Raw genomic sequence first — 144179 nt, forward strand, 5'->3', positions numbered from 1 at the left:
TTGCCTGGAAAATTCTGTCATTAAATCTGTTTCCTACATTATACCAGCCAAATGTTTCAACTTTCAGTGTTCTGTCTCGGAGTGGCACTAATGGTCACAGATTTTTTCATATTGCAGCAACTTTGCCTCACTATTGCTACTATCAAATCTTTCTCACAGATAGCAGTTAGGGTTTAGGATGATCCTGCTCATGAAACTTACAATTGTATTTTCCATTCAGAGTCCAGAAAACTTTGTTAACTTAGGATAAACACAGTTCTTTCTTCTGCAGCGTGTACAGAAATGCAAGTGATCAGTTGCTTTTTGATTGAAACTTGTCTTCATAGTTACACAGACTTTTTTTGCACCTGAAATTAAAATGCAATGAGCTTGAAATATTGCTATGTAGCTCTCATCGGTTAGCTTCTCTCTAAATTAAAGAAACATTCCATTTTCAAGAATAATACAAAAATTCATTAGCACAGGAATGAATATTTGCAGACCTATTAATCAGAAGCAAATTATGTAATGAGCAAGATCAAAATCAGTGGTGGCTCTTCCTGCTAGTAGTTGTGGGTATTTTATTAATATTTATATGAAAAAAAGTCTGGTAAATTATTACTAAGAACTTTATTCAGCAGGGCTGGAGTGATTTTGTTGGTTTTCCCTATTGTGCTCCCCTTTCTTTGTCCCCGTGACCTGTATGCTGGAGGCATTAGATCTACTTTTATTTATGTAACAGGGAAAACTTGAGAAGTGTGCTATTGATTTCATTGATTTGAAACATGTAACTAGTACCAAAAAGACAGGTCAGAATGGATACCAGCTGCTCAGAGGCCTCTACAGCCAGCTTAAGGGGTTAAGATATGAGCTGAAAAGTCAGTTGAAAAAGGTAACTTTATCAGGCTGGATAAATGCCCTCTGTGCTTACAAGTTCAAACGTAAGGCCTGACAATTAGGTTGGAACACGTGAAAAAGGAGATTCTTAGAGGAAACTCTACATGGGTAATTTGCATTTGTCCATAAAGCAAGCTGGAGAACAGCAGAGTGAAGAGAGCCTCAGCCTACACATCTAACAGGGAAAATGCTGCAATATGAATTAATTTTCATTAAAAAGATGTGTGAATCAGCAGGAGGACAAACTGAAACTCTGCAGATGGAGAGGGCAGTGGTAGGAAAGCATCAGCAGGGAGAACCTGTGCTGCAAGTTCTCATTGTGCAGAAGAGGCAAATGCATTTACCCTGTGTTTGAAGGCTGTGTATGACTGCTAGCGTGTATGGGCTCTTATGGCTCTGGGGAATTTTGGTTTGGTTTTAGTACCTGAAACCCCTTGAAAAATATTGGAAAAATCTAACACCAGTGAGTTACCCAGGCACTCAGTCTGACATCCCTGCAGACCACTGGCCTGCAAAAAAACCCAGAAGGAAGTTTTCCCTTCTCAAAAAGGTCAATCTGTTAGCCACAAAAACAACAGATGTTGAAAGGAAATAATTTAAAACTGTAAGATTTAAATTGGCAGCAGCGGAAGATGAGTTGCCAAAATGTGTCTTTGTTTTGTTTCTGAAAGCCTCAGTTCCTCCTAGTGGAAGACTTCCATGTTTGGCCCCTGTGCAGATATACTTGCGTTACACTTAATCTGCTGTGGCGCAATCAGGAAATCAAATCAGGATAAAATAAAATGAGCTGTGGAGCAGGTCCAGAGCAGTTAGCCTGTGGCAAGCTTGGTACTTCTCTGGTTTGAATATTAGTGGTACTAGAAGTGGTGATTTTTGAGGTATATCAGTGCAGGCTGCAATCAGTGGGAGTCAGTTGAGAGCACTTGCCATGTGGATAGGAAAAAGTGATGGGGTTTTGGTCCCTGGAATTTCCCAAATCTAGCTGTTGTGTCCTTGTGCACTTCAGTCCCAGGGTAATGGCAGCTCTAATGGTTTTTCCTGAGGAGCTTCCCCTTGTTTCTGGTGTGGCAGAGCTGCTGTAGGATTACAGTTACTGCACAGAATGCCCTGAGCATGAGCAAAGTTAAGAAAAAGAGATTATGTTATTAGGGGTCTGTGGAAATCCACTACAAAAAGCAGAATTTTGAGAAGAAAAGTGCAGATGTGATTTCTCATCAAGTGTATAGGATGGTTCAGAAACTCTGTAATTACTTTATAATAAGTTGTACAGAATCCTTTTTAATTATTACATGTGCATACAAAGAAATAAGAAGCATTTTATAAATGTAGTGGTCAGAGAAGTAGAGTAATCGAAATGTTAATTCTAATCTCATGCTGTGTTCAGGCATTGATTTTTAAATTAATGTTATCCATTAATTAGTTAATGCCTATACTGTGCACTGAAGATAGAAAATGCCATAAATTACTATGTAGTATTGTTATCCACTAGGTTTAATTAGTTCTTATATATTTTAATTGGATTATTGAGATGTAAACTCAGAGAATATGATTTCAGACCAAATGCTGTTCTCAGAATCCTGGTGAAGTGAGCAGCTGCAGTGCCTGTACATACAAATAAGATGACTAGCTTGTTTATGCTGCTTGATACATAAATATTTTTTAATTTGTCCTACATGAACATGTGCATCTGCTGGCTTCCCTCTCTCCTAAAATTACCCTTGTCTAAGACTAGGATAGGACACATTCAGCCTGTCCTAGTGATGGCATTTCTACAGAAGAATATGTCACATTGCTAAGCAATGATTTATGGAAGACTAGAAAGAAGAAGATTATAGCACAAAGATTAGAAGATTCTGTTTCCCTGTGAGGCCAGCATATTTCTATCACCCTTTGAACAGGCAGAGTTAGCTTTAAACCAATAGTATCTTTAACAGTATCTGGTTGTAGTTTTTCTTTTTTCTTTCCATGTCTGTAGTAACGATGGAACCTACTGACCTTGTCCTTCGTTCTTGCCTGTGGTTCAGAAGGCTATATGGAAAAGAACAGTTTCTATTCAGCCTTAGTTATTTATTTAGAAATAACTGCTTTTAAGGGAACCGCTGACATCTGATCCTCCAGGAAGAAAACCTTTGAGAGGTTTTCCTTTCAATTTGGTCCAAACTGCTTCCCTTCACCCCCCTGCAAGATCAGGGACTTTCTGGCTTTGTGTAAAGTTGTAGATGGTCTTGTTCCAGAACCTGCTTTATTTCCAAAGCAGTAATTGGGCAGCTGGCAAGTTGTCCCATATCTGCTTGCAACAAGGCTCTGTGTTTTACATTTTTCAGGGTGTTTTGGTTTTAGTGCTTATAAGATCCCATGCTTCAAAATCCCCCACGCCCCCCCCCCAAAAAGAAAAACAAAACAACACAAAAAAAACAGTAGAAAAAGGAATACATTTGCTATTATAAAAGAGATATATTAAAGTTAAATCAGTGGGGATTTTCTGATACATGGCTGACTTGGAAAATTCTCTTTAACATCTTAGCATTTTTGGCAGTATAAGGAAGTACTTACCACTTGGATTGCTAAAACTATCTATAAGGGGATTCCAGTTGACAAGAGAAAAAAGCAGACTGTGATTTTTTTTTCTTAACTTTTTTTTTTGTTAGCTATTTTTGCCTTAGCCTTTTTTTCCTGCTATTTTCTGTGCAAATATCAGCCTGCTTCTACTGAGAGATGAGGTATAAGGCTGATGGGTAAGTAATATTGAGCAGGGTGCCAATCCAGTACTCCTTGCAAATAATGGAAAATAGCCTGTTGAAGCTAGTGAGTTTTGGGACAAATCCTAAAGCATCTAACAGCTTTCTGTTCCCGTAACGCTGAGTTTTTGATAAAAAAATATTGATCTTTGTCCCCTTTTTTAATCGTAGTTTTCTGTTAGTCAGTTCTGGGGTCTTCTGTAGTAGCAGCTTATCCCCGGTTCTTCAGGCTGTAGGATGGAACCCAATTGTCCCTGTCTTCAGGTATTAGGAAGTTAAAATATTTTCTTTAACTTTTGATGAATGCTTGCTATGTCAGCCCAGGAAATCAAGTTTCTGGGTTAGATCCTCTTTTATTTCCCATGGTGCTGCAGCTACATGAATTCCCTATGCAGTGATCTTGCTTTGTGCACATTGTTTATCTAATGTTACAAATAGAGCAAGTACTCATCCCCTGAGGTTAGGGGTGTTTTTTTGGGCCTCTAATATTTACTTATTGGAAGCAATTGTTTCAACTGCAGCCTATCAGTTTAGCTTCAGAAATGCCCTTGGCAATTGTCTTATGTCAGTGGTGACAAAATGTACAGCAATTTGTTTTGCTTACCTTTCCCTGTATATTCCAAATGTTACAGTGTATGTTGTCCCTAATTCCTGGGAATTGAATGAGGTTGGCAAAGTTTTGCTGGCAGTTCGGAAGCAACCCTTGTGCTGTACTTAGATTAAATGTTATTTCTTGGAATCTCCAAATTGGCCTCCTCTGTTTTACCTCTGTTTCATTTGGTTTTGAATCTCCAGTATGTTCTGACATGCCTGTGGCTATGCAAGACATACACAGGGATTTTCTCAACCAATGAATTTCTGCTCTGCTTAAAAAACCCAGAAAAGTGAAAACCCCACACACTTCAATGCCTATCTATTAGTACAACAGCAGTTTCTAGAGTTCGTGCATCTCCTTTTGAATTGATCAAATAATAATAGCTTAGATTAGGAACCCTGATTTGGGTGTTTGTTTTCTTTTTGCTTTCACTGTTCTTAACCAGGTAGGACAAAATCTCCAATAGCAAGCATATCACTGCAACATTGTGTTGTGCAGAACATTATGCTACAGCATGCAATGTTAAGCTAGCACTAGATAGAATAGTTCACTTACCTAATATACTGAACACAGCTTAATTAAATATTTAATGGATTTTTCCTGCTGAGAGGAATCAGCAGAATAACAAGTATGTTCATGGAGATGAAAGCTGCAGAGGAAGGTGATCTGTGAGGATCACTGTTCATTCAATAACCCTGTGAGCTGCCTTTCCAGTTACTGTATACTTTTCTTCCAAGTGTGGTATTGCGTGCATTAATATATATATATATACATATTTCAGTGACCCCAAACCAGTAAAGAATTTCAAAGTATTATTGCATGGCATTGTGGTAAATATTAAGTTTGGAGCCAGTACGTCACTTGAACACATTGAGAGTCAGAACATGGAGCGAACATGAAGTTAGCAGTGGTACAGAAGCAGATGAGATGCCTGCAAGCATGGGGTTCATGGGCCACTCTGCACATTTCACCAACAGTACACTTTCAAAATGTTTTAGAAATCTTCACTTACTGCAAGCAGCAGAAACGCTGTTGTTAGAGGCCAGGCCAATGCACAGTGTCACTGACACAGCCATCTCTGGCATCACTGCACAAACTAAATAATTGCTTCAGCCAGGCTGAGTGTGTGATAGGAGAACAACACCTGTTTGAAGACAATGATCTTTTTTCCACTGCAATCTCTACAGACCCTGTGGTCTCAACTTGTAAAGGCTGTTGTAATTTGGGACAGTGTTTTGTTCTCTTAACCCTTTCACCTCAGCAAATTTCCCTGTGGCTGCCCAGGTTGAGACATACTTACAGAAGGACCACCCCTGCTTTGAGGACTTAAATACTTCTGTCATTTTCCCTGTTACAGCTTAATGCCTTATGTCTACAATTGTTCTAAGGTTTTAATAAAAATGACCTGCCCAGGCATTTTGAGGTGGCTGTTTTGTCTTTGATATTAGGGACTTTGTAATCTTTTCAGGTTACATTACTAGGTTTATAACTGTTTGACATAATTCTCACTTGTTAGAATTCTTTGTCTCTTACTATCAATTTTTTGTTCTTGTTGCAAACCTTAAAATCTGTCTGTTTGACTTTTGATACCTTTTTAGCATGGTTTGTTCTTTCGTTAGTTTAGTAGGTTTACAGTGTAGAGTTGCTATGTATTAAATGGGACAGTCTTATTTAACTAGTTCTGCCCCTTTCCCTGCACTTTGCAGGAACCAGAGGTCTAAGGTATAACTTGTATAATCTAGGAGCATTGTCTCCTTATGTGCTATATTAAGGACAGTTCTCTCATTTTGTGGTTCTGTAGCTCCAACTCGAAGGGGTCATACTCCATGGCCAGAGGTCTTGCATGCTATTGCAGTACAAGTAAATAAATAATGCTCAAGGTGACTAAATATGCCACAGTCTTTATTCCATGCTGAATAGCATTGTCAGAACTGGTAATTAATTGCTGAAATTGCTAGAGCCAGTGGTGTCTGCACAAGGCTTGAACAAGTGAAAACTGTGTCTATGAGCAAGCAGCTTCCTTCTGCATTCATGTAATTTCTACCTAATGGGAAGGAAGGCAATGGCTGTATAAAACTGCTTTAGTTCCAGCTTAGGCTTGCAGCTTCACGGGACATTGTGATAGTTTCACTGACATATCATTAACTCTTCTTTCTTCTCCAACAATTTTTCTTGTTTTTCTCATTAAAAAAAATATCTGTGAATAACGATTAAAAAAAAAAAAAGTTAAAAGATGTCTGCTTTCCTGAGGTGCTTTCTCTGGACAAAATGATAACCAATCAATGTTTTGAAAAAGCCCAAGGGCTCTAAATGCTGGGTTCTCCAACCCTATTATTAGCATGTTGCACCAGATCACTGTGAGGAATTACCAGTGAACTGGAGACAGGGTTTGATCAGTTATGTGACATACACTAAAAAAGTTTGTGGTAGTTTTTAAACTGCAACAACAACACAAGGAGTGAGTTCAACACAGGACATATCACTTTCTTTTGGGTAAGCCCTGTGTGCTCCACTTCACAGGAGTCCAAATATTGAAGGTTGTTTTTTTGTTGGTAATTTTTTTTTTTAAATTAGAAAGGAATGGATAAATAGCCCAGTTCTGAAGAACAGGGAGAAACAAATGGCAATTACTAGAGCTGCAGTTGGAATTGAATGTTATCACAGTCACATTTGCTAGAGAGGTTGTGTTACTCCTGCTGCTTTTTATTAGATAAAAGTTAAAAGATTTTTCTCTTGGAATTCTATCTTCCAGAAAGAACTATACAGAACAAAGCCCCCCTCAGATGAAGCATGGGTTTGGGGCTGGCAATGAAACATTGCAGGTTAACTCTGAAAAATGCTTGTTAGGAAATGAACTGTTCCTGGGTTGCTGTGAAAACAGCACTGTAGATGCTGTGAACCTGCCATTGGCATTGAGAAATGCTGGGTTTCAACTCAGGGCTGCAGTGATGTGAGACTGATATGGACTGATGTGCGAATGTCTTCAGTGTGGGTTCTTTGGGTCTGTGCTTTGCTTTCGTTACTTGGTTTCCAGTTTTGTATTCAAGAGCTGATGCTTGGCTGGAAAATGTATTTTTAACCTAATCTAGTGTTTAAAGTGAGTCTAAGGGAAATATTAAGAAGAATCTAAAGACCTGAACCCCTCAGAGTGGGAAGTTGAAATAACTTGGAAATCCCTGGAATCATTTCCCACCAAGCTTCACTGTGTAAGCTGTCACTGCAAAGCAGCAAACTAGGGGGAGAACCCACCTTTAGTGACAGACAACTAGTGTCCTTCTGGCAAACGGGTAAGTAATGGATAAATAAGCAATTTCACAACAGCCCACTGTGTTGCAGAGAAGAACTGAATTTTGGGGAGATTTGTTGAAACTTCAACACCTACTTACAAAATACTGTCCTACTGAAGAAGGAGGTGGGTATAAAAAGCCTTTGTGTAGCCATGCAGCAACCAGACTGGGTGGGTGGCTGATTTAAATATTTTGGGATAAATGAAGATGTTTCTAAATGAAAAGTACTATGTTACAAACCATTGGAGATTTGTCCCGTGTACTCTTGTTGTAGATTAGTTTTAGTTAAGCATACAAATATCTATAAAAAAACAGCTAATATTTTCTTTTTCATGAAAAAAAATATTAATAAGTAACAGTAATGCCACCAAAGAGGCAGGTTAAAAAGAAGCTTTTAACTTGAAAATACCGTATTTTGTCTTGTAGATTCAGGGAAGGGATACTATAGTATGGAGGCTTGCCTCCCCCCTTGATTAGAGAGCTGGTTTGGATCACAGGTTTTGGGAACTAAGTAGTGTGGCTTATTTGGTATGATGGAGTATGTAAATGGACACGGAGTGTGTGATTCCTGTATTTTATATAGTTATCAAGGAACCTGCTGCTCCCATCAATTCTTGTCAATTTTCATTCATGATACCAGAGCTCAAACTTGAAAAAAAGAAATAGAAAGGAAGAGGGGTGGGGGGAAAAAAGGCTCATATAAAGTATTCAGTGTCCATCAGGACAAGGGATTTTTCCATGTTCCTCTTTCCGGACAGCAGTGCCTGTCTTCCTGATATGGTATTGCTTAACTTCCAATTTTTTTTTCTTTTTTTCTCCCCTGGGATTTCTCCTACCTTAATCTCATTCCAGTGCTTGTGTTTACTAAGTGTGTTGTAAAGCATTAAAGGTATGATTTAATACAGTTATGTTTGTGTCATAGAGGAGGACAGATCATCTCCATCTTCATCCCTGTAGATACTGTGCCAGAATTTGCCACTTTTACAGGGTTGGGGGAAAGCGAAGGATTTTGCTGTAGGTCATGCACCTTTTCTTGCTTCCCACCACATAATCATCTACTTTCCTTCCATCAACAATAGTGGAAAGAAGCATCTGGTCCCTTATTAACTCACTAATCATATATGAACACAAAGCAAAGTCCAGTGTTACCCAAATGATGAACAGGTGTACAATTAAAACAAACCCACAGATGCTCTGGTTATGTATCTACGTTGGATCCCAGCCAGAGTAAACTGCTAGTTGTGTGGAAAAGTTGCCAAGCTCTTCACGATAAAATCAACCCATAAAAATGTTATAATTAATTATTTCATTCTAACATCTTTGGATGCCTTTAAGTTATTGTTTCAGGTATGTTTTCCACTGAGTTGGAAAGGTGCCTGTTTCTATATTTCATTTTGTTTCTAAGGATCAGTCATCTAAACACTTGTTTAACCTTGAGCACTTACAAAGCATGTTAATTTACATGTACCTCAATGAAATGAACAAACAGTTTAGGAATATTGGCCAAGACCTGTGGAAGCAATTTCTGTGTCAGTTTGAGTGGCAGTATCTTTTCCTGGCACCTCCTGTGAGAAATCCATGGCCTGGGGATTCCAGGTTTGTCCTAGAGTAGAGCCATAAAAGTCTCCTATCAGTTTACTGACTGAAATAAAAAGCAAAGTGCCCACATAAGTCCTTCCAGGATTTTTCATTCTATTATAGATTCTAAGTCAAAATTCAAGTCTGGCTGAGCCACAGTCACCAGGAAAACCAGAGCAGGAAGGGCTAATAGCTCCCTAGTCCTCTTGCCTGAGGCATCTTTGGTGGCTCTCCTGAAGGCTCCCTGTCATGGTTTTTAATCTGCTCTAAATGCAGGGTGCCATCGACAGAGATGGTCTTGTTCCACCTCCATCCCTGGGGCTGTGTGTTCCCTCCACCTCCCTTGCAACCGATATAGGTACTGTGAGCCAGATGAGTGCTATCATCCACTGGGAAACCAGTCATTGTCTCATGAAGCTGATCCAGCTCACTGCATGGTTGCATGATAGCCAGATCATGAGAAATGTGTAGGTGGCAGTAGGAGAAAGTTCATAGCAATCTTGGTTTCGTAAGAAATTCTCTATTTTGAAAAAATGAGATAAACATTTCAACTTTTCCACTTTCGGCAGCTGTTACTGGTGCATCAGCTTTGCTGTGATGCCAGTGCTGCTTGGGAGGGAGTTCACAAGTGCCACCCTGTCAAAGGAAATAGTGGACCAGATGTGAAAGCAAGGGATGTGGGGTGATGTGGACAAGAGAGACATAAAAAAATACACACAGGACTGAAGAGTGCCTACCTAAAGCATATGCACCTAAATGAGGAGGTGCCAAGAGCACAGCATTGCAGGGGAAGCCCTAGCACTTTTCCTGGGAAATCGGGGCAAATGGGCACCTCTTTGCAACACCTGCAGGCTAATGCAGACAGCCAGGGGAGTGAGAGGTCTGGGTGCAGTCGCAGAGCTATGGCCTCATTGGGATCCTGGTGGCATGGTGGGATAGCTCCTGTGGCTGGGGTACTGCCATGGATGAATAGAGGCACTGTAGGATGGGTGATAGGCCAGCAGGGAACTAATGGGCTAGGACTAGAGAGCAGCCAGTGTCGGTGTCAGCTACAGGCACATGAATGATAGGTAGAACAACTAGGAGCAACTGTAACTAAAATTACTTGAACTTTTCATTTTTAAAGTTCTTTCTACTTCCTTCCAATTTGGGAATGACATTTTTCAAGTCTGAACTCTTCTCAAAAGTATTTTTGGAAAGTCTGAACAAAAACAGTTTAGCCATCTTTGTGTAAAATGACTGCTATGAAAGTATTCATTTGCTGTGACACATTTTTGGCAGACAGCTATTGAACAGCTTTAGGGCCTCATTGGAAATGTCCTAAAGTGTTTTTAAAATCATTGTGTAATTATTATTGGTTATAATAATGCTTGGAATATCCACCCAGCAGTCAGAGACTTAATGGAGAAGGTAGTTTGCAAACAGCAATGAAAAGCCATCGCTAGCCCTCAAGGACTTGCAAGAGAATTTGCCAGCAACAATGGCTGTAGGTCCGGGGGTCAGCAGGACACAGCAGTGAAAATGTTACTGAGTTGGCAAACCATGGTCACCTGTGGAGATTTAATGGGATGTGGGTCCAGACTGCTGTTGGCATTTGGTGCATGATGGGAAAGAACTGAAAGGAAATGGGAATACCATCTTTGCTGCTGGACAAAGGCTGCACCAACCCCAGCGCTGCCATGCCCAAGCTTATTTGCCTTATCTCTCTCCACTCAGCATGTGAATGAGAATTGTTCAGGGCACTAAGGCAGTATTGCAAAAAATCAGTTTTAATGTGAAAAATTAAGTGTCTGTTTGGGGGCAGATGTAATCACCACTGATGACATCAGCCCAAGCATAGGGAAGTACTTGACATCTGAGCAATAAGGTGGACTATCTGAAAGTAAAGTTTTAAAATTGCCAAGAGATTGAATAATTATGTCGCACTTCCCACTCTCATTTTGATCTTGTTACACAAGCATGACTGAATTTGAAATTAGATCCTCTCCTTATAGGAACGTTCCAGATTAGTCTCAGTTGACATGTTTTTGGTTCCGCTATTAGAGTTAAATTTGTTTCAAACTTTTGAAGTTTGAGTTTATTAAACTATTTCTAATGGCCACACTTTATAAATTCTCCTTTCCCATTTGTATCTCTACAATAAAGCTGTGCCTCCTGAAGACACAAATGTGGAGGCGTTTCATATTGATGGAGAACACGGTGTTCCCTGAAGCTGTTCATCTCAGATCCATGCTTTCAATGGCACCCAATCATCACAAGCTGTGAAATGCTCCTCCTGAGAGACACTGTTAATGTTGAGTTAAGTGAGCACTCTTTCCGGAAGCTTTTGGATTAAAAATTCTCAGTTATTTTTCAGTCAACTGTTTATTTCATGGAAAGAAATACATTAGAACTTTAAAAAAAAATCCAACATCATATGACCTTTTAACTAATATACTGCTGAATTAGAAGAATAAGAAGAGCCTTTCCCCCAAGCTGTTCTCTTTTAGTTGCATTAAAATGGAATTTATTTGGGCATAAAAGATGACAGCTCCTTTTCATGGCCTTTTACTGTATTTTTGCTGTGGCTGGTCAGATGCTTTTATCTAAAGCTTTGTTCTTTACAGTGGAGAAAAAAACCTCAGAGAATTTAAGGGTGTGACAAAGTTTTCAGTGAAAATAAAATTTTCACATAATACTTGGCGCTGACCAGGAAATGGGATTTCATGACAGCAAAGCTCCATGCTTTGCTGGAACTCTTGTTGCCAGTGATGGATTTCAGGCTTGGTACTGCAGCTCAGCAAACATATCCATCCTTTTGGGCTTCACTCTGCAGCATGGATCTGGGTGGGTCTTCCTTCTGCATCCTGAGGAGCAGCCTGTACCTGTGGTAGCAGCTCGAATGTGATTCCTATGCCATGGCTTTGGCAAGGGACCGTTACAGGAGGAAGCTCTTGTGGGCTTCTGGGTTGCCCTGCTGGGTCATACTGGGACTCAGCTGAATGGAGCCAGAGGGTCTGGCATGTCGCTGTGAAACTGGAGGTATCTGAAAAAATGGTTCAGCTGAAAGGGCATCTATGAATGGTGCTTGGGAAGGGAAAACATGCAGGACTTGGCATGGTGAGAATTCAAAGCGCAGCCCAAGGAACAGGAGAACTTTTATTGTGATCAAGTAACAGCTGATAATTCAAGGAAAAGATGAGGAATAAGAACAAAGGAATAGCATTTGCTTTAAATATTTTTTGTGGCAACTTCAAAATAGGACCAGAGCATAAAATAATCCTTAGCTGGTCTGATCCTGTGGCACTGGCTGATCTTTCTGCAGGCAGGGCAGCAAAGTGCCAAGGGAGCCAGCTGGGGTAGTGCTGGTGGGATGGGCAGAGCACATGTTCACTAGGTGCCTTCTGCAGAGCCAGCCCTGCTCGTGTGGCTGCAGCCTCATCATCCACCACTGCTGATATTGATTACTGTACATTTTCCCCTCAAGAACCAGATATCATTTATTACCAGTCCTGGCTGACTGGGGAGGTCCCAGATGACTCGAGGTTGGCCAATGTGACGCCCATCCAGAAGAAGGGCCAGAAGGAGGATCTGGGGAACTAGAGGCCTGTCAGCCTGACCTTGGTGCCTGGCAAGATTATGGAACAGACCATCCTGAGTGCCATCAAGCAGCATGTAGAAGACAACCAGGGGATCAGGTCCAGCCAACATGGGTTTAGGAAAGAAAGGTCCTGCCTGACCAGTCTCGTCTCCTTCTATGACTGGGTGACCTGCCTAATGGATGAGGGGAAGGCTGTGGATGTGGTCTACCTCGACTTCAGCAAGGCTTTTGGCACAGTCTCCCACAGCATCCTCCTGGAGAAGCCAGCAATCCACGGCTTCAACAGGTGCATCCTTTGCTGGGTTGAAAACTGGTTGGATGACCGGGCCCAGAGAGTGATGGTGAATGGAGCTGTGTTCAGCTGGTGTCTGGTGACCAGCAGTGTCTCCCAGGGATCAGTACTGGGCCCAGTCCTATTCAACATCTTTATTGATGACCTGGATGTGGGGGTTGAGTGTTGATCTGCCAGAGGGTAGGAAGAAGCTGCAGGAGCCTGGGTCGATGGGCTGAGGCTAATGGCATAAAATTCAACAAGACCAAGTGCAGGGTCCTGCACTTTGGCCACAACAACCCCAGGCAGTGCTACAGGCTGGGGGAAGAGTGGCTGGAGAGCAGCCCAGCAGGGAGGCACCTGGGAGTACTGGTTGACAACCAGTTGAGCATGAGCCAGCAGTGTGCCCAGGTGGCCCAGAAGGCCAGTGGCATCCTGGCTTGTATCAGGAATAGTGTGGCCAGCAGGAACAGGGATGTAATTCTCCCCCTGTACTCAGTACTGGTGAGGCCTCCCCTTGAGTACTGTGTGCAGTTCTGGGCCCCTCACTACAAGAAGGATATTGAGGTGCTGGAGCAGGTCCAGAGGAGAGCAACAAGGCTGGTGAAAGGACTAGAGGGAAAGTCTTATAGGGATAGGCTGAGGGAGCTGGGTTGTTTAGCCTGGAGCAGACTCAGGGGGCACCCTATCACACTCTTCAACTACCTGAAGGGAGGTTGCAGTCAGGTGGGGGCTGGGCTCTTTTACCAGGCAAGTAGCAACAAGACAAGAGGGCATAGTCTCAAGCTGCACCAGGGAAGGTTTAGGTTGGATATTAGGAAGTACTTCCTCACAGAGATGGTGACTAGACATTGGAATGGACTTCCCAGGGAAGTGGTGGAGGCACCGTCCTTAGATGTGTTCAAGGAAAGGCTGGATGTGGCACTTAGTGCCATGGTCTGGCTGATGTGGTGGTGTTGGTCGTAGGCTGGACCTGATGATCGTAAAGGTTTTTTCGAGCCTTGGGGATTCTGTGATCTTCTTCAATGCTAAGTAATTGGAAAATTGCCAAATTGGAGGTAGTAAGGGCCTGAAAGCCAGGCACTCTCCTTTGCCTGCAGGGGATTGTGCCAGGGAAACTAGGTGATGTAAAAGTGGGAATTCAACTAATCATTCACCTAGTGGTTTCAGTTCATCCACCTCTGTCGCTGAGATACGTTGGATCATCTTTCTTTGAATGCCGCATGAATGGATTATCAAGTTTCATTCTCCAATCATCTGCAAGGCAGATTCATGCAGAGTCTTTCTATGTCTCAGCAAGCTGGGAAATTTAAACCTCTCCCAGCACCGCAACAGAACGTTCTCAGGGAAGAAATATGAACATCCCAATCTGAATTCCTGGGGGGAGCCCATTCCACGGCCTGCGACCTTCGGCTTGAGAGAAGAGTTGCAGGAAGGGGCTGTGTCTCCTGTCCGGCAGCAGCTCCGTAAGGCTTCCCCGTTCCCCCTGCAGAGGCCGGAGGAGGTGCGGGCTGAGGCGGTGCGGGCGCTCCGCGATGTGACGCGACGCCTCGCCGCGGGGGGACGGGAGGGACGGGAGGGCGGCCGCGCCCGTCCCGCTGGATTCCCGCGCGGGCTGGAGGCGCGGGGCTGGCAGCGGCCGCTCCCGCGCGCCGGGGCGGCAGCCGGCGGGAGGCGCGCGCCGGGCGCGGGGGCGGGGGCGGGTGCGGGGCCGGCATGGCTGGCAGCGGCGCGTGCGCGGCAGGTGGCGCTCGCGAGCCGCCCGGCTGCAGCGCCCCCGCCCTCCCTCCTCCCCCCGCCCCGCCCCGCCCCGCCCGCGCGGGCCCGCACGTGGCGCGCGCCCCGGTGAAAAGGCGGGAGCCGCCCCGCGCCCGCCACTGGTGCCGGCAGCCGCCGCTCCTCCCGCTGCGGCGGAGCCGGGCGCGCGTCCCGGAGCAGCCCGGCCCTCCTCCCCTCTCTCCGCCATGGTGCGCCGGAGCGGGGCTCCGCATCCCGCCCGCCCGGCCGGCCGGCATCCCTCGGCCGAGGGGCGGCGGTCACCGTGAGCAGCGCCGCTTCCAGCGCCGGGCAGCCCCGGCGCCGCGGGGAGACCGAGGGACACGCCGCTGCCGCTGACCTGTTGAAAGAGCCGGGCTCCGTGGGGGTTCCTTTCTCTTGGTGTTGGGTATTTTTATTTTTATTTCTTTTCTTTTTCCTCCTCGACGAGGGAAGTTTGCTCCCCAGACTGTGGCTCGGCTTCCTCCACACCCTTTCCTCCACCTCCTCTTCCTCCTTTTTTCCAGGATCCGCCGCTTGGGGCCAGAAGTTCTTTTCCTCTTGCCCGCGAGCCCCGGCCCCCAGCCGCCGCCAGCTCTGGAGCTGGGGACGCCCCTCGGTCCCCCCGCCTCCCGCAGGTGCTGGCCGCGGGCTCCGGGCTTGCCCGCTCCCCAGCGGCGGTGGGACGGCCCCGGGAGGGCTGTAGCCCCTCGGCGGCGGGGGGTCCCCGCGCTGCCCGGCCGCCACCATGTCGAAAGTGGCGGCGGAAAGTTGCGGGGCGGCGCCGGCCGAAGACTTGTCCAAGGTGTCGGACGAGGAGCTGCTCAAGTGGAGCAAGGAGGAGCTGATTCGCAGCCTCCGCCGAGCTGAGGCCGAGAAGATGAGCGCAATGCTGGACCACAGCAACCTCATCCGGGAGGTGAACCGCCGCCTCCAGCTCCACCTCGGCGAGATCCGCGGCTTGAAGGTAGCGGGGAGGGCAGGGTGGGACCCCCGAAGTTTCTGCCATGTCTCCGCGTCCCCCTCCCGTCCCGCTGGGAGCGATCTCATCAGGTGGATGGTCTGGGAGGAGCTGTTACTGAGAATCGTATTGAAAGTGAACAAGGACTGGAGTGGGTAGCGTTTGATCTCGCTTAAAAATCGAGTGTCTGGTTAAGAGATGGCCAGCGATTCGGTAGGCTGTGGAGCACAGCTATTGTGTGCTCTGCCCCAGTGTGCTTTGACGTGATAGAAACACTTAAGTCTTGTTACTTCTGTGTTAGTCTTCATTGGTTTTTAGTGCGGTGAAATGATCCCGTGTGAAGTGCATGTGAAAAAATAACGTCTAGGGCTGTAGGCATTCAAAAGGTTTTGTGTGGCTTATGTTGCTTTCTTCTGTCCCTAGTGTAAGATGACTTGCTCATCTGTCAGGCAGTCTGGAGAGAGCTGGTCCTCTCCAGGATGCAGTGCAGTGTATGGTGTGTGATGGCAAACCCTGGGGCTTGGTTTGGGCATGATCGGAACCAATCTCTAGTTTATTGCCTGAAAAAGACACAACACATCTCTGATCAAACCTTTTTCCATTGTATACTTCTGCAGACTACAGTAAGGGGCAGACCAAGTCTGTAATGACTTAATCCTTCTTAACGCTTTCATTGGATGAGTAGCATAGTCCCTACTGTTTCCTTCCCAATTCCAGGAATCAGGAATATAGTGTGATTACTTACAGATAATGACCCTGATGTAACGTGTACATGTGGGTTATAGACCTAAAAAGTTATCTTAAAGTAGTCATGGCTACAAGTAATTTTCTCTCTTGTTGCTTTGAGAAATGACCTTATTTTTAGGAAATTCCTTCAGTAAGGTGAGTTTGGAGGGAAGGAGAGGAGAGACAGAGATGCAGTGTGGGCTTTTAAATTGTTATGTTAGAGTGCATCAGAAGAGAGCTTTTGACTTGTAGAATGTCTTTAAACAACTAAATTACTGAGAAAGTGTCCTTGATAATAGTGTGTCATAAAATAAATAGCATGTGGGGGAAGACTATTCCTGTCTCAAGTTTTTCTGTTCTGTGAAGTATGAGTTTGTGTCCATCCTCTCCCTCTTTTAGACAGTATATGGTGGCTGAGGGTAAAAAAGACCCATCAATGATAGTACTTTAGTAAAAATAAATGTAAGCTAAATTACAACAATAGTATCTTTCTCCTAGTTATGTGGAAAGGTGTTGTGGAATCATATGGATTTATGCATCTTTCAGATGAGTAACAAAACCCACCAAGATGTGTAGGAAGGGGTGATAAATTCCTTTCTCAATTCTGAATTCCTTAAGTGATGTTTAACTTCCGCCTTTTGTTCAGAACCCTCAGCTGGAACTTTCAAAAGGAATTTGGGAGAATAAGGTATTGAACTTACTGGTGTCTGGACATCTTCCTCCTTTGTCCTCTGTGAAGTAATTGGTCCATGAGTCACACTGACCATCTGCACCTGGTTTGGGTGGATGGGTGCCTCCTGCTTCTGACTGATGAATCAAGGCTTCACCTTGAAATTTTATTAAAATGGGGTCATTTTCAGTATCTCTCACCAGCACAGATTTTTAAGGCTACCTTGTAGCCTTTATCAAATATGGGTTGAACTGATCAAGCTCAAAATTATTTTGAGGCAAAGACACGCATGTACACAAATCCAATGGAGTTCTAAAAGCTTCTTTTTCTTAAGAAGCAGTGCTAAAATGGTCTTTCCATAGGGCTAAGTTTTTAACAGTTGTGGCTAATCTCTGTTTCTAATATCATACATAAGAAAGAAGGCATTAATGTTTAGATAGGAGAAAGATAAATATAGTCACAAACCAGTTAGGAAGATAAAATACTGAAAATGTTTTCTTTGGCATATTGTTCTGCTATAGTAATAGCTTGAACATTTTTGCTTCAGACTGTTCCTCACATAAAGAATGCCATGGAAGAACGTACTTCATTTTCTTAGCAGTGAAAAATCTATTAAAGCAGGTAATTTTATTTCAGAGTGGTTGAAGCAATTCTGATTAAGTGATGACTGACAAGGTTCTTTTATGCAAATTTGCAACAAACAAACCCGATGTATTTTAAATCTCTAAAAGGTTAATCTTTAGATGTGAATATACTTCAGGGAATATAGAGTGTAAATGTTAATAATTAATTATTTAAGTGAGATTACAATTTCTGATGTACCTTGCAGTTTTATTCAGCAGATGAATATTTCTCAAGGGAGTGAGCTCATCACAAGAGCGCTTATGGTCTTTGCCCAGTTTGGGAGCTAAATTATTCTGATATTTAGCATGAAAATTAATTAGCACCTGAAACTTTTATGCTGTATCAGAAGTTAGTCTTTGAACCCTTCAAGATTAGCTCCACATCATAGTCTCATTTACTGGACAGCAGCTTTGTTTGTTTGAAACGTAATGCTGTGAAAAATATGCCAGATCTCCGCAACTATTTGTGCCTCACTTGAAGTCTGAGGTGATGGATTTATAGCAGTACTGTTCACTGACTTGCATAACAACAATGGTATAATGTTAATTCTTTTAGACACTTCTCTCTCATGGTTATCTTTCTTTTAAAGGATATCAACCAGAAGCTGCAAGAAGATAACCAAGAACTGAGAGACCTTTGCTGCTTTCTGGATGATGACAGGCAGAAAGGCAAGAAGGTGTCCCGAGAATGGCAGAGACTGGGCCGGTACAGTGCTAGTATTATGCACAAAGAGGTTGCCTTATACTTACAGAAGTTGAAAGAACTGGAAGTGAGACAAGAAGAAGTGGTTAAGGAGAATCTGGAGCTGAAAGAATTGTGTGTGTTGCTGGATGAGGAGAAAAGTGGTGGAGCAGGCAGCCGGAGCTCTATCGACAGCCAGATCAGCCTGTGTCAGTTAACCGCGACGAGTGCTTACATTAGAGATGTGGGTGATGGGAGTAGTACTTCTAGCACAGGAAGTACAGACAGTCCAGACCATCATAAACATCACCCAAGTACTAGTCCAGAACATCTTCAAAAAGCTCGGGGAGAGGGAAGCCCTGAGCACCAGAAACACAGGAGTATCAGTCCAGAGCACCTCCAGAAGCCTAGGAGTTCTGGCAGTCCTGATCATCACCTGAAAGGGCCAAGTCCAGAACATCACAAAACTATTATCAAAGCATCTGAACAACAAAAGCACAGCAGCAGCAGCCCAGAAACTCTGCCAAAGCATGTTTTGAGTAGTAGCCCTGAACACTTTCCAAAGCAGAGGCCTGGTAGTAGCCCTGAGCATCAAAAGCACAGCAGTGGCAGCCCAGATCATCTTCAAAAGCACACACCAAGTGGAAGTACAGAACATCTCCACAAAGTGAGGGGTACAAGCCCTGAGCATCTCAAACATTACGGAGGGAGCCCAGAGCATCTCAAACATCTCAGTGGAGGCAGCAGAGAAGGTACCCTCAGGAGACAAGTAACAGATGACCTGTCACCTCACCACAGAAGTATATACAATGGAATGAATGGTGGGTCAATACATTTAGTGAAAACTCCTTTTGCAAATTACTAAAGTAATTTCAGTGCTCTTTCAACTATTTCTGGAAAAGGAATAATGTTTTATGTGAAATGAAAGGTACTAAGTCTGGTGTCAGCATTATTCCTTCATCAAGTGACTTAATTGGAGTATAACCTGTTTGTTCATCCAGCAGTTGTAGTGTGGATCAAAAAGTAGAGACAAAATGCATCTTGAGTGTTGGTGTAAGGTACTGAGGAGCAGCTCTTGGCCTTGATCCTGCTTGGTGGTTGGTACATGTGAACTGTTTGTCCCCAGGTATATTTCTGTTTACATTGGAGAGGAATTGCCTATGTTCCTTGTCCAGCCTATATTTGAGTCAGCAGAATGGAGGTGAATGGCTCCAATGTCATTTCCATCTTCCTAATCTACCCTATTTGCATCTTTAAAGCTTTTAAAACTTTGTTTATTGATGGCAGGCTTCTTAGATTCTTTTCCATAAACTTTGGAAAAGATGCCAGCTGAAGAGCTAGGCTCAGTATAAATGAATCTGATAGGTCCTAAAGCTTTTCAAAGCCTCACATTTGCATGTGTTTGATTATAAAAAATTAAAAATTAAAGAAGATCCTAAGGTTTGTGGGTTTTTTGTGTGTTTTTGTTTCTTCATTTTAGAAAGATAACAAATAAATGTGCCTAGCTTCTAAGAGCTGTGTATCCTCATTGATTGAAACTAATTGCCTTTTTAAAGATAGCCACCATTTAAATATTTTGTTATTTTGAAAAACAAGAAGTTACAACCATATTGAAATGAATGAAATGTCACAAATAAGTTATTAAAAACAAAGTTGAAACATCCTACTGTGCTGTAGAAGAAACAAACTGAATCAGACTAAATATTCTGCTAAGCCTATAAATTGTTTTTTCTATGTGCTTTGAGATGTTTCCATGAATGAATTTAGTGTAGTAATTGAAAGTAATTTCTCAGACCTTTATTCTTAGATTTGAAGTCAAGCTGTGCGGAAAATGCCTTAGCAAATAGTCTTGGGTGGAGTTCATGGCTTTCTGTTTTATGAGCAGCTGGGAGAAGTTGTGTTGATAGTGGTGGAACTGACCATTTTTTGGATCTGTCTGTGAGAAGGAGGAGACTGAGGTCTGTGTCCAGGTGCTGTTCTCATCGTTTATCACATTGCTCTCTCACATTGCTTCATTTAGCTATTGTGACTAACTGAATGCCTTCAGTTGAGATAACCTGCTCTGTAGGGGTAAGTCCTGATTACATTCAGTGAAAGGTGAAGCCTTTGGGAGCCACTTGACAGGGCTCACAAACCCTGAAGTGGTGAGTGTAGAGACTTTGTAATGATTTTAAAATTACTAAGATGAGTGTAGAGCAAGTTGTGAAGATGTTTAATACATAGATTATAGAAGTTTTGTAAAACTTTCATTAAATACCATGTTCTTCATACAGTTCTTTCTGCTTAAAATTGTCCTGGCTATTAGTAGCATGAATATGGAACCAGACTTCCTAAAAGTGGCTTCTTGCTTGCACTCATGGTGCTCATCAGTCCAGTCACTGGTTCTGTAGAAAGATGATCTAGAGGTTTTAAATATCTATATTTTAAAGCTCAGACACAGGCAAACGTTTCTTCTGCTCCAAACACGGTAGGCTTTCTGATGGTGTGGTGTTCTTGGTTTTTTTTTGTGTCCAAATAATCTTGTTAAGAACCCAGCTGTATTACAGTGCAAGGAAAACAGCTGTTACTTTAAACGTGAGTTGACTTGACTCCTTTGGGCAGGGTATTTCAACCATCTACAGTTTGGTCTTGGGCCACAAGATGCTTAAGAGGGCAGTTGGTGATCTGGGAGTCAGTTTATTGACTTTAATCAGAGCTTTGCCTGTCCTGTGCTTTATGTAATCATTTTTGCAGAGGATGTCTCTCACCATTTAGTTGTCAAACCTCTCTTCTTTTGTGTTTATATAATTTGAGCAAGCATGAGGTTTAATTCTGATATTTGTCTGGTCTTGGTCAGTGGTAAAACTTTACAGCTTTGCTCTGAGTAAGAGGTCTTATACTTCAGGAAAATACCTGTTCTTCCCAGCAAGTCTTGAGTTGTGTGGAGTTTTTTGTGTTTTGGGTTTTGCCAGCTACCGCAGAGTTGTGCAGAACAGTAAATATGGAAGTGGTAGAAGTGCTGACCATTCTCACTTGTTACTATTGTGAGGGTAACGTGTCAATCTTCATGTGCATGTTCTGCGAATACCTGTGTACGTGAACCTGCCAGTGGAGTATAGATGGGCAACTGTGCCCTGAGCTATAATCAAAATCCTGATCTTCTGCATCTGTTGTAAGAAATGGTGAAGCTGTGAAAATAGGAGTTAGAAGTGGCATGGAAACCTGGCCCTAAACTCTGATGGGCAATATAAAAAGATGCTATTTTCAATTCTTATCCCCAAATTGTGTTATTAGTATACTGTATCATGTTTGTTGAACCTAGTTTGTGTTAGAGGTTGGAGCTTGTCTAGCTAGTAGATGGTTGCACATCTTTGTGATTATTGTGCAGGGCACTTCTAATCTTACTGCAGTACTGCCAGTTTAGTTGCAAGGGTGAAGTGCTTGTGATCCTAAGTGATGAATAGCAAAGACTAACATTTTGTGACTCCTTTGTAAACAAAGGAATAAACATATTTTAACTGTGTAATCAGAACTTACTAGGCTCAGTACAAGCCTGTGCCATTTTCCTTGGTCTCTGAACCAGGTCTTGGAGGAGAAAGTATTTCTCTGCATGTCAAACCACATTCTAAAAAGTACTGTGCAGATCGCTGTTCCTAATTAGAAGACATGTTTGCAAACAGCCTGGCTATTCCTGTTGCAATGAGAGCTTCCATGTGCTGGGAACAGCTCTCATTTACCTGCTGTTGTGGTCTTGTCGGCCCTTGTGTGACCACAGGGAAGCGATGTGTTCAGTAGTGGGCAGTTATCTAGACCAGAACTTTGACTGAATGTAGAGACATGGGAAATGGAGGTAGAGTATTTACAGGTTTCTGACAAACTCTTAAGCTAAAGTTAAAGCTGTTACAGTATAATATTACAGGGCTATCAGAAATATGTTGTGTAGCTGTAGTCTGCTTTACGGGATATGGTATATGCATTAATCATTTGGGCTTCATGCATATTTTAAGCTGTCATGAGGTATGCGGGAAGTTACGTCAGTCTGAAACTGTCTTTGGTCTGTAGGCACAGCTGAAGGAATAAAGGATGAGGTGATAACATTTCCTTTCATAATTCTTCTCTTTTTTTTTGTGTGCTCAATGGTTTGATCTTGGTATTTTTTCTTGTATGACATGTCAGCTTTCATTTATAAGATTTATAGAGCTTTTAAAAAACATTACTTCAGGGTTTTCCTACATATTTTTCTGAAATGTTTCCTCAACATTTGGAGTGACAGAAAAGGGGATGTTACAGCTTAATTTGACTTGATGTTTGTTAATTGAAAACATATGTATTTCATTTTAAAGACTTTAACCAAATAAAATATGAAGATCTTTCTTTGTGATCACCCCTGGGTAATGAGTATAGAAGATTGCTGAAATTAGAGAAAATACCAGCAGTAAAAACATTTTAAAAGAGCATTTATGCAATCTAGAATAATACATGATAGTTCAACTCTGACACAAATATGTGGGGTGTAAGTGCCTCTCTATAAACTAATGCACCTTCAGCATTTGCAGTCTTAAGTGGTGACTTTTATTCTAAGCAATATATTGTAAACTTTCTATTTTAAGAAGGCCTTTGTTTTACTCTGGCTTTGGCTTTTGTGTGAAAAGAAAGTATCAGGCTTTCATACATGCGTTTTGCTTCCTGCTGAGGTTATTAATGAAGAGAAGCAAAACTGCTGACTAACACTGTAAATACTGCTGGAGGTGTGAGGATTCTTATGGAACAAATGCAACAGCACCTCTCCTTGAGCAAAGGTATTTGTAGGTTAAATGGAGACTCAGCTTAAATTTCCAACAGTTTCTGCTCTAATTGTGCTGTTCATAAGGAAAATAAAATCAGAAAATACTGTGCTGAGAAAGAGGGTACTGCAGTATGACTTCAGAGAAAAAAAACTTTCTATAATGTAACTGAGTTAACTGATAGAATCTCAGTGGGAATAGCTCACATCCTGCTGGCCAAACAGTGAAATGATGTCATGTTTCAATGTAGGTTTGCTTATGTGTTACAATTCTTCACCTTGGAATGGAAATAATTTGCTTGCCACTACTAGGAGTGTGCAGTACTTTGTGTGACTTGAGCTTTCCTGATGGCACTCACCCCTGGTACATCTGCCACTGAGAGCCTGATGCAGCATTGCTGATTTGTGAAAGTAACCTGTTACATAAACACATGCTACAGGACTGATAGAATTTTTGCCCTGCCAGTATAAAGTAATCTACTTTTTGTTTCAGAAGTTTGTTATTTTAAGTATAGAGCTCTGCAACTTTACATCAATTAGAGTTGTCCAATTGAATTCCATAGGCTTTATGTCAAACTGGCAAATTAGTTGTAGCTGTTACACACTGTAAGATAACCTGGGCATGATATGTGAATATGTACGTGACTAGAGCATGCTGCATTTACTGACAAACTCCAGCCTTTTTTTTTTTTTTTTGTGGAGTAATTTTTCAAGTTGAAAATGTAGCCTGTAACATCAAAACAATGAACTGACTAGAAACTCATGTTGTAGGGCTCTTGGGGAAGTTTATGCTTACATATCCTTCACATATCCAACCCAGTTTTGGTTTAACCCAGTTTTGGTTTGAATGTTTTAGTAGAAGGTGGATCATCCTTCTGGGAAAACTATTGATATGTTAATGGGAAAACTGATGCCTCACCTTATAAAGCAACTTGCTGAGTTTCAAACAGTTATTTTTATGGTTCCAGCCCTCTGATGGCTGCAAAGGTCAGGGGCTGATCAAAGTGCCAAACAGTCTGGTGCTGATCACAGATGTTTGCTCCTGTCCCTGTGTGATGCTCACTAGGCAGTGACACTACATGTTACAGTGGGAAGTATAGGAAGGATTCAGCTGAACAGCCTCTCTTTTAACAGGACTGTTACTACACCACAGCTGCCTGTGATACAGTGCTTCCTCTGCAGTCACTGCTTTCAAGTTTTATACTTTCTACTTTTTCCCTTAGGCTGCACATCCTGCTACACAGATGACTATTTTGTAGTAAGGGCTTGGTGCTAATTCTGTCTTTCTTTAATGGAAGCCATAACACTTTGACTGCAAGAATCAGAGAAGGGAATATGGTTATATTCTCTTTAAACCAGCCCTGGTATGCTACGTGTCTTTTAGAGCACGGTCTGTGGTAGTCTGTGAGAGGGGGATGTGTGTTAATAAGGTGAGAGGGAACTCATGATGTGGGTGCAGTTGCTGCCCAGAGGCAGTTCCTCGTTCCTATTGGTGTGACCTAACACAGGTACACAGGATTGCTGCTGCAGCCCATTCAGTGACTCTCCCTTCACATCTGTGACTGGTGCTCTTCTCTTCTGAGCATTTAAGCAGTACAAAATGAGTGTTAGCAACTCTGTGGGCTGGGCTGATTAACTTCAGTTGTGTGGCTGTATCTCGTTTTGAGTGTCTGTTGGAACTTCACTGGCATTTGACCACAGACCTCTAGAAGTTAAAGGCTGGCAATAAATCACAGGGCCATTATTGATGGTGTCTTGGCAAACACTCTGCAAGCCAGTGCTTGGGTACATCCCCTGACTTTACACCTGGGATAGACCTGGCACACTGATTTTTTTTTCTGTTTTGTTATTTCATTGTATGTTTTTATAAAATAACGTATTTTTCAAGTAGTGAGTGGGAGTTTGCTTTTGTATGTACTGAAGACAGTAGAAAAGCTTATTTATTTTTCATGGTGATTGGGTTGAGATGCAAGACATTTGCCTTCACCTCTGAGAGCTCACTGAGAGCTTGCACAGCTCCTGAAATCTGTAGGCAGATATTTATTTTATTACTGCCAGAATGAAGAGTCCTCACATTAAAGCCTTGTCAGAGTCCTTGCTTGGAGAGAGCATCTTTAACCTGAGGACAGGACCACATGTAACATGGTCCTTTGCACAGCTTTCTGAATTACAGTGTTATGGTTTTATAATAGGAAAATGTTTTCAGAAATATTACAGTGATTAAATTGTCAAATTCTCTGAACTCTGGCAGTTATGATGTGGAGTTAGAATATTATAATAACTCTTGGTAATTGCTGCATGTTTAAGAACTTCAGCCTTGTTGGCTATATTATGTGTGCTAATCAAAGGGTGTCCTGTCTCTTCTCTTCTATTAGTAGGAAATTATTTTGAGTTTTAAAATTTTCTTAGGAAGTTAATGGAGAAGTGCTGTGGGTTGTGCAGGGTTTGGAACTGAATTGACTATCAAGGAGGGAAAAGCATAGTGGTCAGGACAGCGTGGGGTTAAAATGTTGTACACACGAAGTACCTAAATGTTGAGGGCAGCCATTGACAGGCATTCCAAATTATAGGGTATCTGAAGAAGTGCAGTAAAGCTTTCTGTCCACAAGAAAATGACTCTAGCAATGAAAATTCATTGCCTTCTGAGCTAGCAAGTCATGTCTTAATTAGTAAGCTGAAGCAAAGCTTATCTTGGGTCTTACTATCATATGCACAGATATGTACTTGCTGAGAAGATTGGGAATTATCTTTAAGTCCTGATCTTGATATAAGTCTTCTTTACATGTGCTTCTTGAATAGTTACAGGGTGGGCTTTGTTACGATAATCAGCTAGGACAGAAACACTGAGCTTTGTATTTTGCTTAGTGCAGAAAGAAGTACACCCGTCCTTGTGAAAAGATTAAAACTAAGTTACATGTTGCTTATGGTATGATCACTTGTACCTTAAACTTAAATCTGTAGGAAAGTCCACTGTGTAAACATCATTGTTCTTGTCTGTCTGAAGATAGCTGTGACATTAAGCCTTAGTAAAGAAAACAGGATAAAGCACTGTTCCACAGAACTGAGAGAAGTATTTTGTTAGAATCCTGACTTAAAACTAAACTCATAAGCCACACTAGCAGATTTAGCCAGACTGTCATTGCTATGAAATGGCACAGAGCACAGCAAGGGTTAAAGCTCTGAGAAGTATCATATGTTCCTGTAGATAATACAAAATGAATGATAATATGGGATAATTTAGATGTTTGGGAGAAGAGATCTGATTCACTTGGTGTAAAGTGGACATTAGCTTCTAAGTAATAGAACTGAGGGTAAATTTCATTCTAATGTGTTGATCCATGGCTGTTAATGCAAAAGTCTGTGTGAGCCTCTGTCTAAAACAGCTGGTCCTGGTCCCTGTGGTCTGATCCAGTGTGGTGATTCCTAATTTCTGTAACGTAGTTCTTTTGGTCATTGTTTCTTTGCATGTGTATGCAATTTTTCCACACTTGTTCTCCAGCTATGGCTTGTAATATTCCTCAAGGACTTAATGATAGGGTCTTCACCATTAGTGCAGACTTGAAGTACTGTAGTAATGTTCTTTTGTTCCTTTATATACATGGATTCTGGATCTTCTGTAATTTGGGGGCGTTCACAATCAAGAAATCCTAATACATATGAAGTAAACAAGGAGAAAAATCCATCCTTCTCCCTTTCCCCTCTTTGTACTATATCTTCTTTTGAACCCTGATCACTTGTGATGGGATTTTCAGACAATACCATAAAAGAAAAATACCAAACAAAATGAGGAAAGGGAAGGATTAGCCTGAAAGGGGCATTGGACAGTGAGACTGAAGGACAGTCAGATATACCAGTAATAACAGTAATCTGTTGGAGAAAATTAATTATACAAATATATTTTGAAGGAAAGAATATCTACTAATGCTGTCATTAAAAAATAAATACACTAATGATAATAGTCTGTGCACATTTAGTGTTTTTGTTAATATGTATTTTTAGGACTTAATTCTGGAAGATGTACAAAGGACTCAGGATTGTAATTTGACATCATCTATGAGCATTTGGTACACAGCATGAAGATGTTTGTAAATGTATTGATTGTGAATGGGAAAGCTGCTATCTTGAGCTAGGCTGTCGTAAAAGATGAACTATGTGAAGGTTGTGAATAACAAATAGTCTTGTTTCAATTTGTAAGTCCTGCTATAAGACTTGGGACATTTGCATTGTTTCTCTATGTTCTTAGGGACAGGAAGGAACCAGCAGTTTTGGATATGTATACTTCAGCAAGAACATGTTTCTTCAACCCTTTATTTTTTTATTTGCATGACTTACATGAACTTTGTGCTGAGTTATTTCAGATATTTTGTTAGGTTACAGAGGGCAAAAGTGGTGACAAGGTTTGTGATCCTGATTTGTAAAAGTCCATATAATTTTAAGTGGTTATTTATACTAATCAAACACAGTAGTATTTAAGCATTGTCGAGAGTAAAATACATGTCCTAGCTGAAAAAGCGCAGTGAGCCATGTGGTAAGTGACAATACTGAATATCTTCTGAAGGTCTCCATTTTGGTGTTTCCTTAAAGTTACCCAAATTATTCCAGAGATTTTATGCCTTGTAATATAAAACTTCTCTAATTTGATCAATAGTAATAAAATACCTTCTTCAAATGTTTGGCATCAAAACTCACTAGATTTCTTTCAAGGCACCCCTTTAAGTTCCTGTGAGTTGTGGAAATTTGTGGAAACGCTTGATGCAGGCTTTTGTAGCATGTACTTTTAATTTGGGTTCAAGGAAAAAATATATATGCTTTTTACAAAGGTTACAGGGCTGATTCATTGCTGTGTAGCTTACATTGTTGCAAAGTCCAGAAAGGCCTGGAGAAAAGCATTGATAGGTGATCCACATCCTCTCTTGGTGTCTGAGTCTATTTTTGTATTACAGTGGACAAATCTTAATGATTTAAAAATCCATTTTATGATTTTGTGCTCTGAAAACGTTACTGATAACTTTAAAGTGGGCCTCTAAAAATGCTTTTTGCTTGAGAGGGAAAAAGAACATTTTAGTGAAGGCAGCAGAATGCATCAAGCATGAGCATATGAATGCTATGAGGTAGAACCTGAAAATTGGCCTAGATCCTTCAAAGTATTTGACCACTTCACTCCTCATTGGCATCTGACTTGCAATGAAATTGGATGTCCAGACAGAAGCAAGATGCTTAAATATTCCTGCTCTTGCAGTGCTCTGAATGAAGTCACTTGCCTGTTACTGTTATTCATCTTGCTTGCTTGTGTCCCTCTCAGGATTTTTTGTAACCTGAAGTTGAATTATGAATTGCAGGTTTTTGCAATATCATTAAGCCCATACAAAAACCATGAAAGCAAATGTTCCAACAATGTTTTTTTTTTTCCTAACCAACTCTCCAGCCACCATGACCAAAGGTTCTGCAGTCTTAACTAAACAGTAGGAGATTCCAGAACCTATGTCTCTTCCAAGTACAGGTGCCAAAACCTTTTTGGTTTATTCCTTGTTGTTGGAAATTGACACCTGATCTATGTTCCAGTCAATAATGCTGAATTTTGACCATTTGCAACCATAGCACATGCATGCATTTTTGGGAATTAGGAGAACAAACACATCCTGAGTATATTAAAATAAATCCTAATTTCAGTGTTAAGGCATTGGTATTTGTGTATTTTACCTTCTCTGTGAATGTAATAAAATGGAAACATTTTGTAACCTTTTAGAGTGTAGTGAAACATTGTATTCAGACTGATAAAAACTGTTGGATTGCCTGACAGCATGTAAGTGACTGATCAGACTACCTTGGATCTCAGTTTTGTGCTCTCAGATCACTCCATCAGCCTGGCTTTGTCAAGAATGAACTGGATAACACTAACTCCTTGTACTGTTCGCACTCCTGAAAGTACATCAAGTTGTAGACCCATGGAATGGGGAAGTGTAAAAAGATGTAGACCAAAAAGACTTGTTTGACCCTCTTTCATGATAACTCCACAACAATCCAAATTAAAGTGTATTGTACTTAAATGACAAGTCCATGCTTATCTGCTGCCACCTGGAAATGTGTACTTCAGGCACCAAAGCCAGGAGTCAGTTTCCTGGGCAACATACTGTATTCCACCTCTGTTCCTTGATGGTTTTTTTATTATTTTTTTGTTTACTAAAAATCAACAGAGTTGATTCCGATAGCAGCTTGGAGAATGGATGTTTGAAGGATTAGTGAAGAATGTTTGAGTGAGAAATAATTTGTTTGCTTTGAGAGCAAAAATCTTTGAGAGTAAAGATCTGTACTTCAAATGTAGCAAACCTTGGCTCTGTCTGCTTCTTGTTTGGTACAGATGCACTGAACACATGTATTTTTCAGTAAATTGAGGTTAAATATCAATCCTACATGCCACTGAAACATAAGGTGAGGTTTTTGGATATTCATTTTCCCTTGTTACAGGAGACTGTAGGTGCAGTCAGGTGATACTTGCTTTTAATACCCCTGAAATGTTGTTAGATTTTAATTGATTTGTTCTTACAGTGCTGCTCAGGAATACATCATGATTCATAGGCAGCAAGAGACTTGAAACTCATGGGAAAGGTTCTGTAATGGAGGATGAAAGTGATTGGTAGATATTCACTGCTCAGGGAGAACACCCCACATAAAGTCTGTATTTTGTTTATTAGGAAATGCTGTTTCCCAGGGAACCAGGAGCATTTGAATTCCATACACTGAGCCTCACCGATCTGTTTTTACTCACCAGTGTAATACTCAGGTACTTTAGGAGTAGGAATTGTTGTGCTAGCTAGATGATGAATAAACCAGCCAGTTGGCTTGCTCATCTAGCTAGCAGGACTGTTGAACTGGTGCTTACTAAGTAGTAAATTTGTGTCCCATTGTATCTGGTGAAACACAATGGGAAAAGTTATTTCAGAAACAGGTTTTTTTCTGCTTTAGAAGTCTGATCAGGAACTGGGAGAGGATAAAGCTGACAACATTCTCTGTTTTAGCTACATCTGAGATGTTCGTTGCATCCATAAAGAAACCTAATTCAACAAACAGATTTGTCTGTGTTAATAATGTAAATCAGAAATGGCTCCTTGACCTATGGATTGGACTCTCATGAGAGCACAGTACAGGGGGAGAATCGCAGCCCTTGACCTGCTGGCTATGTTTCAACCCAGGATGTGGTTGGCTTTCTGGCTGCAGTTGCATGTTGCTGGCTCATGTTGAGTGCACCGTGGCTTTGGGGAGAGCAGAGGATGCTCAGACCTCTGAGAGTACTCCCCATGCTATGGGAACAGACATTAGCAAACTTTGATGCAATGAAATTGATACCAAGCCTTATCTGGCTAGCTATTAGTAACATCTCCCACCTCCATGCAGCTAGCCTGTAGCCCAGCTGACGGGTTTGCAGCTGCCAGGCCACATACAATCATTAAGGTTGGAAAAGATCTTTAAGATCATCAAGTCCAATCATCAATGCAACACCACCATGCCAATTAGACCATGTCCTCAAGTGCCACGTCTACATGTTTTTTTAACACCTCTAGGAATGGTGACTCTACCACTTCCCTGGGCAGCCTCTTCCAATGCTTGACCACTCTTTCAGTAAAGAAATTGTTCCTAATATCCAGTCTAAACCTCCCTTGCTACAACTTGAGGCCATTTCCTCTTGTCCTATCACCAGTTACTTTTGGTGGAAAAGGAATTGGCTGGATCATCACATTCAGAGAGTACCGATCAATGGCTTGATATCCAAATTGCAAACAGTGATGAGTGGCATTCCTCAGGGGCTGGTACTGGGACTGGTGCTATTTAACATCAGCAACATGGATGGTGGAATTGAGTGCACCCTCAGCAAGTTTGCTGGTGACACCAAGCTGTGTGGTGTGGTTGATACTCTGGAGGGAAGGGATGCCATGAAGAGGGACCTTGACAGGCTTGAGAGGTGGGCCCATGCCAGCCTCATGAAGTTCAACAAGACCAAGTGCAAGGTCCTGCACATTGGTTGGAGCAATCCCAAGCACAAATACAGGTTGGGCAGAGAATGGATTGAGAACAGCTTTGAGGAGAAGGACGTGGGGGTGTTGGTCCGTGTAAAGCTCCTCACTGCTCAGGGGCTCCCTTCACCTTCTGCTGTGGCATCATTGCAGTGGGGTCATCAGATCTTGTTTCCTGCTCTGGTTTTGTGAACATGTGTATTGTGTGGAAAACTTAACCCTCAAAAATGCAAAGTTGAACTCTGAAAACCCAAACCCAATTATATATCAGATCTGAAAGCCACCAATGGTATCTATTTTCTGTGTCTGTGGAATGTTTAAATTTTGCTGAATTAATGAACATCTGGCAGAGGGAAACACTGAACATCTCTTAACATGTTGGTCATTAGACTAGGGAAAGACTGAAAATCTCTTTAACATGTTGGTCATCAGACTAATGACATTTACACATCTTCTGGGAAGGGTCTTTGCAGTATGTCTGTTCTTTTCAGGTCCAGTCTGCTCAGCCAAAAACTTTTGCTTTGATTTATGCTACATAAGCTTGCTTCTGTGTTTCAGTGAGTCCTGTGAGCTTCTGAAAGGTCCAAAGCAAGTCTCTGATCTCGGAGGTGGGGACTGTTATACCAGCCAAGGGAGCTAGAGTAGGGGAGGATGTTGCTGTTTTCCTTTGCTCACTTCTGTGAAAAGCCATCAGAAAGTCCTTGCTCTAGCTTCTAATTATGAAGTTTGAGGCTTTAGAAGCTTGTGGACCAGCCTTGTGTGATTTACGAGATAAAGCAGCTCTGGCTAGAGAGCCTTGGTTTCTCAGCTGGAGATGGATGGACTTATGGCACTTATAGCCCTGGAGATCTCCCATGTTTTGACCAGGACAGCATCAGCCTGTGGCAAATGCATTGATTTACATGCCTGAATGCAGCCAAGATATCAGTTGCACAAAGACAGAAAAAATGGCTTTGTGAAGTTGAGACCTCATAATGAGCTATGAATGTGCTGTTAACCTGAATAAACTCTTACACCTGTTATTAGTGCCTGGTCGTTAGGTAGAACGTTTTATCAGTAGTTCTCAAAGCATTTACCAAGGAAGCAAATACTGTGATTGACATCTTGTGCATGAAGAACAGTAAGTTAAACAAATGACAAGACAGGATAAATCAGCTACCAGCTAAACCTTAGATTCAGGTTTCCTGAGTTTTAGGTACTTATTATTTCATTGCATCATGCCATTTTCCTAACAGCTTTTTTCTTATATAAGTCTGTTTCAAGTGTGATATAAAAATTTGGGCTGAGGTTACTCACATGCCTAGAAAACACCTTTATGAACCATTAGCTTCATCTAAACATTTTCAATGTGTTTCCTTTCAAAATCAACTTTTAAGGCAACGTTTCCTTCCTTTCTGAATTTCCTGAATTATGCTAACCAAGGCAGTGGGGAACAAAGCTATTTTTAATGATATTTTGTGTGTGTGCAGCAGGCATATTAGAAGTCGTTTATGTTCCTTTATCATTTACAGGGGTGTTTAAAAGTGTTTTTGCACACAGAGAAAGTGATTTACAATGAAGCCAAACTTTGAGTAAAATTGAAGTGCTGGGATAGCTTTACTAGGTGAAGCTATATTTTTCTGTCTTTGTTTCTTCTGGCTTGTTTTTAATGTTGCAATATAGTTGTGTAACTTTAGTTGCCTTCATTTGGGAAATCAAGATGCTGCTACGGCTCGGAGACATGGTCAGCTATGAGCTGGGCATTCCACATTGCCAATTGGTACAATCAAAAGGAGTATTCACCTTTCATCAAAATAAAATTTTAAAATGAAAACTTTCATGCTAAGAAAATGAGAACACAAAATTTCAGCAAGATGGTCATTTGGCCCTTTGTATCTATAGTGTGGCATCTTGTCAATATGCCAGGGAAGAGGAGGAGTGGCACTTGGCAAATACAGATCTCCGTGAGTCTCAGTCTGAACATCTGTGGGACTTGGCAGATGTGGAAGATAGTAACTTAGTGAACTCAGTTATTTTGAGATGTTCTGCCTGAATGCCGGTAGACTCATTTCTAGCAGGTTGGTGGTTGCTGCTGCATCTATCAAATCCGACAGTCTGAAATGTTTATTGAGAGCCATGTGAAGCACTGGCCACGTTTGAGGAAAGACTGGGAAAAGGTTCTTACTATCTGCCAGAAGATGGAGGTTTCCTGTACAACAACTGTCATTTCTAAAAATGTTTATGAATGGCACTGATCAGAATTCAGTCCAGGGTTTTAAAGCTTCAAAGTAATGTGCACTCAGTGGGGAATCAGGCTTTGACATTCAAAAATGACGGCCTAAACATTTCCAGTCAGTGGTATGTAATGACAGGACTACAGTAACAGTTCTTGTTAAGAGTAGAAAGTTACTGCAATTACAGCAGTTTCCTGCCGTGCAGGGTAGTGAGTTTTTAATGGCACTTCTTATGATGAAATGTGGTCTGAGTGCAATTTAATGTTTCAGACCTGTGCCGAGATTAAAGAGATGTTGGTACTGTTGCTATTTTAATCTTACTTATAAACCGGAGGAGCCACCAGGTTGTGTGTCCTGAGCATGATTTAGCAACCTGTTAGTCTTTTAATTATCTCCTTCCTAATTAGATTGCTCTGATTATTTGGTACTTGAAATAAGTGCATATTTTAAGTTCTCAGGGAAGTAGCTTTTGGAAAAAAAATCATTGCCTTTCATTTTACAGGCATTTTATCTTTCATGCTGAAGTATGGGAACATATGGTGCTACTTCTGATGTAGCACTTGTCTAAATATCTTTGCTTGTAAATTTTTCTGCAGAGCCATATAATTTTCTCCTGTGCAAACATTCCTAATGTATTTAACCAATTTTATAGCTACAGCATGGGATTATCATGCTTTTGTCTTTGTAAACTTTTACTGGATGTAGGTCAAGAAATAAAACTGTGAACCCTGAATAAGAATAATGAACAGTGAGTGGTTACAAATTCAGAGACTGGTAAGAAATGTAATAATGACAATTGCATTAAAAAAACAGTTCATCAAGCATTTCCCAGGTATTTTGAAAGGGTTGAAATACTGTTTTTATTTTTAGCCTGAACTCTTGGGGTATCACTGACAGTCAGTAGACACAGAAACCTCTAATAGTATCCAGAATACTCACATGGTAACTGGTTGTGTCTCATGTTTTGTGTGCACTATAGTGAACATACTTTCCAAGTGATAGTGTTTCTTCTGCCTGAGCCATGTGAAGTTTGACTCATGAACATGCGTTAAAAACTGTAAAATAGCAACACATCCATCTAGATACAGTGAAGGGAAACTGAAAATATTTCTGAGACTGGAGAGTTTGGCGTAGCTGGAAAAGTTAGAGGAGTAGAATAACCAGAATACTGTTATTCAGCATGAGAAATGATTAGTAGGAGGCTAATTTGCTTGTTAAAATACTTCTTTAGAGATGAGTAAAAACATTTATCTCAGGGAATGATGCAGATCTAAATCTACTCTTTTTACATAGCAGTGGGAAAGCAAGGATTCTGATTAACGTGGTCCTCCTGAAGTAAAGCAAATTTCCAAGATCTGGGCATGTGCTAAGCATCCCCCCTGTTACCTGCCAGTAGGGAATCTGAGCTTTCGGGCTGGTGCCAGACAGATGACAGGATCTGGTGCTGCTCTGTTGCTTCCCAGCAGCTATGTGAGCCAGGAGCCAGCAGCTTGAGTACACCTAAGGATGGAATTGGGCAGACTTTGAAAGACAAGCTGCCAGAAAATATCCTAGCATGTCTTCTAGGAATATGGGCAGGTTGTATTAAACACCTGAAGCACCTCTTGCTACTTAGAATAAACGACTGCTTGCCTGTTTTAGACTCTTGTGTACTGTGCTATAAAAATGCATGTGTGTGCAGACGTGTATACTGTAATCCTGCTTCTGAAACAAAGTAAGTTACTGTGTTGTTGTGTTGGAGAATACTGATCTAGCTGGTGAAATAATTTAGCATTTGTTACTGCTCTTGTTTATGCAGGTGGCTGACTTTATACAATTGCACATTCCCACTGAGTTCACAGGCTTTTAGAAACAGGGTTATTGGGGTTCTTTTGTGTTTGGCTTGTTTGTTTGATTTTTTTTTTTTTAAAGTGGTGTCATGGAAATAAGAGCTGAGACTAAGAAATTAATTCCAGGGGAAGCTGGCAGCAGTCCCTCTTTGCCCATGATGTTCTGATCTGATGGAAATCTTGCAACTTTCCTTTCAAGAAGTTCTATCCTTCCACTGTCTGCTTTCTATAAGATTTGACATGGAGACTACCAGTCCAGTTTTCAAGACAGTAAAAAAACTACGATGGCCTTTCTCTCCCTGGAGCGCTGCCTGTGTCTGTCACCCTGGCTGGCTGCTGCCCTCCCTGAAGGCATGGTAGGAGCTGCTTCTGCAGCTTTTAGTAGCAAGGGAAGCACGTTGGGCTCCTCTGCTGCATTGGCAACACTTAACCAAGTGCAGAGCTCTGTCAAACCAAATACCCTGTACAACACTAAGGAATTATGTGTCTTCAGTCTCCAGGAAGGGAAAAGGCAGCTCCAACAGCCGTGCTCAGTGGACTGGAGCTGGGAGGCACAGAGCTCTCTTCCCCAGAGGGGTTACAGATGGAGTAGCAAGTGCACAATTGCTGGAAACGGAAAGAAAAGGACCAACTGAACAGGATCTCCTTTCCCTTCACTCCTGAAACTGGATTCAGAAGCTGATTGCTATCTCTAGGGAAATGTCACTGGGATGTGAAGGCAGTGGTGTAGCTGTAAGTGGAGCAGGCTGGGTGTGATCTGAGGGTTTGAGTTGCACCCTAGTGAGTACAAACAATAAAGTTGCTCAGTAGAGAATTTGTGGTTTCTGAGGGTTTTTGACAAAAAACAAACTAGATTAAGTTAGATAGATTGACAGTTATATTAAGAAGTGCATAGATTGTAAACTGAAGCACCTGAAGAAAGGAAAATGTAAAAGTGAAGGACTCTGAAGAAGGGAAAATGCCATAATTCTAATTCAGTTACTCAGAGTTGGATTATGGTGAATTTGCACCATTTTTTAACAATAGCCCTGCTTCCAGAAAACAGGGGGGCAGGAGAACAGAATTAGATAACAGGGGCATTTCCAAACTTGAAATAGTAGTAAATGATGTAGGTAATGACAACTTAAATACCACTTTTTTCATGGGTGATAAATTTAATAATCAAAGGGTTTTGGTAGGGACTGTGCAGTTTTTTAGTTAGCTGCAGATATCTGTTTGATATCCTTCTCCCCTCATTTTGCTATTGGATGAAATGATGACATTTAAGACAGTATCTGCCAGCTGTGGTGTAACTGCCATCATTGCAGTGCTGATCCTGACCGACTCATGATGGGTGCTCAGGATTTTTACTTCCATAGCATCTCTGAACTCCTTGTGGCTTTTGGTGTCCTGAGCACATGAAGGTGCCTACTGCAACTCTTCTCTTGGGATTGAGAGTGGAGGGGTATGACTGCAGCTGCTTCAGCAATCCTAGTAGTTAATAATGTAAAAATGTTAATTTCTTTTTGCATATCCTCTACTCTTCTACCAGAGCTTTCTGTAAAGCAGGAGTCTTCCCCTGCATATTGGAAAGCAGAAGCCTTTCATTATTAGATATTAGATATTTAATTTCTCAAAAAATTCTTCATTAAACTTGGCAGTTCAAGAAGTCACATGGTTCAGGGAGTCTGATGCACGCTTAAAAGTTCAGACCATGCTGATAAGTAAACTTTAATTAAATGTGGGTTTGGAAACTGTGCTTTGGGCATTGCAAAAGAAATGTCACGTAGATCAAAAAGACATTGTTGACCAGAATCCTCAAAAAGAAGAAGGGTCTGCCCTTGTTTTTATGAACAAACCAAACCCAGCTGTGAGTTGGGTGTGAGAGTACTATCTGTCCATGTAAACCACAGTGTAATTCACTGACTGCTGCTTTAATGCAGCACTTAATTATTGTTTTCTCTTACATTTTGTTGCCTGTTAATACATTTGGTACAGTGTAGTAGGAAATAGACTTAATTTATTTTGCTTATTGGTAAAAGACTAGTGCATGTGTTTTCTACCTCAGCTTGTCAGATAAACTTGGGATCATATCCAGAGTGACATGAGTTTTGTATTTTCAGCAGCACTGTGCCTGATCCCATGGAGGCTGGCTTTCACTGTACCAACACTGAGAAGTATCACTGCACATGTGCAAGTGACTGAAAAGAGGAGACTCTTCTAAAATGTTTGGGTTTCCTTGATTTATTTTTTATAGTGAGTGATGTATTATTTAGAGTGAGACAGGTTAATGAAAGTAAAAGCAGTGAATTAACTTTAGTTACAAAGGCTGCCATGCATTGCTTGATAATATTTTCATTATATGTTACACAGATACAAAGTACCATATCACTAACGTGTTAAAATACAAATTTTTGGTCAATCAGTTTGAGGGGTTTTTTGTTTGTTTTCAAGATTATCAAGAAACTTAGCTGAATAGTCTTGCAAAGGTAGTAGGTTTGAAAGCTTTCTTGAATAATTTTGTAATGCTTAGTATTAACCTTATGACTATTTCTACCTATAGCCTTAAGTGCCTTAATGTCTCCGTTTGTCTAAATGGTATGTCTGATAAATTTAACATGAAGCAAATGTACTGCTGGTTTGAAAACTGTCCTGGAAGGTCTCTGAGAAGAGAAATAGATTTTATTAATCTATCTATCTATCTATCTATCTATCTATCTATCTATCTATCTATCTATCTATTTATTTTAAATTGCACAGAGCTAACATGAAATTGTCTTTCTGTTTCAAAAAAGTGTAACCTCTGAGGCAGAGGGAGTGGAGAGTAATCCAATGCAGGGGCCTGGGGACTGTCCTCCACTGGCAGGGGATTTGGTGAAAAGTTAAAATGTTTACCAGAGTGGGTTAAATCTGACACACCACACACCTGCTTCCTTCCTACTCCAGATAGGACCTGAACCTATTTGTGGGAAGTTCTAAATCAGTTTCAAAATGATAGGTCAAGGGCAAAAACATACACAGTGTGGTAACATAAAGGTTATTTTGTAGCCATACAAATAAGCTCAATATTCAAATATACAGGCTGTTTAAGATTCAGCCATAAGAGAGAAAGTAGAATTAATACAAAAGTGTTTCCAATCTATTACTGTACTGAGGGTAGGAAATTAGACTTGCTCTCAGCAGTAAATTAATATTATGAAAGTCTGAGACATCCTTGTGTGCCAAGCTATCTCTAATGTTTCAAAAGAACTATATGTGAGTAGCACTGTGTCGTGAACTGTAATTACTTTTCTGGAGATGGGAATATTTTTTTTTCCTTTTTCCTTTTGACATTGCTTTGTCAGCCAAGGGCCAGCAGAGTTTGATAGCTAAATAAATAATGGTTGACTGGTAAGATAACTGTTTTCCTTAAGGAAATGCAGATTTTAGTCATTGATATATTAAAACTCACAATTATTGTGCATGTGATTGTGACTGTGTGGTTTAGAGCTTCCTCTTAAGTCAAGGAATTATATATTTAACTGCTTTTTGGGAAAATTGAACTAGATGGGGAAATGTGATGGTGATGGTTGCTGTTGAAGCTGTGGAGGAGAGAAAAGAAGTATGGGATTGTGCATCCTTTAGATGAGGTTCTGTTGTGCTGCAGTTACTCCTGTCATCACTTTAGGTGAGGTTGCAGTCAGTGGAAATGCCTGCATTCACTCCTGTTTCTGAACAGTTGGCTTGTGAATAGGCAGAGGAAGGAAGCTATATGAGCAGGATTTTCCTAGCAGTACAGAGCAGAAGGACAGTTGAACAGAAATTTATGGTAGGTGTAAAGCTTTGTAACTTCATACACATGAAAAAGAGGTTTCTAAATTTATGAGAGACTTTTCTTTTGAAAACTTTGCTTTTCTTAATATCTCAGATTAAAAAAAAGCCTAGAGAGTTGCCTTAGGTATGCCTTAGTAGCTTCTGACTGTCAGTGTGATGGGTGTTTCAGATCCCAGTACCTCTTCATCACAGTAACAGACATGTGGAAATGCTAACCCCAGAATCCTGAGGGTAGATTGGCAAAACTTTGGATTAATTTAATGTATCTTAAGTTTACATGTTCTGGTCCTTAAGTATCTTGAATGAAAAGAGCATAATATGCTTTTTCAGTCACCCCCTTTGCTAAAGATGTAAAAAAGAAGAGCAATCCATACACAAGTATATCCTATGTTCTTTCTTATACAAACAAAGGAGAGAGATTCAAAATAGAAGGAAGAAAAGCCTGAACCAGGATTGTTGGGCTTGTTATCTTGCCAAACAGCAGAATCCTTGAAGCAGGAGTAAGAATTAAAATTGACAACAACTGACAACAGCAATTGACCTTACAACACTTGGGGTGCCATAGATTAGCAGATGACACGGGTAGTTCCAAAGTGCTCTTTTCCAATCTGTTCAACTCCATTTTGATTTTTAAGAAAAATGGAATGTCAGATGGAGGCATGAAATTTATCTTGTTGCAATATTTGGTCATACAAGAATTCTCTTTTGATTTTATTTTCACAGGAACGTATGTTTCATACTTGATAGTCGACTCTTTTCCTAAAACTTTGCTTTCCACAATTGTTAAAGTATGAAAAAATCAGTATGTACATAGTGAAGGAAAGAGGTGGGGTTGGAATAAAACTGTGTCACAGTTGTCCACATGTAATACATCTTTTAGAACATAGAGGAGAAAATTTCTTTTCCTTAAGAAAAGAATCACCTGTAAACCACAGGGAGAAGGACACGGGGGGTTGCAAAATTATTAACTTGCCAAATTTCATTTTTAGTGGGAAGAAGTAATGAATAAGAATGAAAAATGGATCACACACAGTTTGATCCTCCTGTAGAAGCCATTGATTTCTCGAGGGACACAATATAGCCATATTGTTTGCCTGCAATTTGATGCTTTTCTGTTGGTATAGACTATTTCACTGCCAGTCAAAAAATAACCCAATCCTAAACATAAAGTGAATAAACAAAATCTACTTGACTACATGGAAACTAAATTAATTTTTTAATCTTTAAGGTGATTGTTGTGCCAGAGCCATGGGGGCTGAGAAGTGATTTACCTTGAACCTTCTAGTCTTCATACCAACAGTACACTTGCTGAGTAGTTCAGTAGTTGAAATGGTTAAATCATTTTCTAAAAATCACACAGATATATGAAGCTGAGATTTCTTGATTTATTTTGAGCTCTGAGGAATATAATGTGAAAACCTATTCAGATTCTACTAGCTGGCCTGGGACTGCAGTCAGTTTAATAAGACACAGCTAAATTTGCCATGATAAAGTGCTGCTTCATGCATGAAATAGATGCTGTGATCCTGTGCCAGTGATTGATGATTTATTACCTTTAAAACTGTAGAACCAACAAGCAGAAATAATTTTCAGTGGATTATTCATGTTGTCATTTGTTTGTACATCACAGAATCTTATATGATTGATAAACATAATTTTAAAAAGCCTCAAAAATAAAATGAGAGATTTTTAAATTGTGCTTTTCACAAAAATACCCTCTTTTCCCCATGAGATGTTTTACAAACCTAACGTAGCAGCAGTTTATGCTGTAAAATATGTTTATAGCTCACTTTATTCTGGTTCCTTATCAAATTACTGGTCTTGTACTTTACAGCTCTCAGGGGACGGACTTAAGCTGAAATGCATACATAGATCATCCCTCTCTGCATGGCCCTTTGTTGCCCACGGCAGTTTCTGGGCAGATCTCAGCTGACAGGCCTCTGTTTGGAACCCCAGGCAGTAGGAGACCAGTCAGCCTGAAATGCCAAAGTTGGGGCTTGCTCAACTAGGGGAATTTTCAGCTCTGACTTATGTACCTGGATTGACCCTTCTGGGGAGAATAGCCTCGGTAGGCATCAGATGAACAAAAACTAAAAAACTGAGATGAGAACCCATCCAGCAGAGAATGCAGAGGGGAGAGGTATGTTTGAGGCCTCCTCTCTTGAAGAGAATTATCAGCTATTATATGGACATTAATGCTCTGAAGGGCAAACACCCAGTGCTGTGGAGTTCAGGGGTTTCTTTCTCCTGGTACAAACGAGACTTGAGTTTGACTCTGGTATTCTGGGGATTTGAAAATACCCGTGTTGCTTTCTGAGTGGGTTCCTTCAAGTCAGAGCTACATAAATGTATAGCCTATACTGGAAGTCTCATTCTGGTTATCTCGATCTATGAAATGAGCTGGTGATGTGCACTGAATCCTGTAGGAGAGCTGAGCATGTTTGAGAGTCTCACTGGAGTAAAAAGCAGCTCATCTGCTTAACAACTTAGCAGCATCAGCCTTCAGGTTCTACATGTCTACTGGTGGAAGTGTCAGTGTTGACCACACTTCATAAATCCATGCAGTTAGGCACCACAGGTTATACACTCTGACAGTGTCAGTAACACAGAAATGTGGGACTTATGGAAAATTTTGCAGGTGCTGAGTGATTTTGGTCTTTAGAGGTCAGGTGAGCCGATGACTTTGCCTTGTTCAGAGGTTGTTTCATAATCCTCCTTAATACATAGGCTTTTGTGCACTTCCAGAGAGACAGAAAAACTCAGCAGTGTCTTAGCCAACTAAAGCAAAGACTCGGTTTTTTATTTAAATCTGTGTTTCTTTAAAAAAAGAATAAAAAAAGCAGCTGTACTTTTGCAAGCAAGGCTCTTCTCACCATTTGTAAGCTGAGCAGGGTCAGTCTGGGTCACTACCTGGATTTTTAATCTCTGTAAAGAGCACAAGTGTGATCGGGATGGAAAAAACATTGAGTCAATCATAAATACCATGAGGGTGAAGGCTGAAATATTAAGCTGAAATTCCTCCTACTTGTTATTTGCGATCCCAAAACCAAGAGCTGCAAAGTTTTTTCAAGGCACTCTGCAAACATCGGTGATGGAATGTGTTCTCCTTCCCTTCTTGTCAGAACTGCTGTATGATATTATTGCCATGTGCTTTTGCCCAAACACATCCCTGCACGCCTAGCTGCTTTGAGTCCTGAAGCAGATTCTCATTTCTCTTTTCTCTCATCACAGCACCTATTCTCTTCATTACAACCATTTTTTGTCTTCTATACTTTCTTTTCCCCTTGTCCCTGCCATTTCTCCGTGTTTTATTTTTTGGAAGAAAAAATAGATTTAATCATAAGCAAAAATGCCTGCAGAGGGTGGAAATGATCCAGAACTGTCAAAAGATGATTCCTATTCTGGGGAAAAAACTCCCTGTTTTCTTTCTTGGATATTCTGTTTGGTGAAAATCAATAATGGTTATTCTTTCCACAGCTCCCTGTTTTTTTATCTGTCATCTTGGATTTATCACAATAATCAGTGTTTGGACTTTTGTACTTACATCTGGCATCACTGTCTGATGAACAACTGTAGCTATGAAAGAGACAGTTTCCTTACAGGGCTGTTGGCATCTCAGTCTTTACCCTAGGAAAAATTGTAAAAATGGATGAATGTTGATGTTGAAGTAGACATGGGTTTGTTTTCAAGGACTAGGCTTTATTCTCAGTATAGTTGTAAAACAATTATTTCATGTTATTGACTTCTGGAATGTGAAGTCATCAAACTTCTGTAACGGAAAAAAATCTTTTTATATTAGAGAAATGTATCTTAGGTCAAAAAGAGTTTTATTTGTTTTCCTCAGCAGCCAAACCTCTGTGTACTTTTTACTAGCTCTCAGAAATGCTCCTAACTTGGCTGTACTGATACTGTGTGGTACTGTCTGGAAATGGTATAACAAACTTGGCCACATCTGAGAGCTGTTTTCTGTTCCCTCTGGTATAGACTTCCCACATTCCCTGTAGGTGTCCTGCTGTATCATTCAGGGTGCCCAAGGCATGAACTCTTTCAGAGCCACTCAGCCTTGGCTTTGCTGACAATGGTAAATATGTTTTACTGTTTTCTTTCACAAATACTCCTTCAGTTTCTCCTCTGTATCTATGGAGTACTCCTCACTTTCTTTAATTCATAAACAATGATTTTTTATTTATTATTATGAATAATAGCAGATTTTTTCATAATTCTGAATCTCAAAATAAGATTAAAATACCTTATGGTTGCTAATAGAAGAGACATTAAAATCTGTTATCCTTTAGACAGGATTCTGTGATCACTCTATCAAAGTCTAGACAGGTGATGATCAAACTATCTCTATTTTGCAGGAAGTGTTAGATGTGACAGAGTGAGCAGATGGCAGGTTGGGCTTAATTTTTATATAAGACAAGAAAGATGCTATGTATGTCAGTGCTGGTAAAAGTACCCCTTCTTCGGACATTTTAACAAACCAAAAATGGTTCCACAGGCAACATGGGTAGACAAAGGGGTAAATAAAGTCTTTGTGCAAGAACAGCTTATGCATTAAAAATGTTGCTTTTTGAAATATAAATAATTATAGAATTAAAACTTCTAAAAAGCTAGAAGTATTTCCAGAGAACAGGGAATGAGAGATGATCTTGAAATAGGATAGCCTGATCTTTAGATGCCTGTGAGAGCAGGGAAAGGAGGTTGACTGGAGCCCTGCATTGGATAATATGAAGTGATCCAGAAGGACAGGTGTCCAGCTTCTGGTTCTGGCAATTCAGACAACTTGAACACTACACTTCTACTTTGTGAACTTGTTTAAATTCAGACAAAGTTCTTCCTCTCTTAAATACTTACAGAAGCTTTATGTTTGCATCCCGAGGCAGAATTTGGATGCGATGCCTCCCTGAGGATATATTGCACTTTGTATCATGTGTCCACTTTGCATTATACGCTTCACTTTAGCTTTTACCAGTTGAATGTAGTGGAAATTTTTGTTCTTAATCTGAATGGACTTTAGAATGTTTGCCTGATTAATGAGTAAGGCAATTGATTTGATGGATTTTTGTGGGTTTTTTCTTGCGTTTTCTTCTCCTTAGGGAAGCCAAACAAAAATTTTCCCATAGAGCTGGGGTTTCTCAGGTAGGCAGTGTCAGCAGGAATCATAAGAGCCTCTGAAGGGCAGAAGGATAGTGAAGAAGTGCAAGATAGAATTTATAGGCAGTATTCTTTACACATAATGCAATGAGTGGTTTAAACAATGAGCTGATTTGGTGTCAAGTTTTGAAGATACTGTACTAGAGCCAAGAGAGGGGGAGAAGCTCGGAAGCAATGGGATGTGCTGAAGGTGATTTTTGTCTAGGTAGAAGACATAAACAGTAGCTGTTTTGAAGGGAAATAGAGGTTGCAGAATAACAGAACTTTAATGTGCTGGCTAAAATTCCTATCAGGGCTGTTTTGAATTATGCTGAATGTGCAGGACCTGGAAACAAACATGTCCTGTGTCAGAGTGTAGATGATCAGTGTTCTCTTAAAAAGTCAAATTCGCATGCTAAGTACCAGTCCATGGGGATTACTCAGGGAGAGACATTCCATCACAGTAAGACAGGAATTGCTGCAGTGTCAGATGCTGAATGCCAGAGTCTGATGCTAAGCTCCAGCGATGTTCTGGATGTCATGTCAGAAGGGATAGATCAGAAGGAAAGTGTCCAGGAATATGTTGCAGTGCAAGTAGTCTTGGTGCTGATGCTATATTTGGAATCTTTTCACTTGCCTGGGCAATATCTTGATGAAATCAAGTAAGACTGAATATGTTTAAGGTTTTGGAGTGGAAAGGGAATAATGGTGGTGTTTTTCTTGAGACCAATTCTTACCTCACAGTAATTTCTTCACTTCTGCTTTCTCCAGTAAGAGGTGGGTCTGATCACAGGAGCTAGTTTAGTCTAATTTAGTATTAGCTGAAAAAGAGGGTTTTTTTTGTTGTTTACTTATTTATGCATCTTAACACATCTTTCTGCTTTCACTTTCTTTTTCTTTTCTTCCCAAAAGAGTTTGAAGAAATGCAGACACTGTAGTACGGAGGGAAGAAAATGTTTCTTGACTAAATAGCTGTGAAAATAAAATTTCTCCTTCCCTTTAGCAGTGGTAAGAGAAGGACCTTATGAAGGTGACTATCCAATCAGCCCCCTGCAGCCATAGGGAATGGGGACCAGTTTGTCTTGGTGATCCAAATCACCAAAGAAAAGTTTAAAAATTGAAGGGATGAGATGCCAAATCCTTAGCTAATGCAAGGTGGCATAGTGCAACAAACTTATGATGGATTAAGAATTTGTTGTAGATTTTCAGATCATCAAGTCATTTAATACATTACATCAAGAATGACAGCTCTTATGAAAGCTACAAAGATTGGGTAGTGGCCATTGCAGTGATGTGTAAGATTTTCTTTTACATCTTTTTTCCATATCCTGCACTGCTTAGCAAAATAGTACATTTTTACTCATAAACTCAGCCAGTATATTTAGTATAATTCATGATACAGAATTCCCTACAGCCATGTTGTATACCAGATCTGTTTGCAAGGTGGGCTATTATGTGCCCATAACTCATCTGTCCCTGTTGTCAAAAGCCTAATTACCGTAACCACTCTCTGGAGGCAGACCAGCACTGAACCTTTTTTTAAGGAATCCCATGTATGTAACACAGGTCTTGTTAAATTTCCAGTGCTTTTATTTACCCATTTTATTCCATTACCATGACATGTGGTGTGCATAGTTGACCCCAGCCTCTTGCTTGTTTGCCTCCTCTAGAGAAGCCTATGTGAAAAGAGTTTCATGGGTGTCTCCATAGTGCTGTAGCTGTAACATGCTCTCTTCAGTGAGCTGACAGCTGAAGAAGGGTGGTGGGTGTGTTATATAGTCTGATGCATGAGGAAGGCCTGATAGCAAATCCAGAGGTGGCTGATGCTGCAGCAGAACTTTAAAAATAAAACTAATTAAACTGTGGATAGCGTTTTCTGTGTTTGCCCATTCTTCTTGGGGTTCAAAGCTAAGGAAATCCAGCTCCATACCCATTCATGGGTTTTAGTTGTAAGTAAGCAGCTCAGCTGGGATCTTTTCAGCATGACTTGAAATTCTAGCTTGATGGTATTCTGATAAATACTTTGTCTCCTGGCCTTTTCTGAAGCTTCAGGAAGAAATGCAAGCTGCATGTAAAGCTGCAAGAAGAATAGGTTGTATTTCATGCTTACAGTGATTTTAATCAGCTGCTATTTTTATTGTGCTTATACATTAACACCATTAATTTTCAGTTTTGTTCCTTAAAGGTTTAAAGCTAAAGCTTACTAAAAGATTACAGATTTTGTCAGTATTTCCTGGGAATGATCAAGGAAGGCTTTAGCAAAGAAGCATCAGTACTGGGTTAAGATAGAGTATTTCAGCTAGTGGGCTAGGTGTGTTGCTTATATTGTAGCCTGTCTCTCAGCTGCCGCTTGGACTTCACAGGGGTCTGGATGGGAAGACCAGTTATCTGTTAACTTCAAAACATGATGCAGATGCTGTAGTGAGGTTCAGCAGCAGGAACCATCTCTTACTTAAAACAGCACCTGTATTACCCTGCATTTCATTTGTACCTGAAAAGATGTCTAACAGGTATGAAAATGTTAGACTACAGCTATGCCTTCAAATGCCCTTTTACCAAGTAAGAAAACTGTGTTTAAATAAATGGTTGGAATACAAAAAGAGAGTAATATTTGAAAGAGAACACAGGGAGCATCTGCAGAATTCACAACCAAGGTGTGATTGAGCACAGGAAGAAAATCCCAGTAAAATAGCAATTGAAAAAAGATTTTCCCGAGAGAGGTCTCAACTATTTGTCCTTCTCTCACTTTTTAATAAAAAGATTCAAATCTCTTTGGGAGTGAAAACACGTTGTGGACAGTGTTTGCTTAATATGTGAGTTATGCCTGGAAAAACAAACTTACTCAAGATGCATTCTGTAGCAAAATAAACTTACTCAAAATCAACTTACTTGATCATAAATTTGTCCTGTTCCACTAGAATTTGATGTAAATCCATTGTATTGTATCAACCTAAGTATTTAAAAGAGAGATATTAGCTCTTGTTATATGTCTTGTTAGGGCTAGCAAACTTCTTCCATTTTTACAGAATTCTTTCCTTGGTGGTGTGAGTTGTTTCCTGTTACTTGTATTTGTGAGGCTAAAGAACACACAGGCACTGCTTGTAGTCCCAGTGTGACCACTGTACTGTCCAGCCCTGTAATAGGGCTGTGGAATAACTAAGGCACTTTACCCAGGGTAAAATGCTAGCATTAGCAATACTTGTATTGACCCTGGGCATTACAGATGAAAGGTAGTCCTGAGCATGTGCAGCACTGGTTAGAAAAAAGCAAAGATAACAGAGGGCTGTGAATGCTACAGAGAACATTATAATGAGTATTTATTTTGTATCAGCTTTATTGTAAATAATAAGGGAAGTTCTGGTCATCCCTGTCTTGGGGACAAAAAAGAATAAATTGGTGAATGAAAAATGGAAAATATCTGAGAAAGGGAAGAGAAAAAAACCAGAAAGATATAAACCATGAGTAGTTGTAGAAAACAGAATTGAAGTTTTATTTTACTTCTAGAAAATGTAAGCAATACTCAATGAAATACAATAGCAGGAAATTCAAAAACAATGAAAGAAACAAACATGTTTAAATATATAAATAAAATTTGCAACTATAAAAGAGATGTTTGATACTTAAAAGGTACTTATAATTGAAAAAAGACTGAAATGTGGATACTGGGAATGTTGAGAGTCATTATAATCAACTGGAGCCAACTGTGGTCCACAATAATTACATTTCAAGATTCTGTTTACTCCTCTCTACTGAAGAACAGGGTGTGTTTCCTACCAAGAGGGAAAAATTAACCTGTGTCAGCCTGTGATGGAGTGTTTGCCTGCTGCTCTGCAGCCTCTTGAACTAGTCACTGAGAGACTGCTCTGACTTCAGATCCGTGTGGCAGTTCCTGTGTTGCAGCAAGTTGATTTGTCCACTTGACTGTATATATCCCTTTTTTTTTTTTTTTTTTTTTTCTTTTCCTGAAGCTTCATGTCATACTTAAGTCCTATTCTATCATTTGTTTGCATTACTTGTTTTCCTCATAGGTCACTTCAGTGCACAGAAATGCACTCATTTGGTGGGGAACCTTCTGTGAAGAGCCTGCCTGGTTTCGCAGTATGAATACAGTTAGTATGCAGCCTTTGGTGGTGTTGAAGTCTATGAGCATTAAATACCATCTTATTTTAGTGCAAAACAATGGTTATAATCAGGGGAATTTGCAAGTAGAAACTTTGTTTAGGCTATATGTGCAGAAATAACACCATAAGGATTTAATTCTAAAGATACACATATGTTTTTATATGAAAATGTAGCTGAACAGTTAGGAAAGAGGTCGAATTTATGTAAACATGTAACAGGAGTGTTTCCAACAGTATCCGCAAATAGAAGGTGTTACTTATTGCACGTTCAGCAGGATGAAGCAGGGACAAAGCCGCAGGACCAAAAAGGAGGAGATGCACAGTACAACAGATGTTTAGTTTGGGTTTTAGCTACTTCCTGCCCTCAGTTCTGTCCACCAGCAGTGTGACAGGGAGCAGTTTGCATTGTTGTGTGCCTGGCAGCTCCCCTCTATAGCTTGTCTACAACCCCATCTATTTTTACAAAAGGCGGATTGTCTTCTAGGATTCTGCCTGGCACCAGGTGAGAGAAGGTCAAAACATCAATACGGACTGTTTTATCACCATTAGAAGTCAAAAGGTGTGATAACTTCATGTTCTGTCTTATTGACCTGCTTCCTCTGCTGCCCTGCCCCTCTCTCTTATAGTCAGGACTTATTCTGAGTCAAGCTTTAAGAGCAATACCCAAATCTGGTCAAAACCAGAGAAGACTAAGTCAGTTGGTTTGCAGTTTCCTCTGCTGCAGGAGATGTTGGTTGCTGAACTGCTGTTGCTCTCCCTTGGCCCTCCCTGCTGTATCATACAAGCTTGGGAGATTCACATGGGCTACGTTGCAGCAGCATCCCCAAAGTGCCTTGCAGTGTCAAAACCCAAAGGAATATTGTCCTTTCAACAAAGACTACATAAACTAGAAAAAACAATAAAAGGGCAAAAGAGATGCAAAGGATGCTACACCAGGCAGCCACAGTGATCAGTGTGGTGATAAATACATTGCCCACTCATCTTCCACTCCCTTGGCTGCTTGCCAGCTTTGGTTTATTTTATTTACCTTAAACGGAATAAATTGAAATGAGAAATTAAATTAAAAGGGACTAAGTAAATGATTTTAGCTCACAGTTTCCTGTAGGGTATAAAATTGGGTCATTTCAAGGAATTTAAATTCTTGGACAGGGACAAGTGAAAGGTTGGTGTTTGCTTTCATTTGTCATTTTGCTAGAAGTGTAATAAACCCTAGGCTAGGATATTATTGTTCTCAGGTTGATAAAGTCTGCATGGCAAGTATTGTTCAATTTTTTAAAATTAAAGAACTGTCAAATTATGAACAAACTCAGTGGAACACAAGAAGTTCTTATGAATTTTATCTCTTTCATTTTACGATACACAATATCCTGCCCTTTATTAAACCACCTAAGGGACAGACAGTGAGAACCAAGGAGAAGTCTATTAATGTTCCCAGGGGCCTACTCTGTCCCTTATTTCTTTAACTTCTTTTTACTAAACCTAGTATCTCTCATCTGGAAATGATGTCATGCTGTCAGACACAGGCACACACTCTCACAGGCAACTCCTCTGGAAGGGACCCTGTGAGGTCAGGTAACTCACCTGCTTGCTCAAGGCAGAGTCAGCTCCATCACAGCCCTCCCTGACAAATTTTTCTCTAATTTTTTTTTCAAGCCTCAGTGATGAATGTGTCACTGTCAATGCCGTTGCTTAGTGGTTCCCCATCTGCAGCTCTGGGGAATGTGAAGCCATTCCTACGCTTGCCAAAATGAGTAAGAAACTCATTGAAAGGTGAAATCTGCCTCTGCCCCTGTGCTGAAAGTGATTGCAGTGAAGATTTTTTTGCATACAACTTTTACATTATCTCTTCTTTAAATACATACAGATTTTCCAAATCCCTCTATTAGTACACACATTTACACACACGTCAGCACACAATGTGAGCAAGTCACGTGTCACATCGTATAACCATGACTAATGCATGCAGCTTCTCACTGATGTACACCTGCAGGCAGATGAGGGGGTGACAGTGGGGATGCAGAGTGTGGGCCCTTTGCTGTCTTTTAAGGAATATGATGAAAATCATATTTCTGTGTAGCACTAGAGTTCTTCCCTGTTTTCTGCCTATTAGCTCATGTATGCGAGATAAATCTTATGTAGAGACTTCACTGCAGGAGAGCAAAGGGAGCCCATGAGAAGATGAGCAGTGCTTTGGAATAGATTTTAGGTCACAGGACTCTTTTATTTTACTTAAGATATAAATTTAGAAACTCATTAAAGCTTTGTCCTTATGGATTAGACATACTTAAAACAACTACAGGATTTTCTCTGAAGGATATGATAGAATTTGTTGATGAGATTAAGGATAGGCAAAGAGTGTCGCCCGAAGCCCACAGAAGGCCATGAGGAGCTTCAATGACTGTAAATGGCTTTGGATCTGGCCTTCAGAATTTAACAGGGAAAAAAAAAGAGAGCTTATTTTACTTCTCAGATAAGTAATAATTCATTACTATTTCCAAATAGAAATCAAGGGTATTGATTTCCAATAGATTTATGTGTGGTTGTTTATAAGACTAATTTTTATAAATGCTTTCTGTTTGCAGATGTGAGCAATCTCTTACTGCATGGTCTGTACAACCACAATTAAGCAAATGCTTGTGATCAGCAGGTCCTTTTTTAAAGCTTAATTTTTTAAAAAGTATTATTTTTTAAAATCCAAATATTTGTTGAATTGTAAAATAGGAAAAAAAAATCTCTATCTAGTTCAGATGGCTGAGAAATCCTAGAGAAAATTGGTTTAGAAAGCATCTTAAAAAGATGGATGTAGCTCTACAATTTTGACTATGTAATTCTAAATATAATTCTAAATCCTATTAATTCTAAATATAATTGCATGGAAAGAAAAGGAAGAAATATAACTGCATGGAGTAAATGAGTCTCTTACATACATATATAGTCTGCATTGTACCTACTTGCCCTGAAAACTTATTTTAAATCATACTTTAGATAATAGCTGCCTCTTTAGCAGTTTCTTTGTAGAATAACACTTTAGCCAAGGGAATGTGGAAATTATAATCTTGAAGTCCTATTTCTGAAAGTTTATAACTTGAACACTAAAACATGAATCTCAATTAATTCTCTCTCGTGCTCCTTTTGGCTTTCACATCTGCTATGGCTTTGATGTGAAATACCTGCAAACTGCAAAACTTGGTCTGATGTACATTTAAAGAATTGTTTAAGCATTTTGTTTCAGTGAGCTTTTACATCTTCACACAATTCACATTGTTTAAAAGTCTTGAGTTTTCATCTGACTCTACTGAAAGTGAGTGAGATTTTTTTCCTGGTGGCTTCAATAGGAGCAGAGCTGGCATTTGGCTGCCTTTGAAAACCAGACCCATAATATATTAAACAACAAATCCCTGTCAGCATTTACAGTGGATTTACAGTGGATGTCAGCATTTACAGTGGGTATATACAGCATTTACACTATAAATATACCTATTAGATTCATCATTACTGAAGTGGAAGAGTTACTGTTGGCTTCAGCTGGACCACTGCTTGGCTGCCAGCCCAGGCCAGGCTGTGCAGTTTTGGCTACTTGCAGTGGGCCCTTTCTTAGGGAATTTGACATTGTGGCATGCGGTTTGCTCAGTGGCTATATAGCTTTCCCTGTCACTTCAGTGTGGCTGTGCTTCTTGACACAAGCTAGAGTTCCTCTTACAGTGCCTGAACAATTAGTTGTGTAGGAAAATGCAAATACATGTACATATTTGTGTGGTATCTGCATAACTTGAAGTGAAAATTAAATTGTTGTGCTTTCATTGAGCTGAATGTAGGTGTTCTGATAGTGGAAAGACGCACAGAGAAAAGCAGCGGAGCTGCAGCAGGACCACACAAAACATGCTGCTGTGTAAAACAGTTATTGATCCATGCTGATGGAATTCACTGTCTATTTGGGGAGCCCAAGTCAGTGCATGTAAAAAAGATAGTACAGTTTTGGATATAGTAGTCTGAGCTTCACCTAAATCCTGCTATAGTTTTCTATACCTGGTTTAAATCTAGCTTGAAACGATCAGCACATGTGGTTGGTAAAGGCACGCTGTGGTAGGTGTATATCTCTCTTAAAAGGCATCACTTGATGCTTCAAGGGTGAATATGTCAGACCCTCAGGAGGAGTTGTGGCTCCATCACATTCCTGTTTGTTGGAGACTCAATGACATATTTTTCGATTGTTGACAACTTTGAAGCAACTGCAACCAAATCCTTAACTGACAGCATGTCCTCTAGGACAGCTTTGTGGACAATCTCCCATCACTTCAGTCACTGACTTCACCTCTACTGTAATTTAAAGAATCTTTTATGTGTGGTTTTTTTTTTTTTTCTAAAAGGAAAGCTAGAAAGCTTTTATGATTTACTAACAGAGAAGCCAGAGAGAGAATAAAGAATACAGAGCTTGTTCTGGTTTTTAGGGAAAATTGCTTCTTTCTACACCTGCTTGCGTTAAATAATTCAAGTAAAGAAATCAGGACCAAATTTTCACTCAACCTCTGCATATTAATAATCTTAGCCATGCAGCCTCCATTGTAGCTCTTTAGGATGGAAACATTGTTTGAATGGTTTTATTACTGGAAATTTATATCATTGACATATATATTATAATGTTCATTACAATTCTGACACCTTAAGAATTAAAAGCCTTTAAGAGACAATGCCATGAATAGTTTCTTCCTATTGAGGTAAGTCAGTAAGTGAATAATGTTTGAACTGAACTGAGGAAATAGTAATTTTCTCTCTGGAGATGGGAAAAGGCCCCAGGGATAAATACAGGCAATGGATCCATGTGCCTACAGCTCAGCCCACCTACGTGATGTGTTTGGGACAGACAGAGGGACATGTGATGGAGCTGGGCAGATGTTACCAAGTCCTCAAACTGCAGTAAAGAAAATCCTTCAGGACTTTTATTCTCCGTATATTCCTTCCACACTCTGTAACACCATGTGCAATGAGTTCTTGTAACTTCCATTTCGAAGGGTTTTTACATTCTCCTGTAACAAAACAGGCATGGTAGGAACAGGTACATGCGAGGACAGTTGCTGAAAATGCCCTTGCAAAGCACGTGCATATTGTTCGAATGGTGCACATGCCCAGGGCTCAGTGCCACAGTTTTCAATCAAAAAGTTGGACAGAACTTCCGTCTCTGAGAAATGACTCTTGGATCTGTGGCTGGCTGCAAAGGGGGATGCAGAGAAACAGTAAAACTGTCAGAAAGTACAAATGACAGCTCAGGCAGGTAAAAGGTGAGAAACCATGTGATGGACAAATACAGACCCTCCTTGTGCTAGTATTAATCTGAAAAACAATAGCAACAAAAAGCCTTCAGAATGAAAAAAACATGCAAATGGGATTTTAAAATAATTCTTGGCTCAAATTATGTTAGTTTTATTAAAATAATTCATCCACCCTTGAATATCCTAAATTTGCAGCTATGTGGCAAGTTCTACATGCGAGAGAAAACTGTTGGTTGAGAAAGCAAGCACAGTAAAAACACTGGGGTGGAAATGCTGGTGTGCAGGTGAAACGCTCCAGAACACACTGCCCCTCTTGGAGAGCTGCTTATTGTGGGACTGAGGTTGGCATAAAAGAACATTTTGTGCTGATCTTCAAAATGCTCTGATGGAATCTCTGTTTGTATTAAGTGTCAAATATTTAATCTTCCAATACTGCTTTAAAATGCTGAGGTAATTAGTTGGAATTGGCTGTAGAGCTAGTCTCACAGCAAATGCAAGATCCGCAGCATCTTAATATGAAATGGTACGTATTTTTAAGAGATTAAATGTAACTATATAAGAGTTCAAAAATTTTCTGTGTGCATGCTAGTGCTTTGAAAAATCCCCTAAGTGGCACATAGGAAATTTGATTTTTTTTTTCACTCTTTTGAAACCTGTCCTCTGATTTTATTTTATTTATTGTTTGTTTTGTTTTTTTTTTTCAGTAGGATCTAACTTGATTTGAATGTTGTTTGGTCTTTTTAGTATTAAAAAAAAAAAAGTTTGTTTTGCTTAAAGAAATCTAAATCTTAAATCTTCATTCTCATGGCCTCAATCTTGCTGCCTTTTTCAAAACATATTTGTCTTCTGCAGGTTCTCCAGCTGCAAAAATATACAATGTGAATGTCTGTCCCCAGGTCAGAATGATGATTTTGAGTGTGAGATTTGACAGTGTGCGTATTTATCCGGCTTATAAACATGTCAAATGTAAGACATGTTTGATAAGAACATAGGAAGCAAAATTTTGAGGATGTGGAGGCATGTCCACTCTTACTCTTTCCCATGGGCTTTCAGCTATTTTTGTTGGCATATATCTGAGTGTTCAAGCTAATTGTTACGTTGATGGGTGATCCAAAGATGTAAGGAAGTGGCAGTGTGAGGAACATACTTATTTATTATTTCTCAGTCTCAGAAATTGTCAGGCAATGACAGTAGTGAGAATGGAATTAAATCTGAAGACTTTGTTGTGATCCTTAGACTTTCCTTAAGTAAACAACGAGTAAAACAAGATAAAAGACTTGGGAGTTTGCCAATTATGATTGCCTTCATGAAGAGAGGAATCAGAAATGTGTGTACATCATTTGTTCTAATGTAATAAGCAGAAACTATATGAAAGTAATTTTATTGAGTGAAAACAGTAATTAACCTATCCTGTTACCAGGAAACAGATAGTTTACTGGAGAGAGTCCTGCTGGGGATAGCAATCTTACCTTTGGTTATATGCTATTACATTATGAAAACTGCAGTCAAACTCATCTTTCATTCAACAGATTTTCAATTTAATGTTGTATGAGCTTATTGAGCTTAAACTTTGTATGAAGATTACTAAAGGTGGCGTTTCAAATGAACATAATTTTTCTGCAGGCTTTTCACAGCGAGGCTAGAACACGTGAATGACAAACGTGAAATAATCTTACAGTTAAGAAATGGGACTTGCAAAATTTGGGTGTTTTGAGTAACAACATCTCTAATTTGTTTTGCGCTCGATTAACTTTTGTATTGTGGTTCACAGGGCCAGGAAGACTTAATTATGGTGTGAAGCAACTCAGCATGCTAGGTTAGACTTGAGTTCTTGGTGAGAATTATTTAAGGTCTTTTAAAGTCTGTAGCAGCAAGAGGAGAAGTGAGAACCAGTTACTGGTGAAGATGTAAACTTAATAATTAGCAGTTCAAGCCTGCTGTTTGGGAAATTACTCTCACCCTGATGAAAATACATATTGATTGATTCCAGGTTGCTGGTGAAGGAAAGGAGACTGACCTGGGAGAGCTACCCCAGCCCTGCTCTGGGGCTGCAACTCACGCTGTGAAGTTTGCTTTACAACTGGGCAGGGGCTCAGGGGGAGTCCAAATTTGTCCTTAGTTTTGGTTCCTGCTTTGGGTATTTCAATTGGTTCATACGTAAATTCTGCAGATGAAGACTCATGCCTCTCCCTGAGCCTGATGTGACCCATCAAATTATGGGCAGAATTGCCACAGGGAGTAGAACTGAGCTTCTGCTGAAGTGCAACTGCCCACCTGCAGCGTATGGATCAATATGCATCAATAGTAAAAATGTCAAAAGTATACAATATATCTGTCTGTCTCTACCCAGGAGTACAAGGAAGCTTTGAGTAGGTCCCTTTGCCAGTTGGGCTATGTTCACTTGGTTGTGTAGTAGCTCCTTCCCTTCTGTCTTGGCATCCTCTGTGCCCAGGCGGGCAGCTGGGGGTGGGACCAGCCTCCTGGTTTGTGCCTCTTAGCTCATGTCTGCTCCACTATCAGTCACCTCCAAAGTTATATGACCCATTTTACTGCCCTGTAAAAACGGAATCCATTAGTGGCAATGCACCCTGCCAGGGGTGGCAAAGCAGCCATCGCAAAGATACACATCAGCAAGGGGAAGTAGCATTTAAACTCCCTTTTCATTTGTGCTGAGACATTAACTGGGAATTACGAACCAGCACTATTTAATGAAATACATGGTCTTTAATAGGTAGGGAGGGTGTGTGCTTAACATGTAGGACAAAGTGAGTGGTGTATCTGATTGGATTAGCGGCAAATTTAATCTACTGTTTGGCAATGCTGAGTCAAGCTTTTTTTACCTTTTTTTTTAAGGATCAAAGTGACTTTGGCTTGATATGTGAACTATTCAGTGCACTAAATTAACTGAAGGCTGTATGGGTTTGAGCTGCTATTTCAATAGGGAAAGGGATTTAATTTGAGAAGAGTTGCAATATACTCTATGAGGAATTATTTTTTTACACTGCGGGAAAGCTTTTCTCTGACATAGAAAATTTCCTCAAATATGAACCCGCAGCAGTAAATACTAACTTGCAAAGACATTTCCCCAGAAAATCAGCACTTACTACATAATTTGTGAAAACTGGTGTTGCAAAACCTGAATCCACAAATATGCTTTTTCCTGTAAAGACATTTATCTGAATTGGCAGATTTGTTTGAATGTTCTTACAACATGAACATAAAAAATTATATCAATAGGTTAAGCATGGACTGAATTTTAGTCTTGCCTGTGTGGGAAGAGCATCTTGCAACTTCATGAGTATTTTTAAAATTTAAAGTCTAATTGCAAGTGTCTTTCATTAGTAGGCATCAGGGTTTTAAGCATTTAAACAGTCATGTGTCTCAGAGTCAAGATTAGGAAAACTGGTTTGGATCTTAAAGCAGTATGTGTCTATGATAGGTTGTCCTTTTCATAGGAAATTCCTGTGAGAGAAGTAGGATCTGAGCACCTGGGGATTAGGGACAGAGGCACCTTTACAAACTTCATAGAAATGGACAGCTCTACCTGCCCAACTGTCAGCTCTAGGCACAGCCACTCCAGGTAACCTTAAGGCATGTTCCCTTACTGTACCACTGTAGAGTAAGTAGAGCAAGAACATTTGCTGATGTTTTTTGGAGAGTTTTTCAGTTATAGTAGTCAGTTCTGCTGGTAGTTTAACTTATATATGTGAACATTTCTCTAGAAGTAGAGACGAATGGTTTGCAGATAAAATTTCTGTATTGATTAAAATGCCAGATATTAGATCTGGCTAATGCTTACTATAAATACATTATGCAGTTGCAGAGTACATACTTCTTTTTTTTTTCAGCTTTCTATGTGTTATTTTGAGAACTCAGTTATGACAGAATCATAGACACAGATTGTGGCATCGAAGAGTCACCAACTTCTGGTTTTGACACTGTTGACTAGAGTTATTAAATATCTTATGTGCTAACACAAATATTCTTAATGAAATAGAGTAAAATGTCACTTTTGGCAGTATTGCAGCTATTGTTCCAATAAGTATGGTGCTTAACAAATGTGCCATCATAAGATCTTTAAAAAAAAACACATTCAGCTTATTTTAATATATTTATTTTGCAATTCTGAAATGTACTTAGTTACCAGCTGAGGAAAGAAGCTGGTTAGGTGGCAGGAGCAGTGGCTATCATTTGGCATTTTAAAAGAGCCATTAGAGAAAAGCAGGAGTTGATAATGTTGAGTGATTGTTTCTGAAACAAAATGGCCTCTTGCCAGCATTTAACATGTTCAGCAATACATGCTTTGATGCTCAAGGGATTGTAGGCTTTCATTGGAGGTAATGAATGACTTGAACAAAATTGTCTAGGAAAAGAAAATACTCCTTTTTATATTTGCAGGAAATTCTTTACCATAACATAAGAAACCTTGTGTAAATGTTAAGAATGAGGTGTAAAGATAAGGTGATTTTTTGAAAATAAGTTTACTGATTATTGATAAGGTGATTTTTTGAAAATAAGTTTACTGATTGTTACTTACTTCCTCTGATTTTACTTTTCCAAACAGGTCTGCATTCCTCTGACTTGTTTAACACAAGTATAAGCATTTTCATCAAAATACAAATTGTAAGGATGGTAATCAACAAACAAAGCTGGAAGTTGCCAAAAGGCTCTTTTCATTACTGGTATTTCTTCTGAGGAAAGCTGGAGTCTATTTAGTGACCAGTCTGAAATAAAAAGGTGATGTTTGATCATTTATTGCCCTGGAGCAGTGTCCTGGTGACAGGATCATTTCATGATTTTGGTGTCCATGCTTGAAGTTTTTGTGTGAGGTTAAAACCAGTCAAAGTTCAGGGGTAGATGAGTCTTGAAGGAAATGGTGTTGCTGTATGTTGTACCTCTTCTCCGTTCAGCTAAAGTGGTGCCCTTGACTGTAACAGCACTCAGACACATTTAGATGACATTCAGATAACACTCTTGATGTCTAGGTGACACAGTGATAAATGTTCACTATAATGCTGCCCAGGCAACTCTGTCTCTTTTTACCTGGGGACTCCACCATGGTTACCAAATTTGTACATCTGGGTGAGTCTGGTACAACACTGGTTGTTGAATCCTGGGCTTTTCCTTTCTCTGATCATGGGAAGCAGCCCTTGGAGTCAGGTTTCCTGGGAGTGTGGGTGTTGCTGAGAAACCCTGAGTTTGCCTCTTAGAGCAATTTGAGTTAGTTTATAGAAAACCAGATCAAAACAGAGATACTGAGAGTGTTCACTGCCTGTTGTAAGAGCAGGTATAGTTCCCTTTATGGGGAATACAGAAACCAAGTCCTCTTGCCCATCTCTAGTATAAAAATCCAGCTTAGCGCTGTGTTCAGTGACATTAACCCTTCATAGCATCTGTGTATCATTTTCCTATAGCAAGTAAAGGAATGAATTTACTTCATTCAAACCAGAAAAAGCCTTTGGCCTTTGAATAACCCCCTCTAGTCTTTGCAACCATAGCACTTTTTTTTGCTGTCCTATACAGTATAAATTGTTCCTGCATGCTGTCTATGGAGCCAGGCCTCTGGTCATGGTATAACAACTGCTCTCAGCAAAATTCAGCCAACTATGTCAACTGCCCCTGCAAGCATTCCCTTAACAAAGAGTGAAAATGAAACTTAGGAATATTGTGAATTCTTGAAGTGGAAGGACTTTATCCACAGACCTGCTTGTAACAAGCAGGGATGGGAACAGGAGGAGACAGAGGTGGTAAAAAATATCAACGCACTGCCACTTGCCAGCCTAAGAAATGGTTTAGAGATGTGTTAAATGCCTTTTATTCTTCTACCTATTTGTAACAGTGGGACAAAAAAATGGACTAAAAAACCCCCAAACAAAGCAAAAAATCCCCAAACAAATGCAAAGTCCCAGAAAAACAACCCCCCAGAGAACAAAGCAGACAGTTCCCATCACTACTCTTCTAGCTCCATTTGCTGCCCAAATGCTTTGGTCTACAGAATTCTGCTTGACTAATGAGAAATTATTTAACTTGCCACTCCACTGAGAGAGTTCAGTTCCCACCAGCATTGGATCCTGAGTACTCAAGAAAAGGTTATCTCAGCTGTCTGAGAAAATGCTGTTTTCCTTGGAAAGTGCCAGCTGCACTAGCAGGAGAGGCATGTTGTGTTTAGCAACTGCTCTGCCTGATAATCCTGCTGTTACCGTTGTTGTTGCTGAGCCTCATTGAAATGTGTTTATGCTACAGGAAAGGCAAGCTTATAATTTTCCTGAGCTTCTGGCATGTTTCCAGGAAGAAGTTGTTTTGTATGTCTACTCTTTCTGGAGTCAGTATGTTGTAACTGCTGCTAGTAGAAGAATGGGAGGGAAGGAGATTCCTTATACTCTCTAATCCCATGCTTTAAGATTTTTCTTTAATCTTTGTTAAGACTGAAAGTTTCTGTTGAGTTCGTGAGCAACCATTTTTTGGGAAGCGTTTCCTTCTTCATGGGGAGTGGCACAAATGGGGAGTGGCACAAACGCTGTGCAAACCCTCCCCTTGAACTGTAAGACCCAATTTCAACCAGAGAGGAGCTAAGGAAGTTTCTCTAGTAAACTTTGATGGAGGCCAGATGGTCGTTACCATCTAGAAAAAACCTGTGGGTTGCTGGGGGTCATCTTCTGTGTAAGATTTCTCACTGTATTTAGGGACTTTGGTAACATCTCACTGTAGCATGACAAATCTTGGACTTAATTTGGTCCCCCCATAGAAGCAGGTGGCTGGAGGGACATTGTGGGATGTCCTCTGGCAAGTAGTTTGCCAGCTGGGCCAGACAGGTTTCCTCCTTGTACACAGGAGGATGTAAATTAAATGAAGGAAGGTATGGGATAAAAGTTTTCTCCTGCTGTTTCTGTAGGTGAACATGAAAGCAGGGTTGTCCCAATGAATGGTAAGAAGGAATACCACTGGTTTGGAACTGGTTGTCAAGCTTCACAAAAACCACAGACATAAAGAATATAACCCTCCTGCAATATTTTTTTTTTTTTACTGTAGATCTTATTTTTATGTGCTAGGTCACATGGCAAATGTTATTAATAAACTTTGGTCTAGTTGTTTTTCTGTTTTTGCCAAAATTTTCTGTAGAGGAAAAAGCTCACAGCCTTCTTTTGACCGTATCCACTTCCAGCAGTGAAAAGGAAACCAAGCATTCCTGGAATTATTATCAGAATTCCTTTGTCTCTGCAGGGCAGGAAGCCAGACTGCATTGTTTTAATGGTGTTTTTCTAGCCTTAAACCTCTGAGGCTGTCTATATTTCTCAATTTTCTTCAGAAATTCCCATTTGCGTTTTTTACAGCAGCTGCCCTGACAGCTCATTTATACACTTACTCTACCTTCCTTGCCCTCAGCACTACAGTAGCTTAGCTCATCTGTGTAACAAAATAGTAGGTAGATGGTTTTTGTTTTCCTTTTAGCATGAATTGCGGTGGTCTTATGTATGTAATATAATCTGATTTGTAATTCCCCCCAACTTTTAATTTGTATTTTTCCTTCAGTTTGTAGTTACAGTCATGTACATCTTTTATTGCCCAGAACTCTAGTAAGAATTATGTTTTTCTGTCTTTATTCTGGAAAGTCTTGGGAGATACAGTCCTACTTTGCAGCTGCTGGGAGGGTATTTTTTTTTATTATTATTATTTATTCATTTTTTCCCTAGAATTTTTGAGGTCTGTCTCATTATTCTGTGTGCACCGTGTAGCATAAGAGGGACCTGATGCTGATTGGGGTGAGAAAGGGATGTGGGCATGTGGCACAGCCCCTCTCCCTGTGCTGGAGCAGGAGAATGAGCATGGAATTGCTCCATGTAAACCCCAGCATGAAGGACATGAGCGTTTCCAACAGCCCCTGTAGCCAAACTCCTTGCTCAATTATTTATATGTTTAGGGAGAGGAAATACGTAAATTGCTTTCCCATTAGTGAAGTAACCAGGAAATAAACAGATGAGACTTTGTTTAAAATATTTGTTTTGTTGATGATGTAGAGAAGCAGCTGAGAGAGCTCTCAAGTTTGTTTGCCCCCTGAATCATTCTAAGCTTTGTCTGGACGTTGAAGCCCCTTGTGCAACTTAGCGAAGTACTACATCCCTGGTTAAGGAAATGCTGATGAACTGAAGACTTCCAGAATTATTACAACTGCTTATTTACCTCTTTCAGGGTCTAGACTACTTCCAATATTTGACTGTTTTAATCCCTGTTGTATTAAATGGTACTTGAAACAAAAAAGGAGAAGGTGCAGGGGCAGCCAAGATCAGCATGGCACTGTTTTGTTGAAGAGACAGCTCAGCAAGAGAAGTGCATGTTCAGATGTGGCCTTGCTGGGTGGTTGATGGCAATGGTGGCAGCCAATGTGTGCAGGTGGTTCTGCACAAGACTTGCTGTCCTTTATTTAGGGCTGCTTGGAGATACATTTGAATCTTTCTCCTAAATGTTTCAGAAGTGTAGTTAAGTGAAAGCACTTCATTATCCTCTTTGATTAGGAAGGTGATCACATCATAGTAAAGTCCAAGGATTAGCTTCACTAATACTGGTAAAAAGCCACATCAATGGAGGGGCTGCCAGCAGGACAAGCAGCATCCTGAGGGAGCTGCCACACCTGCTGTCCTGGGACCTTTGCAACCTGCACAGGATCACTGGTGATACTGGTTGTGCTGACCAGGAAATGGGCAGCTGGTACTGAACATGCTGATCTAGGAAATCTCACCTGGTTTTGCTACAAAGACATTGCAGATGCACAGCTAAAGGCAAGGGAAAGAGAGCACCAGGGGCTCAGCCAACATCTGCTGGGTCTGGAAGTTTTATCGTTAGAGGGTCATTAAGCTGATACCTTTAAAGCAGATAATTGTGTATAATGCAGCTTATCAGTAATGATATGTGCTGTGCTTTGTTATCTGTGTTTGAGATTACTTGAAAAGTATTGGTGTCTTCATGAGCATCATGTTAATATAATAGCAGCATATTGTGATTGCAGAGCAATGACTGTGAAAAAGGACTGAGAAAACAGAAAGCTGTGCTTATGTGGGGCACTTGCTTTCTTCTGAAGCCCTGATAAAATGTAAGTTCCAATGTTTTGTGCCTCTCACCAGCAATATTGTTCTTGATCTCTTAATGATGTGGGGACTTAAGTCTTTACTTTGACAAAGTAAAATGCAGTCTTTGATTAGTTTTAAGGCCCAGCAGCAGTGTAGGATACAGCTATAGAGATCTTGGAGAAAGCAGGAGAGGCAATGGGGCAGGGAAAAATGTGGGCTAAAGGTAGAGAGAACCATATGTCTGACCATGTGAATGGGCAAATGTGCAAAATGTGCCTAAACCATGTCCTGGGGAGAACTTGGATCCCTAAAAATGCAATGCGGCAAAATTTGGCATGCAGCACCCAAGTCCTGTATGCCTGGCAGTCCCTGCCCCAGCTGTAGTGCTGAGGAAGCAAAGTCTCACTGAAACGGCATAGCTAGCCAGTCAAGGGAGGTGATGGTCCCACTTTACTCTGCACTGGTGTGCCGCCATCTTGAGTACTGCATGCAGTTTTTGGCACCACAGTAGATAAAGGGTCTAAAGCTACTGGACAGTGTTCAGAGGAGGGCCACAAGGTTGGTGAAGGGTTTAGAGGGGATGCTGTATGAGGAGCGACTAAAGGCACTTGTTCTGTTCAGCCTGGAGAAGAGGAGACTGAGGGGAGACCTCATTGCGGCTACTGCTTCCTCATTAAGGGAAGGAGAAGGAGCAGGCACTGATCTCTTCTCTCTGGTGATCAACGATAGGATCCAAGGGAATGATAAGAAGATGTGCAGGTGGAGGTTTAGGTTGGACATTAGGAAGAGGTTTCTCACCCAGAGGGTGGTGGAGCACTGGAATAGGCTCCCCAGGGAAGCAGTAATGGCACAGAGCCTGATAATATTCAAGAAACACTTGGACAACGCCCTCAGAGACATGGTGTGAACCTTGGGGTTATCCTGTTCTGGGACGGGAGTTGGACTTGGTGATCCAGGCTTTCCGAGGAGGTTGTTGAGCCACCAGCCCTGGAGTCATCTAAGAAGACAGATGTGGTGCTGGAGGACAGGGTTTAGTGGTAGATGTGGCAGAGTTAGGGTAGTGGTTGGACTTGATGATCTTGAAGGTCTTTTCCAACCAAAATGATACTATGATACTATGAAATAATCACATCAACTCAGCATCATATCAGGACCCCAGAGTTAGTGAGTCAGATCTCTAGAAATTAAAGAAATAAAGAGGTGGAGCTGGGGCAGGATCCTGCTTTTGGTGGGTGCCTGGTCTGCTCCTTTACAGGCATTTCTATGTCCCTGAATTTGGGTTTCTTTGATGTATCTCAAGCATGCAGGAGAGATCTGCAGAGTTTTCCAAAGGGCTGTAGGTTAGTAAGGTGCTGATTTCAGCTGGAGCTGGACATTTAGACTGATTCCTGATCTTGAGGCTCTCCCTTCCCAGGGATTTGTCTGGAGATATGGATGCCCCAGCTGAGGAGGATGCATCCCAGGCACTTGCGTTCTGTGGCCTGGTGGGCAGATTATTGGAGATGTGAGTATCTGCAAATAGTGACATACTTGCACTGACAGATTTTGGCTTAAAAACCATGTCATTTTAATGTTTCTTTTTATTACTCTCTTCCACAATCAGCCCAAAAATTAGTCTTCCAGAAGAGACGGAGGCTCTGCAGCCAGCCTTCTCCTCCACTGTTGTATAGCTGTCAGCATGAAATGGATAGTTAGTTTTTCCTCAGAATAAGGTTCTGTGCTTAGGTTCCTGGTGCAGTAATGTTACAAAATTCTAATCTTTCCTTCTTCAAATGTGAGCAGGCTCAGCAGGGACAGGAGGACATTGCTATGTAATGGCTCTTTAATGGGCTGTGGGAAGTGAGCCGGTGGTTTCAGTCCCAAGGACGTATTTAATCTTGCAACATCTTCTGCTACATTTAATAGCTTGTCCTACACCTTGATCACTCTGTATAGAGAAATTAATCCAAAACCACCTTTTGTCCTGATAATTTTAATTCTTCACTGTGTTTGTCCACATTAGCCTGTCTTCCTTTGGCAGTTCCCCAGGTTCTGCTTTTGCCTGATCATGGGAGTGCTCCTCGCTGCTCATCCACAGAGATGGATTATCGTATAAATCTAGTTTCTCTTTCCTCCTGGTTTTGTACCATTCCCCGTTGTGTTTTTCAGTAAATATCCATCCTGTAATAAGACACTTAGGATTGGGGGGCACATTTTCCCCCTTCTCTGCAGGTGGGCAGTGTCCCAGTGCTGCAGCTGTGTCCTACAGGAGTGGGTGCCTCCTGCTGATGCTCTGTCTCTGAGAGAAGATGCCACACTGCTGCCGAGTGCTCGTAGCTGCAGGGACCAGCTGCTTGGCTGGAGATCTCAGCCATGCAGGCAGCCTGCCCTGGGCCAGAGGATGCCTGTGGGCACATGGAAACTTTGGGTGTTTTGTTGCCTTTGTTTCTAGAGGCGAGAAGCATGGGTGTCCACCTTTGCTCTCTCTTTCCACTTAGCCAAATAATTTTTTCCATCCCCCCCTCTCAATGCTAGCAAATTGAAGTAAGGACCTAAAGCATCCCAGAGAAACATCTTTGCAGTTCATCACTATTTATCTAATACATTTACCTTGTATGTGTCTTTGAATAATGGTGTCCCTTGTCGACTTCTCATCATTCATAAAATGCTGGGATATTCTTATTTCATAACCACAATATTGTGAAAAGATTTTGAGGTCTTTTATTACAAATAAAGTGAAAGCCTTCTATAAATACAGTGAATTTCTTCTCTTCTTTGTGGCATACAGGCCACGTCCTGCCTTGGTTTTCTCAGTGAAGCAGCATAATATTTCTTGTGGGTATCTGCAAGATGTGAGATGGCTTTATGTGGGAAAATTTCTGTTCTCTTACTTGAGTGCTGATGGAGATCAAAGGGCAGAACCATTTAAAATTTCTTATATTTTCACATTGAGCGGGAAGACTATGCTAGCAGTAAGAGCATCTGGGACATTAAGTCTCTAAATCCACCTGGTTAATTCATGTAGCTGGACATATTTTGGTATGTTTGTGCAGACCTGATTTCCCTGTAACTTTACTTGGTATTTGGGATGTGTGCTTTAATTCCAAGTTGTGCGTTGTGGGAGCTGCAGTGGCGCCTCAAAATGTGAAGGTTCTTTGTCTACAGATTCTTGCGGAGTGGGAATAACAGCTAATCTAAATTTAGCATCTTGGCATTCAGCTTGCTGTTTCCTTCCTCTTCCTTCACCGCTTTGACATTGGTTAAGGAATTGATTTCTTCATTTGGTTGAGACGTTACTATCCCTCCTGTGTTTGCTAAATGTAAATGCTACTCTCTTTGTCCAGCTGCATTCTGAAAGCCTTTCTACCATCTGGATTGCTGAATTGTAGGAATGGTTTGAAACACTTAGAAGTAAGAGAAGCCACAAGAAGTTTGAGAAAATGGTTGCACTGGGGCAGTGTAATGCTGTTAAGGAGTTTCCCAAACTGTGTTGGATCTGGTTGGTTGCATCTTTCCTGATTTTTAACATGACAGATGTAAGCTGGCACATCTGAGTTTAAGAGTGAATGTGAAAGACTCCTGACCCTCTCAGCAGCTTTTCCTTACCTCTGAGACAGCAGAGTCTCATAGATAAGAGCTCTATTAGATCCCAGAGTCTTCTTAGGATATTAGTACATGATACTCTTCCCCTGAAGACAGGTTGTGCTAGCATCATTCTGCTCATGGGAGAAGCTGTGGCCGCACTGGCTCCCTGACAGGAGGTCACTGTGGGATGTTCCTGGTGCAGGAAATGGAACAGCAGCAGGATCAGAGCTGAGCCAAGGAGCTACAAACAGAGCCTGAGAGAGTAGCCTTGCTGCCCCTCTTGCTTCCCTGGTGCTTCCTGCTGCCTGAACGTGTCTTGGCATCTACATTGTAGCTGTAGCAAGAAGAAGTGTGTGTGCTGTTGTTCAGTGGCACAAGTAACATGAAAGCTTCTATTTCTGGGCTCTCAGGAGCATCGTTTGAATTTGAGTCACACAGATAGTAGCCCATGAAAAGAAGAGTTTACAGGTTGGATAATTGCCTCCTTAAGAGGCAATAGGTAAGCATAAAAATGATTCATAGCTTTGATCTGATTCAGAATTCTTAGAGAAGCTGTTTTCAGTTTTTGGCCTACAGTGCAGATTTCCAAATGGAAACTAGTATAATGACTAACTAGAGCCTGCTGTACCAGTGCTAAAGTTCTCAACCAAGCTAACTTTTTTACGTTGTGTTACTTCAACATCTGATGATTTGAGCCTGAAAAACAGAATTCTATGTGATAAGAAAGATAGCTGTGAATATCTGGGTGGATGCTAAGGGACCTCTAGTGCATGTATTTGGCAGTCCAGTCAGTCTGACCCTCTGCTCCTCTGCTTTTTGCCCTATTGCTGCTCCTTCTGGGAAGCTTTGTATTTTCATTTGTTGTTTTTTTTCATTTCATTGTGCTGCAAATGGTCATTGGACATGAGCACAGCAGAACTGGGAGAAGCTGGCGGTGGCTCTGTGGATCCATGGGGCCATGAAGGCATGCTTCGTTTCACCCTGGCTGTGTGTTTGCAAGGGACCCGGGGCCTACCCAGGGCCTTTTCAGTAAGGGACCACTTAACAGGTGCAGATCAGTGTGAGCAGGAGGCAGTGGTGTAAGGTCAAAATATCTTTTTGTAGATTCTTTCCATGTGCTGATAGTAAAACCCTCCCTTATTTATCTCTCTAAGCCAGTGTTCTCATCTACCTTTTGTCCATGAGCAAAGCTACTTTCAAACTTCCCTTTTCCAGGCTTTCACGAGTGCCCACTGAACACCCTTCCTCTCCTTCTGCCGTGCTTCCAATTGGGGGGAGGGGATGTGCCTGCAGTTGGGGGACACTCCTAATGAGCAAATGAGAGTGTGGTGGCATAGGGACAAACCCAAGCAGTTAAGTAAGTGGAGTCGATAAGGATTTTGTCAATCATGAAACACACAAAATCAATACCAGAACAAGCTAACAGCCAGTGGGAAAGGTTTTAGCAGTAGCATAATGGATTTGATTTTCTCAGTTTTCATCAATAATGTGGCAAATGCATTTAGCACAGGCTGAAGTGGAGCTAACAGGCTATCAAGCAGGTCAGCAAGAAAAGCTTTGCTGTTGTCACCTCTAGGACCAAAAAAATCCCAGCACACCTAGGTTAGTGTTACAGCACACCATTAGCTTGATGGTGTTATCCAGCTGTTACCAAGAGTGTTAGAGAGAGCTTCAGAGGAGCAGAAAACAAAACCTTACCTCATCTGACATCTGATATCATTTTTAGGTACTCCTGTAGTTGAGTCCTCTTTCTTTATGAGAGTTTTTTAAACTAGAGCTTTTTTGTGTGTGAATGAAACTGGAAATTTTGTTGTACCCTAAAACTAAACATGCAATAAACCTTCCAACAAATGCCAACCTAAATTGTTTAAGATCTTAAGTAGAAGTCAACCCTGTATTTTCAGTAGATTATGTCACAGGCAGCAACTGGGTGACCTCAGCAGGAGAGAAACCCCAGTGTGCTGCCCCGGCAGAGCAATTCCTGCCTGTTGCCATGGGGAAGGCTGGGCATGGCAGCCTGGCCCACCTGGACCCTCTCACTACAGCTGCATATAGTGGCCCTTAAACCCAGACAGATGCAAACACAATGGCAATCTGAGTGAGACAGCATCGATGGATCCTTAAAGGCATGGCTAGAGCTGCCTCGAGGCAACAAGAAGTTTTTTCTTCTATTAATAAATAAATAATTTGCAATTAAATGCTGCTGCAACTGAGAAAACACTTTTTATATGAAATCTGAGTTAAAAGGTCTGATTACAGAGATATCGTAACTAGCCCATGTCGATGTGTTATGTGTGCTGAAGAGAGGAAACATGGCACATGTTGCCTGAGAAATAGAACTAGGTGGCAAGGGTAATGTTGCATTCTAGATATTTGAATTAACATATGTAAGCATTTCCCTTTGCTAGCACGCAGTTTTGAAATGCTCAGTGAACTAGCCAAGCTCGGTTAATTCTATTTTTAATTACAAGGAGAAATCAAGATGTGCTGGATCTGTAATCACAAGAAATCTCAGCTTGGGGTGGCAGAATTTCAGACAACAGCAATACTGAGAAATGTAAACCCTATGTTAATGCTAAAACTGTGGTGTTTGCTGTCCCAAAACCTTTTGAGAATATGTGCCTTAAAGGCACATAGCTCCTAAACATTCTGGTGAGCTTCATAAAATTTTACCTTGGGCAAACATCTTTCAGTTTGTGTGGTAGCACTAATCCTAATGGTGCTGCATTACAGAGCAACTGGGCTGCATTTTAATCAAAAGTTCTCCAGTACTTATTAATTTGGGGCATTATGTAAGATGTGCAACCATAATAGAAAAATCATAGAAGACAGGGCTAAAAATTACCTTTGGAGGTCATTTAATCCTGCTGCTGAGAGGCTGGATGCTGCCAGGTGAAACACTGAGCAGCTTTACCAATGTAGAGATGTTGATGGTGTAAATTTGTGTTAGTGTAAATCCATCAGTGTGATATTTTTTTCTTATATTCAGACAAGGTAGCTGAAAGGGGATGGATTGCAGTGATAACACATTTTAGTTATGAATATTAATATTGAAGTAATTAAATCAGATTACTAGGAATTGTAGGGCAGGAGGATTCTTAGCCTGTCATTGAATCTGCTCCCCAGTTAGCATAGAAACCCTTTAATAAACATACGGAGCTGTCATTTAATTACAGGAGGGTTTGGAATAGCCCTTGCACGGCCTTGTTTTTCATCTTCCGTTTATTGAAAGATTATTTCATTTTCACTGTGGGATGCTGAGTGTGGATTTGAATGATAAAAATTGTTATGCAAGCATTATATTCCTGCATATCCCCCCTTGAATATACCTTAACGGAACCTTCATTGCCACACATGAAAGGAGCACTACACATGACCTGCTGAATTCTTTGCAGGGGGAAATTTTTGGCAGTTTCCCTCATTTATACCATAATTATTTAAAATAGGCCTATGGGGATGTGACGGCTCTCTAGATTCTGGTGAGCTCCTTTAGGAACATGAATACCAAACAGAGCTGAGCCAGTGCAAGCAGAAAATGTTGATGTTGACAGGACCAAGGTGATATTTGCATGTCATGAATTCGTGTTTTTCCATTTCCTGGCTGTAAGGACGTAAGGACTGGCTGCTGCTGCTTCCGAGCAGCTTTCTGTCCAGCATTGCATCTTCATTCCATGCTGACCATAAAATAATGGCTAGAGATCAAGGTAAACCTCCAGCATTCTCAGTATTTTCAGATTGGAGGATTTTTTTCTGCTTTCTGTGGGATGTCAGCTTGCTTATCCACTGTACAATCAGTGTTCTCCAAAGTGAAAAGATTCTATATGTTTTCCATTAAGCAAGTAGCATCTTCTGCATGGATATGTTTATCCTTTTTAGTGAGTCAAAAGGAGGTCTGTGAAGTCCCTGTCCTCAGTTTCTGAAGACAACTGTTATAATCTAGAATATATTAAAAAAAAAAAAAAAAGGCAGAAAAATGGAATTTTAGTTGTTGAAGTAAAGCACTTCTTATGCATTACATTCAGGGGTTATACGAGCGCTCGAGGTGTTGCATCTCCCGCTACTTCTTTACTTTAAATACTGCTCTATTTGTTAGATAAAATCCCTTCCAGCTGCTGTTTGATCTCAACATCACTTCTAAGCTATGACCCAGAACATAGTTAAGCTCTTACAGTATTAATACAGATGCTGGTTTTCCCTGGTTGTTTTCTGGGCAGAGGAAGCTCAGCAGATTTGTGGTTGGAAGTTTATCTGTAAGCAGTCTACAACTCAAGAGTCTGCAAATAAGGGAGGGCTTTTCTGTGTGCTCATAACCCTGTGTAAATGAGCAATGTGAGAGAAAACTATTTGGGGAAGGATAAAACACAAAAAGGTTTTATGACTAATGACATGAGCTAGGGATCATCTTGTTTGCAAGCATTGTGTTTCAGAGCAGTGGTTGCCTGACACACTGTAACATCTTCTTAAGCGCTTTATTGTAAGACAACAGTAATGTTATGGAAGTGATGCTAAGCTTCTCTACTGCTTTCCCTTTGGGAGACATTTGTTTTCAGCTCAGATACCGAAGCTGAAGCTTTACTATCATAAGTTCATTCTGCTTCAGTTTTAAATTGCTTAATTGTCTGGTGAAAATATGCCTGGAATGAGAATGGGAGTGGTATTGGGTACTCATTTTCCGGGTGGCAATTTTAAAATTTATTCTTTATTTAGAGCTCTTTACTGGTCTCCAAGCTGATTAAGAATAGATAGATCATGTAGTCCTACTCATAAATATTTTTAAAATTCAACTGTTGGTTTTTTTGTTTGTTTGTTTGTTTGTTTTAAAGCTTGCTGTTGCTGGTAACAGTGTTTCACTTTGTGTATTTTCAGTGCCTTCATCTCTTATGTCCTTGTCTGATTTTTCTGCTCGTTTTTTTCTCTAAGCTCATAGCACCACAGCAAAAAATATGCTAACAGGTACTGAAATATATATACATCTAGTCTGCATGTCAAGAAGTCTCACATAAATAAGGATTTGCTAGATCAAGCCTTTGGTAGGTGACCTAATTTTCTGTTTGATCAGATTACAAAAGGAGATTTAAATAACTCCTTCACACTTTAGAAGAGTTAACAGGCACAGAGGTTTCAGACTAAATCTTTAGCTGGTATGAACTGGAATTGGAAGGTTGTGAACTGACAGCAGAGTTGTGTGATTTGAAGCAGTAAAGGTCTCAACTCTGAACTCCTAACATACAAGTGCAGAAATAAAACTGAGAAGTAATCTTTGCCAAGAGGTATCATAAGAGGAGCTAATAAATGGTAAAAATAGGGTAAAATAAATGGAAAATTGCAGAAGACCTAGAGCTGAAGAGAATCCAGAAGGGAGCTTGCATGAAGTGGGCACAGCTGAGAAGGTGGACCTGAGCATGGAGTCCAGGCCCAAGCTAACATAGCAGTGGACCTGAACTCATAATCAGTGAGTTTAGAGAGGGCTAGTGACAATGAAAGTGCCTGCTTTATTCCCTCCAAAAGGATGGCTCCACAGAAAACAATTTTCTGTAGAAAACAGCTGAGAGATTAGACAAATTTTGCTGGGAGCTATTACCTATGCTAATGGCCATAATGGTGAGGGAGCTTCTGCGCACCTCCCAGGCGTGCTGCTGCTGGGAAGGAACCTGATTTGATGGGAGGGACCCTGTCATATACAGTTAATTGAATAAGCTGTTCATGTAAGTGCTCATTTGAGCTAGGCTCAGCGACTCTCCAGAGATGCACCCATCACTAGCTATGAACATCCTCATGCAGCAGAGCACACAGAACCTCAGATTACCTCTTTCCCTTTTTTTGTATGGTGCTATTTTTAATCCAGTGCCTTGCTGTATATTAATCATTTTTGACAAATTACTTCATGTTGTGTAAATTCCCGTGCCCTGCCTGTGCGTGAATATTTTAGCCTGTTGCAGTCTTGTCAGAGCAGTAAGTGACACCTCATTTCCCATCACCTCTGTTTCACAGGCAGGCTGGCATGGTGATTAGGTGTCACAGGAAACTGTGCACAAATTCATCTGTCCATTTAAACCAGAGAGCATCTTTCTTGTCAGTGCAGCTTTACGGAGTTATATCAACTGACAGTACTGTCCTGATACCCATGGCTTCCATACCATTAATCATCAGAGAGATAATTGTACTAGTTATGTGGTATTATGAGAACAAATGTGTTCCTGGAATTGATATCTCTGAGAAAGTTGAGTGGATCATTGAGTCAGGAGTGAGTACATGGTGAACTTCTATCTATATACATGGAGGTACAAGAGTCACAGCAGTGTTTTTGGACTGAGAGGATATCTTTTCTGTTACAGTCAGTGAGTGCTAATTTCTCGGGCTTCTACTTCTCTTAGATACAGGACTTTAATAGTAGAAATTCTATGTGACCTGAGAAATAAGTTATATGAAAGCTCTAAGGTGCTTTTAAGGATCATAGAATAGAATACCAGGTTGCAAAGGACTTCAAGGATCATCTGTCTAGTCCAACCTTTCTTGTCAAAAGTATGGTCTAGACAAGGTGGCCCAACACCCTTTTCAGCTGAATGTTAAAAGTGTCCAATGTTTGGGGAATTCACCGCTTTCCTACGGAGATTATTCCAATGGCTGATTGTTCTCATTGCCTTGTGTCTAATCAGAATCTCCCCAGGAGTAACTTGTACCCATTACCCCTCGCCTTTTCCATGTAACTCCTTGTAAAGATGGATTGTGGATCTATTCTTTTTACATAAAGTTATTGGGAACAGAGCAGAGTAGGAGTGATTTATATTCTCCATAATCAACCTAATTATCTGACGAAGGTCAGTGAGATTGCTTGTTACTAGAATGGACAGGATTTTGCTCTTCAAGCAAACCCGCCTAACCAAGCAGCACAGTGTGAGCACGTCCTAGTACAGTGCTGCCCTGGAGGAGAACTCGCTGAAAGCAGCTCTGTGCCCTGGGCTGTCATGTGATCAGCTGAACTCCAGAGCCTCCGAGCACCCTGGGTACATGCATCTGGTTTCTAGCACAGACTCAAGCCATGACAACATGTTTGATCCCTGGCGGAGGCTGAGGCTGGAGCCTCCATACTGGGAAGCTGCAGGCGAGGTGACGGCTTGTGGCAGGGGGCTGTGTGTGCCACCAGACCTCTATGGTGGAGACACCTCTTTGACTGCATCTTCCTGCAGAAGACTGTCTTCTCTTTATGAGCTTTCCAGTGGTGACTTGGTGGGGTAATGCATTATTTTGTGGAGTATTTCCAAAATACGGTACAAGAGCTTGGGGATGGGTTGGAAGAACTTAAGTCTGTGTTGCCTTTCTGTAAGATACCTTGTGTCTGAGAAGGGACCACATTAAATCACAGAAGTTTAGAATCAAAAGCAACCAGCAAATGGATCAATTCTAGCGTCAGTGTGATTTGCACTGCCCTTGAGAGGAGCAGAGCTGAGTGTTTAATGGACATTTGAGAGTGGCAATCTGCTGTGAGTACAGGTCAGAATGTGGCACAGGCTCTGACACTAGTAAACACAAGCAGATCTCTGTGGATAATATGAGTTCTTTTTTTCTTTTTGATTTTTAGAATCAACCTTGTCCTATGTTAGGCAGCTGGAGGCAAGAGTAAGACAGCTGGAGGAGGAAAATCGCATGCTGCCCCAGGTGGGTGACTTCTGTTGGTGGGAACAGTAGCTGGCAGCTAGACAGCAATGCTCGAATCTTCGGGCATGAGATAAAAACAGGTTTATTTGTCATGTGACGTTACTGCATTTGAACACTCAGGCTGATTGTTCGGATAATCAAAGGCATTCACATCTGTTTGTTTGTCTTTCTTGTGATTGAGTGGGGAATTTATTTAAGGCTATGACAATGCTGTCATCAATTTTTCTCCTTTGCAGGTGTTGATACCTTGCTAAGAAAAATTCACTGGAAGCTACTACTTATGATTAATTAATTTAAGCATTGAAAATCACAGTGAACTGACCCTTTATATTCTGGTTTTATTCCAAGAGCTTCTTGTTATTAAGTACTTTTTATAGCTAACTGAAACCTTGTGCTTTAAAAATGCAGTTGTTTTCAGTAAGAATAATTGACTTGGGTTATTTTTAATATTTGGCATAGTATATTAGTTAAGTAAATGCAAGACTGAAATTAAATTGAATACATAAGCAAATATGAAGTTGAAGATTTACCCAATATGTTTTTAAGAACAAAAGATTTTGAAGTTCATTAAGAATTAATCAAAGACAATTGTATTTTTTATATATACACATACAAACCAGTGTGTATTTCTTTTATATTTTGTTAAGTAATCCCTAGGAAAATCCATAAAGTCTCCAAATGTCTCTAAGTTGCCCAGTGGAAGAAAAAAGGAGTTGTATTTTGTTTAAATCAAACAGTAGTTTAAATGAAAACACTGGTCTGAAGAAAGAAATGCTTTTTATTGAACATAGAACTGTTACTTGACTGTAAAATCCAAGACAGCAGTGAAATGTAGGAAGAAGTAAAATCTACTGGCTCTGATTTATTCATTTGTGTAAGCCAAGATTAGCTGGAAGATCTCAGTCCCAAGTTAGCAATTTCCTCTCTTAAGGCAAATTTTAAGTAAGGTGTGGTGGGTATTTTTCCTCACCCTTAATATGACAGTTGGAAGGGCCTCTGTAGCTTTTATTTAGCTCTTGACTTGCAAGGTGACTTGTAGGTACCTTGATTTGTTCTGGAAAAGAAGAACAGCAAAAATGGCTAAATGTCCATCCATTAACACGTATTTAGTCTTCAAAGGAAAGACAAATGTTCTTCAGTGATAAAGAATGCTATTTTCTTGTCAAGAGTGGTGTTTAGGACAAATGTTAACACATATGCCAGAAAAATAGGGTTGTGGTTTCTCTTGGGTCTGGAACAGCACTGGGGGATAACTTGTGCATAACATTCTTTGTGGGCAAAATCTTTAGAAATGGCCATATGTTTTATTTGTTTGAGGTTTGAGGCACTCAGGTGGAGACCCATGAAATGCATTACCATGTCTTTCCAAAGACTAGAACACCCACATTGTGGGTGTTGAGTTAATTGAAAATACCTTAGATGGGTGCCAGAACCAGAAAATAGTGCTTGTGAAAATAGCACCTAAGCCCGTAGCTGTTATGAAAGTAACATAAACGAAATATTCTTGCAGGATTTTGAAGGGGAAGAACTAGGTGAGCAAGCCTGCAAACGGCTTTCTGTTTTTAAACACATGGGTCAAAGTTTGCCTTATGTTTGGTTTTGTTGGCACAAGGATCTGTAGTAGAGTTCTGAAAATTCTCCTGATATCTCTGGATACTTGATTATAATGACTGACAAGGGTTTATGTTTCCTGGCATATCTTACCTTTACTCCTGAAGGAAGTCCTTGCTTTGGAAAGAGGAAGGAAATGTGGACACCAAGCTTATTTTGACTTTGCATTTAATTACCTCAGCATTGCATTTGATTGCCTCGGCATTACACTTGCATAAATTCATATTGGAGGCTTGTTCTTCCTGTGAGTAACATCCTGAACGTGCTATCCACAGTGATCAGGCCCTGTCACAAAGACAAGGACGCTTGATGGAAATGCATAAGCTCCTGGCACTGGTTCGATTCCATTTAATGGGAGGCATGGGAGTTTGTGGGCATGAAGCCAAACTGAGTGCTTTTGACAAATCAGCTGAAAATATACGATGAGCTCCACAACTGATGAAAGTTTCTGGCACAGCTTTTACTCAGTTACAGTGTTGTCTTTAAAATTTCACTAGTGCCTTTTACTTTTTGCATAGAACCTCTCTGAGGGTGTCCTGGAGTCCTTGGAGGGTTTGGGAGCTGCAGGGGTGCACTTAGTGTGAGAGAGGGGATGACTCGCACTCGTGAGTGAGAGTCTTTGCCTTGCTTTCTGAGGCTTTCTCTCTCCTCCTGCTATGCTTCTTTTTCCTCTCTGCTTTCAATATCCTTTCTTTTTCCCCTTTCCTGCTTACATGTCACTGATAAAAATGCAGTGACACATTTGTTGTCACTCTTTTCAGAGAAATCACTCATTTCATTCATCACTTAGGTGTGGTTCTTTTCCAATTTATTTTGCTTTGCTTGTCTCCCTCCATACATTTTCTTTTCAAAACCCCAAAGACCTCTAATCTAAAGGTTTTATTAATATTTAGTGGCAAGAACATTTCCAGAGAAAATGGTTTTAAGTGCTGCCATCACTGTTCAATTGGAATCTGAGTTTTAGTTCACTCTGCTGTACTGAAGGGCTTTTTTTGCCAGGGGAAATGCAGTAACTCCACTGAGTCAATATTTTAGTTTGATCAGGTAACAGAAAAGGCATAAAAATGTGCATATTCACTTAATCCCTTTAATGTCTCTTCCTGAGCTGCACAGTTGTTCTGGTGGTGGTTTATAGCATAGCAGTAGGTTTAAGAGTTATGAGAAGCGCTAGCTGGGTTGTAGGTTTGCTGCATTGGTGAAAGCTGTAATAAGCTGTTTGAGTTTGTTGGGTTTTTTTGTTGTTCTTTTTTTCCTTCTCTCAGATAGCATGTAACGAGATATGGTCCAGACCCTTTCGTTTTCTGGCCACATACAGGATTTTTGTGCAAGAAGGCAGATACTTTCCAAGATTTATGGTATGCAGCTGAGTTTTCTGTTCAGAATGCCAAACTGTGCTGGCTGTGCCCGAGACAAGGGGTGGGCAGCTTGCCCTGGTGCTTCTCAAACAGTCGTGTAGGTAGGGATATGTGACAGCAGTGCATAAAGGCAAAAGCATTTGAGCAAGAATACTGCTGTTTTGCTGGATAGATTTCAGGCCAGAGTAGTTGCCCCAATGGGGCAGGAAAGCTCTCTGCAGCACATAGGCTCTGGCAGTGCCACTGCCTTTTGCTGTCTCAAAATGTACAGGGAACTACAGCATCACTGTGGATTGAGTTTTGCCACTAACATTAAAAAACTAATCCAAACATAAGAGTATGGCCAGTGCTCTCACTAGGACTTACTGGGAGAATGGGCTGATTCACCAGAAATCTGTCTATGGCCATTCAGCAAGATTTGGAAAGACTGGAGAGCTGGGCAAAGAGGAACCTAATGAGGTTCAACAAGAATAAGCATAGAGTCCTGCACCTGGGGAGGAACAGCAACATGCATTAGTACAAATTAGGAGCTGACCTGCTAGAAAGCAGCTCCGTGGAGAAGGACCTTGGAGTCCTGATAAGAAACAAGTTATCTGTGGGATAGCAATGTGCTCTTGTGGCCAAGAAGGCCAATGGTATCCTGGGGTGCATTAAGAAGAGTTTGTTCAGCACATCGAGGGAGGTTCTCCTCCCCCTCTACTCTGCCCTAGTGAGACCACATCTGGAGTATTGTGTCCAGTTCTGGGCTCCCCAGTTCAAGAGGGATAGAGATTTAATTGAGAGAGTCCAGTGGAGGGCTATGAGGATGATTAAGGGACTGGAATACCTGCCTTACGAGGGAAGGCTGAAAGACCTGGGGCTGTTTAGTCTAGAGAAGAGATAAGACTGAGAGGGATCTTATGAATGTATATAAATATCTGAAGGGTGGGTGTGAAGAAAGAGGGGGCCTTTTTGTTTTCAGTGGTGCCCTGTGATAGGATGAGGGGCAATGGATGCAAACTAGAACACAGGAAGTTTTACCTCAACATGAGGAAGAACTTCTTTACTGTAAGGGTTGCAGAGCACTGGAATAGGCTGTGCAGATAGGTTGTAGTGTCTCCTTCTGTGGAGACTTTCAAGACCCATCTGGATGCATTTCTGAGAGACCTGCCTTAGGTGGTCCTTCTCTGGCAGGGGGGTTGGATTTGATGATCTCCAGAGATCCCGTCCAAACTCTAACACTGTGTGATTCTGTGATTCTGTGACCGTGTCTGTTCATACTGTAACAAAGATATGTAGCAATTAAGAAAATATGTAGGGACCAAACAATGGATTCAGATCCCAGTTACAGCTTCCTGGGCTATGAGAGATCTGTCGTGTCAGTACATAAGTTCAGCTAACTGAAACCAGGAGGTCCTCCCAGACTTGATGTGGTGTGTAACTGCTATCCGTGTTTTATGCTGCGGGAAACAAGATCAGGATCTGGCATCCACATGTCAATTTACTGAAGATATCCCTGAATTTTCATAGAGGTATTATTTCAGGGCTGAAATGTAACAGAAATGTGGACATCTGTCATGTAATGACAGTGTATGCATTTGCAAAAGATATTCTTGGCAAGTCACCCAGTTTAAATTGCTTCAGTTCTTATTTGTTTCATGGGAGGATGGAGCAAGAGGCAGAGATGGAGAATTGTCAGACATTTCCCCCTTCTAACTCTTTGTCCTTGTAATTAAGTTTTACCTTCCAATGGAAGGGAAAGGAAGTTATTGCCAGGACACTGCTTCCTGAGTGAGCATACTGTGAGGGTCAGTGGGACCAGAGGCTGGATGCAGAGAGCTGAGCTCCCCGTGTCCACAGTGTGCAGCAGTAGAGCTGTGAGGCAAGTGCTGAGCTGGAGCCCTTTTGCAACCTCTCACGTGAGCTTTTCTACTTCCATCTCCTCATTCTTTCATTACAAGTCTTTTGGTCCTTTTCCATCTCTTTTTCTTATAGCTCTTTCATTTCCACTGTTGCTTTAGGTGTTGTTTTTTTTTGTTTTTGCATCTTTGCTAGCCTTTTCCAGTCCTGTTCTGTGTGTGAAAGGCCAGGCATGACCCTTAGGCACACATTAGTTTATTTTTTAAGTGCTTCCAACACTTTCCTTTTCTCTCTTCCCCCTTCTGTTAGATTGTCACATTTTATTTCAATCCATTTCCTGATCTTTCAAAAACTTTTTTGCTGAGATCTGTGTTTTTTATTTTCCCTCTGCATAGCATGGGTTTAATTATAAATCTATTTAGAAGTTGGGAACTGTTTGGTTAGTATTTTTTTTGGTAAAATATCCGTCACTCACAGTCCAATAATGTTTGTCTCCTCCCTTCCATAGTGTGTAGAATAGGGAATCCTTCAAGCAAAATGTAATTAAAACCCATTGAACAATGGGTTTACCTAATCATGTCATCAAATATTTGCTGGAAGTAAGTAAACAGAATCCATCCACCCTTTTTTTTCATATGCTCTCATCCTCAGTTTAAATTAACAGGTCATTAATGGAGCAACTTCATTTCACAGCAGCTGAGGTTGAGGGCAGAATCTTTGTCTCAGGGTGTCCTAAGCACAGTGCTTCCATCTTGGTTGACAAGGGCAGGCTGCATGACAAGAGCTTACAGGCTTGATGTTACCAAGATACAAATTCAGGAAAAACGTGGTATACAAAAAGAATTGCAGGTCAGAGAGAAAGCCAGATTATTATTTCTTACAGTTGACAGGAACATTCCCTAAAAAAATTGATACTGTTTTGTGTAGTGCGTTATTAATCCAGCACAGCAACATACTGCAGCTTATTGCTTTCTGTTTCTCCTTTCTCCTGCCTGTTTGAAAGAAGCTGACAAACACAGCCTGTGTTTGCTTTGAGCTAACAGGGAAATCGAGGTCTGGGGAAATCAGAAAAGAGCTTTGGAAATCAGGTAGTGATTGAACTGGCATAGCAGTTACCCCACAGGAAGGATAATGCTTCTCAGCAAACCACTTGCCTCTGGGAGAAAAGGCAGCTGGAGGACAAGGTCTTGTGTGTTTGTTGAGGTAGGTCTCCGATGGTAAGCGAACAGAGCAGTGCCCGGTGGACAGGAAAATTGTGTTCTCTCAGAAGCTTTGGTGAAGAGACTGCAAGTGTCCTTGGGGCAGAGCTGGGCTATGTTTTTTCCTCCTCAGCTATCCTTGCAGGCCATGGGGAGGTTGAGTCAGGCAGCGAGCAGCGTGCGTGGTTCTTCCCGCGGGGCTGGCAGATCGACTGCTGCTGGCTTGAGCTGTGTAGTGTGCTTTGCACTACACTGCTTTTCATTCATGACTGGCCTTATCAGCACTGTGGATTGAAAGAATGATGTTTTCTACTGGCTGAAGTAGCCAGGCTCATGATTAGTTCACTCCATCAAAGGGTTCTACACAGGGGGCTTTCTTCTGACCCTGACCAGGGTACAGCGCAGGGTTTGCCTCTGGCAGTACAGGAGAATGGCCTGAGTATCCTTAACATTTGGCAGTCAATGTGAGGGAGATGCTGAATTTCCATTCAGCTAATTTTTTGTTACGTGCTATTATGGGGTTGAGTCAGATTTCCTGTGCTCTCCATTCACTAGTCGCCTGTTGGCATTAGCTATTTTGTAGATTGACTCGCAACAGAAAATGGATCCACACATTTAGTGATTGCACTCTCTTACCATTGTGGCAAAATGCATGAAGTCTTACTATGTGGGTTTTACCTGCTTCAGACAATGTGCTTTTTGGAGCAGTCTAATCCACGCAGAGTACACGACGGCGTGCAACCCATGCTGTAGTTTGGGCACAGGGGCTGGACAGGGGCAATAGGGAAGGTTGGCCATATAGGATAAGCAATAAAATGAATTATTTCTCAGATGTTGGTGTTGTGCAGCACTGTTTATTCAAAACTTCTCAAGATGTTTAAAGTTAGTACAGATTTCAGCATTATGGAGCCATGACATCATCCCTCCTGTCTGATTTGGTTCCATTTCCACAGCTTTGTTACAGGATAATAACTTAAAAGATCTGTCCAAAACATGTGAACACATGGGATGCCTGCTTTAAGTGGCTGAATGCAAATGCTGTGTGTGGAGCTAGAGAAGAGGAGGAAGGGAACGGAACTTCTCCCATCCTTAAGGTCCTTCTCAGGATCCAGTTGCAATCTGAGTTGGGCGGCGGCAGGGAAGGGACTGAGCTCAGGGAAATTCAGGTCAAGTCCTGGTGGAAGGAGAAACATTGCCATGCTCCCCAGTGGCATGCAGTAGCAGTGACAGTAGGTCTGAAAAGCTTTCATAGTCTTCTCAGGCACCTTGTTTTCAGACACAGCCACTTTGGCAAAGTGCCTTTTCCTCTTGTTTTGCTTCATTGCCTCAGAAATTTGTCATGTAGTCAGTAGTGCTCAAATGCCTACAAGCTCACAGGACTTGCTGAGAAACAGGAGACCTGTGTTCAGGCTGGTCCCTTCCCCATCATTTGCTGCAATAAGCTTCCTCCAAATAAGGCAGCAGTTGCACTGCCCTTGTGGAGTGGCCTCCCCTGTGATGAGAAGTCCCTGAGGTGGAGAATGGGCCACCAGGCCTGTAAAACCTGCCTTATGTTTTTAGAAAAATTTACATCTCTTATGAGAGACAGAGGGAGGAGGATGTCCACAGGGGAAATAATTTTCCAACATGTGTTGAGAATGCTGTCTGCTTAAAGTAGTGTTTTCTCATCAAGTTTTTCATTCTCATGAGGGCAGACAGAAATGCACTGTGTATGGCACAGAAGAGACTGTGGACAGCTGCCTGGAGGGGGGCCTAAACTCGGACAATTTACAGGACTTTTGGATTTTCTCAGAGAATCATAGAGTTGGAGCTGTTCAGGTTGGAAAAGACCCTTGGGATCACCGAGTCCAACCATCATCCCTACATCATATTCAGGAGGCTTTACGTGTACAATCTGTACTAATTTTCCCAGCCTTCTAATAGCAAAACTTATTTATAAGCATTTTAAACTGACCAAAATCTTTGTTGGTCCTGGAGTAAGTAAAGAAACAGAATACTTTGACTTACAAAAAAACCAAAGATGACTGAGGGAATTTACCCTAAACCAGAATTGCTCCAATCTGCTTTATTACTCTGTTTCCTTCCTCTTACATTTCCTCTCCCAAAGTGTAGCATTAAGTCTGCCCAGTCACTAACAGATCTATAAATCCTTCCTAAAGAAAGTAAAGCCTGTGGCTTGGCAGGAGGGTGGCGCTGGAAAGAGTTCATGCAGCAAATGGGGTTTGATACTTAGACCCAAGGTACCTTTTCCCAGGGCTTAGCATCAGCAGCAGTCTCTTTTTTGTTGTTGTTTTGTTTTGTTTTAGGGTGTGTTTTTTTTAGTATGTGAGGTTCAGTCCTGCAGTCAGGATGCAGATGAGTGATGAGATTGAATCTCACCTGTTCAGTAGCTGTGAGGGTCCTCTCTGCCACATGTCCCCCTGGAGCTGCCGTGAGCCGTGAAGCACTAGTTACAAAGGTCTGGGCACATTCTGATCAAGTCATGAACAGTGTATAAACTTGCTTTAGGGTGGGGTACTTGTCAATTAAACATTTTCAGGCAGACTGGTTCTGTGAAGTTCAGCCTCCTGTCATCTCTCTGTGCCCTTTTCCTCCCACACTGTCATCTTTCCTATTGTTTAGATTATAGACACCTCCAAAAAGACTGCACCTTGCTATGTGTTTGCTCAGTGGGGCAAATCAGTGTACATTGGGGCACTGATTCTGATCAGAGGCTCTTTCCACTGTCATGATTTTTCCTTCAGAAATGCATTTCCCACACATTCCATCAGGAATTAGTGCTACATTATTTCTTTATATTTCCTACAGTGTTTCTTACTCTGTAAGAAAGAAACTTCTCCTCTCTCACTCTTTGTAATGTTTTTCTTCTTTCTATTTCTCTCTCTTTTTTTTAAAAAAAAACAACAACAAACAAAATTCTGCATGAAGAATGGCAGAGAAGAGCAGGTCAGGTCAAAAGCACCTCGGAAGCATCTACTCAGGCCACCTCTGTCGGTGCAGCTATCACATTGCTGTCTGTGGATGCAGCAGGGGTATTTTTAGCACTTCTCTGAAGCTAGCTGCCCGCTAAGGTTACTTCAGCTCTGCAGTCACTCCAGGAGGTGCTTTACAGCCTGCAAAGTTTGAGGTGACTGAACTGTAAGAGTTTAGGTAACTTGCATTTGTTTTGCAGTGTCCTGCAGAACCCTTTCAGGTGTTCGCTGGGAGGAAAAAGCCCTTGAGGTTGTCACTGTTGGGTATAAGTTGACATCTTGCAGGCGAGCGGGGGGACATGCCCTTGCACCAAGGCAACCAGAGGCAGGGGAGGACTGAGCTGGCAGCCTGGAGCTCCCTACCCCTTCTCTGGTTGGCTGCAGCTGAGCTTGCAAAACCTTGCAACAATGTTTAAAAATGTGAGCTTTGGTGAAGGAACAACTTTCGGAATTATTGGAATAAAATTAGTCTTTCTCAAAACCTTCCTCTGGAGTTGAAATCCTCTCTGAACCTCACGGCACATTTGTGAGACAACATACATACATTAAAAATGTTATTACGACGTCCTGATTTTCCAGAAGGGTACCCTCAAGGCCCACAGCGTTGGGGTGACACTCAGCAGTAGCATTTGATCTACCTCATGTGGATCTTGGTTACTGTGGTGCAGAAAGAGGGGCACCTTGGAGTGAAACATGCCTTCAGTGCTTCTCAGCTTTTTTTTTTAAAAAAACAAAAAACAAATTGACATCTGTTTTAATTAGTTACCAACACTTTTCTTTATTAAATAGTTTTTAATTTTTTGCGAAGGATCCCAGTAGGATGCCAGGAGGGGCGGAGGGGAGTTACTGCTCTGCAAACGAGCCAGCTAGCATCAGTGGACATGGCTCAGCCTCTCAGCAGTCTGACTCAGTGGTAAATGCTCTGAAGGTAACACTCCTCCGGTACAGTCCATGCAAAATGTTGTGTCTGTTACTCAATACATGTGTATTGTCCTGGCAACATTCCTGTGGACACCACTGGGATGTTACTGTCATGAGTGGGATTGTTTTTCTGTTTGTCACTCATTGCATCTGTAGACTGTCTGTTCCTTGGCCCTTGCAACAGGGGTGATTCCAGCTGTAGCTGCTCTCCAGATTTCTTACCCTTGTACAATTTTTCTTTAAAGCTGAAAACAGTGTTTTTTCTGATTAAGGAGGCCTTTCTGCTTCATCTAGGATACATATTTGTTCTCAAGTGGAATGTAAAGTCTTCCTATAATCCATGCAGAGAGAAGTACTTTCATGCAAAGATAAAACCAATGTGCATGGTATATTCATAATAAAAATAGCAGAACTTGGGGCTGAAGACAATGCATCGTAATCCCAAGGTCAGTGTTGGAACTTCAGTGAGAGCAGATGTGATTTACTCTGAAGTCAGTGTTGGATTGCAAATGGCTGTGTTGCACTGATAAGCAGCAATTGACACCAGCAACCAAAGGGGCAAATCTGCAAGTTCTTACCTGTGTCAACAGGGAAACTGTTGTGATTAATGAAATTTAGAAAGCTGTTACAAGATGCAATGGTTTAGCAGGTGATTAGTGTCAACAACTGGTGGAGTTCACTGTCCCATGGCAACATGGGTATCAGCTGTGTCCATGCTCCTGTGGAGAAGATTAAAAACTGATGGAGAGACCATGGACTTTATATTCATGTCTCTTAACTCTGGCTCTGTCATGTTTGTTTTCTGGTTGTTTTATTTCCTGTACTTCACTCATTAGCTAAACTGCTTTAATATTCTTTAGTTAAGTGGGTGTCATTCCCTATTGATACAGACATTGTGGGAACACTGGTTACTTGGAAGGGGTGGGTTTGCACTCCTCAGGGGAGAACTGCAAAGGACTTTTCTAGACATTTGCTCTGTTTTTGAGCTTCCTAGAGATGCACAGGAAGAGCCTAGTAGTGCAGTTGATTTACCTGGTCATATGAGTTCATGGGTGCAGTGATTGTCTTCCATATGTCTGGGTGACATTGGCTGCTTATCTGAGAAGCCTGAGGAAACAGTTTTGTGCAAGTGAACTGTGCACAAATTAGAGCAGTCAGATCCCTTCCTGTAACAGAACACCTGGGCACAGGGCTTCACTGCAGCCACTTCGCATGTTTTTCTGGCTTCCGACCAGGGGGAAGCAGTAGCAGAGGGCCTGAGCCCCTCTCCACATGCACTCAACTGCAAGCCCCCTCTGTGATGGCCACCCTGACCATGTCCCCAAGGGCAGCACTCTGCTCAGGAGCGTGCAGGTCTCACCCTTGTCCAGCAGAGGTGTGATGAACCACCACTTCCAGCTACTCAGGAGTGCTCACTTCAGCAGTGCTCAAAGCCCTGTGTGCATCTTCCATGTATTGCACCTGCTGCTGCCTAGAAAATAAACCTATGCCCAGTGATTTTGTCGAGAGATCATGCGTAATTATCAAAAAAAGATGCTTGCCTGAATGGAATATTTACCAACATGATTTTGACAACCTGTAATAGCTGGTTGGTGGAAGTGAAATATTTGAACAATGGCTGATACCTTGGTTGCTGAAATGGATTTATAAGAAATACACAGACTTGAGCACAATATGATATGAAAGCTCAGCTTTTAGTTTGCTAGGAGGTGTTGCAGCAGACAGAAATAGATACAAATGATACTGTTACATTTGAAATGGAAAGTGAGCTGTCAGCTACACAGACTACCCAGCCATGCCCCGCGAAGGAGGAGACACTGCTGTTTCCAAGGGTGAAGCATGCAGGTTTGATCCTGCCTTTCTGGGGGTCTCCCACCTGCATCACTTAGCTGAATCCGATGCAGGAGGAAGAACAAGTCTACATCAGGAGACTGCTTTTCTTTACAAATTTGGTAATCTCAAGTTCCTGCAAAAAAGAAATACAGAACTTCAGTGGATTGCCTGTGAATCTCCCACCGCTGGAGATAGTAGTGAAAAAGAGAGAAGAGCTTTGCTGTGCAGCTGGCCAAATAAAGGCTCTTCTTATCCATCCTGCCAGGTGGTTGAAAGAAGAAAATTGCCACATGTGTCCCCATGCCTAGGCCTTGGCAATCTTCCCCACCCTGCCAGTGGTTACAGGATTATTCCCTATGTGCAAGTGGTGTCACTCTGGATATATAAGTAGTTATTTTGTATGGTGGGATGTGTTTGTTTATTTTGCAAGTTGTATGTGACCAAACTCCATGCTTGTGCACAGAGATGTGCATATTCCACACTAGTTGGCTTTTCAGACGCAGGTTTATATTTTCAGAATGATGATCATTGGCTTGCCAGACTGGCCAAATAACCAAGGGCATAGGCTTACACACGTGAAACCTGCATTGGGTTTTCCTTTCCTGAGCTCAGTGTCACCTGCTGGATTTTCCACTCTTCCCTCTACAAATTGAAGTGAGGTATGCTTTGATTGAAGACAAAGCCTGAGGCTACATATAGGAGTTGCTGCAGAAGAGTAAATGTTCTGTGGTACCCAGGAGGTCAGGCAAGAAGATGTAATGATCCCTCCACCTGCCCTGAAACCCAGAGCACTGTAATCTGTCTAATTACCTTTAAATGGAATTGGTCAGTTATGTCTGTATGCCCACACTCAGCAAGGATCCATGAAAGCTTAAATATATTACTGCTTGTTTTTTGTGGCACTTCAAACAAATTTGAAAAATAAAATTTCCCTTTTTTCAACATACCCTTTTTTCTTAACATTCCTGTTTTTGTTGGGTTTTTTTGGTGTGGTTTTTTTTTGTTTTGTTTTGTTTTTTTTAACATACCCTTGTCTTAGAAGCTTAGGAAAATATAAAGCAGCAGGCTGAAAAAGACTACCTTAGTGAGACAGAAAAAGCTCTTGCTGGAGAAATGTGCAGTGTAAGTTTAAGGTGTTTATTTTATATTCCATATAGAGCCTGGAAACACCTGAACTTGCAAAGTGTTTTCTGTTTTGAAGCTGACAATATGCCCTTGAAATTTTTATATGGAAATTAAGTCAGTTACTGTTTCTTGACTGCAGTTCCTGTTTTATTAGGAACACTAAAATGTTAACATGTTGATCAGTATTGATCAGAAGAATCTTTGTGTGATATTATATACAGGGGTTAAAGTATACTGTGTAACTCAGCTGACTGGAATTTGTCCTTCAATAGAATAAAATTTGGCAAGTATTATGAAGTCGGGCAGCCCCACTTTCCCCATCAGTACAATGCCTTGCCTATGGTATTGCTTTGCAATTCATGGATAAAAAAAATCCATTTCTAAATAATACATATGCAATAGCAATCCATAAAGTTCTCATGATGTAAGTAGTGCTACATCTAAAATGCTAATATACTAAATTTGTTGTTATCGATTCATTGTTGTAAATCCAAATAAATACTTGTATTCTGCCTTGTCTCTTGGTTCCCAGCCATTTCAAGTTCTGCTTCTGTCATTGAAATGCTGCTTTTTCTTCTGACTCTTATGATCTCTGTCTGATTTGACTGCTGATATATTATTATCCTTTTTAAATGGTTTGTTATTTCCATTCTGGTTTTCCTTTTTCTTATATTCATCTAGTCCATGTTAAAAGTACAGTGGGTTTGTGATAAACTAATGATAATGTTTCTTTTCTTTTGCATTCTCATTGCAGTTCCTTCCAGTTTGTAATTCACTGTTTTACTACAGCTTTATGTGCTGTGGGTGTTTTACATGAAACATTTGCTACAGCATCATTTTGCATGTGAAAACAGTGGAATGATGACGAGTTCCATTTTGGGCTCTATAATTTTAGTGCATAGTCTTCCTTGGTACTGAAAGGTGATTTGTATGTATAGCTCATGTTTTATGAACCTTATGGTGTTGTATGATCAAGTTGATATTTTACCAAGATAACGGCGGTGGGAATTCTCTCCTCAGGACGTGCATATGGTATTAGTACCACTTAATCAACAACATATTTGAGCATGTTTTTGCTTTGTATTTATGTACTTAGGAGAACATGGCAATACATAGCAGCAGAGTTAGAGGTAGTGTATCTTGTGTTAGTGAGCATGGAGGTAATATCAAAGCACAGGAAAGTTTGGGTTAAGTCTGGAGGTTTGTTTGTCATGATTTTCCTCAGGCTGCCAATAAGCTTTGTTCACAGGGCTGTAGCACACTCACTTGGGCTGGAAGCCAAAGGGGAGATGGGATACACCATATGGGATTGGTGCAGTCAGGGAGCCCAGAGATGTCCAAGAGTATTCCATGCTGTACATGAAGCACTATGGGCCTTGAATGCTTCCACAGCTGGCAGGTGACATAGCTGCTGCCACCTGCAGTTAGGCTGCAGGTTTCAGCCTGGCTTCCAGGGAGATTCCAGTGTGCTAGAGGTAAGCTAGAAATGCATTGCCATGACTGTATCATGAACCTCATAGCTGTCCTTTGTTCAGTCAAGGTTTCTGCTGAGATTTTGAGTGGAGTTTTTGGTACTGGGCTTTTCACTCTGTCATAACTATTTAAAATACATTCAGGAATGCATAAGTATTACATTTTCTCTTGGGTGCTTGTGAATGGAAAGTAATTCCATTAGTGCTGCTTATAGTGAACTGGAAGAAAACAACCCTATATGCAAATCCAAAATGCCCATTCTGTGCAGAGGGCCAAACAAATACGTGTGCAGAACACAGTGATGTGTACAGCTGGTATGAGCGTGCAAACAACTGCCAGCACAAAAGGAGAGTTGGATGATAAATCTGATAAATTTAGATATGTCATCCCACATGTCTGAAAAGGAGGCAAAATAAAATGACTGTCATGCCTTGGAGACCCAGGTATCTTACACTGTATGCACAAGCAAAAATAGTTGCTGAGAAAGATTTCTCCATTTCCCACCCATAAAAATGGCAGGAGACTATTCCTTTTGATCCCACCTTGTCAATTCTGGTTAGGATATTAGCTTCCCAGGGCTGTCTTGTGTGCCTTTGTGCCTTCCTAGAAATCAGGGGTCATTTGTTCAGCTAGAAATAAAGGACTTTGAAGTGTCACCTTTTAGTTTATTATTGTGTCAGCATTAGCTGCTCGGTAAATATTGTCTAATGTTTATTGACCAGAAAAATTGTTGAAAGGCATATATAGGTACAATTTGCCTTCTCACAAAAGCTATCCATGAGGCTGTTCTTTTTGATTTTCCTAAATTAGGAAAATCGGCAATCAAACATTGGAAAGAAATGCTTGTTTCATCAAATCCAGCCCTCTGCCATTTCCAATGACTCTGCCATAGACAGTGGATTTGGGAGGTTTCACTGAAAACTCATTTTTCATGCTTTCACCATGGCACAGTTTTTGACAATACAGCGAACTTAGCTAAAAAACATGTATTTTTTATGTTTCTAACTTCATTCCACCTGGTTTCCTTCTGATTTCACATTCTTCTTCATATGGAAAGTTTGCAGGGTTTGAGTTATATCCACCCGATTAGTATTAAAGACAGTTCCCTTCAAAGGACTTTAATTTGTTTGGGCCTGTGCAGTTAGACTGTAGTCTTACTGCTCCCAGTCTTGAAGTATTTCTGTTTTTCATGCTTATACTCAGGTTTTCTTCAGCAAAGGCTCAAAGGAACTGGGTTATTTTCTCATCTCTTGCACAGAAGGATGGAAGGACCTTGGGTTCATTCTGCCTTTGCTCATCAGCTGTAGGATCTGGGCCAGGTGTTGTCTCTTCAGGATGTGGACTTCCCAGGATCCAGCTGGTTTGTGTTTATCCAGGTCCAGCTGATGCAATCTCTGTTCATTCCTGGGTTTTAGGCCCTGTTAAAATACAAATTACAACTAATGACAACAGAAAAGAGGTTTTGCCTTTCTTGACAGTCATATTGCTGTTGTTCCAGAGATTAATGGGTGGGTTAGCAGCAGTTATACTTTAGCTGGTTGATTATTATTAAACAGAAATAATCTTCAATCACCACTCTTGCTTCTAAAGGCCCTTGGAAGAGAAGCCTGGTGATATGACACAAGCTACTGATTCTCCTGTTTATACTCAGTCAATCTTTGTATAAATAATTATTAAATACTTTCCTAAATATTGTTTATAATGTCTCTGAATTTTTAATTCCATAATTGTAACATGGATGTTATGCAATCATGAATGGGAGTAGATGTGAGTATGAGGAAGGAAACCTTTATAATGTATAATAGTCCACACTAAGATACTAATTCCTAATTTCTGCTAAATTCTAGATTTTGCTCTGATTCAACAAAACACCCAAGCATGTGTAGAACAGTGACATGCACAATTCCTCTGATCTCAAGGAAGAACAAATGAAATAAATCAAACACTTTTAATGCCTTGCTCGCTTTTAAGAGAACAAGTAAATTATTTGCAAAAGGGCAGAGTTGCTCTGTGCTTTTTAAACTAGCAATGTCTAGACTCCTGTGGACTGAGCTTTGTGCTTTTGAATTGTGTTCTGCAAGAGATTAGGTTTGGGGAAATAGCTGAACAAAGTTTTGGTTGAGGCCTGTAAATGTCCCAGTCTTGTATCTGAAGCACAAAATACCCTAGTGATGCACGTGCTAGTTCATTTGTCTCTGTTTTTAATCATTTTTACCTAGAAGCATGTGCTTTTTGTGTTCAGAAGGAATGTTGTACCCCTTGAGAAACAGTCTCTTCTCCTGTTGTGTGTCCCTCCCTTCTGTCCTTACCTGTGGTGCATGCTCTGCTTATTGAACGTGTGGCCTTTCCAGGTGCATGTCTGTATGAACTCCAGTACATCTTAGCTGGTGATAATGAGATTTCTTTCCATCCTTACCTTTAGGTTGTGTGGAGGAAACTTGGAGATGCTGCAGGGTCATGCCCTGGAATTAGACAACATTTGTCAGGAAATCAGTACAAAGGACCTATGTAAAAGGCCCTGAGCAAGTCCTCTCAGAAGAGAAAGTGTTTGAACTGCCAGTGATGGAGAAAGAACTGACTGTGTCCACAGCGACTTCCCAGCTGACGACGGGGTGTCTGTATGCACTATGTGAGACTTGGTTGGAACTGGTGGAGAGTCTGCACAGAGGTCTTTCAGAGGAGCCATGTGGGCAGTGTCCCCCAGTTCTGCTGTGTCAGTATCCTGGCTAGTGAAATGCTGCTGCCACATTGTCACTTCAACAAACCACACTTAGGACTGAGGTATTGCCATCCTTGCTAAAATATAATTAGAGTTCTGCAGGAGTTACATGAAATAAGTTTTATTTTGCTTAGTTACAGTGAATCTCTAGTAAGTCTGAATGAATTTTCCACTGGATTTAACTGAAGTTGTTCACCAGACGGGAGAGACATTGATAAACTGTGCCTTTGGTCTCCGTGGTTTTGAGAAGGTCACTTCTAGGTTACTCACACTTCAGTCTGTAAAATACTGGTTAAAGGTGCTTAGGCAATTTCCAGATTATTTTTTTGCTTTGGTAGAATACCTGTCTTTGGAGGTGCTAAAAGACCATAAAGTCTCCTAACCAGCCAGTAGTGTAGCATAACTACAGTACTTGTAGTGAAACACAATTTCTTTCTAAATGAAAGTAAAGCTAGCTTTCTTTTCCATTCACTTGGATGCACATCTTCTGAAGATGTGTATGATGTCTGCTGCCCTTTAATGAACAAGCTACTTAGGTATTACTATTACAGGTCTCCAATCAGAATTTCCATCAGTTGTTTTTGGAAAGTATTTTCCAGTTGTAAGGATGCTGCTTTCTACTGTTTAATTTTGAGACATGCTGGTTTATTTAACAAAAGCCTATAAGGATCTAAAAGATTGCACTGCATTAAAAAAAAGCTTTTCTCGCTACTGTAGTGTTCTTTCAAAGAAAAAGGTTTTATTATACTTGGAGCATGTCTTTCAATACTAGGAGGCAGAAAGCTCTTCTTCAGATCACCTCAGATTTGACCAGACAGCACCCTAGATGTGCTTAGTTTATTTTTATCTATCTGTCTGATACTATTTGTGTGTATTGAACTGCGATGATAGGTATTTTGTGTATATCTAAAAGCAATGATAATTTCATGTATGAATGTGCAACAGGCTTGTGACTGAATGCTGTTGCTTAACTTTTTATCATAGCTGAGCATCAAACAGACTAATAAAAGTTAAAAAAAATAGGAATGCAACAATTGCTGGGTTTCTGGTTTGTTCTTGGTTGCTAAGATTTGGGCCAAAGTCAGAATCTCTGTTTCCTCTCAGCTTGCAACATGCTGTATTTGTGGGCTATTTGCAGTGGAATGTAGCTTGGTCACTGTACAACCTTTTGTTATATAGGTGTATGATGTAAGCTGCTAATTGTCTTCAGAAAAAGTGTGTTAATTTGCAGCTGTAGTTATTTTGGTTTCTGTTGTTATTTTTACTTGGTACCATTTGACATAAGGCTTCTGATCCAGCATTGCTTTCTAAGACAAAATTCCTGTTCACCCCATCTCCTTGAGTTGGAAAAGCAGAATCCTGCCTTCCAGTTTGAAACATTGCACTCTTGCATATGTTCTTATATATTACCCAGCCCAAACAGTTGTCTGTTACCTTTACATGTTGTTTTCTCCCATACATGTTGTTTGCATAGTTAAACTTAAATTGTTGTATTCCTATATATATATATGTATGAAAAAAGTAAGACTTGTACTTGTGCCTGCAGAATGTATGTGCAGGGGCTAATTTGAGGGACAGTGGTCTTTTGACATTACACTTGTGTAAATTTTGATACTGTATTAAAGCTATTTTTTTACAGTTCTGCATACAATTGGGTATCAAGTATCTGTGTTCATCTTAACAATGGTAATAAATTATAGAATCTTACTGTTGTTTGCTCTCCTTTAATGACTGAAGTTGCAAGGCACTCAGGTTCACGTGTTTGCTCTGAAGAAGCTGTTTGAAATGATTCCTCCTTGGCTGAGAAATTAGCTGCATGTTGTGAATTTTTGTTAACTTTGTCTTCAGGTGTCTTAAAAAATTCTAGATATGTGGACTTGCTTTTCTCTTTTATGCTACTTGAGGTGGCTGCTGTATGTATTTATATATTGGCAGAGGGGCACCAGGTTGCCACCAGCCACATGCCCCAGGTGTGGGGTGTTGAGTCTCCAGTTGTGCTGCAAGGGCCCCTCCCCCTTCCTGCACAGTGCAGCTCTGAGGTGAGGACAAGGCAACATGGAGCTCCTGGAGCTGTTTTTGCTCAGGTAAGAGTGGTAGGTGTGCTTGTGGTGCTGAGGGAGGCTGGTTGTGTCCTGCTGTGTGTTGGTGGCCTCCTGTGCCCACCACCCCTGTGCCTCAGGACTGGGCTCCCCTCATGGGATGTGTGTATCAGGGGAAGGAGCAGTGAAAGGGCTCGTGCTGGTGCTAGGGAGCAGAAAACTTGCTCTAAATTTTATGAAAAAGAAATTGCTTCATACAATCAGTATATTGAAGCTAATCACTCCTCTGGGGGCTCCTAAAAATACAGCTTACTAAGAAGAGAGAGTGGGCAGTGCATGGAGAAGAGGGTCAGTGCTCTTGAGGAGTTCTGTAGTCTCCTGGAATGCCTCTGTGCTAATCAATTAAAATTGCTATAGCAGCTAGAGTCTTGCTCTCTGCCCACACATTTTGGTGTTTTTCAGTAAAATGTAACCACACCAAGCCTCATGGACTCTTCATTCAGTTGTTTTTAGCATAATTCTGCTTCAGTTGAAAATTTATACATGTCATTATGGGGCCATTCCCAGCTTCTGAGCTGAGCATGAATGAGCTGTAAAATTCGCTAGGCTGGTGAATTGTAGATAGCACTCATGTAGCAGAAGTAGTGAGGGGATTTTGCATTCTGGAGTGGAGAAAAGCTGCTTTGCTGAAGGGTCAGAAGGTAAAGAATGGCAGTTTGTTTTTCAGCAAGTGAATGGTTTTGGTAGAGCCCGTTCCCCAAAGGTGCAGTTGATGGACATGTTTATGAGCATGGCAGGAAGCCAGTGTGCCCTTTTTAACATTTTGAGTGCAGCCAGCCCAAACAGCCTCTGTGGGATGGGGACAGCACCTGGCCTTGTGCTCCTTTGTGCTGCCTGAACCTCCCAAACACCCCACAGGCTTTCCGTGTTGCTGTTGGGTGCCTCCTCAACAAATACCACTCTTGCCAGGGCACTGGTTCATTTAATTCTTTATGTTTTTGAAATAAGTCCCAGGGTGGTGTGAATCCTTCATACTGAATTCAGCAGTTTGATATAGAAAAAAGTGGCTCAGCCGCTCTTTTTTTCCCCACTTCTTGGGAGGAAGGGGATCTGGATAAGACTGTCTTTTATTGTGAACTCTTGTAGGACAGAGTAGCAAATGCAGCTACTAGGTATATAATGCCAAGAGCTCCTTATATCTCCACACTTGTGTTTTCCAGGTTCAGGTGAACCATGTACACAGCCATGAGTGTCCTCAAGGCAGCAACTAGCTCTATGGCTCTGGTCATCCAAAAACCTGAAGGTAAGAACAGCAGACTCAGCAGCAGCTCTGCCTGGATTTCATAAATAGAAGTTCTGGTTTATATAATCAACAAACAAACAGGTGTTTGTTAGGCTGCCTCATGATTATGGTACGTTCTAGCACATGCAGGCAGACCCAGAAGTGATCACAAGATGGTGTTTGCCAGAGATGACAACTCCCATCTGATATATGCAGTATTGGAAGTGAGGGGGAAAGAGAAACTGCAAAAAGAGGAAAGAGGAGTTAATCTTGCTAGTAGTAACTTTAAGAAACAAAGGAAAACACCTTCCTCCCCTCCTCCTTGGTGACTCCAGACTCTTCATGGGTTTTTTATATCCTAGAAATAGCAGGTGTGGCTGAGGTTTTCAGTATGTGGGAGAGAAACATTAGTAATTAGAAAACTGCAAAATATTCATGGGGGATGAAGAAAAATAAATAAAATCCTAGCATCTTCTGATATTTGCATGAGGTCTTTGCTGGCTGTGCTGCAGCCAGGATTTGGGTAGCTTCAGCCCTGTCCAAGTATTTGTGGTTCTTCTCATGCTACTGGCTGGTGGAGAGGGACCCCAGGGAATTAATTATGTGCTTCCATCTGAAACAGCTTCCTGAACACCTGGTTCACAAAGAAGTGCCAAAATAATAACAATTAATTATTTAATATGTTTCTTAGAACATGATAATTACTCTCCACTTGAATAAGAATTTGTTACAAGTATCTCTTCAATCCAGTGGCCATGGTACTGAAATCTGGAGTTTCTTTTGTGGATTTTACTCTGCTAGTGTGAACAGGTTGAATTCAAATTTGAAAAAAACTTATAAATAAGTCTTCAGATGAAAAAGTGAAGGAAAAAATAACCCTTCCCTAGACTCAGGGAAGAAAGAGGACAAAGGGAAGTGGGGTGGGGACCTTTCCTCCCAGGATCCAGACTGCAGGTGAATCTTGTGCAGTGCTGATGTGACTAGTGGTGCAGCCCAGTTGCTCTGGATCTCACCTGTGCACATGGCAATCAAAAATAATCTGGAGAAAGGCTGTGTGAGAAAGATGATGATTTAATATTTTCATATGTGATTTTATAGATTTAATTTTTTTAAAACATTGCTCTTGTTAAATGCCAGAGGACAAGGTTGGATCATTAGCAGTAGTGTTCCCTGGGACCGAACACCTCAGCTGGAGAGCAGGAGGAGGTTGATGGCACTTTTTTTTCCAGAAGCTTTGAAAGTCCCTAGTGACATGAGGACATTTTGGCTCAGGTGAGTGCAATGAGCCCTGTTAAACCATAGCATCACTCATGGCTTAAGCATAAAGGTCGGAGTGAAAGAAAAACACTGAATTTTGAGGATGCCTTTCAAAATTGGATCTGGTTTGTTGTCAGAGTGGTGGGAATTGGCTTGAACATAAATCTGTGGCATGGAGCTGTTAAGCTGCTCTGTTTACACAAGCATTAGACTTCATAAGAGAGGAAATACATCATCTAAAAATATGCTATTTTTCTCCCCCTGCTGAAGGGGAAGTTGTCATGGCCTATTGCATGTGCCCATTTAGAAAGCCCCAGAGCACCCCAGAGCCCACCCTACACAACCTTGAAAATCCCAGGAAAAGCACACCATGAAACATGGAAATGTTTCCATGGGAACAGTTCCCTGACTCCTGCTAGTAGAACAGACCTATAACACAAATGGTAACAGGTCCCGATTTCTGCACCAAACTACAAACAGTGAATGCTACGAAGGGAACCAGTAAAGAGCAGCAGTGTAAATCAACAAAACTGCTAAATTCGGTATGTGCGTGCCTCGCCAAAAAAACATGAGCATATAAGCAAAACCGTTGGGATTAAAAAAAGAGAGATCATTTTAATTACAGCACATTCAGCCAACATAAACCCCATGGACTGAGTGAAATCAGGTTTGCTCTTCTGACGCGCAGCAGGAAACCCTGTAGCAGATCAAATACGTTCAGGGAGGCTGTCTTGCTAATTGCCACTCCCAGCTGAGCCAAAGCAAACTATTTAGACAAAGGAGAGAATTCACTTTTTATTTAGGATTAATTATGAAATAGCATGTCTGGATGGGCTTCACAACAACACTACATTTCCTGGGGAAAAAAAATGTAGTTATAATCCTGTGGAATAACTAGAGAATAAACCCCTTGCTTCAGGCTGGAACCCCAACATGTGCTTACAATTAAGTGCAAGATTAATGATGTCTCAGATAATGCCTTTCCTTCAATCATGGCAGATTATTAAACTCATTTTAAAGCCTTCTTTACAAGCATTCTTGCATGTTCTTGCCTTACACCAGTGTTAAAGCAATGCATTATTTTCTTTCTGTTCTGATTGTCACACTTCCTCTTGTGGTTGTGGTTTTTTTTATTAGTATTAATTTTTAAGCCTGCTTTTATGGTCTTTTTGCAGCATCCATTTGGCTTCTTGCTTAAGATTCTGAAGTTTTACACTGGGTATTTTGGGGCTTGGATACATGGTTTGGGCACTCTCACTTTTTGCTGCAAAGAGCCTTTAATAATGATGCATGTATTAAGAGTTGCCACTGAACACATGCACAATATAGTAAGAGAATAGTATATATTATTGGTTTTGTTGTTGTTGGGGTGAATAGATAGCATGCTACACCCTCCCTTTAGCTCAGGTGCTCACATGTGCTCTGTGGGTCTGTGTGGAGATATGCACGTGTGCACACCAGGCTTTATTTGAAGGTCACTGAAACAAGCAGGACTTAGGTTAGCATGTGGTCGGGTGCGTAGTGCAGTTAGATGGTGTTGCAGATGGGATGTTGTGTGTTTCTGAGCAGTCGGTTCTCTGCTATAGTGCCCCAAAGGCAGCATGTTTCTCTTGGGAAGACTCTCAGCACAGTTTTTTGGCTTTCCTAATCAGGATACTCGTATCAAACATGTAAAAAGAGGACCCAAAGTAAAGTGAAAAGCAAAAAGGTCTGTAGCCAAGCTCCTTATTTGTATCTTGGCCTTCAGAGGCATCTGAATTGAGTGGTTTCAAAGTCAATCACGTTCCTTGGGATGGCCTGCTCCTCACAGACACCTGCTAAACAAGAGATTTTGCTTCCCAGAGTTGAATTATAGCTAGAAATTTTTGTTAAAATGTTCATCTTAACTGTTTCACTAATAACTTTAAAAGGGGGAGGAAAGGTAAAATCATGATGAATGATTAAACCTTGTCTCCATGAATTCCATTCATAACTTTAGGGGGAAAATGAAATAGATATTGAAAGCAGTATACTCCAATATTGCTTCACTAGAAAAACAAAGCTACATAATTAGCATTTCACTGCTTTGTTCTGTACAGGAACAAATCCACTCTGTATCTGAAGGTGCCACAAACCATCAGGAGGCACTATCAGGTCCCCATAGTTGGGGCAAACCTTTGTTGCATCCCATAGGAAGAGGCTGGTCAGTGTGTCTCTGCTCCCAGGGCGCAATGTGGCAAAGCAGAACTGTTCCCTTGTTTGCTTGGAAAGGGCTGTTTGGGCTTGATGCACCGTACAGGATTTGGAGCCACATGCGTAACTGGGCGGAGAGGGAGAAAGGCAGGAAAGCACCAGTATATTTCTGTAATAGTAAATTATGCCATATGGTACCTGGAGTCCAGTCTGTAAAATCTGTATTGACCCCCATAGCATGTGGCTGTAATTACGGTGTTCACCAGAGCGGGTCTGCCCAGTGATTACATATCAGGGCCTGACTGCAGGTGACACCGGAGGAAAGGGGTCAGGCACATGAGAACCTTGACAAGCCACTTGTGGACAGACAAGCTGTTACCACAATTTAAACAGGCTTTGGAAAACATGCTGGAACAATTCACAACAAGCAAACAGGGTAGGAGTAGCCTGTAATCATCTGCAGGAGAAGCTGTTGCTGTCGGCTGTGGCATATGCCAGCAGGGAACTGCATGGACCAGACTCTTGGGCTGGACCACACCAGTTGTGCTGGGTTCATCCCTGTGTGCTGGTCTCCCCTTACCCACTGCAGCACTGCCCTGTGTTCAATCCAGTTCGGTTGTCCTCATGGTGAAAAAGTTTTCCTTATGTCTGCCCAGAATTTCCTGCATTCCCATTTGTCTCGCATCCTCTCTGGACGGGCACTGGGCACCTCTGGGGAGAGACACACCTTGTGCTCCAGCCCCTGGCCATCCTGGTGGACTCATTCCAGTATGTCCATCTGTGCAGCCAAAAACTGGACCCAGCACTTCAGATGTCTGACCAGCGCTAAGCTAAGAAGAAGGATCACCTCCCTCAGCCCTATTTTATAAGCCCTATAATATTGTGGCAACAGAGGCTGTGTTAGTACCCTAACAGAATGGGAACTACAGGAATATTCATATATAGCATCCATAATCCATGTCCATAATGCTTCTGTTAAGTAATAACTGCTGTGGCCAGCAAAATGTTTTTGCAAGCACTAATGGAAAACTAAGATTGATGTAGAGGCAGGTATGAGCCAGCAGTGTGCAATAAGCATGCTGCTCTGAAGTAATTTTGGAAAAATTTTCAGATAAAAAAAAATAAATCCAAAAAATAAAGCAGTTACTTCAGCAAAACCAAAGCAAAACACCAAAAAAGGGTGTCTACTTCAGACTATCCAAGTAGTTTCCCTCAGTCCTTTGAAACTTCCTTTTCTCAGATGAAAGGTCCATGTGACCATATACTTGACTTTTTCCCTGCTAATATCCCTGCCTTTGCAGGAAGAAGGAACAATAGAGAGAAGATGGTTTTTGATAACGTTCAGAGAGTGATCTGGTCTGCTACTGAGTGGTGCTGAGGCTACAACAGATAACGATTTATCTTTGATCTTAGTGAAATCATTCAGCAATTCTCACGTATCAATTGAGAATTTTCTACTCTGCTTTGGTCCTGTGTTGATGTTGAAGGGACCAAGGGACTTATTCCCGCCCGTATCTCCAGCCCGGGGAGATCTTAGAAGACCATGAGGACTCTCACTTCCCAGGGTCAGCCCTGTGGGGGTGGAGGTTTTGTGGTTTTGGGACCAGCTGCTCATGCCAGGATGTCTACATGACTGGTAATGGTCTTGTTGCCTGTCACCACAGCACATACCCACATGTGCCAGCTTTGATCTGTTTTTTTCTCTTGGGCTTTTATGTCAGAAGTGTGGCAGAGAGCAAGGCTGGGTCCTCCCCCTCCTCTCACAGGGCTGTTTCTCACATTTCTTTCCTCACACCTCACTTCTGGGCGCCACTTTGTGTGTTCTTACCCCTCTTCCCCTGAGGTGCCTCTGCCTGGGCTGAGGGGCTGGGCTGTGCCCTGGGGCCAGAACTGGCCATGCCCAGCGTGGGCAGCTCCCACACCTCCTTGCAGCACAGCTGACACCCAGGCACCCACAGCCAATGCAGGTACTCGTGGTATATACATTAAAAATCCCACCTGAATTTTCTCCCTAAATGCAGATGGCATCGCACAACAAGCTCTGCATTTTCTGGATGGGCTGAAGTTCCTCTCTGTCCCCTCAAAAGTGGGCAGGGAGGACATGGTGCCTGGCCTCACAGCACCGACCAAGTGGTGTGGGCAGGGCCATTTCCTCCCTCCCCAAACTGTCCCCCTTTGGAGGTATTTCTTCAAGGTGGTGTTAAGAGTTGGGAAATGCTGAGACCTCTGTAACTCTGTGTGTGTGTAACCCTGTCCCCCCTTCAACCAAGCTGTGTGAGTCTGAAAGGGAACAAAAATTGCTTTGAATTTGGAGATGTCCTGTTATTTTATGTCCTAGAGATAGAAGAGTGTTTCCTTGGGCAGAACAGCATCCACAAAAATAGCTTGTTCCTGCATTTTGAGCCCATAGTTAACTGCATGTTCAGCAGCTGTTGGTATCAAAGACTGACAAAACTTTTGAATGCATGTTATAAAAAATGTATTCTATATCATATTTGCTGCATATTAGTTTTCTGTCATCATACAAACTACATAAACAGCAAAGTCCGTAAATCAGAGCAATTGCAAGAGGGAAAGATGCTTAGTCTCACTAGAGCATACTATTCTTTGGGATGGTGAGTAAGTATTAGGCAAACTGTTTTTTTCCTGGGAGTAATTAAATATGTTCCCTAAAAGGTTTCTGACTGAACTGCCTATTAACCACATTTGTAATTCCCATTTCACACATTATTAGGCTCTGAATTCTGGTGGCCTGAACAAGAGAACCTAAATTATATAAATTAAGGGATGGTATTAGAAGAGAGCTGTATAACCAACCCAAAATAATGCTCCGGCTTGGTCTCTGTTCAAATGTGTCCTGTAACTTTTCATTCCTTACAGAGCAAATAAAGATAAAATATGACTGCAGTGCTAGGGTCTTAGCTGTACTATAACTGCACACAAAACCACTTATTTTAATTCTATCTTCAATTACCTATGCAATCTGTACAATATTTAAACCCCCTGGGAAAGGTAGTGCTGGTTTAGCTGGGTGGATATTCACTTAAAAGAAAGGACCTAAATTCCTTTACATTTCTTTTGCTGCTTTATGTCCTGTTAACTGGGATTTCATGAGTATAAATTGCTGCAAAATTATCTCAACATGTTACATTTTCTATTGTCATTTTGATGTGTCTCTTGTGATCTCCTGAGGCATAGGTAAATTACATGGAAATAGTAAAATTTAGTAATTAAAAAGGTTTAAAATTCAATTTAACCTTGCAAGTCCTTTCTTGTGGTACAAACACCTGAAACAGTTTTTTATCTGGAAGCAATGGTTACCACAATTAATGGAATCGACATGTCCATCATTTTTAACTATTGGTAAATCACCATCCTGAGCAACTACTGGGAATGCCCTGAGGCCCAGGAAGAGAACCAGAGATTGTAAACCTGAAACTATGGTAAAAATGGTAATGCATGATGAAAGGAAGCGACAAAGCTATACCGAGAAAAGATAAATACACTATGTAAGCTCCTGAACTAATGCCATTTGCTATACCTCAAACTGTAAGTGGATTTTCCCCCTCTGTACCTCCTAGGAAACTGTGGTCCATAAACAGCAAAAATCTAATTGTTGTCGCCAAAAAATGGTTGTACTTTGCAGGCACTCTTGCTCTCATAAATAACTATAGTAGAGCTTAGTATAACAATTAGGTATTTATCAAAGAGATTTGGCTATGATACTTGACAAACTATGCAATTCTGGGTGAATTACAACAAAATGCAGCTATGTTGTAACAAAAATGATTACTGTGTGAAGTGCAGTGAGCTATACTTTGCAATTAAAAATTAGCTTAAAGGAGTTTTAAAAGATGTTTTCCTTATTTCGAAACTTAGCTTTTCAAAGGGCTTCAAGGGAATTTACAGGATCTATCAGATATGTCCCATTCCTGTTCACTCCCCTGTAATTTATGCAGCTCAGAACAGCTCAGTGAGGGAGTGGAGGTACAACAGGGATAGTTTTACATGAATAAGGCAGCAGCCTGGACAAGGTTGTTCCTCTGCTCACGAGAAGTGAAATTCAATTCCTGTTGGTCTGTGCTTCACTGGATGCTTTGCTGAAACTTCTCGTTAGAGGGGAGTCTGTCAGATGGGGTGTGTTAATGCCCTGAAGGATAACCCCATTGAACATGCTCAGCAGCAGTGCTTTGTAAACTGTTGGTAGAGACAAGTAAGTCTGTGTGAGGTTTACTCTAGGTTTGTGGATCCTGGTGCTAAAATGCATCCTGAGTTTATTTGGTCTTACCTTAGCGGTATCTTAGTATGAGAAGTGAGGTCATTTTCTGTAGTGCGAGTGCCTGATGGCCTGTCCTTGGGAACAGTGCTCAGAAAAACACTGCTTTTTCAACTCTGCTTCTGGGGCATGGCACCTCCAATCTGCTTCTGACTTCATCCCTATTACTTCACAGTAATTTGAGAAAAGAAAAGCAGATCCCAAACAGCCTTAATAACACTGTTACTTTTAACACCTTTCCCCTCTGTTTTAAACATACCAACAGGCACCTGTTTTGGTTTTTTTGTTGTTGGTTTTTGTGGTTTTTTTAAGTCAATGCAAAATATTCGTTTACATGAAGAGATGCCTTCATCTATCTGAGAGACACATTTGGCTTGCACATATTACTGCTGAGCACAGGAACATTTGCTGCTGATTAGAGGGGTATGGCGCAGTTTGCAAAGCAAAGCTCCTGTACAAACAGATTTTTCCCCTTCGCCTTCTGGTGTCTCTTTCTGACTTCAGTTTTCCAGGTGCAAAATAGTCTTCACTTAGAGAAAAGACCATCTGTGTTTTGTTGGTGCTCAGAGGAATAAAACTTTGCAAATGAGACCTGATTTCTGTCCTCCTTTCTGGCCTTGATGCTGGAGTTGGTTTCATGGCTGTGCCAAGCAAACTGGCAGGGGCTGCTTGGCTTTGCAAAATCATGCTGCTCTGTGACCTCCATCCTTTTGTCCTGTAGCAGTATCTGTTGATTTCATGTATGAATTTCAGACTGCCAGAGAAATACCATTTATCCTGCAGATGGTGATAATTAAAAAATTGCATTTTGTGATGCTTTAGCTGTTAGTCAAAGGCACTGCTCTCCAGCTGCTGCAAGCAGTGGGCCTTCTCTGCTCCAAGCAAAACTGGGGGACAGAGAGAAATAATGCAGAAAGGAGGATGACTTTCTGAACGCCTTTGCTATTGCCACTTTAGTGGGCACTGTGAAACTCCTTGTGATGTAATTTCAGGGGTGATTTTGATCCCTGTGTGCAGTGCAGCCCTCTGAATCTGGACCTTTATACGTGTCCCCCTCCTGCCCATGGAGCTTGTAGCAACCAAAAGAGGTTTCCCTCAAAACTCAGCAATGTCTGTGACTTAACAGGGGGAGTAAATAATGACTGAAGTGCAGCACCTCACCTGGGAGATTTTGGTATTGAACATTTCACAGCTCTAATGTGGATTACTAATGTAAAAATGGCACCTCTCTATGGATTTGCAGTTACTTGCCTTGGGAAGAGGAGAGCTGCTGTTCCTGGGCTGGAAACCTGCCCTAATGCTCTGACACCCTGTTCTTAAACAGGGATGCTGCCTCTGGAGACACCGGGAGGAGTGCTACACGGAAGTGTTGTCATGGCTCCAGTTTGCTGGACTGTCACCTCCACTCTCAGCACGGGCAAAGTTAGTAGCAATTTCCAGAACACTTGAGTAGATTTCCATGTGCAAAAGCAGCTCCTGGCTGGAGGCCAGCAAGGACACCCCTGCCTGGGGCTGGCTGCCCCAGTGCATCTGCAAGTGGTAGGTGGCAAAGTTCCTCAGCAACTGATACGTTTTAAAAATACACATATTTTAATTTAAAAAATGCTGACTCTTATCTGATAGTTTGTGCAATATAGCAATTGTTTGCATAAATAGATTTTTACCTACCCCTAGACTCACTATTAATTTTTATTTTTTTTTTTGGTGGCATAGGATCTAATAAATTACAGTAGACAAGAAGAAAGAGGAGAGTCCAACCTTTGATCAAATGATAAAGGAATCATGTTGTTGTGAAACTTTGTTTTCCTCTGTAATGAATGTACAATATTTTTCTCCATTACTAGCTGTTGGCTGTGGAGGTGAAAATACAGATGCTGGCAACCAAGGCTGTAGAAATGAGGAAATGCTAGTACATAAAACCCTTTACACTAAAATATTAAACTTGTCCAGAAGATAAATGACCATGTTTGTTAGTAGCAGTAGGAGAGTGATGGTTTGCTGTCAGCCCTCATAGTTTATCCCATGCAGTGCATTGCCTGTGGACTAAGGGCTTGATGGATGCTCTCAACCATCCTGGCATAGCAGGAATCAAGTTCGTTTTTCATATTTAACTGAGTGAATCAAAAAAGAAACAAAAAAGGAGGCTTGATTATTAATTTGTTGAGTGTGCATGTTAGTACGGCTGCAAATCTGTGTGGCTTAGTCCACTTCAGGATCATGCAGTCTTTAAAGGACTAATGATGTGCTGCAGCACTTGTGCCTACTTGCTCCAGAGAAGTTGATATGCTTTTATAAAGTCTATATTGGAGTTTGAAGAACTGGGGTCCGCAGGTTTGGCAGCTCGGCCACGGCTGAGCTCGGGCAGCAGCAGTGTTCAAAGAAGCCAGTGAGCCCAGGGTTCGTGTTTTATTGTTCATGGTGTCTCTTTCTCTGTGCCGCTGCCTTAAAGCTTGCATCCTTTGTGGCAAGCTGCAACATGTGCACACACACACACTCTGTTTTCTGCCTCAGATGGACAGTCCAGCCCCTGTGCAATGCAGGAGCTGAGGACATGCCCTTCTACCAACCTGTTCCCATCTTTGTAGTGACTTTTCCTTGCTTAATATGGGGGAGGCAGCTGAAATGCAGCAGCTTCTCAGGGGTGTAACTGATCTGTGTTTGCAGTACCTAGAGGTTACTGTGCTCTGGGCACAGCTGGACGTGATGCTGCCTTCTCTGAGTCCTGAAGGGTTATCACTAGGTGGTATTGCCAGCATATTTGAGCTTAAGGTGAATATTGCTGAACATGTTACAAACTTTTAAAAGTGAATTTGCCAAATTGATATTGTTGTAAGGCAAGAAATAAATAATAAGCAGGTTTGCCTGCAGTCAGCCTTTTGTGGCCATTTAGAGTTGGTGATGCAACCACAGGTTGTTAAACAATTTTAAACAGGCCTGTTTTGAACCTTGTAAAACTAACATTTAATGAAGTGAAACATGGATCAATGGTAAGTTTAGTGCAGCAGCTCAGTCATATTGATTGCAAGGTTCAAAGACTTTCAGTATGGACCTGTTAAAAACCTATAATGTTAGGGCTGAAAGGATGCTAACAAGGTTTAAGAGGCAGTGTGGGTGTGTTTGTTTCCTGTTTTCAAATATCTGGAGCTTTTCAGTCAGTGAGGAGGAGTGAGAACAGGTTGGTCACCCAGGAGGTACTCCTGGATCAGTTTTATTGGGCTGCAAAGAAAGGGAGTTCTGTGCTGGTGCAGGTGTTGCTGCTGGGTGTGGAGGTGCTGATGCTCTCACTTGGTGCTTGGATTGTGCAACACTCATCTTTTGCTCCCTGTGATAATTTTGGCTGTTACATGTGTGTTCTCTGGGACAAAGTCTGAACTTGATCTGAGCATGATGGATGGTGCCCAGAGTCTCCCTCCTGCAACATGGCCCCTCCATGCTCTGTGGATGTGGCAGTGTGGATGGCCAAGCAAGGTGGTCCCGGGGCAAGGACCTTTTGGATACTGCATCTACCACAGTTGGTGTGTGGTAAAGCAGACGAGAGTATAATTTAGCTGTATTTGGCTTTGGCACACTAAAAACTGGATCCTGGCTCCAGTCTGTTCCCCTCGTGAGAGGTCTGTAATTTGTAACCACTCAAGGATGCCGGCGGCTTTTTCTCTGCTAGGCAGATATCTGCTGTGCTCTGCAGTCTCAGCCAAATCCTGCCCAGCAGCAGGGTGGAAATGGGAAGATGTATGATCAGGCAGACAGTACTGCAAAAATAAAATCAATACAGATCAGCCAGAGAGTTTTAATCTTGCCCTGTAATAACTCTCTGTCTGTCCATCTCCCATAAATGTTGCAGATGCTACATCATGGAACACTGCTCACTTGCAAATCAAAATACTGTGATGCAATATGATATGTATAAATATGTATGCACACATCAAAAATGCGCCCTCTTCTGTGCCAGTGGGTGTGTACGTGCACAGAAACAAACCAAGCAGCTTCCATGGCAAGTATAACATAGCAGTGCCTTAGGCAAATAACAGGGTCTGGGTGCTGTGTTTGACCCTGACAGTTCTGGCTTCTGTTACCTGGTCAACTGACAGTCACACCCCGAACACCTGGGTGTAAGGGGTTCTTATTTCATAAAACAGCAGCTACCTCTTCAGCTTACATTCTGACAACAGCAATAAAAACATAGCAGTGCCTCAGGGAACTGCTAAATACAGTTTGGCCTGAAGTTATAAGCTTATGTTTCCTGGACTTTTTTGTTGTGATATCTTTTTCCCTACTTCTGGATGGTGCAGGATAATTTAAAGGTCAAGTGAGCAAACCAGCAGTGGGATGGGAGGAGGAAGAGGTATCCCTACCTCTGCCACTGCAGCATAAAAAATAGAATTAGAAATAAGGGAAGTCCATAAGAAAATATAGGACTATTAAATAAAAATTAGTTTTTGCTAGACAATGGTAGATAATGCTCTTTCCAATTCTCCAATGAGGAGGAGAAAGCAATGCTGAACTAAGAAAGTGTCAGGGTGTGAGTGCAGCAGGACATTGGCCCAGCACTGGGAGCTCAGAGCTGGGTGGCTCTGCTGAAGCTCAGCACCAACAACACCCTTCAACTGGGGCCATAGGGCTCCAAGACTTCACATCTCCTCTGTGAGAAATATTGCCTTTAGGAAATTCTTTGCCTTTAGGAAATACACAAAGAGGGAGAGCTTTAATTCTGGAATGTCTTAATTCAAAACGACTGTTGGCATTGCTGCAATAACAGAAATTATGCTCATGCATAATATATTATTTATTTTATGGAGGCTGAATGAAGGAGAAAGCTCACTCTGTGTGGTATGCAAACGTTAATGGCTGGTTTGGCGCTTGATTTAACAGCTTATACTTCTAAAGACTTGACATCTTGTTTGTATTACCTAAATAGATATACACTGTTTCTGGGAGCTGTTGCTATTGCTGGGCTTTTATGACAAGCTTTAGATACAGTTTCCTTTTTAGTGGGAGAGGTCACAGGATTTCGCTAATTCCAAATACCTGACACTAACAGGAGAAAACAAATTTCATTAAATAAAAAATGGGTCAGCACTGTACAGGCTGATTATTTATAAATAGTGCTGCCAGTCAATACCTGATGGTTTATTGAACTTAATGAAACTCCTGGTAGCCAAATGTGTATTTTAAGAAGGCATTTGACCTTGGGCATCTCTCCTGCTGGGGGCATGCTGCCTGCTGCATCAGTGGTTCAAAATCAATAACCTCCAGCACTGTCCTGTGAGGGCTCTCTCATTTAAGGGTGATGCTGTAAAACGTGATGATATTCTGCTGACAAATGGCTCAATACAGATATCCCTGTGGGGAAAGGTGGGCAGGGTTATGTGGTGACTCTCAAAGTGCACTGATAATGAATGAGGAAAAAAACTGCTGGGGATGCCATTTTATCCATTTAGCACTTGGATCATCTGCCCTTGTGTCAACCTTTACCCTCGTGGTCCGTGGATGCCTGAGTGAAACCTGTTTGTCTGTTGTATTTCACAAATTTCATAAGATTGTTAGGACTATGAAATTCATACTGTTATTCCCCTGTTTTTAATAATGGTAGCAGAGTGAAGGCCCCTGTGTATAAAAGGGATTATTCTCTGTCTTGAACTGAAAACTGAGGCTGTAACCCAAAAACCAGTGCCCAAGTCTCACTTTTAGAGCTGGCTGGACATTTTAGGCTTTTGTCTATAAATAAAGTGAGGGTGAACACCAGAGAGGGAGAAGTGCTATTTGCTGCATGAGCAAATGGGGATAAACTAGCACTGGCTGTGTTTATTTTATCAATTGCAAGAGGACTTCAAGTTGGCAAAAGTGTCATCCATTAAAGGGTGAAGCAAAAAGTCAAATTTCTTTTTAAGATAAAAAGAAATCTTCTGGAGATAAAAATAAGTTAACTTAAGATAAAAATCCATCTAAAATAAACAGAAATGACAGTTCATGGAAGGGGATGTACATTGGCAGAAAGGTGGTTGGGTTGTGAAGGGCTTTTTCTGTGCCTGAAAAGTTGAAGGCTCCAGACTAACCAAGATATGGCACACAGAGGAGCTTCAGTACATGGCATTGTTTTGAGGTTATTGGCACTAATCATGGCTGAGACCGAACATGGATTTTCTGGGTTCCTGGTTTTGGGGCTGAGATGCATATCAAAGTTGAGTTGCTGTGTAAACTTAATATGAAGTAGTTTGACAAATCTGCTTATGCCAAAGAGCTGCTCTGTATCTTGAGGTTTGAAATTTACAGCCTTTCAGAAGAACAATACTGTTATTCTCTGGTAAGCATGTCTATAACTGCTGCAAATGTCCATCTTTGTAAACTGACTCTAATGTCTTTAGCTTGATGTAGACTGAAAGTAGGAGAAGCAATAAATGCAAGTGTATGAATAAATGTGTAATTGGAAATTTCCAAAATACCTTTTTAAATAATCTCTTTTTAAATGCTTTGTATATTAAAGGGCTCAGCAGGTCTCATCATAATATACAGTGTGATTAATTCAAATGAGGAAAAACAGTCGTACAGACAGGCTTTACAGCTAATAAGCAGGATGCATAAAATATGCTCTGCATCACTAAGGTATTATTGTCATCTGATATTTGCGAACTCCCATGGAATTTATTTTGCATTAACTTCTGGTAGTGCTGATGGAGTTGATGAATTATTCCCTCTTTGTCTTGAGACTTGAACTAATTCTCTGTGCAGGATTTTGGAAGTTTCTGTCACACGATTCTGAGTTCTACACATTATCAGGAGCATTGCACATAAGAAAGGTTATCCCCCCAGCATAAGCAGTAGAGGAGGCAGCAAATAGCATTCCTACATCACTGCAGGTAAAGTTGTCAATTATAAGCAAAGACAAGGAATCTGTACATCCCATTTTTTCTACTAATACATCTAAAAAGTTTGTTGCCTGTTCTAGCCCCTTGTACAATACCTATGCAATGTGTTTTGAAGTAGAAATTCTGGACCTTGGCAAAGGGGAATTCCTAGCCTGAAGGAACCTCATTGAGACACTTCCAGATGGTGAGTGTAGGGACTTTCTAATATTCAATAGATGACCTCTGGTAGAGGCTGGGGTGATGTCTTCAAGAAGAAGACATCCCAGAACATTGTCCACTTGTAGAAGACTGGGTGCTTCGATCTTTCAAAGTAAAATTTTCTTGTGTGAAAAAGAATCAAGTCTCTTTTGCTTTCGTATGTGCTTTAAGTAATCTCTTAGAGATAGCACGTTTTTGGTAACTATGAATAGTTCTAGACTTGCCTGAGTATTTCCCAGGGCTTGAGTGTGTAACCAGACCCTTCATCTATTTCAGATATTTGATATGAAAAAGTACATTGCTGTGCTGAAACAATAGACCACAAGCTATACTTACCATATGTAAAAACCCAACTCCCTCTCTAACCTGAGCATTAAATGTTGCTGGGAAAATATCTTGAGGGAAATCCCTTTAGTAAAGCCTAGGATGTAGTTTTCTTCAGTGAGCTTTGACGTTGTTTGAATACATGCCTATCCTCTAACATTGACAGAGCACCTTCCACTATTCTCTAACTGAAACTTCAGTAAACTCATTTAGCAGGAGCACTTCATTTCCCTTGCTCAATTAAAAAGCATTTTTTTGCTCTCTGGCTCTTAAAGTCATCCTTTTACAGAAAGGTTTGCTCCCTGAAAGAAAACAGGCAGAAGAAAACAGGAGTTGCTAAAGAGATAAATGACAGACTCAACCTCAAACCCTGCACTTGCAATTTATTTGAAGAAAATGTTCAGGGAGTGTGAAGACAGGACATCTGTTTCATGTTATTCCCAAAGCAACCTGCTTATTCAGCTGCAGTCATCTCCACCTGCTCCTCTAATGAGCTCAGATCTCACAGTATTTCCCGTTCACCCCTTCAGACCTGGACAGAGCTATCTGAAGCAGAGAGGCACTGGCTAAAATTTAGCATAGGGTGAACCCTCTGCATGCCTGCTAGTGGAGTATCTGTAACTCCGATGTGACTGGAGTTGTGATGGCTAAATTAGGCATCACTATACATGGTCCTAACGTGGGATGTTGTAGGTGATGTTACAGCAGCCTTGGGGCTGGCAAGAAGTTTAGGCTCTGGCCTTGAAGAAGAATTTTTCAGTGGGATCATTTCTGAGGCACCGCTGGTGTCTGACATTTACAATTGACTGCTTATGCAAACTAAGGAACAGCAGAAAGAAACTGATCCCAGGTTTTTTTGTTGTTGTTTGGTTTTTTTTGTCTTGTTTTTTTTTTTGTTTGTTTGCTTTTTTCCTTTGTCTTCCTGTTCTTTAATTTTATAAAGTAAATATCAAAAAGAAATGCTTTGCAGGTGATTTTTAGCACAGTGAGCATAATGCTTGGGGAATGCAGTTGAAATCCTTGGCCAAGGATGCAGAGTCACTGTATTTCAAAATTCATATGACTTTGGTGAAAACTCTGGCCCAAGTACTCACAGCCTGCAGAAATGTCCGCAGCAGTGGAAAAAGTGCTCCAAAATGGTGCAGTCATCTGCTTAGGCAACCTTGTTTGTACTATGCAGGGAGACGAAAGAACACCCTTGAAACTCTGCAAAAGTGATAGATCCTGGTCCAAGCCCCTGGGTCTGATGGTGTCCATGGAAGTGTGTTGTCTGTGCTCCTTAGGAGATTGGTGATTGAAAAACGTGTTCAATTGTATCTGAACACTCAAACTGACTTCTCTTGACCTGTACAGCAGCACAGTAAATGGGGCAGCAGGACAGGCAAAAAATGTTTTTTGTAGACTCCCAGAGAAAGATTCTTTCTTGGGCAAAAACATTCCTGAGAGCCTTTCTGTGTCCTTCCCTGTACCATAATTGTTATTTTTTATCTCTATAAAGTCAGATACACATTCTCAGATGCAGATGCACTTATTCAAGGGGAAGGACCTTTGGTGTTTTTCTTATTTTAAACACTGCTATTAATTTGCCAGTTACTTTGTGTGATGGCTTTTGGCTCTTGCCAGCCAGTTTTTTCTGGGCTGGTCTTGACAGGACAGGATGCATCTCTGGTGGTTTCCCAGGAGGACTCACTGCAGGATCCTTAGGATACGGGCAGTGACTAAGGAAAACAAGCAAAAAGCTGTAATTCCTTGTATTGCACCTTCCAGTAAATATTGTCAAGTAAGAGGAATGGGCAGCACTAGTACAAACCCAGGAGCCTTGAAGCTTGTGGCTGGATTCAGACACTGGGTCATGCAGCAGACTAGAACTTGCAGCCACTTTGCTGTCATACAAACAGTTTTGGCATTGCCAAGGTGAGTTGTGTAGGAACTTGAGATGGGATAGCTGTATCTGATAGCCCTGAAGGGTGTTATCTGTACTCACAGACCAAAAAGAGCATAGTGGAATAGTGGAAATGGCTTATCAGGGTCATCTGAAATACCCCCAGTTGCAAAGGAGAGAGATCTACTCTTCTGATCAAATAACCCTCCTGGTTTTGTCATCCTGTGTAAACACTGGCTTTTATTCCTTATTGGTATTTAATTTCCTTTGCCACTAATTTTTCAGACATCAGGACAAATATCAACAATGCTTTCTGGTGCCAACATAATCCTGGCTGTGAGACCAGGATGAGACACGGTGGTGGCTGCAGACTGACCTGGGCCATGGCTGCAGGCACTGGGGCTGCTCAGCAGCTTTGCTTGTGCCTCTGCTCCCCTTGCCAGGAACCTCACGTCACACTGGTGGCCCATTGCCACGTGCCCAAAGCAAGTTGCAGCCAGGCCATGAGCTGTGTCATCAGCTGTGATGGGAAGTACAGTAGCTCTTGCAGAGGGTAGGTGATTATCAAAAGACTTTCGTATAAAAGGGCTGAGTTGAAGGAGCCAGTGGGATTCTCTGTAACAGGAAATTTTGTGTCTCTGTGTTGGACCTGACTAGATGAAATTCAGCAGCAGGAACATTATTATGGGTCTGTGAAAATAAGATCTGAGAAATGCAACCACAAATAGCGTATAATGAAAGGGGATCTGCAGGGAAATGTTTCAGTAAAGACCACTGTAAGAATCTTCTTTTTTGTAATGGTAACAGCCTGATCCTCTCTCTGCTGCTGTCTTCCAGGAACAGCAGCCCCAGAGAACAGAGCTGTGACTTTCTCTGTTGGAGTGAGGGGGAGCAAATAGCTGCTTTCTCCACAGGAAAAAAAAATAATAAAAATTGGCACTCATTCACTCGCCTGATGCACAGTGTTCAGTGTGGAGCACTCAGATTGTATCTAACTGCAGAGTTTCCATTTGTAAAAAAACATCTCAGGGTAATTAGTTGTATTAGGTTTGGCCAAATGCCAGATAAAGGCTTGGATGCTAAGGTGGATAATACATTGCTATTGGCATGGTGCTTCACAGAGCCAGATATGCTCCATTTCCAACTGCTTTTGGTGTCTTTAGTGACTTGCATTACACAGCCATTGCATATACTGAGTCAGAGTAAATGGCATAGTACATAGCTAAGGGTCTTTTTCCAATATCTAATATTATAATATATGGTATTTAAGTTGATATATCTGTGGAATTAGGTATAATGGTTTTGTCTTTGTAAATGAGGTGGATATTTCCTGTTATTGGCAGTTAGGCTTGTTGGGGCAGAAAAATAAATGAGAAGAGGGAATTACAGAAGGTTGTAAACTCAGTTGAGCACCAACTATATATAATTATACTTAAGAAATTGCAATAATAGCTGGAAACTATGGCATGGTCAAGAAAAAAAAAAAGAATCCTCACTGGAAGAATGCTTTTGCTATTTGTAGCCAATTTCACATGCTAGTAACTTAGTTATACATTGATTTCTGTAAATGGTACTTTAGCTCACAAGATGGCATTTAGCATATTAAATCAAGTAAAGAGAAACATTGGACAAAGAGCTATTGGACAACACAGGGCATTCAGGGCTCTGTTCTTGCTTAGCTATTACTGACAGTGATCTGATAACTCTGTACTAGGACCATGAGAAATGGCAGGCTATAATAAAAAAACCTGCACACGATAAAAACTAGCCTCATTCTTAGCAGAAAGGACCAAAGCACAAACACTTGTCTTGAACCTAGAAATGGTCCTTCAGCCTGGGACTGAGACATGCTTACAGAGGAAATGGTTAGGTAACTAAGTATTTATCACTGCTCTGTGTATCACACCTCTGTGAATAACTAGAAATCTTCCAGACCTACTAGTGTAGTTTTTCCTCCACTGAGAAAAAAGTGATACATACATAGCAGATATTGAGACCCTTTGGAGCACTGATCCTAGTGGCTGGGAGTATTAAAGAAAGATGAATAGCAAACCAACAGAGAGTTAGAACTGACTGAGGTATTTTCCTTCCTCCTGAATGACTGAACATTTTATACACCTCTAATTCAGAAATAAGAAGAAAAAGGGAGCATCTTCAAAAAGATTCAGTTGCCATTTAGGTTAGCAGTGGCTTAGCAATTTATACCCTTCTGTTGCTCATGAACCTTGCCTGAAAATCTGACATTAATAATACGTGGCTGCAGGATGTGATGCAGTGATAGCTGCAGGTTCACTGCGTACGTAGCAGGTCAGTACCCTGCACCATACAGCTAATATCCATCATGAGCAAACCAAGTGTAAAAGATGCAAAAGATATTATGCCTATTAACCATGGGACAGGCTGTAAAGTAACTTCATATCCCCACTTAAATTCTGTCCCTTTAATTGACTCTGTCTATTGCTTTCAATAAAACAATTTATTAACTCTGTTGATACCATCATTATCTCTACCGGTCAATACATTTGTCTCAATCTAGCCTTTCTTTAGAGACAAGACAGTTCCTGATACCTTAGCAGATTATTTGCAGGTATCAGTTTTGTTTAAGCATTGTGATAACTGGCTTTAACAGGCTGATTTTGTTCCTGTAATATTCATGTTAATAACAATAACTTTTGAGAAACCCATTAGAAGTCTGTGATGGTAATTTAAAAGAAAGGTCAGATGCACCGTCCCCCATTCAATTATAATCAAGTCAGTAACTTTTGATGGATACATTAAATGATGCTGTCATCTCTGGACATAATCACAGAATCATAATTAGGCTCCTATTTCATTCAGAGTGTAGGTAACACCTGCAATGAAATGCTCTTCTAACTAAAGCAGGTGTTTTCAACAGAGAAAAAGTTTGCTGTTTTAAACTGCATTCAGCCAATACTGCGGGAGTCTGCCAATAGACAGCAACCCATAAGCTATATATAAATTAAACAATATCCCTTCATGACAAGAATATTATTAAAGCTGCAAAGTCAGACACTTAGAGGTGAGGAAATGCCAGCATCTAAGTTTCCTGGGTGACCTCAGTTTGTCCTCTCCTTCCATCATGCACATGCATAATGATGCAGTTTATAATTACTCAGCCAGAAGTTGTTATTTTGTTATGCCATATCCCTGTGTTCTGTACCCAAAACACCTTTGCTCTTGGGGCTGTGCAGAGCTGAGGGCTTGGCTCTGGTTATCACCTAAATGAATAAGGTGCTTTATGGAATAATACCAGAAGTAGATTCTTTCTGCCCTGGAAGATGTGTTAGGGATGTTGGGCTCTTGCTTCAGCAATTACTTAAATACCCCATTAAAGCCACACTTGCCACATCATGGATAAGGATATAAGAATGAACAAGTGCTGCTGGAAATGGGCTGTGGGCTTTGCATACAATACCCTGAGCAAGAATATAATGGATTTTTTTTCTGGAGTTTCCCCTGGCATTCTGTGCCTGTGAGCATATGTGTGTCTAGTGAGCTCTGGTGGGATTTTAAGCTCATTTAAAAATAGCACTTGTGCTTTATAAGGAAATACATTTATTGGGGAATTTGGAGCATCATTCTGGCAAAAAAAGCCAGGAGAAGTTTCACTGGTCATCTGCTTTTGTATTTTAAGCTTCTTTCTATATAATTCTAGTCGTAAGTAGCATAAAACATGATATTTTTTAATGCATGTTAGGAGTGTGTTATGGTTTTTACAGAACACAAATGGTAATATACGCAACTTCCAAAAAATACCCCAAAATAAACAACATGGTATGACTTTTTAAAATCAGCTTCTAACAAATTTAGCAACAATGCAGCTACAGTGGCTGATGCTGGTTGTGTATCTCACTGGCCACTTCAACAGATCTGTTCCTCTATGATCTGCTGTTTTTATGGCCAAATCTCTGACGTGAGCATGGAATGCTCTCAGGATGGCTGGAAGGAGCTCAGCCTCCACATCTGAGTATGTATAAGGGGTGTGTAAGCCTCCACATAGCCATCACCCTGGGGAACCTCTGCTGGCTTTGATAAACTCCACAGTTTTTTTCTCTGTATTAAGCCTCTGCTCCCAGTGAAGCCAAAGTACATGAAATTGGGACTGGTATATGTATGTCTCCCATGCTCCAGTAAGAGCTTCCAGCAATGTTGTGGGCATGAGGTCATATCTACATTAAGGCTGTGCTGTTTCCTCAGCTTATCTTCTCAGTCTAAGTCTTCTCAGGGTTTGTTTTTGGTTTTTTTTTTGGGTCCCTATTTTCTCATTGAAAATCTGAATGTTGTCTTTGTAACTATCATAATACTGTTTGTGTCAGAGGGTGTCTCAGCATGTCATGCTCGTACAGGACCTGCCTACCTGCCACACAGGGTTTGGTGCTTGCAAGTGCTTTTCTTGTCTCTGTGAAATAGTAGTGCAATATAGCTTTGAGCATCAGAGAAGAACTCAGGCACAGAAAATTGATAGAAAATCAGCTTTTTGGTGTTAACTCGTCAATCGCTATAATTCTATTGTATTGTGTTTCCATAGTTGTCTCTTGTTTTGAATTGATTCATTATAATAGCAAAAAAAGGCAAAAAACCTTTTATTCAAAGTTTCAAGTTTTATTTGAAGTAATTTTTTGATAGAGATGTTAGGGATGGTAGGTTAAGTTTCTGGAACAAATGTATTCAAATGTATACATGAAAAGTTCAATTGTTTTCTTTTGAAAGAAAAGTTTTTGTTTAATACTTGAGTTTACTCTTACTTCAGAAAGCAAAGGAAATCCTGATATAAAGCCAGAGACCAGGAGTCATAACAGAAGTTAAGCTGAAATTAGACATGAAAGATTTTTTTAATCTTTTGTCTCTGGAGTCTGAGAGAGCTCCTTGTCCAGTGAAGGCATCACAAAAAAGGAAATTCAGCCTTACTGAAAAATGCTTTTTTCCTCTGAGACACAAAAGAGAGTTTGAGCAGAAGTATTTTTAAGAGCAGCAGTCTTTCTTTCTCTGGTCAGACTCCGCAAAGCCACCACTTCTGGTTTGATTTGTGAGTTACTCTGCAGTTTTAAGCATCTGATGACAGATGGCCCAAATATCAGCACAGATTCCATCAAGCCCAGGAAAGTTGCCCTTGAAGACAGAGAAGGAGAGAAAGTGTTCATAACTTTAATAATTGAATATTCTACATGAACGTACAATGAGTCTAGTAAAGGTCGGATCCTGGCTTAAGAAGTTTTCAGAAATGGAGCAAAACTGTTTGGTTACCCTCAGTCTCACCTCTAGCCAAAGGATTTGCAGATCAAAGTGAGTGGCACTCACCTCCTCAGACTGATTTGGAGCATGAGGGGCTACTCTCTCCAATGGTTTTCCTTGGCTCTGAATTGTCACTTGGAGTGGTTTCTGGAAGGGTAATGTAATTCCTGTAGGCATGATCAAGCTGCTAAAGGTTGTTCAGAGAAAAAAAAAATACCACTGGTTTAATTTACAAAGACAAAACTTAACCTGTGAGGTTTGTAGCCTTAGCCTCAGTTTTCATTCTTATGGTAACAGCTGGAACCAGGAGTGTGCAGGTAGAATGAAAACACACTTGGGATTGCAAATTCACCATTTCACTTTTGTTTTCTTTGATTTTGTTTGCTCACTGTAATCTGTCAAACCTCTGTTTCAGGTCATAATCTAAAATAGGGAAGGGCATGCCTAAATTGCATAGATCTGAAAACTCACACAGTGGTTTGCTTCTCCAGGCTAGAATATCATTAAACTCAGCAGAAAAGTGCTGCAAATGTAGTGTAAGTGAAAGCCATGTCATACTCATGGTGTATAGGCTGTGTTTATGAGACAGATATCTCAAAGATGACTATATGCTAGTCATGCTTGCAGCTCAGGAGCATCCTTATACTCTTGTATAAAGTATATCACCTTCCCAGGCTCATAAAGTTGTTGGTTGTTTTTTTCCTGAGTTGGGCAAGTGACTGAAGCTCACGTGTTGCAGCAAATTAGCTCACGGTCATCTCGTTGGCACACTGGTTTGCCATTTGCAATTAAATCTAAATGTATACACATGCGTCCCCAAAAGACAAATACTGCTAGTAGTGACCAGGTGACAGGAATCCAGCTTCTCAACTCCTTTACTTTCTCTGAGTTTTTAAGCATGGAAAGTTACATGATGCACCAATCTGCAGGAATCTGCCTGCTGCCTCTTAATTGTGTACTGTAATCAGCCTCTTGTTTGCAACTCTGCAATGACTGAGCTATGTCTCCAGCTGAGGGCACGACAGGAACCAACTCTGCAGGCAAAGGTGTGAAGGAAGCTGAAGTACTGCTGAAAGCCTCTGCCTTGATGCTCTGAGGCTGACTGGGGTTCTGTGAGTGTAACTTTTTCTAAACTTTGTCTCTCAGCATGTGTTTTATAGTGTATTGATTAGTAAAGGAAGCATAAAATACTGTAAAAGCCCATATTCTCTTTGGCAGTTTTCATTACCCAAGGAAAACTGGACCCAAAGGGCTGGGGTCTTAAAAAGCTTTAATTACCTATAAAGATATGCATGACCCTGGATTCATTTGAAGTCAGGAGAAATAGGAACCACTCAGTATTTCACAGGAATTTACAGGCTCACAGGAATTACCCTGTGATATACACCACAATAAACTTCTGCAGGGATTAAACTGGGTGAAGCAGGAGAAACTTTCATTGCATCATCCAAGGTGAAAGAGCTACAGTGTAGTTCTGCTTTCCCAAAAACAGGGAGAGCAAAGCACCTGTACTCTTGCCTTTGCTTTCCTGTGCATTAGTAGAAATCTGTGTATAAGCTCTGTAGACAAATGAGGGTATTTGCAGTTGTGAGAAAACACACTTCACCCAAAAAGCAATAAAAGTGTTGCAGAAATGAATACTTTTGGGGATGGTCCAAGAGAGACGTGGCTTTGTTGGTTCACAGTGTCTATGGTTCGGGTGGTCTGCTGCCTGGAAAAGCAGAAATGTGAGGGCAGAAATGACAAAATAACCACAACACTGAACTAAAGTGCGATGTGCTCAGAAAGTAACTGAACACGATATTATGTGTTTGCATTTTGTAGCCATGAAATTATTCTTTTGGAAGGGCTGTAGCAGATAAGTATAGCCCTGAGGCTGCTTCAGCCTCATGGAGAAGATCTGCCTATAATGTTGGATAGCTCTTTGGATCCTTACTGGAATGTTCAGTTTACCAGAATCCTTTCTGGAGCTTTAGCCTTTCTCTTCTAAAACAATTATTCCCAACCTTGATGAGATCTCATGAAATATAATCTGCATAAATGTAATTGCTGCAGCCTTGTCTGGATTTAAATATGTGCTGTTGTATCTGAGGGCACCAAGGAATGGTTGTGTGTTTTTATTCAAGGCAAAATTTCTTAAATTCATGACAGTTTTTTGAAAAAAAAGTGTTAACGTGGAGTGAAAATCTTTCATGGGGAAGTGGAAGAGTGAAATAAATATGAACTTGTATCTTAGTTGTCTCACTTTTTAAAAGTGAGGCCATAAATTTCTAGAGTGGCCATCTAGATGCTAAAAGGTGTAACTTTTACAACTCATTACAGCACATTTTCTCCTTTATGTCAAATAAAACAGTATAGATGTTCTTGACAATACACCTCTGCAACTGCCTGTAATATAAACCTCAAGTTTATTCCCTCAAACTAGGTTATCGGGGGGCTCTGTTTGATTTAGGTTGTTTTACGAGTATTTGTGATGGGCAGAAGTTGGAATGAGCTGTAAATACTTGATGGATAGTGATACCAGATCAGGAAAATTGTAAAAAGATCATGGATTCTAAGTTTTCTTATGGTGTTTAACTGGACTGGGTGGCCTAAACCAGAACTGCATTCCTGTGGGTTGTGCTTGACTAGGAAAATAGTTCTATGCTGCAAATGAAGTTTTGGTCCTCTTTTCCTTTACTGTGGGGGGTACTGCATCTTGATGGTGCAGAAAGTGAACCTAGAGAAACACAAGAAGTACAAATGCAATTAAATGCAATAAAATAAAACTCACATGCAGTTCTCTGCCTAGGTGAGAAGAAGATAGTGAGCTGCCAGACCAGACCAAGGAGTGTTTGCTCCTTCTGACAGCATGCTGACTCCAAAAAAAAGGTTTTAAAGCCAGGGACAATATTGCTTCTAGGAGTAATTCAAGCCACAGATAATAGGCATGGGGAAGGATCTTGGCTGGCTCTCCCAGACCTGTTTATTGTGTGCTGCTTACTCCTCACTGCAGAGCAGATGGTATCTGCATGAGGTACCAACTTTGAGAGCAAATATGTTTGCAACCCAGGCAGAGTTTTGCCAGCTGTCAATATGTTTGTTGTTCACATGGTGAAAACTGGGCCCAATTACGAGAAGGGAGTTAGTGAGCCTGTGCATCTCCAAATCAAACCAGGTATATCACTCAGCAAGAAAAATTTGCTGTACCTTTAGTAGTAATTTGTATTTTTAACAATTTGTAGTACTTCTATATGGCCTTACATTTCAAGGGGTTCAAATACATCTGACTGAATTGCCTTCAAAGTGATGCAAGAAACAATCAGTGGTTGAGCAGAGCACAGCCATGGTAGCACGGGGACTTGAGAAATATGTATTTACAACCTCAGAGCCATGAGACATTTGATTTAGCCATACAATAGATCAGTGAGTAATTTCTTTACCTACCATGAGGGAGAGCAATGTAACTTAGAAAATATTTATGTTAGTTCACTTTGCTTATGTTTAAACATATATATAAAACGTGTACATGTATATATACTTAACATTTATATTTAACAACCATGTTTTATATTAAATATAAAAATATATAGTGAATACATAATACAGCCAACATAGTAAAATATAGAACATATGCTTTCTTATAGTAAAATATTTGCTTTATTTGGTTCAGTGCACTTCAGGTTGTTAACAGGAGTTTTAATTAAGTCTAGTGAAAATGTTATTTGTCTCCTGTAACAGTTCAATAGAGAAATAGGACAAATTCCAGCAATAATTGCACTTAATCTCTTTAGGGAAAAGGAAAAGAAAATATATTGTGCTTTCTAGTGGTGAACATTAAGAAAAACATCTTCTGAGAGCACCTGAAGTTGGTCTGAAAAATGAGCAATTACATTGTTCCTAGATAAAGATAAAGTGATCCTGCAGATACATGCTTAAGTGTATGTGAGACTGAATGATATTGGGCTACTCCCATACTTAAATATATAGACATGTTCATCAACATTTTGAAACTGATGAAAAAGTGAGAGTAAAATGTCATAAAAATAAAATGTGTTTGCTGCTCCATCTCCTCTCCCACCATCTCCTAAGTGTTTGAAGTGCTGATTTGGCTGTAACTAGCAACTAGCTTGTGAGATAAATTCCCTTTTATTGATTGAAAACAAAGTTCTTCATAACCCTCTTCTGGAATTCCCACTTCAGTACTGTCACCTATTTTTGGCCCTGTTTCACTGTAGTCTCTCATTTGGAAGTGTCTCAGATCAGATTTGAAAATACCTTTTCCCAAAGCTTAAGACCTTGCTTATATCTATCAGCCTTTGCTCCTATCCCCACATACAGTCCCAAGTGTAGGAGCTGGCCATGGGCTGAACGGGTGGCTCTACTTCAACTGCTTGGTAAGAAAATCAGGTCATCAGAAACTATGGGAACAACCAAAGGATCCAGCTTTCAGGGGTTTTGTGTGGACATAGTAGGGCTGCTTTTTTGTTGGCTATAATACCCTTGTTAGTAAATGTTGGGTGCTTGTATTAAGAATACTTGTAAAATCACCGATTTATGAGCTGCACTATAGATGAGTGAATTACAGAATGACATTGGTTTCTGTTCAAGTGCCCAGGAATGTATGTGGAAATGCAGGTGACAATGTACTCACTGGAGAGTAAATCACTTCACTGAGTAGATAAGGAAATTATAAAGGAAGTTATTCTGGACTTCTGATGCCCAGTTGGTGGCACAACTTGCTTAAATGGCTACAATTTCAGTGAAATGCTTTGTGGTTGGTGTGGGGTATTTTAAAGTGTATCTGGGATAAGACAGCTGTGTGGCAGGCACAAAAAGGATATTTCAGAAGTTGTAGGTATTTTTACAAGTGTAAATATGAGTAGCTCTGCTAAGAGAGCACAGTAGATTGCCCACATATAAAGCCCTTCCAGTGGAACTGGAATTTTTCCATTGGTTTTTCTGGTGTTTGTTTCAGCATCCTCTTCCTTAGAATTTGGATGAGAAACCTCACTAAAGCTGTACAAAATCTGGGGTTAGTAAACTGTTTATTTCCATTTCTGCTTAGGAAAATCAACATGACACGGAATAGAACATGTTTCTGCAGAAGGTTTGGTTTAGTTAAATTGTACTTTTTCTGCATATTCATAGAATCGTAGAATCATAGAATCATTAAGGTTGGAAAAGGCCTTCAAGATCATCAAGTCCAACCATCAGCACTACACTCTCATGAGCATTAAACCATCTCCTGAAGCACCACATCTACCCGTTTTTTTAACACCTCCAGGGATGGTGCCTCCACCACCTCCCTGGGAAGCCTGTTCCAATGCCTCACCACTCTTTCTGTGAAGGAACTTTTCCTAATATCCAATCTGAACCTCCCCTGGTGCAACTTGACCCCATTTCCTCTTGCCCTGTCACTAGTCACTAGGGAGAAGAGGCCAACAGCCACCACAACACAACCTCCTTTCAGGTAACTGTAGAGAGCAATGCAGTGTTCCCTCATCCTCATCTTCTCCAGGCTGAACAGCCCCAGCTCCCTCAGCCTCTCCTGAGCCTCTCCTCATAAGACCTGTTCTCCAGATCCCTAATCAGCTTAATTGCCCTTCTCTGCACCCTCTCCAGCACCTCAATGTCCTTCCTGTACTGCAGTGCCCAGAACTGCACACAGCACTCGAGGTGTGGCCTCACCAAGGCCAAGTATGGGGGCAGGATCACCTCCCTGCTCCTCCCTGCTCCTGCTGGCTACGCTATTCCTGATGCAGGCCAGGATGCCATTGGCCTTCTTGGCCACCTGGACACACTGCTGGCTCATGTTCAGCCAGCTGTCAATCAACACCCCCAGGTCCTCTGCTGGGCAGCTCTCCAGCCACTCCTCCCCAAGCCTGTTGTGCTGCTGGGGGTTGTTGCGATTGAAGCGCAGGACCCAACGTTTGGCCTTATTGAGCCTCATGCCATTCACCTCGGCCCATTGATCAGGCCTGTCTAGATCCCTCTGCAGAGGGATTCAGAGACCACTCCATCCTAGCTTGTGGATTTCTGCCACATGACTTATTTACTGCTTTTGTCTAGAAATGAAGAAGACTTTCTGTGTTCTCACATTTTCTACAAATCCTTTTTCTGTATTAGTTTGGGGGCACAAATGCTAGGAAAAAAGTGAATTATTGATAAAATAGTGATTTTGTGGAGAAAATTCTAACAAAAAAAGAGACAAAAACATGTCTCCCATCTGTCTCCTAAGCAGTGTGAACTCTATCTTGAGATATTGTTCATTGTTTTTGTGCTTGGAGAGAATAGAGAGCCTGTGACACTTTCTCTGGAGAAGAGTAATAGATTTTCTTCTTTTAGTCTGGGTATACCATTTGACACTTGGAAACACTCTTGGGGTGCTTGCCTTCACTTATCTTTTGTTTCTTATCTCTTGAGCCTGCCAGTAAGTCAGTGGAAGGTTTTTTTGTGTTGTGAAAGGATTTTTTCATTCCTTCCCATGTTACATGTCTTTATCATTTACATTCAGAGGAAGGAGGGTCTCTCTAAGAGCACAAGGCCATGCTGCTTGGGAATCTCAGCTCTGCACACGTTTGACGTGCCTTTGATTTGTAGGTAGTGAGTTTTAAATCTATTTTAAAGTCTTTCTCTTGCAATAGTACAGAATAGCCCTCACCATGAAACACCAGTCTCTTGTGCTAGATCTTGTAGAAACAGAAACCAAGAATAAATATATTTTATTGCTGGTGGATATGGCTCACTTCCAGTTTTCCAAGACATGCTGATTGCCTGCTGAAGGTAGCCTGGGTGTGCACCCTTCTGAAATGATTGTGTCCTCACAATTTCTGCAGCTGCCCCATTTTTGGGATATGTGTTGTGGCTTTTTGTGATCTATGATTTATTTTTTCTTTTCAGTCAGTCACACTGGTGGATGGTATGATGGTGTCTCACTGGGGTAGGATTCAGGACCCTCCCCAGCCCAGCTGCATTAACTTGCAAAATTATTTAATTCCTCCTTCCTGAGCAAAAGCAGAGTTTCAGACCCGGCTCTAATCTTTGTACATTAACAAGGCGCTTGCAAAACCACACGAAGGGGTTCCAGGTGGATGGGGAGAGGACTGGGATAAAACCAGGCTTGCAGCCTGGGCTGTCTGCACAGTGAGGACATACCCAAACTGTCCTTTTGTGACTCTTCTGACACATTCCCATGTCTCATTGCACTGCCAGGACAGCAGTGCCTTCCTGGTCTCTCCCCTTGCAAAAAATCCACATTGTCTTCCCTTCTTTTTCTCTTCCAAACTCTTTATTGCTTCATTAATACTGAAAGGATTGGCTGCTCAAGCTGTAAGAGAGGCAGCTTGTCATAATAGAGGCAAGAAACTGGCACCAGCGATTTACTGGTTTGACTAGAGCTCTGTCTCCAGGAAATCTCCTTCTGAGCTCCCCGGGTGAGTACAGAGAAATGTTGCAGCCTACCTAAAGAACAGAGCTACGAAAAACAAAACAAAACACCAACCCCACCTTCACCCCCCAGCAGGAGGTTAGTAAAAGCATCAGCCAAAGATCTCCAGTAATGATGTAATTTAAGGCACCGACTTTTGGGTCATCACCCAGCCTCCTCCCTTTCTGCAAGCCTGAGGCACTGCTCTGTGCTGCCCTTGCTCCCATCTGCTGCCCTTGCTCCCATCTGCTGCAGTGGCCAACCGTGGGACCAGCGTCCCCTGAATTTCACCCGCTAGAATTTCGTTCGCCCTCTGCTTTCAGCTGATTATCTGAGTGGAATTGCTGAGTGCGTAGTGGATGAATCTGTGGATATTGTGTTCCAAAGGGTAGCAATTGCATTAGGTGATTTGGGAGAAGGCTGAGAAGCATCTTGCATGGCCTTTCCAAAAATGTGTTCTCTAGAGCTATTCCCGAGCTTATTAGCACTGAGCCCTATTAATTCAGAGAAGCTGCTCTAAGGCCACTTGGGAGATAAGGAAAGATTAAATAAAAGAGCATAAGTGCTTGAAGATGAATCCTTAATGCCCCTGGTGAAAGGAGGCCAAATTAAATGTGAGTTGCACCTCTGCCTCTGTTAGCTTCATTTCAGTGCAGGGATAGCTGATCTCCTCCCCAGCTTCCTACAGCTGCCACCAGAAATCAGCTGGCTCCAGGCTGGAGGAAAGTTCAAGCCATTTTGGCATTAATCTAATATTGTCTCAGGATGTCTACACTTAAAAAAAAAATAATAATGAAAAAGTAAAAAAAAAGGGATAAAAAAAGAGAGTGAGTTACATAAGGGACTGAGAGGAATGGGGAATATTGGTTGGGACTGAGGATTTGGTGGCAAAAGCAGTGGTGAAAATTATGAGAGAAGGAAGCTCTGCTGAAGAACAGTCTTTGTTAAAATAAGGTGCTTTCTAGAGGAAGGTGTGTCTCACAGAGTGCTAAAAATTAACAATGAAGTGTGAACAATAGGCCTAAGTCTTCTATTGCATTTTGAAAACTAAGGATAGACCTTGCTGGAATATCTGGGCTCCTTCAGCTGACAGGCAGGATGATCCTGTGCTGGAGAAATTCACTCTTTCTCTGGGCTCAGCTCCTGGCTTGGCTCCAGACTTGTCGGTAGGGATTTCACCTCTTGGAGACGCTCTGTGGGGATGGCAGGATGCCAGCAGCTGGTAGAATGTTGCGGGGTTTATAAGAAGATCAAATAGGTGATTTTTTTTCTCTTGGAAAATCCTCATAGAAACAAGAAAATAAATGTACAGAATGCTATTGACTCATGTGCTGGAGTTGCCCCAGGGTATATAAGTGGATGCTGTGTGCCCTGGCTTTCCTGAAGGAGATGATCAGTGTATGAGGGATGTGCACAGAAATCAATCTTTTAAGATTCTCCCATAAGTAAAAACAAATACTGAACAAAGTTGTGGTCTCTTCCCTTTGCCCTTTCCAAAGATATTTCCTAGGTGGGGTCTAATTCGGATCTCGCCTATTTTGCACTGCTGCAACAGGTGAACACTTGAGCCTTTGACTGAAGGCTTCACCTGGCAGGTCTGGTGCTACTGGCATTCTGGTGGAGCTTTGCCCACTTTTTCCTGCATTATTTGTAGCCTACTGGTTAAAGTTTATCTGGCAAGAGATTTGAAAAATGTTCTGGCATGGCCCTTTTCAGCAAAATGATTTTGTGTTGATCCTCGGAAGCCAATTTCTTTGGCAAAGCTTTCAGCAGGGAAGAGGAGCTGCAGTTCACCACTCTTGAGGGACTAATCTTGATGTATTTATTCTGGTATCCTTTTTGGAGTTCAGGTGTTTTAAGGCAAGAAAAACTTTTAAATTCATTTTATTTTGTCATTCTCTGAGAGCCTTGAAGTTATTAAACCACCCTGAAATCTGCACTCAGCTGTCACTCTGGGGCCTGGTTCGATACATGCTGGTGAATCACTGTTCCATCCTCTTGCATGGCCTTCCTCACTGAACACTGAACAGTGTGTTGGCTTTATTTGTGCTGATTTCCTGGCATCATGGCAGCAATGAGCATATTAGCAACCATTGCAAGCCAGTATATTCCAAAAGAAAGGTGAATTTACTGGGCACTGCCCACCTGAAGGAGAAGAAATCGATTTTCACCTGATTCTCAGAAGACTCCCACACATTTTCAAGACCAGTAGGTGCATTAAGATCACATCAGTGATTTAAATCCACAAAAGCCAGGGATTTTGGACTTCAGGATGTAAGCTCTGAGTTTCCAAATGCATCTATGTGCCTCAGTAGTGCAGCTGCTCCTCTGCAGGGAGTTCCCAGGGAAGTTTGTTTGGAGTTGCAGCAGATGGGCACAGCTGTACACTGGGGATGGGCTCGGTGCTGTACCACTGACTTGTCTTTGATGTCTTTCTGACTCAGGCTGTTATTATGAGAACTGTTACTGTCAAGGCGAAATGTAGGGATAGTGCAATGAAATGAAGACACTAATCTGGTTATAGTGACAGACTATGAAAATAAACCTTTCTCTAGGAGTAGAGTTTTGACAGTTGACATCTTATTTTAGTGCATTCCCAAATCTTGGGATATTATGCTCTTTATTTTCTCACTGTTCAAAGAAAAAGCTTACCTGCAGTAGGCACGCACAGATATTAAGTGCATTAATAAAAAAATCATCCATTTTGAGCCAAATATATACCACTTAAAAATCTGTTGAGTTTTTGACTTTTTCCCTTATGCTGACAGCCTATGGTAGGCTCAAACTTTTGAGCACCACAGCGGGAACAATATGCTGGGCTGTCAGGATGGCAGATCAGTGAAGCTTTGGGATGTTCAAGACAGCTTAATCTGCACTGGACGCGGCTCAGCTTTGCCAAGGCAGCTAAATGAGGAACAGTTACCTGAGCTGAGAAGTAATGAAGCCCAAATGCTCATGGATTTATAGCTCCATGGATGACTTTGGCCTTCAGCAAAGCTTTTCCTGCAGCACAGCCATTGATATGGCATGAGGCTTGTATGAAAGTCAGTTCTTTGTAGTCACTAAAGAGGGGGAAAAATACTAATTACATGTGCAATCAGTTCTGCTGGCAAGACAGTGATCATCTTTCTACTGAAGTTTCTGTGGGAATATTTTTTTCTTTTTTTGAAATAAAAAACACTTGGAGAATACTTTGGGAAGAAAAGCTCGATGTTTCTGACAGGCACAAAAGAAATTATTTTTTTTTTCCCCCCATAGACATTGAGTCTGCAGTGCCTGGGCTCCATACTTCTATCGGCAATTTCCATTGCCCTCCTGTGTTTCATGTGAATTTTACATTTTAATTTTGTCTTTACCTGGGAAGGACAGGAAGTGCCTTGTTTTACCCCAACCTGAATGTCCTTCTGTTACCAGGCACTGGACGGTGAGCCCTTGGTTTTGGACAACTGCGCTCGGTGTTGTCGGTTGAATCCTGTGTACTGCAGGCAATGCTGCTTGCAAATGGGATGCCTCTCCCAGAAAGTGGGTGGCATAAAATGTGGGCTGGTTCCTGAGCCTGGGTGAGAAGGCGGCTCTGTGATGCTTCCTATTGCCTCTTCCTCCCCAGGCTCCAAACTGGTGTGCCCATCCAGAACCATCCATACCTGGTGCCTCAGGGAAAGTGCTGTAAAACTTGGCAGTGCACAGTCATGTTGCAATTTGCCAGCATGAAAAATGCCACCAGTGCAGACAGGTAGGAGCTGCCTGGCTAGGCTTTAATTCTTTTTTGTATTGTGCCTTGTTTTGCCTGACAGGACAGTATAATTCCCAAAAGGCCAAAAAGATGTTGAGCTGGAGGTGCCTGTATGAGATTTGAGGCCAATGTGCAGATTGATAGTGGTGAGGCAAACAACATAAATGAATGTACCCTGCTCTGCACCTTCATGCCTGATTCCCTTGTATACTTTTTGGCTCCAAATGGGCATGGAAGTGCTACTCGCAGCCTCTCTGGATGGCACTTTGAACCCCCAGCTGTGAGGCCAGTGGTTAAATACATGCATTATTAATCTCCAGGGGAGAAGTGCCATCCTCTAGGGCAGCAGTTTCTGTCCAGGTGTGCTGCTGCTATCAGATGAAATGACTTATTGTTTCTACAAACTGCTGACCTCTGCCCACTTGTGGAGTGATTTTCAGAAGTCAATGAGGTTCTGCAGTGAAAGAAAAGTTTTCTTTTGGCTGATTTGAATTATCCATGAATTGGTGCTTCATGCTGGCAAACTTGGATGGAGTTTTTCTTTGCTTTGTAAACCAGCACCAGGCAGACTGGGGTTTGCTGTGGTTGTTGGCAGTGAGGATGTTGGTTGGTGGGAGCAGGTGCAGGCTGGCTCCTGCCCTTCTGACAGCAAATGTGCAGGTGTCAGCTTGCACAGCCATGAAACCTCGTTCTTCAGTGAGATGTCAGGTGTGGTAAATGGTGCCTTGATTTATGAAGATGATCTCTGAAGAGGCTGTTATCTAACAGAAAACAAAGAACATTTATTTGTATTCATATTTAATAGGCATGAGGCAAACTGTAAACTGCATTAAATAAAAAAATGGATTCCCTGTTGTACAGTGTTAAATCAACGGTGATTGCTAAATATTTTACCTTCTTTGTATATTATGGGGTGCTTCTTAAGATTAAGATATAAGGAAATTTGTATAATAATCCACCAAATGTCTAAACATTGGCACATAGAACAGCAAATGCATGCTTTTAAAATTGCCCATGTTTATTTGAATGCAAGCATAAAATAGTTCTGTTTGCTTCAGTCTTTCTGTTATTATGGACTGCTTGTTAAAATGTCAAACACATTTTTGTCAATTAGAAGTTGCGTGTTTAGAGTGAAGGTGCTGTGCAAGGACTGGTTGAATTATGCTGCATCCCACACTTTGCAGTACCCAATACGTGCTGAGGGAAGCAGAGATTTTTCTACAGATTTCTGTAGGTTTGGCTCATCCTCTGCTGCTGGTGTCTCACCATTTGCCCAGCTGTGACTTTTGCTGCCACTGGCATGCTTGCAGGATTTGGGTGCTATGAGGACAATGTGTACATATGAGGGAACTCTGTACCAGGATTATACGCTGTGCTTGGCTTGCAACGTCAAGGCAGTGGTCTTTGTCAAAAGTAAATGTTGAGTTTCAGCTTGAATCTTTGTTGTGAGGGGAGGTGGGAGGGACATCCTGCTTATTTCTGACTGGTTGGATTATGTCACTCCCATTTCTCAGTAGAGATGTTCTTCCTTCTGCAAGTGAAAAGAGGATATCTGGTAGAAATTTGTTTGCAGTGTTCTGACCTGCACTCCCAGTGGGCTTGGGGCTATCAGCACACCCAGTCCAGCTGCAAGGAGTGCAGATCTGCTCTGCCAAGGTTTCTACATCTCTGCCAATTTTTTCTAACAGTTCAGATGGTAATTTTTTATTACTAGTTATAGCACTTCTCTTTTTTTAAGGCAAAACAATGCCATCAAGCCATGCATTTAAATGAATGTATATGCTCAGGTAGGGACAACCAATGTGACACGAAAAAAATATTAGAGATGATTTAGGGATTTTTCCAGTCTTTGGGTGGGGAGGGTCAACTCCCCTCACACACAAGGCAGGAGAGTATCTGAGCTGAGAAGTATTTTAGGGTGTTATACACAAAAGCCCCACAATTCTTAAATGGCTTTTAATCTTCTTGTGCTGCTGACAGGCAGTGTGGTGGTTTTTAGGAAGTGATGCAGTGCTTGCACAAGATGTGTGGCTTTCAAGTGATGGTCTTGGAGGTGACTAGACACTTGCAGCTATGAGGGAAGGGCCACACCAGGGAGCGAAGAGCATCACCTTTATGGCTGAAATTGCTCAATACACCCATTGATACTTGCTTTTCCTGCAGATGATTGTATTTTAGGTGTAAGCTTTTCCTCCTGCTTCATCACTCCTGTGATTATGGAAATTGTGCTTTCTACTCAAGAAGAGCACAGAAGGCTTGTGACTCCCAGGCTGGGGAATAGACCACAGTCTGTGAAAGCTGTGGCTGTTTTCAACGGAGAGATGATCAAATGCACCCCATGGTGTAGCCTAATTTTACAGAGCATCTCACAAAAATGATTTGATCTCCACACATTTGGCAACACACACATTGGAGTGTGTTGGCTGGATTCAGCAGCAGAGCAGACTCATGCCAGAAAATGCAAACCAGGAGGCTGGAGTGTGATGGGGCACCTGCTCTACTGCTGCCTCGGTGGGAGGGACACCAGCTCATTGTATTGGTGACCTGCTCACCACATGGGGCCAGCAGCAGCTACAGCCCCCGCAAGCAGGCCCTGACCCTTCAGTTTACAGAAAGTCACAATGAATCCTACTTTTTCAGAACACAGTCGTAGAAGAACTCCATCTGTGCTGGTTTTCATTTATGTCCACAGCTGGTGTCCTGAAATGGAGACAGCCACATATGCACCCCACCTCTTGTCAAGGTTGTAACAGTGCATTGAAATATGCAGGTGGAAACAAATTTTTCTGCTTGCAAATCCAGCAAATGGATTTTTGATCATTTGCACTGTTTGTTTTCTTCTCCTCCTTCTTGGATGTACTATGCTTGTCGTGCCTCTTGCTCTCAGACAGTCAAAATTGATGACACTTTTCTGCTTTCATTATCAGCCTTTTTTACGAGGAGAAAGATTGGAGATGTTGTGCTGAACTGGTAGTATCCAACTCTTTGTTACCATGCCATAGGGAAGTTTCTCATTAATAGCTGAATGATTGCAATATATTTAGACTGTCCTCACTTTGATCTGGGGGTCGTCTGCAGATACCTGGGATCAGTGGCAGCAGCGTGTAAGTGTGGGAGGAAGGGTTGGGGTCACTTGTCCTCCAAGCAATGGCAATGGGAGTTTGTTTATATTCTTGTGCACTTTGGTGATTGAGCTTAGCCTCTATGTGGTGACTGAGCACCAGAAATTCATCTCCTGCTGCATCTTCTCAGAACAAGAGCTTCTGCAGGCAGCAGGCAGTCTTACTCTGCAGCAACAATCTGCTTGCCTTTGTCCTTGTACTTTCGTATTAGCTATTAACAAGCCTTTCTGATGAGGGCTTTTGAAAACGGAAGAGGTAAACCAAAAAATTCCAACGTTGCAAAGGATGGATTCCGTGATGCTGTGTACAAGCTGTTACACTCACTGCTGGGGTCTGTCCTGGGATAGGAAGGAGAATAGGGCTGCGAAGAAGTTTAATTCATTCCCCATCCAAGGCCACTGGTGCATTTCTGGGGGGAGCTGTGTGCTTGTACAGGAAGGATTAGCAAGGCTGCTTGCATGTGCTTCTGCTCATTGGCTGCAAGAAGCATTATGTCCAACCTTTACACTGGAATGTTTCCCTTCTCTGATTGAGAAAAAGATCTTCATTCCTCACCATTCCTAATTACTCCTGTCCCAAATGCCCACCATGGACAGAATGTTAAATTTGAAGAGGTGTAAAGAATCAGATGGCTGATTTTCATCGAAAAGCTGAAAAGATTGTGTTGTTACGAGACTGTGTGTGTTGGGTGCATCCTGGGGAGCTGATGCACTAAATTACACATGAGCAAAGTACGTCCAGCTCTCCCTGGTGCTCGTGCAAGGGCAGAGCTCAGCCATGGACCCTAAATCCTCCACAACCACGGCCAATGCCACTTTTGAGGGACTTGCTGGAGTTCAGGAGTAACTGGGTTAATGCCACTGTTTGACCTGGAGCACTCTGAACTATCCCTGGCATGGCAAAATCAGAGGGATTGGACTTAAACTGAGTAAAGGAAATATTAGAGCTTATAATAAGGCATAGGCATAAGGTACAATATACTTTATCGTATTTTAAGTCTGTAACATAAACAGTGATGAGTTCTTCTTACCTGAGTGCTTCCAAACAAAATTTTGATCAGAGCTAGCAGGTTGTTGTTCTAGCTGAGGGGTAGGAAATCCAAGATAAAATACTGAGATGAAATGACCTTCCCCTCTCTGTCCCTATAGCTGATTTACTTAAGCCCAGATGCAAACATAGATTTCACAGCTGGTGTTTAGCATAGACTAAACCAAAATCTTGAATCCAAAGCTTAGCAGTGTTCAAAGTGCAGTAACTTATATCATAGCTTATTCTGCTTTCTGGAATAAATGAGGTAGAGTGAAGCTCTCAGAACTCAGTGTAAAGTGAAGAAAGCTCCACAAAAATGCTGTGGTGCACCAGAATATATTTATTTATTTATTCATTTCTGGAAAATTAGATGAAAGTCAGGGAAGGCACAAGGATTGTCCTAATGAAATTGGCAACAGTAATTGTAATTAAAACAAGACCATTTGGGATGTAAATAAAACCATTTAGAGTTTGACCACAGTTTGCAGAGGTTAGTTTTCTTCCTTTCTTACACTGCAGATATATTTCTGCTAAAACTTTATGTGTTTAGCATTGACTTCCATTAAAAAGACATTAAGACTATAGGAAGCTTTTTTTTTTTTTTTTCCTCACAGCAATCAATGGCTAAAAAGAGCTGTATGTGAAATATCCAGAGTAAAAAGGTTATTCCAAAGTCTTGGCAGTTCCAGCACTAGGCACACAGCACCTTTTGAAATGGTAAAAATAATGGGATGACTGCAAGGCTGCTGCTTGTTTGCTTATTTAACTGGTTGGTGCTACTGAGCAAAGGGCTGTGCTGAGGTGAGAATTTTGCTGAAGACCTGGCAAACAGAATCACTCCCTGGCCAGGGTGGGATGTGATTGCAAACATGAGATTGACAGCCATTGCATGGAATAAATTATATTAATTAGCTCCCTATAGCTTGTATGGAAGTGCTGGTGTGCAATATGTCCTGAAAACAGAAATGTGACATCTCAAGTACTATGAAAGCTGTTGTCTTTGTTATGCTTCCCTTCTTGCAAAACTCAGCAGAAGTCGTAAGAGCTGCCTGTACAAAGGCAGAAATGTGGGTATTTTCAATGGAAAACCTTTGGCTTCAGATTTTATTTCTTCCACTTCTCTTGAGGGTATACAATAAATCTTCCCTAGTTATTTTCACTTGAGGCAACGATGCACCAGAGTGATATGTTATAGCTTGCCATGGTGCAACAAATATCTTCAATTTACTTTTTTACAAGTCTACTAATTTTTATGGGTTTCCAGAGCTGTTCATGAACTGAGGAACAGCTGTATGATGGAAAGGAAAATAATAATAAAAAAAACTCCATCAGCGTGGTACCTTAAAAATATCTGCACTGAACAAGCACGCAGACGGTTGCATTTGTATTTCAAAAGGGACTGGGATCTTTCAAGTCTGATCCTTCATTGGCTGCCACTGGTACCAGACAGCATTGCTATCTGCACCAGCTTTCAGTTCCAGGAGCAAAGATGTTCCCTAGACATTCCCAAAATTGCTTGATAGCAGCTTGGACAGCAGACTTGGGGCTTGTATAGCAAAGTTCATCTTCAGCACAAGGAGACGTACACATGGGGACTCACCTCCCTCCTGACTTGTTGCTGTGCAATGTGTGCCACCCTTTGGAGTTTTGAGAGTTTTGAGGAATGGGAGTTGTTTTGGACTTGATTGACATCTCTGGTCCTCTGAGGGACTAGACAGCTTGTGACAGCCCAGTACAGCTGCAGAGAACAGTGCAACATTCTGGGCGAGCCACTTGTGCTGTCAAGGTGGCCCAAACTTGGGCCACACTCAAAGGTTTTGTAGGTGACCAGTGGTCCCTGAGTGTCACTCATGTGTCCTCTAGTCCAGATTTGAGATTTTTGCTCCAAGACCTTTGTGCAAAAAGGATATGAAATTTGGCTTCTTTTAGCTCAAAGGGGTCCAAAGGTCTTGGAGAAAAATCAATTTGCTTGACAGACTTGGCAAGGAGAGCTCTCAGCTGGTGGCTGGCCTCTCTCCAAGCTCCCTTACAGGGACAGGCAGGATAATTTACCAGATATTGTTACAGAAAAGTGGGATAACATATTCAGGAATGTACAAGTGACTGAAGAGCTTAATGCGTAAGCACTTAGAAGCAAAAATCTCTTTGGTACTTGCTTTTTCCTCCTGTTGAGCAAAGGAATGTATTTGACCCTGTTCTGTGACAGGTATTGGTTCAAAGTCACTTTGAAAAGGGGCAATAGAAAGTGTCAAAGCAGTCCATGAATGTTTGAACCTTATGATTTCTCTTGAAAGTACACAAGATTTCTCCTCAGTCCATGGATACACCGTGACTGATTTGTTTTATCAACAGCTAGAATTTTCCATTTTTCATCAGCGTTTTTCTTACTGCTTTAACTTTTTAGCATTCTCTAAGTGAGTGTGTTTTGGGTGATTTTAAATGAAATTTAAACACCACTCTTTTTCAAGAAATAGCATTGCTATTAGTTTAGCAGCCTTGAAAGTGTACAGTTATTACTGCCATAACACTGCAGTGGAAAAATATGGCTTGAACTGTTCTCTCTGTTTCTCCTACTGTCACTTTAAGTCTTGGGATTTAAGGATCTCTGAAAACCTTCCATGTGTGCAGCCACTGGTAGGAGCCATTGCTTTGGTGTGGTGGAAAAATTAGTTTTTTGTTTCTCTCCAAATTCAGTTAGTCACCATGATAGGAAAACCAGGAAGTGAGAAAGGGAAGAGGCTGGCACACGCTCTTCTTGCTCTCCAGCTCCAGCACATCACCCCCTGCCTTCAGGTTTGCAAAGTCATTTTTTTGTAGCATGACAGTGTTGCACAAAGCAAAACCATTTTTTGGTATGAATATGCCTGGTGGAATTTTATGGGAATCCTATGGTTTATATTGCATTTATAGGATGGAGGCTGGTTTAAATTCATTAGCCTTTCATCAAGAGTATTCCATTGAACTTTCATTCACTGTTGCCTTTAAGATGTGAGGGACCAAAATAAATGAGAATCCTGGAATATCAAAAGAAGGTTAACACGAGGATTAAGCGTTTCCTTGTTTAGCAGAGAAATGGTAAAATCATTGTGAGAGGATGGGAAGAAAAGTACAGAATGCAAATTGTAAGTCCTAAATGTCTGGCCTCATTTCTAACCTGTGTTTAGAGGAACCATGTGGTTTTCCTGCTTTGAAGTCTCAAACACCTGAAAATTACTGCTGCCTGCTCAGGTTTACTGCTGTCCTGCTCAGCGAATGTGAGGGCTGCACACAGTGAGTAGTGGGGACAAAGAGTTACTCACAGCAGAGGTACTAAAGATCAGACTCTGGCATTGCAAATTTAAGGTCTACTGTTTGTTGGTTTTTTGTCAGAACACTTTAGACAAATAATGTCAGGATGGATTTAGCAGAGCAGGCTCTGCCTTGGGGAAGGCAAGGGAGTAAATGACCTTGTAGGATCTCTTCCCATTCTCCTTTATAAAATACTGCTATCGTTCTGGTCCTCTGGGACCCAAAACTGCGCAGCATTTTGCATCTTAAAGTCAGCCTGAGAGAAGGTTACTAAAGACAAAACAGCTTCAGCCAAGAGTATTAGAGCTGCATTTGCAGAAGTTACTAATGTATTATTTTTTGACATCATTAACTTGAGCTTTTAACCATAGGAAATGTACGCGAAAAACTTCGTAGCCTCTTTCTCTTCCCTGGTCAACAATGGCTTCAGGACATACAAGAAAAATAACGCAATAAAGCCCTTTACTCTCTGTACACTGAGAGTACAGATTACCCATCTTTGTAATTACCCATCTCTGCAAAAGGTGCAATAGGGTAACAGATTAATAATGATGTGACATGTACTTTACAGCCTCCCTTCACTTCCCACTGGCTGCCACGTGTTCCCCTGTCCCTCTATTACACAGAGAGGACAGCCCTTAGCTGCCACCTCTCCAATACTACCAGAGCTATGCCAATTAAATAGACTTCTGTATTTATTGTGGAAGAGTTGCTTATACCTAGTGACATTTCTGCTGACTGCTGTTAAAATCCCCTCTGCTTTAAAGTCAGGAACTGCATCTTAAGAGTGTCAAACAAAACTGTTTCTGAAGAAAATGTCTCCTGAAGTGCTGAATATAAAATAGTTAAATGGTAAATAACACAGTCTGCAAAGGCATACTGGGAAAATGGACTAAAAGGAGAAATGAGATTTAATGTACTCTGTCTTTTTGCTCTTTGCAGTTAGAGGAATTGATAAAGCAGATTTGGTGAGGAGGGTAAGAAAACTCAGGGGAGACACAAACACCAGCACACATACCTCATGAACAAAAACCCCAAAGGATTTCAGAAAAATGTTCTTTCTTTTACTTTCTAGCTCTTCTGCTTGTTTTTTGTTTGTTTGTTTTTTTGTTTCCCTAAAAACCAATATAACTCTCTCTTTTATCTTCTCCTTTCTTCTTTCTTTTCTTTTTTTTTTTTATCTTCTTTCTTAAATTTCTCATTAGTTTCTGCTTTAGAATTGTGCAAGATCAAATGTTGTCAGCTTGTAGTGATGAATATCTGTTTGCAGATGTTATATAATTCATCCCAGCCCCAAATCGGGTTAGTGCAGAAATAGCTCTTCATACCTTTGAGCTGCCAATTAGGCAGCAGAAAGCAGCTGCTGGCATCACATGCCATGCCAGGGTTTTGCCAGCAAAGTCAGGAAGACATAGCACTAAGTTTTGGGATGTAGAAATGAGGTAAAACCTGCCCCTAATGTGTAGTTGGTGCTGTGTTTATCCTATATTAAACTGAAAGTCTTATACCAATTTATTAACTCTGAATCTGTTGCACTTGGAATCTCCTTATTCATGGTGATGAAAGTGCAAAATATTGAGTGGGGGGTTTCCTTGGCATGTTGTCCTGGGGCAGGCTGGTGCTGGCAGAAATCCTGTTCAGGCTCCTGTTCAGTAGCATAGCCAAGCTCGCAGTCAAAGGGACCAGCTCTGTAGTGGTCTGTAAAAACGAGAAGCATCAAGCCCCTTCCAAGCTACATTCACTTGAGCACTGCTCTCCAACCACTGTCCTCTAGTGAACTTGCCATGACTTCAGTAGATTTACCTATGGGTCAGAAAAGGCTCAATTATGCCCCTTTCTGGCAGTCGAGTGCTAAGCTGGGCAATTTCATTTCAGACATCAGACCAAATAATTAGTCTTAATTTTCTAGCACTCTGTTGAATCTGTCATTTTTCCTGGCTAGCACTGGGACATAGCAGGGAGACTTTGCGGTCACAGATGTGTAATCTCATTAAATATAACAGGCCAGATTTTCATCTGCAGCCATCAGGTGCAAAGGCTTGGGAGACAAGGATGCATTTGCAGTGGTGTAGGTTGCAGACTAGGCTGACTATCAGGATGCTCATCCTGTGTGGTACTTGCAGGAGCAGCCATGGTAGTTAGTGCATTCAAAACAGTCCATTCCAGAGAATGGGGGACCTGCCAACATTCTGCTTTTTAAATAATTCATGGGTCTACTGATAATTCCTATTTCAGTATTTCTGTCTCATTTATTCTACAAGAAAGGCTGATAGAGCTGCAGCTTGTTTTTTCTTGGTTAGACGAAAAAAAAGCGTTTGCTGGTTACATAGCATCCCTAGGGAACCCCTCAAAATCAGACAGAGATGCTAATTATTTTCAACTGGCCATGACCACTGGTCTGTGTTAAGACAGTTTATTGTTTCCATGTTTACTGCCAGAGAAGAGTGAGTTTGTTTTGTCTTATTTTAAACCTCCTTGAAGCCTGTGCATAAACATTCACCTGTTGCTTGGTCATACCTAAATAAGAATCGAGCCTTTTGTATGCTCTGGGAACTAGATGGAAATACCACGCTGAGGATGCAAGCAAACAAAAATAGGACTATTGATCACTTGAAAAATACATGCATGTATCTACTGAACCTCCTACTGTGAAATAAGGAAGTCTGAGTAAATGCACACACCAGAATCTGTCCCCTTTGTTATGTGCCTTTGACATTTTGTTCCTAATACATGATGGTAGCAGCAGCAAAATGTATTAGAAAAATACAAGAGCTGCAATCAATTAATACCTGCTGGAGATGATGTAATGTGCAGAGGGAATTGTGTAAGAGTGTATGGTCATCTCCCAAAATGGGAGTCTAGTTGCAACTGAGAATTCTAGTTGCAACCGAGGAATTAGAGAGGAAATAAGACAAGTGTTTTATACATAAATAATCCAGAGATATTGTATGTTACAACTTTTTTTGCAGACTAGGCACTAATTAATCATAGGAGACAAAATTTCTCCTATTTCACTGCAGGACATGAAGAGATTACTGGCTTATTTATTTCAGGGTTTAAGTGTATGGGAATAGATTATTTTTTTTCTTTTTTTAGGTGCTTCCTACAATCAGGATTTTTGCACCTGCTGCATGGCAGAGACCTGATTAGATTAGAAAAGCAGCTCGCTCCAGTCTGAAACAAGAGGAGGCCTTGGTGGGGCTGTTTTGTAGAAGGTCTAGATTTCTAAATATTTCAGTTTTGCTTTTTCTGGAACTTACCAAGTGCAGAGTAAAGGGGCTTGCTTTTCTTTTTCCTATTTCTGTGTGTTTGGTGCCCTTGCCTTGTACATGAGTCACTAGACAATTATTAGGTAACAAGTGCATATATATACACACACATAGAGAAAACCTCATTAAATGCAGAAGGACTAAGTAACACACATTATTGACTTAACTGGCTTCTGCACTTACAGCTGCATTGCTTTCAGATCTGGGGGACACCCAGCTGTGGATGTGGGCTGTGCCTGCAGGTCTTCTCCAACATAAAGGAGCCTTTCAATTTGAGCTGCCTTTACCATCAGGGTTCAATTTGGTGCTTCTGGTCTGGTAAAACCGCATTGATTGGACTAAAAAAGCCTGCCAAAAATGTTGTTTTATGAAGTGCCTGTCAGCTCCTTAGTGACGAAAGTGGAAGGAAGCTGATGGACACCATTGGGCTGCTCAGAAGTGAAAAAACAGTGACATGTATTTAAGATTTAGGAGTGCTAAAGGGAGACAGGGGAAAAGAGAGAAAGAGCTAATGTGGCTAATCTTCCTCAAATAGTGTAAATGAGTTAAGGAGAAATTCAACTACTTGAAAAGGAAGTTTCAAATAGAAGGATTACCAAAGGCTGTTCAGGAGGCAGATGAAAGAAAGTGAGAACCAGCAGAGGGATGCTCCAGTCCATGCTTCATTCAAGAGGATGCTAATGTGGCTCTGAGCTATTCAAAGCCAAAAAAGCAACAAATGAGGAGGCTGTATTCCCTGAGGAGGGATCTTCATGAAACAGGTGAAACATCTCTATACTACACATTAAATGAACCACTCTGTGCAATTTATTGAAACAAAAGGCATAAAGGAAGGAAATTGGAAATTAGAATATGCAGTTGTAAGGAGCAAAGAACAGGTCACATCTGGTTTTAGATTCCATAAAATTATGGTTCTATTTAGTGGAAGAAAAAGTGGAGAATTCCTCCTTGCCATCAGGCAGGAATGGAGGAAGGCTCCAACCTTTCTCTCTTCTCATTTTCTGACTAAAATCTACTTTTCCTCTGTTTTTCCCTTTCTCTGTTTTTCCAGTCCAGGACTAAAAATTCAGTATCTGCTGGCTTTTGTTACATATTGATGAGGTTTTCTCTACTGTTCATGGGAATATGGAAATGGCCCTTCTTGCAGGCATGTTGTAGTCTGTGGGACAGACAGCACAGGACATGACTTCCACTTAGAAAAGAGCTCCCTAGAATATTATTCCTCCTTTTGTCCTTGTTATTGAGTGTCTGGGTGGCTTTATTGCAGGTGTCAGGATATATGGCCAATTTTAAAGTGGAGTAAGGTACAGACTGATGCAAAAGTCATTATGAGAAGAGCATATAGCAAGAAACAGGATTGTGAGAAAAAATGGGAATATAACTGAAATATCCATAGGGTATTAGCAGAGGGGATGGAAAGAGGAGTCTGCAAGACAGCACTGCTGCTGTACTGGACACGCACCCCTTGGGGGCCAGAAGGGGCTTCCCAGGGATAGAAAGAGCTGAGGTGGCTTCTAGGACTCACCACTGCTTGCTGGTGTGGAATCATCTCTCAGCACTGCACTGCTGTATTTGGCTTTTCAACACAATCACTACCATTTTTTGAAGTATGATACAAGAGCTTTGTATGACTCAAATGCCTGTCTCCCAAAGATTATGTCAAAATCTAATTAAGAATAATTACCTTATCAAATGTCTGCATCATTCATTCCTGTAATTTGGTTTGCAAGACTCAAAGATTTCTGCTGAAAGATGTGTAAAACGATCCAGGTTTTTGAGATTTGCTTTCAAAATCTTTACCACGATGTTTTGAATACAGAAAATCTGCAGTCAAAATCTACAACTGCAATTGAACAGCTGTACTTTTAGTACCACTACCAGCATTACAGAAACATTTACGTGCCCTACCTATGGGTACCACTCTGTTAGGCACCATAAATAAAATCTGGTGAGGAGATAACCTGCAGGAGCTGAGCGTGTCCAGTGCTGGTGGCTGGGCCAAATCCCCTGGGTTTGGGCAAGTCAGGTGGGGAGCACAAATCCCACAGCAACTTGGGGACCTTCCTGTGCTACTTCTCATTCCCTCTTTTGCTTGAATTCCTGCTGAGCCCCTGAGTCTTTTTGATTGAAGACATCTGGGTCAGCTTCTGCCCTCAATTAGATGTTCGTTCAGTTCTTGCTGTAAGCAGGTTTTCATGAGAAGAGCTGAGGGCACAAACTGGCCCCAGAACGCTGCGGGGAGTATGAACGTTTACAACTTTTATGTGTTGTGCAAGCAGAGCGGGCAAAAAGGACAGTAATCACAAGAAAAACTCTATTCCCGATCTTGTTGAAACAAACATCTTTTCTCCCAGGACAAACCCATTACTTCTTATATAGCAAATCAGGCTGTTTTAGTTTTTAATTAATTTATAGATTGAATTTGTTATGCAGTGACTCCACTGTTGTGATGTTAAATGGCAGGAAACTGGCCTACTGTTTTGCAGCATGGTTTATTGTAAGTATCCCCCCCCTCGTCCTCACCCTTCTAAGAGGCTGGGTTTTGAAAACCTATGAACAAAGACATCATAGAAAATCTGATTCAATTCCATTTAAAAGCTAAATTAGAGCAATTGATCATTTCATTCTGGTGATCAGAGACTCCCAGCAGAAAATTCTGAAACATCTGTAATAGCCAGACTTGCATAATAACGATAAATGAATCAGAGCTGTTTGGAAACTTATTTTTCAGTTCACTGACAGTTATGGATGTCATAATTGTTTCAAAAGTGTTCAAAATTAGCTTCAAGTCAAACTAAAATGGAAGGTCTTGGTTTGATTGCAAGAACCTTTTTTTTATATAAATAAAAGAAAATGGACATTTCTAAGTGAAAATCCACATTAAATTGAAAGGCAAATCCAAGTCTTTATTCAAGAACACTGGCAGAAGTGTTTAGACTACTCAAAAGAGTTTGATTTTATTTTCCACATGGGACTTGACACTATAGGCACAGTTCTTTGACATGATTTGAAGAACCTTTATTCTTCACAAACCAGGCAACTTGCCAAAGTGTTTTGGTTTTTTTTCCCTCAAAGATAAAGTTTCCTGAAGTCCACCAGAGATCCCTGATTCACTTTATTATTATTAGTAATCATTTTTTGAAAGGGGTTTGTGAATAGATAGGTGCCCTGCATAGATGAATCTTGAAGACTGTGTTTAGACAAAGGTTGCACGGAGCTGCCCCCCTGCAAAAGTGACATGCATTTTCTGAGCCCAGGGATCTACTTAAGGACATAATCAGACCAACAGGCTTCTCTGTGAGAGATGCACATTATGGCAAGGACAGCAGGAAGGTCAGTCCAGAAAACCCTGCAAGCCACAAACTCCTTAGGCAAGGAATGTATTGCAGAAAATTCAGGGGCAAAACTCAATGCAAATATCAGCAGAATATTTCCAGTGAGGATATGTTTCATAATTGAGTCATCTGGAATTGCAGCTAATGCAGTGTTCTGGTACTCAGTAAAAGAAATTCCAACTTCATATTTATTATATTTTCATTTGCACATGTGGTTTTCATAGGTGCTGGAATGAAAACATAAAGAAAAGCCTATAAACCCCTCTATATTTAAAGTTAATCAGACAGGAATCTCAGCATAGCTGGTTTTGCAAGGAAAAAAAAAAGTCACATTCTGCTCATCTTGACTCTTTGTCCTTTTTTTTATGTTACTTTTGCTTTCCTGGGCAGTTTTTGTTTTAGAACACTTCCCAATAAATGACTAGTTGAGTAAGATTGTGGCTACTGTATTAGATATGCACAAATGCTACCAGTATGACACCTATTTAATGTTAAGAATGAGCTCAAACATTTTGTTGCTCTTTGTGTGTTTTCCTTGAAGTCATGCTCCAGAGGCTTTTGAATCTAAGAAAGCATTTTTCACAAGAAAAAAAATAACAAGTCTTCATGTTGAAAACAAATTTATAAGATGATCTGGGTACTTTCTAACAGCTCCAAAACTGGAGGACAAAGAAGTCACAGATTGCATTTATCTTAGTCACTTTTTCTCAAAAGAAAACTCTTTTTGCCTCTCTCCTGCTGCCACAGCCTTGTAACTTTTCAACTCATTGGCCAGTTCCAAGCAAAGTTTACAAGGAAGAAGAGCAGAAGCCTCACAAATTATTATGTTGAGACAAAGTTAATGAAACTAAGCAGATGGAAGTAAGTAACCCACTAGAAAAGTCTAACCCAAATACAAGCCTCTAGTAACCAGAAATCCTATTTTAGCAAACTTGATCAATGCAGCTGGGGAAAAGGCTCTGCTGATATTTTTGTCAGTCCGTCACAAGATACAAATCAATATGAAACCAAACTTTATTTGGTCTTGAAAAGTGTGATCCTGAAAACAGTGTGTATAGCTGGTTTGCAAGTCTAGTGGTTTTTCACTTCTTTTTTAAGGAGGCATGGGAATTGTGAACATTTAGGTTTGGAATGTTTTCCAGTTAAAATCATGACATTATTTAAATATGCCAAGTTTTCAATTCAACAAGCTTACTGGAAATATGCCTGTAATTAGAATTAATTCACCAAACAAAATCACCTCTGCAACAAACAGGGCTTTCGCAGCCATGAGGCATCCATCTCAAACACAAAATGTGGCCATACAGTCATTATAATGTGAGACAGGCTTTGAACAAAGGAGAAGGGAAATCATAGAACCTCTCTGAGTTATAAGAAATGTGTGTAAATAAAGATACCCTCTGCTTCCACAACCCAATTATAGCATTGACGTGCGTGATCTGAAGCTTATATACTGTAAAAGTAACATACCATTACAGACAGGCATCTCACTGGCTCTCCTTGATTTCTGATGCATGTATATTTTAATCCTAGGACACTAAATGAACAGAGCCTGCAAAGGAGCAATAGCAGTGTGGTTCCTGCCAGGCCATCTGTGAGAGAACCTGCACGAGTTCAATCACAGGAGCACCACTAGGAAGTTTTTGTGGTTTTGAACACAGTGATAGCCTGTGCACCCATAGGTAAACATCAGGCCAAGTTGCAATGGGTGAGTTTCTGTGAAGGAAAAAAAAAAAAGAAAAAGTGGCAACAATAACACATCACAATAATTTTACCTAATTGCCATTATCAGTTCTCTGTGTTGGGGAAAAAGGAAAGGTTTCCTTTCAAATTTTGTATTTACACCCTGGAAACATGGATCAAATACTGCTGTTGCTATATTGAAATATAATTTTAGTGGAAATCAGAAATAGTGGCACACATTCCCAAACAAACAAACTTAAAAATAGTTGCTTAGATAACAGGATTTATGGTTTTCAGTGTGTTTATGAGCTGCCTGCAGCCCCACAAAGGGTCCAGCTCTCTGTTGCCACAGGTCTGGCAACTGAGACCTTGAAGACTCCCACTGCATGGAAAAATTTTGTCCAAACTGAGCATGAAGCACAAAATTTGGTGAGGAAAATAAAGGGGTTGTATTTATCAGTGAATCATAGATTCACAGAATAGTTACGGTTGGAAGGGACCTTAAAGATCATCAGGTTCCAACCTCCCTGCTATGAGCAGGGACACCTCACACTAGACCAGGCTGCACAAGCCTCATCCAGCCTGGCCTTGAACACCTCCAGGGAGAGGGCATCCACAACCTTCCGGAGCAACCTATTCCAGCACCTTACGCTCATGGTGAAGAATTTCTTCCCGATGTCTAATCTAAATCTTCCCTCTTACATTTTAAAACCATTATCCCTTGTCTTATCACTGTCCTCTCTGGTGAAAAGTCCCTTCCCAGCTTTCCTGTAGCCCCTTCAGGTACTAGAAGACCCCTATAAGTTCTCCCCAGAGCCTCCTCTTCTCCAGGCTGAATAGCCCCAAGTCTCTCAGCCCGTCTTCATAGCAGAGGTGCTCCAGCCCTTTGATCATCTTTGTGGCCCTTCTCTGGACCCTCTCCAACAGCTCCATGTCTTTCCTGTGCTGAGGGCTCCAGAGCTGCAC

General features: G+C 41.2%; 1 protein-coding gene across 4 annotated transcripts; it reads left to right on the forward strand.

Annotated features, from left to right (window-relative positions):
* The first annotated feature begins 14911 nt into the window (after positions 1-14911).
* CCDC85A (coiled-coil domain containing 85A) lies at positions 14912-92507 on the forward strand. Of its 4 annotated transcripts, XM_051615394.1 has the most exons (6): positions 14912-15647; positions 18251-19163; positions 73677-73753; positions 83538-83657; positions 89285-89441; positions 90504-92507. In XM_051615394.1, the coding sequence occupies exons 1-6, from the start codon at positions 15429-15431 to the stop codon at positions 90551-90553; spliced, it is 1536 nt and encodes a 511-aa protein (XP_051471354.1). In that variant the 5' UTR covers positions 14912-15428; the 3' UTR covers positions 90554-92507. The 4 variants fall into 4 exon arrangements, with proteins under 4 accessions (XP_051471354.1, XP_051471355.1, XP_051471358.1 ...); XM_051615395.1 differs by lacking the exon at positions 89285-89441 and having other exon boundaries at positions 14915-15647; XM_051615396.1 differs by lacking the exons at positions 83538-83657; positions 89285-89441 and having other exon boundaries at positions 14918-15647.
* Positions 92508-144179: the final 51672 nt, after the last annotated feature.

Source organism: Apus apus, chromosome 3 (assembly GCF_020740795.1).
Source record: "Apus apus isolate bApuApu2 chromosome 3, bApuApu2.pri.cur, whole genome shotgun sequence".
NCBI classification, from domain to species: domain Eukaryota; kingdom Metazoa; phylum Chordata; class Aves; order Apodiformes; family Apodidae; genus Apus; species Apus apus.

What these genes read in the sequence shown, in the direction of transcription:
- CCDC85A (XM_051615394.1), top strand. Translation starts at nt 15,429, where the DNA reads ATGTCGAAAGTGGCGGCGGAAAGTTGCGGGGCGGCGCCGGCCGAAGAC. An exon ending in GCGAGATCCGCGGCTTGAAG is followed by an intron (nt 15,648 to 18,250) that starts GTAGCGGGGAGG and finishes TTTCTTTTAAAG; the next exon opens with GATATCAACCAGAAGCTGCA. An exon ending in AAAATCGCATGCTGCCCCAG is followed by an intron (nt 73,754 to 83,537) that starts GTGGGTGACTTC and finishes TTTTTTGCGAAG; the next exon opens with GATCCCAGTAGGATGCCAGG.